At 37.5% G+C, this 144,179-nt stretch overlaps 2 protein-coding genes and 1 pseudogene across 2 annotated transcripts; 2 read left to right on the forward strand and 1 right to left on the reverse strand.

Annotated features, from left to right (window-relative positions):
* Positions 1-31,670: 31,670 nt before the first annotated feature.
* C7H14orf39 (chromosome 7 C14orf39 homolog) lies at positions 31,671-91,490 on the reverse strand. The gene is made up of 18 exons (XM_077938818.1): positions 91,344-91,490; positions 90,624-90,756; positions 82,732-83,112; positions 80,498-80,624; positions 75,131-75,220; positions 71,652-71,839; positions 71,516-71,558; positions 69,619-69,739; positions 68,594-68,685; positions 67,054-67,181; positions 65,854-65,930; positions 61,395-61,480; positions 61,241-61,299; positions 54,315-54,376; positions 52,550-52,728; positions 50,577-50,721; positions 37,580-37,637; positions 31,671-32,547 (listed from the first exon to the last, which is right to left on the reverse strand). Exons 1-18 carry the CDS (start codon positions 91,488-91,490, stop codon positions 32,345-32,347), a joined length of 2,319 nt encoding a protein of 772 aa, XP_077794944.1. The 3' UTR covers positions 31,671-32,344.
* Positions 91,491-104,498: 13,008 nt separating this feature from the next.
* SIX6 (SIX homeobox 6) lies at positions 104,499-108,184 on the forward strand. Its single transcript, XM_015143827.3, has 2 exons — positions 104,499-105,321; positions 106,428-108,184. The coding sequence occupies exons 1-2, from the start codon at positions 104,750-104,752 to the stop codon at positions 106,594-106,596; spliced, it is 741 nt and encodes a 246-aa protein (XP_014999313.1). The 5' UTR covers positions 104,499-104,749; the 3' UTR covers positions 106,597-108,184.
* On the forward strand, positions 143,320-143,675 carry MACMULV1R-PS1021 (vomeronasal 1 receptor macMulV1R-ps1021 pseudogene; annotated as a pseudogene).

Below are 144,179 nucleotides of genomic sequence, written 5' to 3' on the forward strand. Positions count from 1 at the left end.
TGCTCTAGCTGGAACTTCCAGTACTATATTGAATAACAATGGTGACAGTGGGCATCCTTGTGATGTTCCAGATCTTAGAGGAAAAGCTTTCAGTTTTTCTCCATTCAGTATGATACTAGCTGTGGGTCTGTAGCTTTCTTTTGTGTACAATTTTTATCAAATGTTGGTATCAGCGTTATTAAAATGATCTGAAATTCTCTCGTATATTTTTGTTTCTCAGCAAAGCACAATTTTTCTATACTTCTCAAACTTTAAAAAACATATAAATTATTTCTTGGAAATTTGATAGTGACAATCATTAAAATACCTAAGGCCTGGTACATTCCACAGAGGCAATTTTTAATAAACTTTTCAATTTGTTACATGGTTGTTCTCTTCTTGAGTCAATTTTTTATAATGTACATTTTCAGAAAAGTATTCCTTCTATCAAAATAGCTCTATCAGATCTTCTCATTTTCAAGAGAAGCCAGAAATTTTCATTACAGTAGTACTGCTTTTATTAAAAATAATTTTAGACTTATATTAATGTTAACGTCTTACATAACCACAGCACAATTATCAAAGCCAAAAAATTAACATTAACAGCTTATTAGCTAATGTGAAAACCAATTGTCCTATTAATATACTTTTTTTCTGCAACAGAATCCAATCAGATCCCACGTTGTATTTAATTGTCTCCTTTCTCCTTATTTTTTAATGTTAACAAATAAGTTATAACGCTGCAGGACTAACAAGACCTCAGACCTCCAGTTTGCTACTTCTGGACAAGCAAGGCACAGCTAATCCTTATGTCTTGTGTATCATCAGCAATAGCTGTCCTGAAACTAAATGCAGGGTTGATGAGAGTTTAATAATGTATAGAAAAGTGAGTGTTTACTATATCTTTACTTTCTTTAATTTGCCAGAGGAATAGTGGCACTTACTGTATCATGTAGAAATCCATTTTTATTTTCTTATTCTGGTATTCTCTACATCTTGCATGGCCTAGCATAAAGTATATGTTGAGTATCTGTCAAATAAATGAGTAAATTCTGACAAAAAAGGAAATGCTGGCCATTTGAGAAAAGTTTCTACTAGCAAGAATGTATGTGTGCTATATTTTTGTGCACATGTGATGTTTTTGTTTATTCATCATCTATTTTCCTTTCTTTTGGAATAGTAACCCAATTTTCCTTTTGGAAACGACTTTTCCCAACACTATGCAGTCTTGCTGAAACCATCAATCAAGGTGCCAAGAAGTGAGCAAATGACTCAGGTTATACCAATAAAGTTTTCTTGGAATTTCAAGCCTTGAGCAGAATGATACTCTGCTCAATGAATGGCTGGAGCTGATTCATTCCATTAGCAGAATACTGAATGGACCTAGATTCCTGGAATTTTTCTGATTCCTATCCTTCCCATGGCTTACTTTGTTCAGCTTTTGCTTCTATTTTATACACTACTTCCATCCTTCCAATAAATTCTCACCTCCCCCCGACTTGGTTTGGCTGTGTTTAGTCAGTGTCAGTTTATTGCTTATAAAGAAAGAAATTTAAGTATATATGAAAGGGGAAGTGGGAAGCCTATTTCTAGATTTTCTTCCCTAAATGAGTAGAAATTAACAAAGAGGAAAGGTATGGTATATAAAATCCAAGTTCTCCCCTCTTCCATATGTAAGCTAATCACATATCCTTCATAATATTACAGCTTATTTAACATCCATATATCAACTATAGTATTATATAACAGCTATGGATATATCTATAGTACATACAACATATATCAATATCATATAATTATGTTCTATATTATATATAAAGATAACTATTACATATATTAAATTTAACAATATATCTTAATATAAAACAGTAATATAAGATATAGCAAATGATACTTTTTTTCATGAAAAAAATTCAAGTAGATATTTCATCATGGAAAAGAATAATCAGGCATTTCTCAAACTACTAGATTAAAATTTACTGAAGCTAATATCACTTGTTAAACAGGTATATAATAATCTGAAAAATACATTATTTGACTTCCAAATCCTTGGTAATAGTGATCCACTATGTTCTAAAATGTCTTACCCTATAACAGTTCGCACAGTTCAATCATAATTTTAAAAAAAGACACATTTAAACTATTTGCTTATAAGACTCTTGACATATTTGTGTTATTTTTCTTTATGTGTTTACAATATGGAATTTGAACATCACAGTACAAAATAATTCTTATTACTGGTTTAGGAATCTGTGTTTATTAACTTATAATAAAAACACATGCATTTGTATCCAATTTCATTTCTTAACATAAAGATATGGTAAAAGCATTGACCATCAGCTGTCATCTTTCGTATATTGATAGCTCAGAGAAAAGTTAACTACATTTGAAATCCTGGAAAAAATTGTTAAGCCTTCAGCATTCCCATGTCAAAGTAATCACTGTGACTAACACACAGCAATAAATGACAAAAAACAGAAATACAAATAGCTGTTTTACATTATGTCAGTACTTACAGTTGACCTAGTCTTTGTGTTTGGTCTCTGATGATCTTAATTGTGAAGTGTCATTTCCTTTAAGAACTAAAGAAAAATACAGTGTACATAATGTCCCATGAAGTCAAATTAAACAATTAAGTACATAATTTTTGTATAATTAAAATTGTGATAAGTTATATGAAGGAGGTATGCAGGGTGTTATGAAAGTGTAGAACAGGTATTCCAGTAGTCTTTGGTAGGGGAAGGAAGACTTCTTTGAGGAAGTGGCATGAATCAGTGAAAATCCTGTTAACAAAGTCTATGATTCTCTTCAGATCTAAAGCCACATTTTTGGTTACTTTTCTGTTTAAGCTAGTCTGAGTTGGGTGTCTGTTACCTACATGTGAGAATCTTAACTAATATGCCATTTAATGTCAAGTAAGAAGTAAAATTACTTTTGTTCAAGATATTCAGGAAAAAACATTATTTTTAGGGTTTAGTTTGCTATGTGAAGTTCACTTCTAATTGCAATTAATTTTTCCTAGGTAATTTTTTTCAAGCTCATTCCCCAAAGAAAATGTAAAGAAAATAATTTAATATATCCACACATACGTTTTTTGAAACTCAGGAAAACTATACTTTAGGACAAACTAATTATCCACTAGGACAAAAATGTTTCAATTTCAAGTATTTTCTTTTTTTTTTAAATTTTTTTTTTTCTGGAGATGGATGCTTGCTCTGTCACCCAGGCTGTATAGTGCAATGGTGCCATCTCAGCTCACCGCAACCTCCACCTCCTGAGTTCAAGCAATTCTCATGCCTCAGCCTCCTGAGTAGCTGGGATTACAGGCACCCACCATCATGTCCAGCTAATTTTTGTATTTTTAGTAGAGACAGGGTTTCACCATGTTTTCCAGGCTGGTCTTGAACTCCTGACCTCAGGTGATCCACCCACTTTGGCCTCCCAAAGTGCTGGGATTACAGGTGTGAGCCACTGCACCCGGCCTCAAGTATTTTCAAACAACTTTAAGGAATATCAGAGAAGACTATTTTTCAAAGTTATCATCTGCACATACATTTACCAAGTGTATACTAAATGTTATATAGTAATTTGGTAAACATTTATTGAGCATGTGCTAAAAACCAGACTATAGGATGCAAAGATTAAAGACCAAATTATTGCTCTCAAGAAGCCCACTTCTAGGATTGTGAGAAAATTTCATAGGGAAAACTATATTCAACAAAACAGTAGCGTTAGATACTGGAAACACAAAAATGATTAAGATTTACTTTGATCTGGAGGACCAGCCTAGTGGCACAGTTAGCTCATGCCATTCACCTTTCTTTCAAAAATTATTTATTGAGCGCCTACCATGTGCTAGGGACTCTGCTAGGCTCTGTCTGAGGAAGCAGTAGCAAACAAATCAAATACATTCAAATGGGAAAGATGGAAATTACTCAAGAATTATAAAAATAATTAAAGCATTACTGCACTTTGGGGTCACTAATAGACCTAGAGCTTAATCTTTCCACTTATAGATCACAAAGTGTAGTTTTAAAAACAGATAAATTATAAAAGAATGTTTTAAAAGCTATGATAAGAGGTATGAACAAAGTATTTTTGAATCATACAAGAAGTGCCAGGATCTGCTTAGTGAAATCAGAGAAGGCATTGCAGAAGTGTCTTTGAGCTAAATTGTAAAGGACAAATGAGAATCAATAGCATATGGGTGATATTTTAATCAATAAAAGAAGATAAGAGAGTTTTTGCCTACAATTCTCTAATCACAATGAAAAGATAAGTACTATTTTATTGATTTTGTTTTTGTAGGCATGGAATGTTAATTATGTTTCTGTTTAATTAAGCTACCTGTTATAGATATACTGATAAGTTACACGTCTTGTGTTACATTGAAATATAGGAATAAAATATTTTGTTTTATACTCACAACTGTGTTTTTGAGATCAGGTTGATTTATGTATGAATAAATTCAAGTTCTTAGAGAGGTGCTACTGTTGCTATGGAGGATTAATTTTTGTTTGGCTCAGGTAAGCTACACTATTATTTTGTTCCTCTTTTCTCTCCCTTATTCACCATATTCTTGCCACATTGACTTCTACTTCCTAGAAATTCCAAGTTCCTGCCTCAGGACCCTTGCCCATATTATGCCCATTACCTAAAACATGTTACATATTTACACAAGTCTTGTACATTGCCCATCTTTCCCACATAGCAAGCCTTAAATGTTTTTCTTGAATTAATTATTGTCAGCCACATTTTTACTTCTAAGATCCTTTTATTTTTCTGCTTCTATCAAGAATAGACAGAAAGAGACACATTAATTCAGCAAGAAAGACTGTTATTGGTTATGTTTTAAAATCCTCATAATTCACAACTGAAATATTTCTCTATAGTGAGAATGCATCAATTATTTTATTTTATTTAAGTTTCGGGATGTGCAGAATGTGCAGGTTTGTTACGTAGATAAACGTTTGCCATGGTGTACCTAGATAATACCTAGGTGCTGGGTTGATAGGTGTATCAAAACGAATATTAATCCTCCACAGCAATAGTAGTGTCTCTCTAAGAACTTGAATTTATTCATACATAAAATCAACCTGGACTCAAAAACACAGCTATGAGTATGAAACAAAATGTTATTCCGATATTTCCATATAACACAAGAAGTGTAACTTATCAGCATATCTCCAACAGATAGTTTAATTAAACAGAAATATAATTAACCTATCACCCCATCACCTAGGTATTATGCCCAGTATACATTAGCTATTTTTTCTGATGCTCTCCCTCTCTCTGCACCCCCTAATAGACCTCAGTGTGTGTTGTTCCCCTCCCTCTGTCTATGTGTTCACATTGTTCAGCTCTCACTAACAAGTAGGGGCATGCAGTGTTTGGTTTTCTGTTCCTGCATTAGTTCACTTAGGATAATGGCTTCCAGTTCCATCCATGCCCCTGCAAAGGACATGATCTCATTCCTTTTATGGCTGCATAGTATTCCATGGTATATCTGTACCTTTTCTTTATCCAGTGTATTATCGATGGGCATATGAGCATTTGGGTTGATTCCATGTCTTTGCTATCGTGAAGAGTGCTGCAGTGAACATATGTGTGCATGTATCTTTATAATAGAATGATTTATATTGTTTTGGGTATATATCCAGTAATGGGATTGCTGGGTCAAATGGTATTTCTGTTTCTAGGTCTTTGAGGAATCTCCACACTGTCTTCCACAATGGTTGAACTAATTTACATTCCCATCGACAGTGTAAAAGCAATCCTATTTCTCCACAGCCTCACCAGCGTCTGTTGTTTCTTGACTTTTAAATAGTCACCATTCTGAAAGGTGTGAGATGGTATCTCACTGTGGTTTTGATTTGCATTTCTCTAATGATCAGTGTTGTTGAGCTTTTTTCATATGTTTGTTGCCTGAATAAATGTCTTTTTTTTTTTTTTGAGAAGTGTCTGTTCATGTCTTTTGCCCACTTTTTAATGAGGTTGTTTGTTTTTTTCTTGTAAATTTGTTTAAGTTCCTTGTAGACTCTGGATATAAGACCTTTGTTGGATAGATTGCAAAAATGTTCTCCCATTCTGTAAGTTGTCTGTTCACTCTGATGATAGTTTCTTTTGCTGTGCAGAAGTTCTTTAGTTTGGTTATTTTAATTTAAATTAGTTTAATTTTGATCCCATTTGTCAATTTTTGCCTTTGTTGCAATTGCTTTTGATATCTTTGTCATGAAATCTTTGCCTGTGCCTATGTCCTGAATGGTATTGCTTAGATTTTCTTCCAGCGTTTTTATAGTTTTGGATTTTACATTTAAGTCTTTAATCCTCTTGAGTTAATTTTTGTATAAGGTGTAAGAAAGGGGTCCAGTTTCAATTTTCTGCATGTAGCTAGAAAACAGGCTAGCCTGTTCTCCCAGTGCCATTTATTAGAATATTCTTTCCCTATTGCTTTTTGTCAGGTTTGTCGAAGATCATATGGTTGCAGATGTGCAATCTTATTTCTGAGTTCTCTATTCTGTTCCATTGGTCAGTGTGTCTGTTTTTGTATCAATATCATGTTGATTGGGTTACTGTAGCCTTGTGGTATAGTTTGAAGTTGGGTAACATGATACCTCCAGCTTTGTTCTTTTTGCTTAGGATTGCTTTGGCTATACAGGCTCTTTTTTGGCTCCATATGAATTTTAAGATCTTTTTTTCTAATTTTGTGAAGAATGTCAATGGTAGTTTGATGGGAATAGCAATGAATCTATAAATTACTTTGGGCAGTATGGCCATTTTCATAATATTGATTGTTCCTATCCATGAGCATGAAATGTTTTTCCATTTGCTTGTGTCCTCTCTGATTTCCTTGAGCAGTGGTTTGTAGTTCTCCTTGAAGAGGTCCTTAACTTCCCTTATTAACTGTATTCCTAGGTATTTAATTCTGTTTGTGGTAACTGTGAATGGGAGTTCATTCATGATTTGGCTCTCTGTCTGTTGTTGGTGTATAGGAGTGCTTGTGATTTTTGCCATTGATTTTGTATCCTGAGACTTTGCTGAAGTTGCTTATCATCTTCAGAAGTTTTCGGACGGAGACGATGAAGTTTTCTGTTATCTGCGAATAGAGACAATCTGGCTTCCTCTCTTGCTATTTGAATACCCTTTATTTCTTTCTCTTGCTTGATTGCCCTGGCCAGAACTTCCAATACTATGTTGACTAGGAGTGGTGAGAGAGGGCATCCTTGTCTTGTGCCAGTTTTCAAGGGGAATACTTCTAGCTTTTGCCCATTCGGTATGATATTGGCTGTGGGTTTGTAACAAATGGCTCTTATTATTTTGAGGTATGTTCCTTCAATACCTAGTTTATTGAGAGTTTTTAACATGAAGGGATGTTGAATTTTATCGAAGGCCTTTTCCACAAGATACTCATGTGGTTTTTGTCTTTAGTTCCGTTTAGAGGATGAAATACATCTATTGATTTGTGTCTGTTGAAACAGCCTTGCATCCTGGGGATGAAGCTGACTTGAGTGTGGCGGATAAGCTTTTTGATGTGCTGCTGGATTTGGTTTGCCAGTATTGTATTGAGGATTTTAGCATCGATGTTCATCAGGGATATTGGCCTGAAATTTCATTTTTTTGTTACATCTCTGCCAGGGTTTGGTATCAGGATGATGCTGGCTTCATAAAATGAGTTAGGGAGGAGTCTGTCCTTTCAACTGTTTGGAATAGTTTCAGAAGAAGCAGTACCGCTCCTCTTTGTACCTCTGGTAGAATTCAGCTGTAAATCATCTGATCCTGGGGTTTTTTTGGTTGGTAGGCTATTAATTACTGCCTCAATTTCAGAACCTGTTATTGTTTTATTCAGCGATTCAACTTCTTCCTGATTCAGTCTTGGGAGGGTGTATGTGTCCAGGAATTTATCCATTCCTTCTAGGTTTTCTAGTTTATTTGCATAGAGGTATTTGTAGTATCCTCTGATGGTTGTTTGTACTTCTGTGAGGTCAGTGGTGATATCCTCCTTATCATTTTTTATTGTGTCTATTTGATTATTCGCTCTTTTCTTCTTTATTAATCTAGCTAGAAGCATATCTATTTTATTGACTTTTTCAGAAAAACAGCTTCTGGATTTGTTAATTTTTTCAAGGGTTTTTCATGTCTCTATTTCCTTCAGTTGTGCTCTGATCTTGGTTATTTCTTGTCTTCTGCTAGCTTTGGGGTTTCTTTGCTCTTGGTTCTCTAGTTCTTTTAGTTGTGATGTTAGGATGTCTATTTGAGATCTTTCTAGCTTTTTGATGTGGGCATTTAGTGCTGCAAATTTCCCTCTTAAGACTGCACTAGCTGTGTCCCAGATTTTCCCTGTTAACACTGCATTAGCTGTGTTGTCTCTTTGTTCTCATTAGTTTCAAATAACTTCTTGATTTCTGTCTTAATTTCATTATTTACCAAGGAGTCCTTCAGGAGCAGGTTGTTCAATTTCCATGCAGTTGTGTGGTTTTGAGTTAATTTCTTAATCTTCAGTTCTAGTTTAATTGTGCTGTGGTCTGAGAGACTGTTATGATTTCATTTCTTTTGCTGTTGCTGTGGAGTATTTTACTTCCAATTATGTGATCAATTTAGAGTTAAGTGCCACGTGGCACCAAGAAGAATGTATATTCTGTTGTTTTGGGGTGGGGAGTTCTGTAGATATCTATCAGGTCCACTTGATCCAGAGCTGAGTTCAAGTCCTAAATATCCTTCTTAATTTTCTATCTTGGTGGTCTAATATTTACAGTGGGTTTTAAAGTCTCCCACTATTATTGTGCAGGAGTCTAAGTCTCTTTGTAGGTCTCTAAGAACTTGTTTTATGAATTTGGATGCTCCTGTATAGGGTACATATGTATTTAGGATAGTTAGCTCTTCTTGTTGAATTGAACCCTGTACCATTATGTAATACCCTTCTTTGTACTTTTTGATCTTTGTTGGTTTAAAGTCTGTTTTGTCAGAAACTAGGATTGCAACCTCTGCTTTTTTCTGCTTTCCATTTGCTTGGTAAATTTTCCTCCATCCCTTTATTTTGAGCCTATGTGTGTCTGTGCATGTGAGATGGGTCTTGACTTTTTATCCAGCTTGTCATTCTGTGTCTTTTAATTGGGACATCTTGCCCATTTACATTTAAGGTTAATATTGTTATGTGTGAATTTGATCCTGTCATCATGATGCTGGCTGGTTATTTTGCAGACTTGTTTATCTAATTGCTTCATAGTGCCATTGGTCTGTGTACTTCAGTGTGTTTTAGTAGTGGCTGGTAATGGTTTTTCCTTTCCATATTTAGTGCTTCCTTCAGGAGCTCTTGCAAGGCAGGCCTGGTGGTAATGAATTCCCTCAGCATTTGCCTATCTGAAAAGGATTTTATTTCTCTTTTGTTTATGAATCTTAGTTTGGCTGAATACGAAATCCTGGGTTGGAAATTCTTTTCTTTAAGAATGTTGAATATTGGCCCCCAGTCTCTTTTGGCTTGTAGGGTTTCCACTGAGAAGTCTGCCGTTAGTCTGATGGGCTTCCCTTTATAGGTGACCTGGCCTCTCTCAGGCTGCCCTTAACATTTTTTCCTTCATTTAAACTTTGGAGAATCTGATGTTTATGTGTCTTGGGTTGATATTCTCGTGAAGTATCTTACTGGGGTTCTCTGGATTTCCTGAATTTGAATGTTGATCTGTCTTGCTAGCTTGGGGAAGTTCTCCCGGATGATATCCTGAAGTATGTTTGCCAACTTGGTTTCATTCTCCCCATATCTTTCAGGTACTCTAATAAGTCACGGGTTTGGTCTTTTGACATAGTTCCACAGTTCCCGGAGGTTTCTTTTGTTCCTTTTCATTCGTTTTTCTCTAATCTGCCTGCTTTTTATGTTTTACTTTTCTCCTTCAACTTTTATTTTATATTCAGGGGGTACAATGCATGTTTGTTACCTGAGTATATGGTGTAATGCTGAGATTTGGGGTTTTTTTTCCCAATTCTGTGAAAAGTGACATTGGTATTTTGCCAAGAATAGCATTGAATCTGTAGTTTGTTTTGAGCAGTAGGACCAATTTAATGATACTGATTCTTTCAAGTCATGAGCATGGAATGCTTTTCAATTTGTTTGTGTCATCTGTGATTTATTTCAGCAGTGTTTTGTAGTTCTCGTTGTAGATCTTTCACCTCCTTGGTTAGATATATTCCCAGATATTTAATATTATTTGTGGCTAAAGTAAATGGGATTGTATTAATTTGGCTCCCAGGTCAAACATGATTGGTGTATAGAAATGCTATTGACTTTTGTCCATTGATTCTGTATCCTGAAACTTTGTTGAAGTTGTTATTAGTTCCAAGAGCCTTTTGGTGGAGACTTTAGGGTTTCCAAGGTATAAAATAATTTTGTCCATGAAGAGAGATAGTTTAACTTATTTTCCAATTTGGATGCCTTATATTTCCTTCTATTGCTTAATTGCTCTGGCTAGCACTTCCAATACTAGGTTGAATAGGAGTGGTGGGCATGTGGACTCTTATCTTATTCCAATTCTCAAGGGGAATGTTTCCAGTTTTTGCCTTTTCAGTATGTTAGCTGTGGATTTATCATAGATGGCTATTACTATTATTTTGAGGTATATTCCTTTGATACATAGTTTCCTTAGGGTCTTTTTTTTTAATGAATAGATGTTGGATTATGATGAAAGCTTCTTCTGTATCTATTTAGATGATTATACAGTTTCTGTTTTTAATTCTCTTTTGTGGTGAATCACATTTATTGACTTGTGTATGTTGAACCTACCTTGCGTCCCAGGAATCAAGCCTACTTGATCATGGTGAATTAACTTTTTGATGTGCTGCTGGATTCAGTTTGCTATCATTTTGTTGAGGATTTTTGTGTCAATGTTCATCAGGGATCTTGGTCTGTAGCTTTCTTTTTCATTGTGTCTTTGCCAGGTTTTGGTATCAGGGTGATATTGGCTTCAAAGAATGAGTTAGGCAGGATATATGCCATAATCGTAAGTTTCTTGAGGCCTCCCCAGTCTTGCTGAACTGTGAGTTAATTAAACCTCTTTCCTTTATAAATTACCTAGTCTTGGGCAGTTCTTTATAGCAGTATGAAATGGACTAATATAGGAGGAGTTTGTCCTCCTTGATTTTTTGAAATAGTTTCAGTAAAATTGGTACCAACTCTTTGGTGTATGTCTGGTAGAATTTGTCTGTGAATCCATCTGGTCTGGGACTTTTTCTTGTTGGGAGGTTTTTTATTACTGATTCAATTGTATAACTTGGTATTGGTCTGTTCACAGTATCAATTTCTTCCTGATTCAATCTTAGGAGGTTGTGTGTTTTCAGAAATTTTTCCATTTCCTCTAGATTTTCTCGTTTGCATGTGTGGAGGTATTCATAATAGTCTCTGAGGATCTTTTGTATTTCCATAGGATCTCTTGCCTTTGTTGTTTCTGATTGTGCTTTATTTATATCTTCTCTCTTTTTCTATTGTTAATCTAGCTAGCAGTCTATCAATCTTGTTTATTCTTTTAAAAAACAAATTTTGCTTTTGTTGATTCTTTGTATGGATTTTTGGGTCTCAGTTTTATTCACTTCTGCTCTGATTTTAGTTATTTCCTTTCTTCTTTTATCTGTGGAATTAGGTTGTTATTGTTTTTCTAGTTCCTCTAGGTGTCATGTTAGATAATTAATTTTAGATCTTTCTAACTTTTTGAGGTAGGCATTTAGTATTATAAATTGTACTCTTAACACAGCTTTAGATGCATCCAAGAAATTTTGGTATGTTGTGTCTCTATTTTCATTTATTTCAAAGAATTTTAAAGTTTCTGCCTTGATTTTGTTATTTATCCAAAATCACTCAGATCAAATTGTTTAATTTTCATGTAATTGTGTGGTTTTGAGAGATCTTCTTGGTATCAATTCTATTTTTATTCCACTGTGGTCTGAGAGTATGGTTGGTATAATTTCCAACATTTTGAATATATTGAGACTTGCTTTATGACTGAACATGTGGTTAATCTTAAAGTATGTTCCATATGCAGAGGAGAAGAATGTATAGTCTGTGGTTGATGGATGGAGTATTCTGTAGATGTCTATTAGGTCCAGTTGATCAAGTGTAAAGTTTAAGTCCAGAATATCTTCGTTAGCTTTCTGCCTTGATGATCTGTCTAATGCTGTCAGGGGTGTTGAAGTCCCCCACTATTATTGTGTGGCTGTCTAAGTCTTTTTGTAAGTTTAAAAGTACATTGTTTTATGAATCTGAGTGCTCAAATGTTGGATGCATATACATTTAGGATAATTAAATATTCCTTTTGAATTGGACTCATTATCATTATGTAATGCATGGTATTTTTTGTCCATTGTTATGGTTGTTGGTCTAAAATCTGTTTTATCTGATAGAAGAATAGCAACCCCTGCTTTTTGTTTTTGTTTTTGTTTTCCATTTGCATGCTAGATCTTTCTCCAATCTTCTACTTTGAGCCTATGAGTGTCATTTTGTGAAATGGGTCTCTTGAAGACAACAGACAGATGGGTCATTTTAAAAAATCCAATTTATCACTCTGTTCTTTTTAAGTGGGAGCATGTAGACCATTTATATTCAAGGTTAATATTGATAGGTGAGGTTTGATCTTATCGTTAAGTCATTAGCTGTTTGCTTTAGAGTTTCAATTGTTTGGTTGCTTTATAGGGTCTGTGGGCTATGTACTTAAGTGTATTTTTGTGGTAGCAAATATAATTCTTTTGTTTCCATGTTTAGAACTCCCTTAAGGATCTCTTGAAAGGCTGGTCTAGTAGTAATAAATTCTTTTAGTGCTTGCTTGTCTGGAAAAGATTTCATTTCCATTTCTTCTTTGCTTATGAAGATTAGTTTAGCAGGACGTTAAACTCTTGGTTGGAATTTCTTTTCTAAAAAAGCTGAAAATAGGGCCCCAAGATCCCTGGCTTGTAAAGTTTATGCTTAGAAATGCACTGTGAGCCTGATAAGATTCCCTTTGTATGTGATCTGCCCTTTTTCTCTAGTGGCCTTTAAGACTTTTTCTTTAGCATTGACCTTGGACAGTCTGGTGACTATATGCCTGGTGATGATCATTTTGTATAATATCTCACAAATGTTCTCTGGATTTCTTGTATCTTGATGTCTACCTCCCTAGCAAAATTGGGGAAGATTTCTTGGATTGTTCTCTTAAATATGTTTTCCAGATTACTTGCTTTTTCTCCTCTCTCAGGAATGCCAATAATTCATATGTTTAGTTGCTTTAAATAATTCCATATTTCTCAAAAACTGCTCATTTACAAAAATTATTTTTTCTTTATTTTTGTCAGATTTAGTTCAAAAGATGGTCTTCAAGCTCTAAAATTGTTTCTTCTGCTTGGTCCAGTCTATTGAGAAAGCTTTCAGTTGTATTTTGAAATTCCTCAAGTGAGTTTTTCAATTCTAGAAGTTCTGATTGGTGTCTTTTTAAAATATTGATCTCTTCCTTCATTCCCTGGATTCCTTTAGAAGTTTCTTTGTGTTGATGTTTTAAATATTTTATTTTATTTCAATAGTTTTTGGGGAACAGGTGGTTTTTGTTACATGGGTAAGTTATTTAGTGATGATTTCTGAAATTTTGGTGCACTCATCACCTGAGCAGTGTACACTATAGCCAATGTGTGGTCTTTTATCCTTTATCCCCTGCCCAACCTTCCCCCCAAGTACCCAAAGTCCATTATATCATTCTTATGCCTTTGTGTCCTCATAGCTTAGCTCCCGCTTATAAGTGAGAACATACAATATTTGGTTTTCCATTTCTGAATTACTTCACTTAAAATAATGGTCTCTGACTCCACCCAGTTTGCCACAAATGCCATTATTTCATTCCTTTTTATGGCTGAATAGTACTCCGCGGCATATACATACCACATTTTCTTTATCCACTTGTTGGTGAATGGACATTTAGGTTGGTACCATATTTTTGCAATTGAGAATTGTGCTGCTATAAACACGTGTGTGCAAGTGTCTTTTTTACATAACAACTTCTTTTCCTCTTGGTAAATACCCAGTAGTGGAATTGCTGGATCAAATGGTAGTTCTGCTTTTAGTTCTTTAAGAAATCTCCATACTGTTTTCCACAGTGGTTGTACTAGTTTACATTCCCACTAGTATTGTAAAAGTGTTCCCTTTTCACTGCATCCATGCCAACATCTACTATTTTTTAATTTTTAAATTATGGCCATTCTTTCAGGAGTAAGATGGTATTGCATCATGGTTTTAATTTGCATTTTCCTGATAATTAGTGATGTTGAGCATATTTTCATTTTTTTTTTTGGCCATTTGTATGTCTTCTTTTGAGAAATGTCAATTCATGTCCTTAGCTCACCTTTTGATAAGATTACTTGTTTATTCCTTTCTGATTTGTTAGAGTTCCTTGAAGATTCTGTCAATTAGGAGTTTGTTGGATGCATAGTTTGTGAAGATTTTCTCTCACTCTTTGGGTTGTCTGTTTACTCTGCTAATTATTTCTTTTGCTGTGCAGAAGCTTTTTAGTTTAATTAAGTCCCATCTGTTTATCTTTATTTTTGTTGCATTTGCATTGAGGTTCTTGATCATGAACTCTTTGCCTAAGCCAATGTCTAGAAGAATTTTTCTGATGTTATCTTCTAGAATTTTTATGGTTTCAAGTCTTAGATTTAAGCCTTTGATCCCTCTTGAGTTGATTTTTGTGTAAGGTGAGAGATGAGGATCCATTTCATTTTTCTATATGTGGGTTGCCAATTATCCCAGCACCATTTGTTGAATAAGGGTGTCCTTTCCCCACTTTGTGTTTTTGTTTCCTTTGTCGAAGATCATTTGGCTGTAAGTATTTGGCTTTATTTCTGGGTTCTCTATTCTGTTCCATTGGTCTGTGTGCCTGTTTTTTATACCAGTACCAAGCTGTTTTGGTAACTATAGCCTTGTTGTGTAGTTTGAAGTCAGGTAATGTGATGCCCCCAGATTTGCTCTTGTTGTTTAGTCTTGCTTTGGCTATGCAGACTCCTTTATGGTTCTATATGAATTTTAGGATTGTTTTTTCTAGTTCTGTGAAGAATGATGATGGTATTTTGATGGGTATTGTATTTTAACCAATGGATGAAAAAAATTACAAAGGAAATTAGATATAGACACAAATTAGACAAATTATAATTAAAGACAAATGAAAATGAAAACACAATGTACCAAAACTTATGAGACACAAAGAAAAAAGTTCAAGGGATTTATAGCAATAAATGCTTGCATTAAGAAACAAGAAAGGTCTCAAGTCAACAACCTAGCTTTCAACTTGAATAACTGGAAAAAGAAAAAGAAAACAAACCCAAAACCAACAGAATGAAGGAAATAATAAAAATTAGAGAACAGATCAATGAAATAAAGAAAAGAAAGACGATTGAAAAAAATCAAACTAAAAGTTGGTTCTTTAATAAAATCAAGAAAGTTGACAAACCTTTAGTTAGACATACTGAGAAAAAAAGAAAGACTCAAACGACTTAAATAAATGAAAGTGGGGAAATTATTGATTCTATAGAAATAAAAAGGATCATGAGACAGTATTATGAACAATTATATACCAACAAATTGTGCGATGTAGATGAAATGAAAATTTTCCTAAAAACAGAAAACCTACCAAGACTAAATCACGAAGAAATAAAAAATCTGAATAGACCTATAACTAGTAGGGCAATTGAATCAGTAATCAAAAAATCTCCCAACAATAACAGCCCTAGACCTGATGACTTCACTGGTTAATTCTACCAAATATTTAAGGAAGAACGAATGCCAATCCTTTTCAAACTTTCCCCCCAAAATTGAAGAGGATGGAACACTTCCTAACTCATTTTACTTCTTTGTTTTTTTACTTTTCATCAACTTTTTTCAGTTCTGGGGTACATGTGCAGGGTGTGTAGGTTTGTTACATAGGTAAATGTGTGCCATGGTGGTTTGCTGTACAGATCAACCCATCACCTAAGTATTAAGCCCAGCATCCATTAGCAATTCTTCCTGATGCTCTCCCTTCCCTTGCCCCCATGACTGGCCCCAGTATATGTTGTTCACCCTGATGTGTCCATGTGTTCTCATAGTTCAGCTCCCACTTATAAGTGAGAACGTGCAGTGTTTGGTTTTCTGTTCCTGCATTAGTTTGCTAAGGATAACAGCTTATAGCTCTATCCATGTCCCTGCAAAGGACATGATATCATTCCTTTTCATGGCTGCATAGTATTCCATGGTGTACAGGTATCACATTTTCTTTATCCAGTCTATCATTGATAACCATTGGGGTTGATTTCATGTCTTTGCTATTGTAAATAGTGCTGTGATGAACATACTTGTGCATGTATCTTTATAATATAATGATTTCTATTCCTTTGGGTATATATCCAATAATGGCATTGCTGGGTCAATTTATATTTCTGCTTCTAGATCTTTGAGGAATCACCACACTGTCTTCTACAGTGGTTGAACTAACTTACACTCCCACAAACACTGTGAAAGCACTTACCTCATTTTATAAGACCAGAATTACCCTGATACCAAAGCCAGACAAAGACAATACAAGAAAACTATAGACCAATATCCCTTATGAACATTGATGAAAATATGCTCAACAAAATAGAATTCAGCAGCATATTAGAAGGATTATACACTATGACCAAGTGGGATTTATTCCTGGAATGCTAGGATCGTTCAACATACAAGAATCAGCCAGTTGTAACACACCACGTTAACAGAAGGAAGCACAAAAACCACATGATCGTCTCAAATAAGGTAGAAAAAGCATTTGACAAAATTTTACATCTTTTGTGATTTAAAAAATACTCAACAAGGTAGGAATAAAATGAAAATACCTCAACATAATAAAAGGCATATATAAAAGGCCCACAAGGATCAATATACTTAGTGGTAAAATACTAAAAGCTTCTCCTCTACAATCAGAAATAAAGGCAAGGATACGTGCTTTTCACCACTTCTATTCAACATAGTACTGAAAATTCTAGCCATAGCAATTAAACAGGAAAAAGAAATAAAAGGCATCCAAATTGAAAAGGAAAAAATAATATTACCTCTGTTCACAGATGATATAATCTTATATGTAAAAAACCCTGAAGATTCTACTAGAAATACTGTTAGGGCTAATATATAATTTAGCAAAGGAGCAGGACACAAAGACAACAAGCAAAAATCAGTTGCATTTCTATACACTACAATGAACAATCCAAAAAGGAAATTAAGACAACAATTCCATTTGCAGCAAAAAGGATAAAACACTTAGAAATAAACCTAACCAAGGAGGTTATACTTATACACTGAAAACTATAAAATATTACTGAAAGGAATTGTAGAAGATATAATAAATTGGAAGCATCCCACGTTCTTGGAAGACTTACTATTAAGATGTCAGTACTATTCAAAATGATCTACAGATTCATTGCAACCCTTATTAAAATCCCAATTATTATTTTTTTGGGCAGAAATAGAGAAAGCTATCTTAAAATTCATATAAAATCTCAAGGGACCCCAAATAGCCAAAACAATCTTTAAAAAGGTGAACAAACCTGGAAAACTCACACTTCTTGATTTCAAAATTTAATACAAAGCTACAATAATCAAGCTACAGTAGACAAGAGATGGAAATAGCCCAAGCATCCATCAGTAATTAAATGGATCAGCAAAATGTGGTATGTGCTGCAATAGAATATTATTGATCTCTAAAAGTGAATGAATTTCTGACATGCTACAATATAGATGAACCTTGAGAATATTATGAGTAAAGTAAGCCAGTAACAAAAAGGATAAATAATGTTTCATTTCACTTATACGAGGTACTTAGCATGGTTAAAATCAGAAAGATAGAAAGTAGAATGGTGGTTGCCAGAGGCTGGGGAGAGAAAGGAATGGAGAGTTATTGATTAATGGGCACAGAATTTCAGTATTACAAGATGAAGAGTTAAGAAGATGGATGATGGTGATTGTTGCACAACATTATGAATATATTTAATACCATTAAACTATGCACTTAAAATGGCTAAGATGGTAAATTTTTTATATGTATTCTACCACAATTTTTAAAATGAGGGAAAAAATTAAAGTTAGTAACAAAAAAAGTCATTTGAAAGTGAGTTGCAGACATGTATTTTCTAATAAAAACATTCTCTCTTATTTAACCATAATACCATTATCACATCTAAAAAATCTAACATTGATACAAGAATATTATCTAGTATATAGTTTATATTGCAAATATATCTATATATAAACGGTAATTTTTAAACAGAAAAAAATTAATTAACATTTTGGCATTTCATTTCAATCTTTTTGTATATTTATATTTTGACATAGTTGAATGAATACACATTATATATAACAATGTAGTACTCGTTTTTTTAATTTTTTCAGTTACCAATGTATATTACAAATTCTATGATGGCATTATTTTAAAATACTTTATAAAAATAAAAAGTGATGTGTCTTGAAGCAGAACTGCCAAGCTGCAAACAACCTGGGTGTGAGTCAAAGGATATTAGGATGAGCCTGTCCACCAGGGATATAAATTTAATTGCATGTGACTTGTGTCAACTTCGGAGAAATCAAGAGCAAATGTAAAGCAAGGCAATAGAAATGTTTTTAAATGAGCCATTCAGCCTCTAAGGCAAGTTATAGGGCAGCAATTGAAATTCAAAGGGAAAGCATCAACATGTCAGGTTTACCATCTTTAAATTACACATCACTTTTTCATTCATTCCTTCAAAATATCAGAAAAACTGTATTTTTTTTTTTTTTTTTTTGAGACGGAGTCTCGCTCTGTCGCCCAGGCTGGAGTGCAGTGGCGCGATCTCAGCTCACTACAAGCTCCGCCTCCTGAGTTCACGCCATTCTCCTGCCTCAGCCTCTCCAGCAGCTGGGACTACAGGCGCCCGCCACCACGCCCAGCTAATTTTTTGTACTTTTAGTAGAGACAGGGTTTCACCATGTTAGCCGGGATGGTCTCGATCTCCTGACCTTGTGATCCGCCCGCCTCGGCCTCCCAAAGTGCTGGGATTACAGGCATGAGCCACCGCGCCTGGCCAGAAAAACTTTATTTTTAAAATTTTAATGTCACGTCAAAATTACTGGCACTATCTGGTCATTTAGCAGTTATGCAAGCTCCAATCAGTCACATGTTCAGGCCCTTGAAATTCTAATACCCACCCAGTTGGAATAAATAAAAAGTTAATCTTTATCTTTTCCTTCCACTAAAAATAATTTATAGCCTTGAATCAGCAGGGTAGTAGAGAGAACATTGCTTTTCATAATATAAATCTACATATTCCAATCTGCTCTAATCAGTAGCATTTACATCTTATTTTCTGACTATGCTTAAGTACCTTAAAGCTATAGTGTTCAAGTAGAGGGTTATTTCATTCCAAGTTTAAATTTAATATAAATTACACTGTTAAAAATGTCACAGAACTGTGAATAAAAGTAAAGTCAGTTAAATTGTGAATTGCCTTAATACCTAATACTAAGGCACCTAATATTTTAATATTGAATAAAACGTAAACTATAACCAAGTCAAGTGATTTCTGCATAGTGACAGTATGGTTTCAAACTGTCAAGAAAGTAAAACCAATTTAAATAAACTTTCTCCAGTCTAAGAGTTTCAAAATGCTGTCTAAATTTCAATGTCAAAGATAAGTATTTCCAGCAAGATGGCAGCAGAGGAGTTTCCAATGCTTATCCCCTTGCAGAATCATCAATTTGAACAACTATCTACATAAGAAAATGCATTCACAAGGGCTCAGGAATCCGGGTGAGAGATTACAGCACCTGGGTGAACCACAGAAATGAAAAAAAGATGCATTAAAGGAGGTAGGAAGGACAGTTTTACTTTGCCAGTGCCACTGCTCTCCCAGCCCAAGTTTCACAGCACAGAGGGAGATTCTTCTGCATGAGAGGAGAGTGTATGAGCACCCAACTTTACTGAAAACCCCAGCACCAAGCTCACTCCAGTGAACCCCAGTGCCAGGCCTGTCCCTGCAAACCTAGACTCCTGGCCTACCCCATACTCTGACCAGCTTGTGCAGCTTCTGGTTTCAGAACCATCCTTGCAGATCCAGACTCTAAGTCTGTCCCAGCACTCACAACCCCAGGGTCCAGGCAGGTCAGGCCTGCTTCAGCATGTCCATTATCAAAAAGACAGAAAATAATAAATATTGGCAAGGATGCAGAGAAAAAGGAACTTGTATACATGGTTGATGGGAATGTTACTGAGTACAGTGATTATAAAAAACAGTATGGAGGTTCCTTAAAAAATTACAAGTAGAACTACCATCCCACTTCTGGATATATGTCCAAAAGAAATAAAATCAGTATGTCAAAGAGGTATCTCTTCTTTGCAGCATTATTCATGGTCATTGCAGCATTATTCACAATAATCAAGATATGGAAGCAACCTAGATGTCCACTAACAGATGAACAAATAAAGAAAATATGATACATACACACACACAATGGACATTATTCAGCACTTAAAAAGGAGGAAATTGGCCAGGCACAGTGTCTCACGCCTATAATCCCAGCATGTTGTGAGAAGAAGGTGAGAGGACCACTTGAGGCTCAGAGTTTGAGACCAGCCTGGGCAACATAGCAAGACCCTGCCTGTACAAAGAAATAAAAATCAGGCAGGCGTGATGGCACCCACCTGTAGTCCTAGCTACTTGGGAACCTGAGGTGGGAGGATTGCTTGAGCCCAAGAGTTTGAGGTTACAGTGAGCTACAATTGTACCACTGTACTCTAGACTAGGCAACAGAGCAAGATCTTGTCTCTTTTTTTAAAAAAAGGAGGAATTTCTGTCATTTGTGCATTTTTGACAACCTGGATAAACCCAGTGGACATTATGTTAAGTGAAGTAAGCCAGGCACAGAAAGACAAATACTGCATGATCTCACATATATGTGGAATCTAAAAAAGCCAAACTCATAGCACACGGTAAATGATAATTGCCAGGGACTGGGGCATGGGGAAATGGGAGATGTTGGTCAAAGGGTAGAGTTAGGCAGGATTAATACATTCTGGAGACCTAATGTACAGCTTGGTGACTATAGTTAATAATATTGTATTGTTGAAATATGCTAAAAGTGTAGACCTTAAATATTTTCACCATTTAGAAAAGCCAAACATGTGAGGTGATGGAGATGTTAGTTAGCTTGATTGTGGTAATCATTTCACAATGCATATGTATATCAGTACATCACATTGTGTATCAAAAATATATAAAATTTTTGTCAATTTTGCCTCAATAAAGCTGAAAAAATAAAAATTATTTTTAAAAATGTATTTCTTGTTTTATAGAGCATCTTATTCAGTCCCAGTCCACATTTCGTTAAGTTTTATGTTTATGTTTCCCTTAAAATTTGTATTTAGGCTGGGCGTGGTGGCTCATGCCTGTAATACCAGCACTTCAGGAGGCTGGGATGGGAGGACCACCTGAGGTCAGGAGTTCGAAACCAGCCTGGCCAACATAGTGAAACCCCGTCTCTACTAAAAATACAAAAATTAGCTGGGTGTGGTGGCGGGTGCCTGTAGTCCCAGCCACTCAAGAGGCTGAGGCGGGAGAATTGCTTGAACCCGGGAGGTGGCAGTTGCAGTGGCCCAAGATCGTGCCATTGCACTCCAGCCTAGGAGACAAGAGTGAAACCTCTACTCAAAACAAACAAACAAGCAAACAAAAAATTGTATTTAACCTGGTTCAACAAAATAATATGTAGAATTATGAGATTAGTTCTTTTGGAAAGAAGGCAAATACTCCCTAACTCTGTCCCAAATATTTTATTCTCTAAATCTAAAAGAAAATTACCTTGTTGAATAGATAATTCAAGTGTGCTGACTATGTAAGAAAATAATGGTTAGAAAATGGGATGCCAGGAATGCAGCATATGTAATTATCCCAGATTTTATGGAATTTCCAATAATTTTCAAAGGCTATCTGTAAAAAAATACAAAAACTGAATAACAGCATAAAACAAAGAGAGCACACAAGCATGGACTATCGTTTTTCTCCTCAAACCCAAATCTGAAGACATCACAAAAGCTAGAAAAACTTTGAAGTATCTTTCAAACTAATATAAATACTATGAGAAACCATCACAGCTGAACAACTCTATTAGTCAGGGTTCTCCAGAGAAATAGAAGCAATTGGAAATAGATATAGATAATATAGATAGATAAAGAGATTTATTATAAGGAAATGGCTCAGGAGAGATAGTGGTACAGATTCAGTTTGAATCCAAACGCCTAAGAACTAGGAGGGCCAATGGTGTGAGTTCCAGTTCAGGTCCACGCCCGAAGGCAGAAGGCTAACGTCTCATCTTGAAGACAGTCAGGTGGAGAGAGGGAATTCACCGTTACTCAGTCTTTTTGCTCTGTCTAGGCCTTCAATGAATTGCATGAGGTCCAATCACATTGGAGAGGGCAATCTGTTTTCCTCAGTCTCCCAATTCAAATATTAATCTCATTCAGAAACACACACTTAGAATAATGAGTACCCCAAGGCCCAGTCAAGTTGACATAAAATTAACTATCACAGCACTGTTCTGGGGAGCCAGCATTGGGATAAGTTTTTAGGTGTGCCCTTTTATCTTACCCTGGCAGTGGCAGAAACGTGTGTTTGGTGTGAAATGGCAGGGAAATATTAGGATCTGAAGAGCAACTGAGAAGTACAGGAATGTTAGCCAGCCCCTGAATATATCCTCTACCTCAACTCCCTTATACATCCTCTTTTCAAAAACAACTGTTAAAAATGTGTATACCTATTTGACTTAAAAAAATATGAACAAAGGGACTTGAATAGATGTTTCTCAAAAGAAGATATACAAATAGCCAACAAGTATATGAAAAAATGCTCAACATCCCTATTCATCAGGAAAATGCAAATTAAAAACAAAACGAGAGATCAGCTCATACCTGTTAGAATGGCTATTATCAAAAAAGATGAAAGATAAGTGTTTTGGGGGAGAAAAGAGAACTGTAGGTGGGAATGTTAATTAGTACAGCCATTATGAAAAACAGTATGAAGATTCCTCAGAAAATTAAAAATAGAACTACCATATGACCCAGCAATCACACTACTGGGTATACATCCAAAAAACAAGAAATGAGTATGTAGAAGAGATATGGCCACTTCCATGTTCATTGCAGCATTATTCACAAAAGCCAAGATATGGAATCAACCTAACTGTCCATTAAGAGATGAATAAAGAATATGTGATATATATATATTATATATTTATATTTATACATACAATAAATGTTATTCAGCCTTAGAAGAGAATTCTGTCATTTGCAACAACATGAATGAACCTGGAGGATATTCTGTTAAGTGAAATAATTCAGGCACAGAAAGACAAATACTGCATGATCTCATCTATACATGGAATCTGAAAAAGTTTAACTCATAGAAGCAGACAGTAGATTGGAGGGGTGGGAGTTGGGGAGCTATTGGTAAAAGAATACAAAATTTTAGTTAGACAGGAGAAATAAGTTCAAGAGATCTAGTGTATAACTTGATGACTATAGTTAGTAACAATGTATTTTATATTTGAAAACTGCAAAGAGTAGATTTTCAGCATTCTAACCACAAAAAAGATAAGTGTGTGAAATAATGCATGTGCTAAACAGCTTGTTTTAGTGGTTCCACAATATATACATACTTCAAATATCATGTTGAACACCATAAATATATATAACTTTTATTTGTCAATTAAAATTAATTAAAACTGGCTGAAAAATTTATATCTAGTCAAACTTTTTAAAATACTTTTATTGACATATAATATTTATACATATTTATGGGCTACATGTGATATCTTATTACATGCATACAATGTGTGATGATCAAGTCCATGTATTTATGGTATCATCTTGAGTATTTATCATTTTTGTGTGTTAGGAACACATTTCAGGTCCTCTCTTCTAGCTTCTTTGAAATATATAATACATTGTTGCTAACTATAGTCACTCTACTCTGCTATTGATAATTGGGGCTTATTTCTTCTATCTATCTTTGTATCCACTAAATTAACCTCCCTTTATCCCCGACTCCTAACCTCCCTTTATCCCTGCCTCCTACCTACACACTCTTCCCAGCCTCTGATATCTACCATTCTATTCTCCATCTCCATGAGATCAATTTTTCTCATATATGAGTGAGAACATGCAGTATCTGTCTTTCCAGGCCTGGATTATTTCATTTAGCATAATAACCTCCTAGTTCCATCCATGTTACTGCAAATGACAGGATTTCATTCTTTTTTACAGCCAATTAGCATTCCATTATGTCTATATACCACATTTATTTATCCATTTATGGACACTTAGCTTGATTCCATGTATTTGCCATTGTAAATAGTGCTGTGATAAACATTCTAGTGCAGGTGGATATACAAATTTTGATATACACATTTCTTTTCCTTTGGATAAATACCCAATAGTGGGATTGCTGGATCATACGGCAGCTCTATTTTCAGTTTTTCGAGGAACTTCCATACTGTTTTCTGGATTTACTGTACTAATTTACATTCCCACCAAGAGTATATAAGAGTTAACTTTTCTCCACAACCTCACTGTAATTTTCTGTCTTTTTATAATAACCATTCTAACTGGAGTAAGATGATACGTCATTGTGGTTTTGATTTGCATTTCCCTGATGATAAGTTATGTTGAACATTTTTTTTCGTATATCTCTTGGCCCTTTGTATGTCTTCTTCAGAGAAATGTCTATTTGTGTGTGTCCTCAGCTCAATTTTTAATGGGAGTTTTTTTCCTGTTGAGTTCCTTGTATATCCTGGATATTAGTCCCTTGTCAGATGAATAGGTTGCAAATATTTTCTCTCATTCAACAGGTTGCCTCTTCACTCTGTTTACCATGCAGATGCTTTGGTTTCTTTTACCATGCAGATGCTTTTCAGCTTAATATAGTCTCATTTGTCTATTTTCAGGTTGGTTGCCTGTGCTTTTGAGGTTATAGCTACAAACTCTTTGTCTAGACCAACCTTCTCAAGTGTTTCCCCTGTTTTCTTGTAGTTTTACAGTTTTAGGTATTACATTGTCTTTAATCCATCTTGAGTTGATTTGTGCAAATGGTGACAAGTAGGGGCTCAGTTTCATTCTTTTGCATTCAGATATCCAATTTTCCCAGCATCATTTATTGAAGAGGGTGTTCTTTTCCCAGTGTATGTTCTTGACACCTTTGTCACAAATCAGTTGGGTGTAAATATGTGGATTTATTTCTGGGTTCTTTATTCTGTTTTGTTGGTCTATGTGTTTTTTTTTACACAAATACCATATTGTTTTTATTACTATAGCCTTGTAGCATATTTTGAATATAGTCATGAAGGCATATTGAAAATGAAGGAATGAAAGTGTCTCTATTTGTAAGCAACATGATTGCTTACATAGAAAATCCCAAAGATTCTACAAAAAAAGCTAGACCTCCTGAGTTCAGCATGATCACAGTTGGTATATAAAAATCAACTGTATTTCTATATACTGGTTAGGAATAATTGGCATTTAAAATAAAAAATATTGCATATTTATATAACATTCTGGAAAAGACAAAGCTACAGGAATAGAAAACAAATCTTTGGTTTCCAGGCTTTGGAAGTAGGGGAAGGGATTGACTACAAAATTCAATGCTAGGGAATTTGGGCTATGATGGAACTGTTCTGTATGGTGCTATGATGGTAGATACATGACACTATTTGTCAAAACCCATAGACCTGAACATCACAAAGTGTCGGCAAAAAGAATCAAACTGTAAAATATTTGAACAGATTTATTCTGAGCAAATTATGAGTGATCAATGGCCTGTAACACAGCCCTCAGGAGATCCTTACAACATGTGCCCAAGGTGGTCAGGCCACAACTTGGTTTTATACATTCTAGGGAGACATAAGGCATCAATCAATACATGTAAGATGTACATTGCTTTGGTCCAGAAAGGCGAGACAACTGGAAGCAGAGGCTGGGGTTGCTTCCAGGTTGTAGGCAGATTCAAAGATATTCTGATTGGCAATTGGATGAAAGAGTTATTATCAGTAGGATGTTTGGTTATATAAAGGTTGTGGAGACCAAAGTTTTATCATGAAGATAAAGCCTCCAGGTAGCAGGCTTCAGAGAGAATAGATTGTAAATGTTTCTTATCAGACTTTAAGAGCCTGTTCTCTCAGTAATTCCAAAAGGGAGGAGAGTATAATGAGTCTTGTCTGGCTCTCCCTTCCCATAATGGCCTAAATTAGTTTTTCAGGTTAATTTTGGAATGTCCTTGATGATAGGAAGGATCCGTTCAGATGAGTGGCAAGCTTAGAATTTTATTTTTGGTTTACAGAAGGAATTTTACTGTATACAATTTTTTAAACCAAGAAGTAATTCAGATAAACCCAAGATGGAATGTAGATGGCCACAAATGAATCTGTGTTATAAATAAATGACACAATCAAATGTAAGGGGGTATAGAAGATAGGAGCTAACTTAAGTAACTTTGGAAAATATTGCTGTAACTGGATAAAGAATACACACAAACACTATATCTTATGTAATAGGCTGAAAATGGCCCCCCAAAAGATTTCCATGACCTAATCCCTGGAATCTGTGATTGTTACCTATATGGGAAAAAATGGGGCTTTACGGATGTGGTTAAGTCAAAGATCTTGAAATGGGGAGATTATCTGAACTATCCATCCAGATAGACCCTAAATGCAATCACATTTACGATTACAAAAGGGAGGCAGTGGGAGAGATTTCATACACTGAGGGAAGGCCATGTGAAGGCAGGTCAAAGAGAAATTTGAAGATGCTGGCTATGGTGGCTAATTTTATGTCAATTTGGATATGCTATGGTACCCAGTTGTTTGGTGAAACACCATTCTAGATGTTGATGCAAAAGTATTTTTAGATATGATTAAGTTAGTAGACTTTGGGTAAAGCAGAACTCTCCATAATGTGGGTAGGCTGCATTCAATTAGTTGAAGGCCTTAGGAGCAAAGACTGAAGTTTCCTAAAGAGTGAATTTGACCTTGAGACTGCAACACAGAAACCCTGCCTGAGTTCCCAGCCTCCCTAGTCTGCTCTGTTGATATTGAACTCAACTGAAACATCAACTCTTACCTGAATTTCTAGCCTGCCAGCTTGTCCTACAGATTTCAGACTTGCCACCTCCACAATCTTAACAACCAATTCCTTAAAATAAATCTAGATGAATGGATGGATAGATTAGATAGATAGATAGATAGATAGATAGATAGATAGATAGATAGATAGATAGAGATAGACAGATAGATAGATGCTATTGGTTCTTTTTTTTTTTTTTTTTTTTTTTGAGATGGAGTCTCGCTCTGTTGCCCAGGCTGGAGTGCAATGGCTGGATCTCAGCTCACTGCAAGCTCCGCCTCCCGGGTTCACGCCATTCTCCTGCCTCAGCCTCCCCAGTAGCTGGGACTACAGGCACCCGCCACTTCGCCCGGCTAGTTTTTTGTATTTTTAGTAGAGACGGGGTTTCACCATGGTCTCGATCTCCTGACCTTGTGATCCGCCCGCCTCGGCCTCCCAAAGTGCTGGGATTACAGGCGTGAGCCACCGCACCCGGCGATGCTATTGGTTCTATTTCTCTGTCGAATTCTGACTAGCTTTGAAAATTGGAGTGATGTAGCTATAAGCCAAGAAATGCTAGCAGGCACCAAAAGCTTAAAGAAGAAAGGAATGGATCCTTCCCTAGAGGGTTGAAAGTATGATCCTGCTGACACCTGGATTTTTGACCTGTAACACCAATTTTGGATGCCCCGCCTCTGGAACTATGAAAGAATGAATTCCTATTGTTTCAACCCAAAAAGGCTATGGTAATTTGCTATAGCAGTCACAGAACACTAACATACCCTAGTTGATAAATTTGTTTATCACAGCATCTGGGTTACCAATTTAGAAAGAACTTTACACGTATACTAGGACTGAAAAAGAAAGCAAATAAATTGTAGTTAATGACAGCCAGGTTTCTCCTTGTCAGAGAAAGCAGTTACAAATAAACCAAAGGGGAATACTAGATGAACCTCTTGTTGCTAGAGTTATCAGCCTAAACTCGTGTTTTGTTTTCAGTAGTTAGATACACCGACAAACATGTATATAGATATAGTATACATACATATATTTCCTAGGTGTGTCTACTGACAGATCCTAGGTCTGTCCACTGAGAAGCAGTTATGTGCCAGGAACCACTGTCTGCTTATACATATACCTCTTGTGACAATAAATCAAGAGTCTTAACTGATTTTGGAGTATTACCCTTATATTCTTAGAATATCTTTTCTAATCATAGAGAAAAAATTCATTTAACAATATTAAAATAGATTTTTTGGACCTAAACAAAATTAAATATACAGTGGCTATTTTTCTTCTAAATTTAACAGAGAGCTCTGGGGCTAGACCCCTTATTTCTGAAATCTCACTGAATAGAAGTGGGAACAAACTCCTATTTTAAAGGTGATAGAATATTTGATTTGTCTCTAGGGGAATAATTCTCTTTTAAAAGTTATCTTTATAAGGCTATTTGATTACACAAAGTTATTTTTGTGATTTGTATTTGAAACATTGCATATGCCTCTACTAGTTGGATAAGCTATGATATTCAAACACAAACAACTTTGGTTCCTTTCTCCTTTTACCTTATGCTCAGATGGTGTTCAATCAAATGTATTTCTTTTAAACAAGATATATTTTTTCAATTTGAGATGTCAGCAGTGTGAAACCACAAGACAATCAGTTGTTATCACCTGGAACATATCACTACACACTTAGACCACTGCAATTGACTCCTAATTTGTTTATCCAACTCTAATTTCTCCTAACTGTGGCTGTATTGTAAGTTTAATTTTCCTAGTCATTTATTTTCTCTTGAAACTCTGACATTAAAATACAAGTTCTGTATTGGCCTCAGAAACCAAGTCAAAACATTTCAAGATCCTCTATAAATCAATCCTATCATATCTATCAGGGGAACCCCAATATTTCATGCAGGTTCTTTTCTATTTTCCGTGACTGTCAGCCGGTCTGAGAAATAAAGGGAAAGAGTACAAAAGAGAGAAATTTTAAGGCTGGGTGTCTGGGGGAGACATCACGTGTCGGCAGGTTCCGCGATGCCCTCCAAGCCACAAAAACAGCAAGTTTTTATTAGTCATTTTCAAAGGGGAGGGAGTATATGAATAGGGTGTGGGTCACAGAGATCACATGCTTCACAAGGTAACAAAATATCACAAGGCAAATGGTCAGGGCAAGGTCACAAGGTGAAGGCAAAATTAGCATTACTGATGAGGTTTCCTGTCCCGTTGTGCTTGTATTGTCGTTGATAAACATTTTAACAGGGTTCAAGAGCAGAGAACCAGTCTGACTAGAATTTGTCAGGCTGGAATTTCCTAATCCTAGCAAGCCTGGGGGCACTGCAGGAGGCCAGGGCATGTTTCATCCCTTATCTGCAACTGCATAAGGCAGATATTCCTAGGGTGACCATTTTAGAGCCCCCGCCCCGGGAATGCATTCTTTTCCCAGGGCTGTTAATTATTAACTTTCCTTACTGGAGAAAGAATTAAGCGATATTTCTCTTACCCATTTTTGGTAATAGGAGAAATATGGTTCTGTCCTGCCCGGCCCACAGGCAGCCAGACTTTAAGGTTATCTCCCTTGTTCCCTGAAAATCACTGTTATCCTGTTCTTAAGGTGCCCAGATTTCATATTGTTCAAACACACATGCTTTATGAACAATTTGTGCGGTTAAAGCAATTATCACAGGGTCCTGAGGTGACATACATCCTCAGCTTAATAAGATGACAGGATTAAGAGATTAAAGACAGGCATAGGAAATCACAAGACTATTGACTGGGGAAGTGATAAATGTCCATGAAATCTTCACAATTTATGTTCAAAGATTGCAGTAAAGATGGTGTAAGAAATTATAAAAGTATTAATTTGGGGAACTAATACATGTCCATGAAATCTTCACAATTTATGTTCTGCCATGGCTTCAGCTGGTCCCTCCATTTGGGGTCCCTGACTTCCTGCAACACATATCTATTAAACTCAATTTCCTGATATTATTCTTCATTCCAGTTAGGTCTATTCTTTAATTTCCTCTACACATATTAATAGTAAATATGTGATTGCATTTTTCTTTTGATCATATTAGTCCCCTTATCTAGAAAGCTCTGTCTCCTTTACCAATTCAGTTAAATTCTATTAATTCAATAATTATTTAATGCAATCCTACTAAAGACTAACAACTAGTTAGGTAATTAAAACATGAAAGGCTAAAAAACCATCAGTCTTACACTTGAAAATTTTACAATCTACATACCTATAAAGTCCTAATTCAATTCTACCTCTTTGGTGAATCCTTCCCAGGTTTTCCAGTCCATGATGACCTTTTTCCCCTCATTCTTAAAGCGCTTGGTCTCTTCTATAACAAAAGTCACATTATAATAATATAGTTATTATATTATTGTTTTAATAACATAGTTATATTATCGTTATAATATAGTTATTATAATGTGCTTTTGTTATTTCCCAAGTTTTGTCTACTGAATCAAGTTATAAGTTCCTTGAGTATAAGACCACATCTGTGTTCTAGTCTTTTATATGCTGTCAAAATGCCATGTGCACCGTAGATACTTTTAAAATACTTATTTCATATCACTTATTGATACATGATAAATATAACCATACTGATGTGCTAGACATTACTCTATTTAAAGTAAAAATAAATCATGGAATCACTGAATCATTCAAGGCTAAAACTAGTTTTGAATTTCTCAATAAACAAACAAACTATAACTTTTTCTCCTGTCTCATATATAGCCAATGTCTTTATTATATCAAAACTACCAATTAATTCAATCATAGAGTCAATAAGATAAATACCTGTTTAAAAAACTAAGAAAATCCAGCTTTTTAACTGAAATTTTCATCTTTTAAGCAGTTGTTGAAAGTTTGATGGTTCTTTTTTAACAGAGTCTAAAATTTTCTTGAAGTCTATCATTAGTTAGATGGAGATCCTTTTTAAGTCTTTGAGACAGCTTAATGTAATACAACTGTGATAATTGTAGATACCCTGAAGAAGCAGTATAGACCCTTACCCAAAATTTGATCTGCATATTGAAACTGATGATGCCACACATCCCAATAGGGTATTAAAAGATTTTTCTAGTCATATATTAAGGCCTTCTAGGGAGAGCTGGGCAGGCCTCCTAAGCTGAACTGAAAAATAGCTTGAGAAGTAGGGAAAGAAGATTGGCTTTCAGTTTTTATGGTAGTTAGGGGGTGGGGCTGGGTGGGGGCTCCCATATGTGGTTTGAACTTCCTACTGGCACCAAAGGAAGAAGCAACCAGGCTTTCTGATCAACTTGACCAGATGTGGGGTAGAAAGAGAAAAGAAGGGGTTAGGTTTAAAAACTCATCAACAGTCACATCAAAATAAGGAGTCAAACTCTTTAGTACTTGGTAACTCAATATAGCTAATTTACAAAGCACAAAATACAATGATATTGAGCAAAATGTTTACAGAAGTTCATCAAATGTTAAATGTCTTTATGTAAGCTATATAACTAATTGAAAAATACTGAACACAAAACATAAAGATGAAATTGTTTTTTATTGACGGAGACAAAATTTTAAATGTTCCTCAAAAAATATTTAAGCAAAAAACATTAACAGGATCACCACTGATACAACAATCCAATTTTCAGAAATTACTCTTGCCCTTCACATTTAATTTTTATCCATTGAAGGCATTAGCATGACTCATAAAATTAGAATTGTACCATGTGTTATATTAGAAGAAAATAACACAGATTTTGTTATTAACATAAATTATTTGAAATTATTATTATAGTACCACTCTGTATACTACATCGTGAAGCAGAAGTGAATCCCAATAATTTTAAAAGAAATTCTTAGTAGCTACAGTACACTTCAGCACTAACTCTGGAGTTACTACTGCAGTTCTTGTTCTTATCAAAGTACCAACAATACTACCAGAAAAAACCTTAGGTTCCAAGGAGAAGCAGGCTTAATATTTAAAATAAAGAGTAATGAAAAAAGCCTCAAATTCTATTAAGATTAATAAAAGTTCTACCTGAACATGGCTCACAAAATCCAAACCAAAATAAATGATTAGTTAATAGCACACACAAAACCCAAAATATTCAGTATTTCAATATTTCAATAAATATAATCAAACAATGTAAACATTACTGCTTTAATCAACAAAATAAAGCAGTCTTCATGTTTTAAGCAATAATATAAATTTATGCCCTCATGAATACAGAACAGTAAAATAATTCAAGGAATTAATGACTAGCTCAAAAAAAAGTAAACTGTGTTGTATTTTGTGAGGAAGATGAAAAACCTTTTAAAGAAGAAGAAGGTATTGAATTTTGACCCTGTCCAAATGAAAATGGAAAACTAAAATCATCTTTTCCAGCTCCAAATGTATGAGTTGAAGTGTCTGATGGAAAAGAAAATGTAAAGCCATCTTCTCCTTCTGGCTTCTCAAATAAGTTTCCTAAGGAAGATAAACATTACAATGTCATGCTCTTCATCTTATATAAAATTTTTATAACCTACTGAATTATAGCATACTGCATACAATAAATATGGTAACACTCAATCATTCTTCTATTTAGCAGGTATTTAACTGTATTCCTCTTAAGTGCAAGGCATTGTCCTTGGTACTATGAAGATTAAAACAGACTCAAACTTAAACCCTATTTTCAAGTAATTTGAACTCTAGTATATAAAGAACTAGTATAAAAAGTAAAAAGTGGAATAAAACGCCTCAAATGAAGAGAATGATACAGAGGCACAGAAACAGACATGCAAAGGATGCATTAGAGTAACAGAAATCTATTCAGCTTAGCAGGAGCAGTGAGAAATAATAAAGATGTATTAAGCGGAAATTAATGAAGATGAGCTTGGAAAGATTGCTGAATGCCCCACTATGGAATCTGTACTTTATTTAGTAGATAACAAGAATTCATTGAAGATTTTCAAGCAGAGGTATGACATGATTTGAACTGCTGTGTAAGTATTATTCAGGAGAGAATAGGTATAAAGGCTGGAACAAGAGAGTCTAGAAGTGGGACTAACCAAAATAAAATAAAAGTCCATTGTCCAGTAAAGACGTAATGAAAGGCTGACCTTATCTACAATCATAGCGATGGTAATGGAGGAAAAAATGCTGAATCTGAGAGATACTGTATAAGTTAAACTTATTCAACTATTATTTATTGAGTCACTACAATATACTGTCCATGGCATTGTTCAAGGAAACTGACAGAACATTAAAAAGAGTTCCAAAAGGAATTTTTAAAATAAGCTTTAAATGTAGCTCTGGTTGATGAAGCCCAGAATTGCCATTAAGGAAAAATACTGTTCTTAATTTATTATATTATTTATTAATAAAATTATAAATATACAAATATATTTTCAACATCCTAATTCTAATTTAAAATTATTAAATAATTTTGAATCTACAGTAATCAAATATGTACTTGAAACAAGTCTTTTAAAATATCTATTTTTATATAGAATTAATCAAATAGCATATTAAGCAAAATAATTTACTTTGCATCACTTTGAATGTTTCATATATTTTTTAAACTTTCATATATTTAATAACTTTATTTTTATTTTTAAACATCTCAGTTATTTCACCCTAAATAGAACCAAACCAACCAGCAATAAGATGGTTGGATAGATGGATGGATGGACAGACAGATGGATAGATGGACAGACTGACTACCAGATACTTGTGTTCTTCCCTTCTCCCTTTCTCACTTTATTTTTTTTGACTATGTGTATTTCTCAGTACACATCCATATGACTTAAAGAAAAATAGGTATAATGGAAACACAGATCCAAAAAGAACTAAAATCTTGAATTTCCTTTTGAATAAATGAATTTGATTTTGTTTTTAATTTCACAAGAAGTTCATATGAAGTCTTCATAAAACTCATATGATCACTGTAAATAAAAGAACACATTACTGTGCAAGGCAGCATTATAGGTGCTGTGGGGAATTCAAAGGTACATTTAAAAATCCCTGCCCTCAAAAAACCTGTGATCTAGAGAAGACTTCGTATCTATTTATAAATAATGATGGTAGAATGCTAAAAAGTATAAAAAAGAAGAGATATTCAGAAAAGAGAGGGAGAGATCTTTTTGAAAAAGAAGGTTGAGGGGATAAATAAAAGGTATTATGGAAAAGAATTCTATCTTGAAAGATAGAGATATAAGCTGAGGACTGCAAGCAGTAAAAAGCAGGTAAGAAATTGTGGGCATACTTGAGACACACTGAGTTCCAGAGTCTGGTCAAAGCGCAGGTTACTCTTATAAGATAAAAGGCTTAAGAGGTATGTTGGGGGATGAATAGAGATTGGTTAATGAGTATAAAAATCAGTTAGATGAAAGGAATAAGTTCTAGTATGGAATTTAAGAATAAGTTATAGAGTAGTAGTATGGTTTACAAGGATCTATAGTATATTTTGACATAGCTAGAAGAGAAGATTTGGAATGTTCCCCACACAAAGAAATGATAAACGTCTGAGGTGATGGATATTCCAATTACCTTGATTTGATCATTACACATTGTATGCAGGTATGAAAATATCACATGGACCCCATAAATATGTACAACTATATACCAATAAAAAACAAAACAGGTAGTTGGAGCTAAATTAGAAAAGTAGAAGCATAATTTGATAGTCAATGGGGGAGTCACTTGAAGGTATCTGATTAGGGCAGTGACGATATGGCCAACATTATGGGCACTGAAGGTTAATTAAGTAAGCTGTGATCTATACATAAGCTGAAAAATGGAAAACACCAATTAGGATGTTATTGTAACAGTCCAAGTGAATAGTAAGACTCTGAAATATAATGGTTTCCATGAAAATAGAAATAAAAATAAATATTTAAGAGAGAGAACTGACAGAACTTGATGAATAGTTGAATGTAGTCATAGTCACAGAGAGAAGTTAAAATTGTTACTATGCTCCAAACATTAAAAGCTAGAATAATGGAGATACCATCAGGGACATCAGAAGGAGAACAAGTTTGATTTCAGCTACACTGAGTTTTTAATGTCAAAAGATGTCTGAAGACATTTAAACTGTACAATCAGAAATAAGGTCCTAGAGTTTAGAAGTTAGTGCAGCAAGATATAAATTTGGTCATTATCTGTATGTAGTATATTTGAAAACACTGAAGTGAATGAGTGTCAAATGAATGAGAGTGTCAAAAAAGAGGATGTGGGTTGCACACGGTGGCTCACACCTGTGATCCCAGCACTTTGGGAGGTGGAGGTGGGTGGATCGCCTGAGGTCAGGAATTTGAGACCAGCCTGGCCAACATAGTGAAACCCCATCTCCACCAAAAATACAAAAAATTTGCTGGGCATGGTGTTGGGTGCCTGTAATCCCAGCTACTCGGGAGGCTGAGGCAGGAGAATCGCTTGAACCCAGGAGGCGGAGGTTGCTGTGAGCCGAGATCGTGCCATTGCACTCCAGCCTGGGCAACAAGAGTGAAACTCTGTCTCAAAAAAGAGGATGTAAATAGATTTAAATTTTTAGGTGGTAGACATTTAATAAATACAATTGGTAGATTCATTCTGATCTCATAGCATTAAATACCATTTATAAAAATTCCAAAATCTGTGTCTCCATCTCACTGAATTCCAAATTCACATGTACAATTTCCTACTTTACTTTCACTTAGATATCTAATAAATAGGCTTTTCAATTAAAACACTTCCTAAATGAAACCCCTGGCTCCTCAATCTCAAATTACTCTTACAGCCTTCCATATTTCTATAAATGGCAACTCCATTCCAAGTTATTCATGTCAAAACCACGGCACAATCCTTGTTTCTCTCTCTCAATCCTTATATCCAGTCCATAAGCAAATTCTTCCAGCTCTATCTTCAGAACACTTTGTAACCAAAATCTGACATCTTCTCACCACTTCTACTACTACTCATCAGTTCTCACTTTGTGTCATTTTATAGCTTCCTGACCTTTCCCTGCTTTTGCCCTTGTTTCCATAGTCTGTTCTCCACATAGCAGCCAGAATAACCCTTTTAAAACCTGTCAGATCACTTCAGTCCTTTACTTAAAACCTTCCAGAGGCTTTCCATCTCACTCAGAAAAAAACCCCCAAAGTCCTTAATGATCTACAGGTCCCACATGATTTGCTCTATCCACCTCTTGGATTTAATCTCCCACCAGTCTCTCCTTCCTTATTCCACAAAGCATACCAATTTAACTAATTTTCAGTGAACATACTAGGTATGTTCCCATTTCAAGACTTTTTTGCCCTTTGCTTGGAACACTTTTCCCAGTAGCTTGTATCTGCACCTCCTTCTGCTCAATGTTGACTTTTAGTGATGCCTTTCCTGACTCCCTTGCAATACAGCAATCACTTTCCCAATCCAAGTATTCCCCATTTCCCTTACTATACATTACTTTGCTGCATAGTGTTTATCACCAATAATAAGTAAAGCATTAACATCAAGCCTGGGCAGATTCAAGCCCACCTGGAAAAATGAACTTGAAGCCTGACTTCCCACAGCACTGTTTTCACAGAATTAAGGTAAACATAGAATGTTTTATGTATCTAGTCTGCTGTGTGAGACTGCACCTAAATTAGAGGAGCTATGAGTTAGCATACAGGCCTTGGGCGTCATGACTAGAAAAGTATAAAAGACTGGTGTGAAATTGAAGTTACATCTCTCTTGTGTCAAGGTGACCTACATGAAATATGCCTTTTGTCCACAGCAGCCTGACATGTTCCTTGGGTGGCAGTGGCAAAAGAAGGTGTATTACTTGGGTAGTTGGTGATCCTTTCAATGAAACAAGGATGCTGTACCTACCATTATCTCTTATCTTGTATCATTCTATAACATAAAGGTAATATTAGATTAAAAATCATAATACGTGAGTCTGACTATTCAAGTCCATAACAATTGTTGTTTAGTGTACTATCTGATAAATTATACATTGATTTATTTGTCTATTTTCAGTTTCTCACACTAGAACATAAACCATATGAAAATTTTTCATCCTTGTCCACTGTTCTGTCACCAGAGCCCAAAAGCATACCTGATACAAAAAATATAATACACATACACATTTATATTCATATGTTGAATGAATTAATCAATCAAAGGAAAAATAAAGAAAGAATATCCAATTAAAAGTATCAAAGAGAGAAAAGGAAATCCAAAAATTACAGAAAAACGATGGAAATAATCAACTATATCGAATGTTGCAAACAGTCTTAATATGATAATAAATACAAGATACCCATAATGTTTGATAATTGGGAGGTCAATAACCTTGGAGAAAGTAAGTTTTAATAGAGTAGTGAGAAAAGCAAATTGCTTTAAAAAAGAAAGAAAATAATATCAGTGAGTAGTGCAGAAGTAACAGTAATTTCTAAAGAATAAATTGAGCACCTAAGAAAATAAGTTAGAGAAACTAAATACTATACTAACGAGTTAACATGTTTTTAAGTGTAACAAACTTCAAACAACTTACCAATCTCTTGCTCTGATGACAGAGGATTTAGATTTCTTGCAGAATAATGTTCATTAAACTGGAAAATAATTTTCATTACATATTACTTGTGAAATCAGTATATACAGTATATATATTTGAATCTAAAGCCTAGTTCTTCTAATACACAGAATTGAAGTAGACATATGGTACCTTTATATAGCACACTCTTATACTTAAAAAGATCTATCTTCAAAACCTGTCATTTATTTATATTAAAATAAGGTCTGTTGATTTGATTCAGGCAAAATACACTGTACTAAAGATAGCTCTTACTTTAGAATTTAATATGATCTTTTGCTTTATCCTGAAAGCTTTTAACAAATCAGGTTCTTGGTTTTGTTTTGTTTTGTTTTTTGCCTAGAAAAGTAACAGAAAGTGGATAGCTTCACGTCAGTTCAGATCAAGTTTTGCTGCCAAAAGTCTATTTTCTCAGTAAACAGGCTTTTTAAAAAAATGAGATCATGACAGCATTGTTTTCTGTGCACTCTTTTCCTCTTCACATTGCATCATGAGCTTTTGTCCATGTCATTATTCTTCTAAAATCTGACTCTTTTCATGGCTCGATAATATTCCTCCAAATAGACAAACCAGACAGTTTCAACCATCCTTTTATACTGGACATGTAAGTTGTCCCAACTTTGTTTCTTATATAAAAGTCACACCTGAATGAACACTGTTATGCACATTTATTTTTCTTTGACAGTTAATAAGGAATTCTGTTTTCTCATAGATTTTATAAGCCACTTGAATTTCTTTTTCAGTGAAGTATCTATTTGTCAAATGGACTTTGCTCATTTTTCTATTGAGAAAGTAATTTTTTTACTTATTGGTACATATAAGCACTTTATATTCTAGAGATGTTAATTAATTCTTTGCAATCTTATTGCAAACATTTTACATCTTTGTCATTTTGCCCTTAAAATTTTTTAACATATAGAAGTTTAGATTTGGAGGTTGCCTCCAAGATGGCCAAATAGGAACAGCTCCAGTCTGCAGCTCCCAGCGAGATTGACGCAGAAGACAGGTGATTTCTGCATTTCCAACTGAGGTATCTGGTTCATCTCAATGGGACTGGTTGGACAGTGGGTGCAGCCCACAGTGGGCAAGCCAAAGCAGCGCGGGGCATCCCCTCACCTGTGAAGGGCATGGGGTTGAGGGATTTCCCTTTCCTAGCCAAGGGAGGCTGTGACAGACTGTACCTGGAAAATACTGCACTTCGCCCAAGGTCTTAGCAACCAGCACACCAGGAGATTCCCTCCTGTGCCTGGCTCGGCAGGTGCCATGCCCACGGAGCCATGCTCACTGCTAGCACAACAGTCTGAAATCGACCTGCAAGGCTGCAGCCTGGCAGGGGGAGGGGCATCCACCATTGCTGAGGCTTGAGTAGGTAAACAAAGCATCCAGGAAGCTTAAACTGGCAGAGCCCACCACAGCTCAGCAAGGCCTACTGCCTCTATATGTTCAACCTCTGTGGGCAGGGCACAGCTGAACAAAAGGCACGAGAAAACTTCTACAGACCTAAACATCCCTGTCTGACAGCTCTGAAGACAGCAGTGGTTCTCCCAGCATGGCGTTCGAGTTCAGAGAATGGACAGACTGCCTCCTTAAGTGGGTCCCCGACCCCCATGTAGCCTGACTGGGAGACTCCCAGTAGAGGCCAACAGACATCTCAAACAGGTAGGTGCCCCTCTGGGACAAAGATTCCAGAGAAAGGATCAGGCAGCAATATTTAATGTTCTGCAATATTTACCGTTCTGCAATATTCACTGTTCTGCAGCCTCCACTGGTGATACCCAGGCAAACAGGGTCTGGAGTGGACCTCCAGCAAACTCCAACAGACCTGCAGCTGAGGGGCCTCACTGTTAGAAGGAAAACTAACAAACAGAAAGGAATAGCACCAACATCAACAAAAAGGACATCCACACCAAAACCCTATCTGTAGGTCACCAACATCAAAGACCAAAGATAGATAAAACCACAAAGATGGGGAGAAACCAGAGCAGAAAAGCTGGAAATTTCAAACATCAGAGCACCTCTTCTCCTCCAAAGGGTTGCAGCTCCTTGCCAGCAACGGAACAAAATTGGACAGAAAATTACTTTGACAAGTTGACAGAAGTAGGCTTCAGTAGGTCAGTAATGACAAACTTCTACAAGCTAAAGGAACATGTTCTAACTCATCACAAGGAAGCTAAAAACCTTGAAAAAAGATTAGACGAATGGCTAACTAGAATAAACAGTGTAGAGAAGACTTTGACCTGATGGAGCTGAAGACCACAGCATGAGAACTTCGGGACACATGCAAAAGCTTCAATAGCGGATTCGATCAAGTGGAAGAAAGGACATCACTGATTGAAGATCAAATTAATGAAATAAAGCAAAAAGACAAGATTAGAGAAAAAAGAGTAAAAAGAAACTAACAAAGCCTCCAACAAATATGGGAATATGTGAAAAGATGAAATCTACGTTTCATTGGTGTACCTGAAAGTGATGGGGAGGATGGAACCAAGTTAGAAAACACTCTTCAGGATATTATCCAGAAGAACTTCCCTAACCTAGCAAGGCAGGCCAACATTCAAATGCAGGAAATACAGAGAACACCACAAAGATACTCCTTGAGAAGAGCAACCCCAAGGCACATAATTGTCAGATTCACCAAGGTTGAAATGAAGGAAACAATGTTAAGGGCAGCCAGAGAGAAAGGTCGGGTTACCAACAAAGGGAAGCCCATCAGACTAACAGCGGATCTCTCGGCAGGAACCCTACAAGCCACAAGAGAGTGGCAGCCAATATTAAACATTCTTAAAGAAAAGAATTTTCAAGCCAGAATCTCATATCCAGCCAAGCTAAGCTTCATAAGTGAAGGAGAAATAAAATCCTTTACAGACAAGCAAATGATGAGAGATTTTTGTCACCACCACCAGGCCTGCCTTACAAGAGCTCCTGAAGGAAGCACTAAACATGGAAAGGAACAACCAGTACCAGCCACTGCAAAAACATGCCAAATTGTAAAGACTATCGATGCTATGAAGAAACTGCATCAATTAACAGGCAAAATAACCAGCTAACATCATGACAGGATCAAATTCCCACATAACAATATTAACCTTACATGCAAATGGTCTAAATGCCCCAATTAAAAGAAAAAGACTGGTAAATTGGATAAAGAGTCAAGACCCATCAGTGTGCTGTATTCAGGATACCCATCTTAGATGCAGTGACACAAAGAGGCTCAAAATTAAGGGATGGAGGAAGATCTACCAAGCAAATGGAAAGCAAAAAAAAAGCAGGAGTTGCAATCCTAGTCTCTGGTAAAACAGACTTTAAACCAACAAAGATAAAAAGAGACAAAGGCGGCCATTATGAAATGGTAAAGGGATCAATTCAACAAGAAGAGCTAACTATCCTAAATATATATGCATCCAATAAGGAGCACCCAGATTCATAAAGCAAGCCTTTAGAGACCTACAAAGAGACTTAGATTCCCACATAATAATAATGGGAGACTTTAACACCCCACTGTCAATATTAGACAGATAAACGAGACAGAAAGTTAACAAGGATATCCAGGACTTGAACTCAGTTCTGCACCAAGTGGGCCTAATAGGCATCTATACAGTACTCTCCACCCCAAATCAACAGAATATATATATAAGTGCATCACACTGCACTTATTCTAAAATCGACCACATAATTGGAAGTAAAACACTCCTCAGCAAATGTAAAAGAACATAAATCACAACAAACTGTCTCTCAGACCACAGTGCAATCAAATTACAACTCAGGATTAAGAAACTCACTCAAATCCCCACAACTACATGGAAACTGAACAATCTGCTCCTGAATGACTACTGGATAAATAACGAAATGAAGGCAGAATACCTCTACGCAAATAAACTAGAAAATTTAGAAGAAATGGATAAATTCCTGGACACATACACCCTCCCAAGACTAAACCAGGAAGAAGTTGAATCTCTGAATGACCAAGAACATATTCTGAAATTGAGGCAATAATTAATAGCCTACCAACCAAAAAAAGTCCAGGACCAGACAGATTCACAGCTGAATTCTACCAGAGGTACAAAGAGGAGCTGATACCATTCCTTCTGAAACTATTCCAATCAATAGAATAAAAGGGAATCCTCCCTAACTCATTTTATGAGGCCAGCATCATCTTGATACCAAAGCCTGGCAGAGACACAACAAAAAAAGAGAATTTTAGACCAATATCCCTGATGAACATTGATGCAAAAATCCTCAATAAAATACTGGCAAACCAAATCCAGCAGCACATCAAAAAGTTTACCCACCACAATCAAGTTGGCTTCATCCCTGGGATGCAAGGCTGGCTCAACATATGCAAATCAATACACGTGATCCATCACATAAACAGAACCAATGACAAAAACCACATGATTATCTCAATAGATGCAGAAAAGGCCTTTGACAAAATTCAACACCCCTTCATGAAAAACTCTCAATAAACTAGGTATTGATGGAATGTATCTCAAAATAATAAGAGCTATTTATGACAAACCCACAGCCAATATCATACTGAATGGGCAAAAACTGGAAGCATTCCCTTTGAAAGCTGGCACAAGAGAAGGATGCCCTCTCTCGCCACTCCTATTCAACATAGTGTTGGAAGTTCTGGCTAGGGAAATCAGGCAAGACAAAGAAATAAAGGGTATTCAGTTAGGAAAAGAAGAAGTCAAATTGTCCCTGTTTGCAGATGACATGATTGTATATTTAGAAAACCCCATCGTCTCAGCCCAAAATCTCCTTAAGCTGAAAAGCAACTTCAGCAAAGTCTTGGGATACAAAATCAAAGTGCAAAAATCACAAGCATTCCTATACACCAATAACAGACAAACAGAGAGCCAAATCATGAGTGAACTCCCATTTACAATTGCTACAAAGAGAATAAAATACCTAGGAATCCAACTTACAAGGGATATAAAAGACCTCTTCAAGAAGAACTACAAACCACTGCTCAATGAAATAAAAGAGGACACAAACAAATGGAAGAACATTCCATGCTCATGGATAGGAAGAATCAACATCGTGAAAATGGCCATACTGCCCAAGGTAATTTATAGATTCAATGCTATCCCCATCAAGCTACCAATGACCTTCTTCACAGAATTGGAAAAAACTACTTTGAAGTTCATACAGAACCAAAAAAGAGCCCACTTAGCCAAGACAATCCTAAGCGAAAAGACCAAAGCTGGAAGCATCACACTACATGACTTCAAACTATACTACAAGTCTATAGTAACCAAAACAGCATGGTACTGGTACCAAAACAGACAAATAGACCAATGCAACAGAACAGAGGTCTCAGAAATAACACACATATACAACCGTCTGATCTTTGACAAACCTGACAAAAACAAGAAATGGGGAAAGGATTCCCTATTTAATAAATGGTGCTGGGAAAACTGGCTAGCCATATGTAGAAAGCTGAAACTGGATCCCTTCCTTACACCTTATACAAAAATGAACTCAAGATGGATTAAAGGCTTAAATGTTAGACCTAAAACCATAAAAACCCTAGAAGAAAGCCTAGGCAATGCCATTCAGGACATAGGCATGGACAAACACTTCAAGACTAAAACACCAAAAGCAATGGTAACAAAAGCCAAAATAGACAAATGGAATCAATTAAATTAAAGAGCTTCTGCACAGCAAAGGAAACTATCATCAGAGTAAACAGACAACCTACAGAATGGGAGAAAATTTTTGCAATCTACCCACCTGACAAAGGACTAATATCCAGAATCTACAAAGAACTTAAACAAATTTATAAGAAAAAACAACAACAAAAGTGGGCAAAGGATATGAACAGATACTTCTCAAAAGAAGACATTTATGCAGCTAACAGACACATGAAAAAAATGCTCATCACTGGTAATTAGATAAATACAAATCAAAACCACAATGAGATACCGTCTCATGCCAGTTAGAATGGTGATCATTAAAAGTCAGGAAACAACAGATGCTGGAGAGGATGTGGAGAAATAGGGACATTTTTACACTGTCGGTGGGAGTGTAGTTAAACCATTATGGAAGGCAGTGTAGTGATTCCTCAAGGATCTAGAACTAGAAATACCATTTGACCCAGCAATCCCATTACTGGGTATATACCCAAAGGATTATAAATCATGCTACTATAAAGACACATGCACATGTATGTTTATTGCAGCACTCTTCACAATAGCAAAGACTTGGGACCAACCCAAATGTACATCAATGATAGAATGGATTAAGAAAATGTGGCCCATATACATCATGGAATACTATGCAGCCATAAAAAGGATGAGTTCATGTTCTTTGCAGGGACATGGATGCAGCTGGAAACCATCATTCTCAGCACACCATCACAAGGACAGAAAACCAAACACCACAAGTTCTCACTCATAGGTGGAAATTGACCAATGAGAACACACGGACACAGGTGGGGAATATCACACACGGGGGCCTGTCAGGGAGTGGGGCACTGGGGGAGGGATAGCATTAGGAGAAATACCCAATGTAGATGATGAGTTGATGGGTGCAGCAAACCAACATGGCACATGTATACCTATGTAACAAATCTGCACGTTGTGCACATGTACCCTAGAACTTAAAGCATAATTTAAAAAAAGAAGTTTAGATTTTGTATGTAATCAAACCCAATTATTTTCTTTTGCTTCTTCTTCCACCGTTTTCATGCTTAGAGAATCCTTCCTCCTAAGATTTGGTAAATATTCACCTATATTTCCAATGAAATATATTGTGGTTAACATTTTCCCATATAATTTAATGCATCTGTAACTTCTATTGATGTACAGTGTAAGATGAGTGCCTATTTTACCCTTATTAATTTGTAGTCTATCATTATCACATTGTAAACTCTTTGGTTTCAAGACTTTCTAGCCCATACCATTGATCAATCAGTCCTTGAAACCATTATCATGCCTTTTATTACTCTAGCTTTATAGGATGTTTGAATATTTAGAAAGTAAGTTTCCCTCACCAATCTGTTTCATAATGTTTAGGATTTATAATTACATCCACTCTTTCACTCTTAATATAGGGATTTTGTCAATTTTGTCAATTATTTTCAAATAATCAACTTTGACTTTAATAATTTTCTCTATTGTTTGTTTTCCCATTTCACTGATTTCTCTTACTATTTTATTTCTTCATTTTACTTCAGGTTTGCTTAGTTCTTCTTTTTCTAGATTCTCAAAATGAAATCTTAAGTCACTGATTTTAGGCCTTTCTTCTTTTTTATTAATTATGTAATTATTAGTTAAATTATTTAAAGCTAATGTTTTGCTCTGGCTTTGGCAACATCCCATAATTTTTGATAGGCTGGATTTTCATAATGCAGTTTAAAATCTTTCCTAAAAGGGAACCCACTGCCTTGAAGGGAAGGACCCATTCCTGGTAAAATTCATCACCCGCTAAATAAAGAGCCCTTGGGCCCTGAATAACCAGCAGTGATACCCAGGTAGTATGCTGTGGGCCTTGGGCTCTGAGAGGTGCTGTTTTCAGTTGTGACCCAGCACATTCTCAGCTGTGGTGACTATGGTAAAAGACCTCATCTGTTTAAGAAAAGCAGAGGAAAAAGTAAAGGGCATTTTATCTTGCACACTAGGTACCAGCTCAACCACAATGGGGTAGAACAAGCATGATTTTGGGGTCCCTGGGTCCAGGCCTAGGCTCTTGGACAGCATTTCTGGACCTTCCCTGGGCCAGAGGGGAGCCCACTGCCCTGAAGAGTGAGTCCCATGCCTGGCATCATTCACTGAAGAGCCCTTGGGCTTCGAGTGGACATTAGCAGTGTCCTGGCAGACCTCCACCATGAACTGATGGTGGTGGGGGCCACAGGGAGAGGCTCCTCTGCCTGTGGAAAGGGAAAGAAGAGCAGCAAAGACTTTGTATTGTCGTTTCAGTCCCAGCTTAGCCACAGTAGAATAGAACATTGGGCAAATTACTAAGGTTTTTGACTCCAATCCCAAACTCCTAGACAGCATCTCTGGACCTGCCCAGGGCCAGAGGATCTAGCCACCCGAAGGGATGGACACAAATCTGGCTGGCTTCACCACCTGCTGATCACAGAGCTTTAGGGCCTTCAGTGAACATAGGTTGTAGCCAGGTAGTGGTTACAGAAGACCTTAGCCAAGACCCAATGCTGTGCTGGCTTCAGGTATGGCTGAGTGCAGTCCTAGTCGAGATGGCCACAGGTGTGCTTGCATCACACCTGCCCCCACTCCAGGCAGCTCAGCACAGAGAGAGAGGCTCCATTTGTTTGGGAGAAAGCAAGGGAAAATAATAAGTCTCTGCCTGGTAATCCAGAGAATTCTTTCAGATCTTATCCAAGACCACCAAGGCTGTACTCTCTGAGTCTGCAAAAACCACAGGGTTATTGGACTTGGAGCCCAAGTCCATTTGAACACTTGGAAAGCCTCCTCAAGAAAGACAGGCACATACAAGCCCAGACTGCAAGACTACAGTAAATACCTAATTCTTCAGTGCCTAGACACCGACAACAACTACAAGCATCAAGATCATCCAGGAAAACATGAACTCACCAAATGAACTAGAAAAATCACCAGGGACCAGTCCTGGGGAAACAGAGATACATGACCTTTCGGACAGATAATTCAAAATACCTGTTTTGAGGAAACTCAAAGAAATTCAAGATAACAAAGAAAAGGTATTCAGAATTCTATCAGATAAATTTAACAAAGAGATTTAAATAATTAAAAAGAATCAAGCAGAAATTCTAGAGTTGAAAAATGCAACCAGAATACTGAACAGTTCATGAGAGTCTCTTAATAGCAGAATTAATCAAGCAGAAGAATTAGTGAACTCAAAAACAGGCTATTTGGAAATACATAGTCAGAGGAGATTTTAAATAGTATAAAAAAGAATGAAGCACACCTACAAGATCTAGAAAACAGCCTCAAAAGGGCAACTCTAAGAGTCACTGGCCTTAAAGAGGCGATAGAGAAAGAGACGGGAGTAGAAAATTTATTCAAAGAGATAATAATAGAAAACTTACCAAACCTAGAGAAAGATAGCCAGATTCAAGGACAAGAAGGTTATAGAACACCAAACAGATTTAACCCAAAGAAGACTAGTTCAAGGCAACTAATACTCAAATTCTCAAAGGTCAAGGATAAAGAAAGGATCCTAAAAGCAGCAAGAGAAAAGAAATAAATAACATACAATGGAGCTCCAATATCTCTGGCAGCAGACTTTTCAGTGGAAACCATACAGGCCAGGAGAGAGTAGCATAACGTATTTAATGTGCTGAAGGAAAAAAACTCTTACACTATAATAGTACATCTGGCAAAAATATCCTTCAAGCATGAAGAGAAATAAAGACCTTCCCAAACAAACAAAAGCTGAGGGGTTTCATCAACACAACTGTCCTATAAGAAATGCTAAAGGCAGTTCTTTGATCTGAAAGAAAACAATGTTAGTCAGCAAGAAGAAATCAACTGAAGGTACAAAACTCACTGATAATAGTAAGCACATAGAAAAACAGAATATTATAGCACTGTAATTGTGATGTGTAAACTACTCTTATTTTAAGTAGAAAGCCTGATGAACCAAGCAAAAATAATAACTACAACAACTTTCCATGACACAGACAGTACAGTAAGACATAAAGAGAAACAGCAAAAAGCTAAAATGCCAGGGGATTAAGTTAAAGTGTTGAGTTTTTATTAGCTTTATTTTGCATGTTTGTTTATGTAATTTGTGTTAAGTTGTCATCAATTTAAAATAATGGGTTAAAAGATAGAATTTCAGGCTGGGTGCAGTGGCTCACACCTGTAATTCCAGCACTTTGGGAGGCCAAGGCAGGCAGATTATGAGGTCAGGAGATGGAGACCATCCTGGCCAACATGGTGAAACCCCATCTCTACTAAAGTACAAAAAAAAAAAATTCGCCAGGCGTGGTGGCACGCACCTGTAGTCACAGCTACTCAGGAGGATGAGGCAGGGGAATCACTTGAACCCGGGAGGTGGAGGTTGCAGTGAGCCGAGATTGCGCCAACTGCACTCCAGCCTGGTGAGAGAGTAAGATGTGTCTCAAAAAAAAAAAAAAGATAGAATTTCAAGCCTCATGGTAACCTCAATCAAGAAACAGACAATGGATACACCAAAAATAAAAAGGAAGAAATTAAATTACACCATCAGAGAAAATCACCTTCACTAAAAGGAAGACAGGAAGAAAGGAAAAAAGGAATGAGATCCTGTCATTTGCAACAACATGGATGGAACTGGAGGTCATTATGTTAAATGAAATAAGCCAGGCACAGAAAGACAAACTGCATATTCTCACTTATTTGTGGGACCTAAAAATAAGAACAATTGAACTCATGGAGATAGAGACTAGAAGGATGATTACCAGAGGCTGGGAAAGGTTGGGGGATGGGGGATTGGGGATAGGTGGGAATGGTCAATGGGTACAAAAAACATAGCAAGAATGAATAAGACCTAGTATTTGATAGCACAATAGGGTGACTATAGTCAAAAAATCTAATTGTACATTTTAAAATAACTAAAAGAGTATAATTGGATTGTTTGTAGGACGAAGAATAAATGTTTGAGGGGATGGATACCCTCACTTTCTATGATATGATTATTTCACATTGCATGCCTGTATCAAAATATCTTACCTACCCCCATAAATATATACATCTACTATGTACCCATAAAACCTAAAAATAAATAAATAAAATTTTTTTCTGATTTATCTCATGATTTCTTCTTTGATCTATGGCCTACATATTTAGGATTTTCTTAGATATCACATTGAGTCCTAATTTAATTCCGCTGTGGTCAGAGAACATACTCTGATTTCAATCCTTTTAAATTCATTAAGACTCATTTTATGGCCCAGAATATGGTGTATCTTGCTGAAGGTACCATCAGAACATGAAAAGAATATATATGCTGCCATTGTTGGATGTGATGTACTATAAAGGTCAATTAGATCAAGGTGATTGATGATGTTATTCAGATCTTATTAAAGATCTTTACTGATTGTTTTGTCTAATTCTACCAGCTGCTAAAAGAGGAGTATTAAAAACCTCTATGTTTGAATTTTTGTCTATTTTTCTCTTTAATTCTGTCACTTTTTGTTTCATGTATTTTGAAGCTGTTATTAGGCTTTACACATTTGTGACTGTTATATCTCCCTTATGAACTGACTTTTTAATCTTTATGAAATGTTCCTCTCATTTCTAGTAATATTCTTTAAGACTACCAGAAATTATATTAATATAGCCATTGTGACCTTCTAATGCTTAGTTTTCATGATACATCATTTTCCATCCATTTACTGTCAACCTGTCTTTGCCTTTATATTTAAAGTATGTTTCTTATAGATAGCTTATATTTGGGTCTTGCTTTTTTTTTCTCCATTCTTACAATCTTTGTCTTTTAATGAGTGTTTAGCCCATTCACACAATGTAATTATTAAAAAGCACATTCTTTGGTGTAAAATTTGTTTTATGATTTTTTTACTGTGTGTATTTTTTTATTATACTTTAAATTCTAGGGTACATGTGCACAACCGTGTGTATGTTTTTTATTGTTTCTTTTCTGCCTTTTGGGGTGGATTTTTTAGAATTTCATTTTAATTTATCATCAATCTTATTTTCAATGTTTTCTTGATTATTCTTGACCACTTTCCCCCAGGACAGTTATTAATTATTTTACCAATCTCCTTTCCCAATCCCACCACCACAAAAACAAAACAAAAAATTAAATATAATCTTGTCAGGATTATAATTAGATTTGAATTGGACTATATTTATAAATTGTATTGGGAAGAAATTTATCTTTACAATATTTTCTTCCTATACAAGTACTGCATGTGTTTATGTATTCATTAACTTTTTTCAGTAGTTTTGTAGTTTTCCTTATTCAAAGTATACATGTTTCCTGTTAAATTTATATACATACATTTTGCATTCATGTTATTATTGTAAATGAGAATTAAGTAACTATAGTCTATTTTCATGCCCAGCATACTCCTAGGAATTACTTGTTTTTAAAATAAGCTTTTAAATAAAAAATGAGACAAAAGTTGAAGATGTAAAATACTATAACATGTATGTTACTATATCATCCATCAATAAATTTGTAATTTCAACAATTTAATGTCAGAGATATGCAAATAAAATATTCTAATCCACATAAAATTGGCTAAATATAACTAACTTAAATGAGCAATAACAATATTACTCATATCACATTGATACTTATGTAGGATTATTAAGTGGTTGATACTTTTCCAAGTGCTTTATGTGTATAAACTCTAATACTCACAAACCCTATGATTATAGTTATTATTTCATTTTACAGATAAGGAAACCAAGCCACTTACCCAAAATCCCACATCTGGTACATACCTCAGTGGTCTGGCTTCAGAGTCTAGTTTTAACCACTACACTGTATTGTTTCTACTTTTTGAATAAAGCATGTCTCAGTTTTCAGCTTTAATTTCTACATATAGAAATAAGCACTTTATCATGATTCATATCACTGAACAGTAGAAACCAATATTAGGTCTTTTAAAATTAACCAGTGATAATGCTGCTGTGTATACACATGTAGTTGAAAAGACCAATTTATAATATGGAACATTTTTGTGTTGAGAATTCTACTTTGTCTGAAAGTTAGATACATTAACTATAAAGTCAAATTCATTTTTTAAACTGCCTTTAGCTGTAATTTAAATTATCCCTATCCTGAGATCCGTTTTTAATGAGCAGATGTCAATATGAGGCATTCGAAGTTGAAAACAAAAAGGTAATAGAGAACTTTGTCATACCATCAATACTCAGAATTTTTTTTAAATGCTTCTGTTGATAATCTGCCCCAAGACAGTTTTGTATTAAAGAACTAAAATTACTCAAAGTTCCAGAGCACAATTTTTAGAAATAAAACTTTTGGCTTCTCATATTACCTGATCTGACGAGATTTCTGTATCAAATACAGAAGAATCAAATAAATTCAATCCAGGTGATCTAGAAGTATAACTCATAAGAAAAGAAAGTCCAGGGGATTCCTTTTGTGTTTGAACTTCAGGTACTGCATTTCTATTTCTGTTACTGAGAAATAAGAAATCATCAAAATGTTAAAAATCTATTATTAAACACTGAATACTGGTAAGCATCATAAGCAACAGCATAGAGGTGAGAATTAGCACAGTAGGGAAACGTAGGAAGTAGTTATTGAAGTGACAATCCTATGGAGAAAGGATTGTATGAGGTAAAGACTAATGTTAAATAAAGTAGAACAATCAATTTGGGGATAATAACTATGAAAACCTACTGCGAATATACTGTCTGGCTCTATTCTAGGTTCTTCCATAGGCATAACTTACTTATTCTTCACAAGAACCCTATGAAATAGGTACTATTACTATCACTTCTATTTTACAGTAGGGAATTTTGAAGCATAGAAAGGTTAAATGATTTGCTTAAAAGAATAATAAGTGCCAGAAGTAGCATGTGAATGCAGCAATCCCGATTCAAAGTCCAAGCTCTTAACCTTGACACTGTGCTGTCTTCAAGATTTTGAATGCCAGTGACAAGATTTTAGTGTTGATGAGAAGCCAGCCATTACAGTGATGTATAAGGAAGTTCAATTATAATATGATTTGGGAAAAATAATTAGACAAGACAGTTTATACCAGTGGTTAAAAGCATGGATTCTAGAGCCAGAATGGCCTGGGCTTAAATTTCTATTCTAATGTTGATTCGTTGTATCACCTGTGATTCTGTTTCCTCTTCTGTAAAATAAGGATAATAATGTACCTACAGCTAATAAGGTTGGTGTGAAAATTAAATGAGCAGTATTTATAAAATGTCTAGAGCAGTGCCTTGCACATTTTGTTAAGTGTTTGTTAAATTTAATAGAAATTTGATGATACTGCCATAACTATCTCTATTACTGTGAATGAGTCACTTAACTTTACAGATCATAGTTTTCTCATCCATGGAGAGAGGTTTTAGCGTATGAGCTCACATTCTTTCACAGTTCTCAGGTTTGATGACAGGTTCCATTTTGAATGCGCTGAGCTTGAGTCAACAGCATGACATTCAAATCAATAACTCTTATTAGCAATTTAAAATGCGGAAGTAGAGCACAGGTCTGATGCAAAACAACCCTGATGTGAAATCTGCTTGACATGTTTTAGAGAAACCTCAGGGTTCAGTGTTAAGGAAGAGGATGGACTAAACAGAAAGGTGAAGTACAGCACTATTTTCTTGGCTGCAAACTACAAATATGTGGTTTCCAAAATTTAATAATCATGTGAGAGATATTTATGCCTAAAGAGCTTGCTTAATAGAAATGGCAAGTCTTGCTTCAGACACTACAACACATGAAGAAATGACTGACGGAACATTAATTGATGATAAGTCTACATTCTACCATATGTGACAACAGCTTTTTAGCTTGACTTTTTTTTTTTTTTAATAGAGTCTCACTATGTTGCTCAGGCTGGATTCAAATTCCTGGGCTCAAGGAATCCTCCTCCCTTAGCCTCCCAAATAGCTGGGACTGCAGGCACATGCCACTATGCTAGGCTTAGCTTGATATTTTAAATTTTCTTTATCCTTTGGAAAAATCTTAAATCTACACACTATTGCTTTATAAGTACATGGGATTTATGCCATCTTCAGCTAAATGTTGCAGGAAAAATGGGGAAGAGGGTCTATGAAACAAGAATAGCAGGGTATTAATAATTGTTAAAACAGGGTGAGGGTAAATGGAGGTGTGTTATATTAGTCTTTCTCTTCTTTGTATGTCTGAAATACTACATAATAAAAACTTGTTAAAGTTACAGGTACTAGGCATTTTACTATTCCTATCAGTTATTTATCTAATTCAACACACAGATAATTTAACAGTAGTTATTAATTAAAATCCTACATTTCGAACGGTGGGGTTTTAGGGAATTTTATTTTCTCCAATGACTCAGATGCTTTCACAGCTTCAGGAGTTCCTAAAAATATAGGAATTTCAGATGTTCGTGGAAAATTCTCAGCTCTCTCTTCTACTTCGTCACTATCATTTTCTATTGGCTTCCCAAAATGTTCAGTATATATAGCCTGCAAATTCAAAGTAACAGAAAACTATAAAAAACAAATGCTGTGGCATATATGACATACATAAAAATGCATGAGGAAAATACCTTATTAATCCATGATGCTAACATTTCACAGACAAAATAAGTGAAATAAGAATAACTGGTGAAAGTGATACTAAAACATATACCAAAATATAGAAAAATAAATATTTATCCAATTTTTTCTTTTCTTTCCAGTTCCATCTTCCACTCTTACCTGAAAAAGTAAATGACAGCCAGAACATACTGGAATTGATGAAAAAAATGATTAGGAATGATTTTTCTTTTAAAATTTCCACAATATGCTCTTTGGGTGAACAATTACATATGCTATCTCCTTGAAAGTGAAAAATGATGTACTTTTAAGCAATCTTGCTCTCATTGATTAATTTCATTTTCACACTTTTTTGACCTTATAAATTTGTTATGCTACTTTCTCTACAATAATTGAGAATCTGAATACTAATTTTCCTTTATGTCATTTTGTAGAATAGAGATATGATTTGTCAAATATGCTCGTTATGCCAAATCCCATTACAGAAATAATTTGGGTCCCTTCATCAAAAAATGTGCTTATTACTTGTGTTTCTTTACAGCAAAATACTACTTGATGTTTCTTTTATTTTAGCCTTTAATAGTTAGACTGAACTTGATATACATTGTTTACATCTATCATCAGGAAAGTGTTCCACTATTTAAATAATGCTTTCAAGATACTTTTATGGCAACCACTGCTCTTGAATTGCCGTGGTGAATCATTCAATCTTACCAAACAAAATTATTTTCCTCAATCATTATTTAGTTGTAGTCAAGATATACTGTCACTTACTAATGATAACTTTTTGTATATGTTTTTTAATTTTTTAAAAAATTTATTGATGCATAATAGTTTACATAGTTTTGGGATACATGTGATAATTTAACACATTCATGTAATTTGTAAATATCAAATCAGTGTAGTTGGGATATCCATCACCTTAAATATTTGTCTTTTCTTCATGCTAGAAACTGACTTATTCTCTTCTAGCTATTTTGACAGGTACAATAGATGGCTGTAAGCTGTAGTCACTATACTGATCTATCTAACACAAGGCCTTATTTCTTTTATCAAACTATATAGTTGCATCCATTAATCAGCTTCTCTACACTCCGCCTTCCCCACTACCCTTCCTGGACTCTGGTAACCACCAATCTATACTGTATCATCTTGAAACCCGCTTTTTTAGCTCCCACATATGAGTGAGAAGATGTGATATTTGTCTTTCTGTGCTTGGTTTATTTTGCTTAACGTAATGACCACCAGTTCCATCCATGTTGCTGCAAATAACTAAATTTCACTCTTTTTTATGGCCGAATAATATATTTTTGTATATTTTCATATAAAATGTTTGTGGCTTCATCTTTTAATCTGAAAAACAGAATCTGTAACTCTCTAGAAACCTGATCACCAAGCTGACAACATCTCACATAAATCACATAAATCATTTTACTAAATCTGAAATTTAAATAGACATAATATTTTAAATTGGAATTTTTTCTTAGAAATTAGAAATAAAATATTTGACTTACTTGTGGAGTACATTTTGATTCTCTTACTTGTCTTACTGTCCCTTTATCTCCATACTCAGCATCTGCTGTCATATAAGAACAAACTATTTTTCTCTTTTTGTAATTTTATTGTAAAATAAAACATTAGTCTAGCCATTTGAAATAGCTAATATTTAGCTGTTTTAACCTGCAAAAATGGCAAGTTCATATGGTTCAACATAATACATACAGATAAGAGAATAAAAAATATGAACAGTTTAATAAACAAAATTATAAAGAGAATACCCATGTTTCTTTACCCAGGTAAAGAAATCCAACATCATGAGCACTCTAAAAAGTTTCACATTCACCAAGTCTTGCTCCTCAGAGGTAATCACTATCCTGACTTTTGTGACAATCATTTCCTTAGTTGGCTTTGTTTTATCATCTAAATAATATAGCCTATTTTTCCTGTTTTAAATGTTATATAATAACATATGTATGCTCTTATGTTTTGGTTTTTTGTTTTGCATATGCTTGTAAGATGCATCCATATTATCGCACAAAGACACAGTTCTCTTATTTTTACTGATGTAAAGTATTCCATTGCACAAACACAATATATCTATCCATTCTATTGCAAATGGATATTTGAAGTGTTTCTGCTTTCATGTACAACCAATGATATTATGAACATTCTTTTACGTATATCCTTGCATGTATGTACTTCTATTTCTCTAGTATATACCTAGGATTGGAACTACGAGGTATGGGGTATGTATATCTCTAATTTTACTAGATGCCAAATTTTTCCAAACGGTTGTACCAATTTTTTGTGGTAACCTGTCATTCTGAATTACTCCAGGAAATCATTCAATATCACCAGACAAAATGATTAGCTCCAATTATAATTTAGGTATGGTCTCAATATGTAGTCATTTATTAATGGAGTTCCCACCAATAGTTTATGAGAATTCCTATTGTCCTACATTCTCCTACTTAGTATTGTTAGACTTTTTAAGTTTTGCTAATCTGGTGGATGTGTAATGATACCTCACTGTAGTTTTATTTTGAGTTACCTGATTTTCATATGTTTATCTGCCACAAAAGATTCTCTTTTCTAAAGTGTATACTTTTATACTTTGCACATATTTCTAATTGGGTTGTCTGCTTTTTTCTTCTTCATTTATAGAAGTGCTTTACACATTTTGGAAACTACTCTTTTGAAAGTTTTATGTACTTCAAATATATTATTTGCCCTTGTACTCTTTTTATGGTATCTTTTGATAAACAGAAATTCTTAATTTTAATATTGCCAAATTTCTCCATCTTTCTTTCATGATTGGACTTTTTAATGCTTGAGAAATCCTTTCCTATCTTGAAGTCATGAAGATGTTTTTCTATTTGATCTTCTGAGAGTTTTATACTTTTTGTCTCTTAAATTTAAGTCATAAGCATTATTTTTTTACCACATATTACTTTCTTCAAAAGCTAGGTTTGAAAATTATTGAAAAAATTTTTAAATTCCAAAATAATTGTATTCATTCTTGGGTACGAAGCCACACTATACATGCTCCACAGCAGGTAGGGCTATGTGAGATATGTGCATTTCCCCATATTCCTAGAGATTGGCTATTCCTCCTTGTCAAACACTCTGTCAGCTTGGCGTATATAGATTATAAACAGGTGAAACAGATCACCTACACAGGTAATATATAATTTTTTTTCTCTCAGAAGGAGCATCTTTGTGGATTAAGCATACTGTGTTGGGTGAATCCTATACTGAGTGTGACAAAAAGACTCATAGTATATTAAATGAGCATTCTAAATATACATCCATTTCATGTTGTCAGAATAAGGCATTTTTAAAACTTCAAAACAAAAGTCAGTTATGAGACAAAAAGAGATATAGACTTTTATATACTTTAATAGAGCAATTGTTATGCATTACTAGTTTATAAAAATATATCCATCTGTGTAGTATATATTATATATACATTCACCATTATGTTAATATACATATACATACATGTATACACATGTGTGTGTATATACATACAGAGAATGAGTTTATATTTTCAAGGGTGTGTCAAAGTTAGAAAAGCTAGATGACTTGGGGATGATAAATTCATATATATATCCTGTGACCCTTCAGTAACTTTATTCAAAGAAAATAGTCCAAGGGTTTAAAGGATTAATGTAAAAGAATATAGAGGCATTATTTATAATAGCAAAAAAACTGAAAAAAAAAAAAAACTAAAATATTCCACGTGAAAGAATGACTAAATAAATTACGGCATATCCACACAATGGAACATTATGCGATCATTACAAATAAAATATATTTACTGACATAGAGAAATAACCTAAATAGTATATCAAGTGGGAAAAAAGAATAAAAATTATGTATAAAATATGATTCAAACTTGGAGGAAAAAAGAATAAAAATGCATAAAAAACCGGTATACACCAGTATTTATGATGTTCAGTTACATCTGAGTGATGATATTTTTGTTTTCTTTATATCTTTTTTTGTTTTCCAAATATTCTTTTGTTTTTATATACTTTAAGTTCTAGGGTACATGTGCACAACGTGCAGGTTTGTTACATATGCATACATATGCCATGTAGGTGTGCTGCACCCATTAACTTGTCATTTACATTAGGTATATCTCCTAATGCTATCCCCCTCCTCTCCCCCCTCCCCACAATAGGCCCCAGTGTGTGATGTTCCTCTTCCTGTGTCCAAGTGATCTCATTGTTCAATTCCCGCCTATGAGTGAGAACATGCAGTGTTTGGTTTTCTGTTCTTGTGATAGTTTGCTGAGAATGATGGTTTCCAGCTTCATCCATGTTCCTACAAAGGACACGAACTCATCCTTTTTGATGGCTGCATAGTATTCCATGGTGTATATGTGTCACATTTTCTTAATCCAGTCTGTCACTGATGGACATTTGGGTTGATTCCAAGTCTTTGCTATTGTGAATAGTGCCGCAATAAACATACGTGTGCATGTGTCTTTATAGCAGCATGATTTATAATCCTTTGGATATATACCCAGTAATGGGATGGCTGGGTCAAATGGTATTTCTAGTTCTAGATCCTTGAGGAATCGCCACACGGTTTTCCACAATGGTTGAACTAGTTTACAATCCCACCAACACTGTAAAAGTGTTCCTATTTCTCCACATCCTCTCCAGCACCTGTTGTTTCCTGACTTTTTAATGATCGCCATTCTAACTGGTGTGAGATGGTATCTCATTGTGGTTTTGATTTGCATTTCTCTGATGGTGAGTGATGATGAGAATTTTTTCATGTGTCTGTTGGCTGTATAAATGTCTTCTTTTAAGAAGTGTCTGTTCATATCTTTGCCCACTTTTTGATGGGGTTGTTTGTTTTTTTCTTGTAAATTTGTTTGGGTTCCTTGTAGGTTCTGGATATTAGTCCTTTGTCAGATGAGTAGATTGCAAAAATTTTCTCCCATTCTGTAGGTTGCCTGTTCACTCTGATGGTAGTTTCTTTTGCCATGCAGAAGCTCTTTAGTTTAATGAGATCCCATTTGTCAATTTTGGCTTTTGTTGCCATTACTTTTGGTGTTTTAGACATGAAGACCTTGAGCATGCCTATGTCCTGAATGGTATTACCTAGGTTTTCTTCTAGAGTTTTTATGGTTTTAGGTCTAACATTTAAGTCTCTAATCCATCTTGAATTAATCTTCGTGTAAGGAGTAAGGAAAGGATCCCGTTTCAGCTTTCTACTTATGGCTAGCCAATTTTTCCAGCACCATTTATTAAATAGGAATCCTTTCTCCCTTTCTTGTTTTTGTCAGGTTTGTCAAAGATCAGATGGCTGTAGATGTGTGGTATTATTTCTGAGGGCCCTGTTCTGTTCCATTGGTCTATACCTCTGTTTTGGTACCAGTACCATGCTGTTTTGGTTACTGTAGCCTTGTAGTGTAGTTTGAAGTCAGGTAGCGTGATGCCTCCAGCTTTGTTCTTTTGGCTTAGGATTGTCTTGGCAATGCGGGCTCTTTTTTGGCTCCATATGAACTTTAAAGCAATTTTTTCCAATTATGTGAAGAAAGTCATTGGTAGCTTAATGGGGATGGCATTGAATCCATAAATTACCTTGGGCAGTATGGCCATTTTCACAATATTGATTCTTCCTATCCATGAGCATGGAATGTTCTTCCATTTGTTTGTATCTTCTTTTATTTCACTGAGCAGTGGTTTACAGTTCTCCTTGAAGAGGTCCTTCACATCCCTTGTGAATTGAATTCCTAGGTATTTTATTCTCTTTGTAGCAATTGTGAATGTGAGTTCATTCATGATTTCGCTCTCTGTTTGTATGTTATTGGTGTATAAGAATGCTTGTGATTTTTGCACATCGATTTTGTATCCTGAGACTTTGCTGAAGTTGCTTATCAGCTTAAGAGATTTTGGGCTGAGACGATGGGGTTTTCTAAATATACAATCATGTCATCTGCAAATGGGACAATTTGACTTCTTCTTTTCCTAACTGAATACCCTTTCTTTCTTTCTTCTGCCTGATTGCCCTGGCCAGCACTTCCAACACTATGTTGAATAGGAGTGGTGAGAGAGGGCATCCCTGTCTTGTGCCAGTTTTCAAAGGGAATGCTTCCAGTTTTTGCCCATTCAGTATGATATTGGCTGTGGGTTTGTCATAAATAGCTCTTATTATTTTGAGATACATTCCATCAATACCAAATTTATTGAGAGTTTTTATCATGAAGGTCTGTTGAATTTTGTCAAAGGCCGTTTCTGCATCTATTGAGATAATCATGTAGTTTTTGTCTTTGGTTCTGTTTATATACTGGATTACATTTATTGATTTGCATATGTTGAACCAGCCTTGCATCCCAGGGATGAAACCCACTTGATCATGGTAGATAAGCTTTTTGATGTGCTGCTGGATTCGGTTTGCCAGTATTTTATTGACGATTTTTGTATTGATGTTCATCAGGGATGTTGGTCTAAAATTCTTTTTGTTGTGTCTCTGCCAGGTTTTGGTATCAGGATGATGTTGGCCTCATAAAATGAGTGAGGGAGGATTCCTTCTTTTTCTATTGATTGGAATAGTTTCTGAAGGAATGGTACCAGCTCCTCCTCATACCTCTGGAAGAATTCGGCTGTGAATCTGGTCCTGGACTTTTTCTGGTTGGTAGGCTGTTAATTATTGCCTCAATTTCAGAGCCTGCTATTGGTCTATTCAAGGATTCAAGTTCTTCCTGGTTTAGTCTTGGGAGAGTATATGTGTCCAGGAATTTATCCATTTCTTCTAGGTTTTCTAGTTTATTTGTGTCGAGGGTTTATAATATTCTCTGATGGTAGTTTGTATTTCTGTGGGATCAGTGGTGATATCCCCTTTATCATTTTTATTGTGTCTACTTGATTCTTCTGTCTTTTCTTCTTTATTAGTCTTGCTAGCAGTCTATCAATTTTGTTGATCTTTTCAAAAAACCAGCTCTTGGATTCATTGATTTTTGAAGGGTTTTTGTGTCTCCGTCTTCTTCATTTCTGCTCTGATCTTAGTTATTTCTTGCCTTCTGCTAGCTTTTGAATGTGTTTGCTCTTGCTTCTCGAGTTCTTTTAATTGCGATGTTAGAGTGTCAATTTTAGATCTTTCCTGCTTATTCTTGTGGGCATTTAGTGCTATAAATTTCCCTCTACACACTGCTTTAAATGTGTCCCAGAGATTCTGGTATGTTGTATCTTTGTTCTCATTGATATCAAAGAACATCTTTATTTCTGCCTTCATTTTGTTATGTACCCAGTAGTCATTCAGGAGCAGGTTGTTCAGTTTCCATATAGTTGAGTGGTTTTGATTGAGTTTCTTAGTCCTGAGTTCTAGTTTGATTGCACTGTGGTCTGAGAGACAGTTTGTTATAATTTCTGTTCTTTTACATTTGCTGAGGAGTGCTTTACTTCCAACTATGTGGTCAATTTTGGAATAAGTGTGATGTGGTGCTGAGAAGAATGTATAGTCTGTTGATTTGAGGTGGAGAGTTCTGTAGATGTCTATTAGGTCCGCTTGGTGCAGACCTGAGTTCAATTCCTTGATATCCTTGTTAACTTTCTGTCTCGTTGATCTGTCTAATGTTGACAGTGGGGTGTTAAAGTCTCCCATGATTATTGTATGGGAGTCTAAGTCTCTTTTAAGTCTCTAAGGACTTGCTTTATGAATCTGGATGCTCCTGTATTGGGCGCATATATATTTTAGATAGTTAGCTCTTCTTGTTGAATTGATCCCTTTGCCATTATGTAATGGCCTTCTTTGTCTCTTTTGATCTTTGTTGGTTTAAAGTCTGTTTTATCAGAGACTAGGATCGCAACCCCTGCCTTTTTTTGTTTTCCATTTGCTTGGTAGATCTTCCACCATCCCTTTATTTTGAGCCTATGTGTGTCTCTGCATGTGAGATGCGTCTCCTGAATACAGCCCACTGATGGGTCTTCAGTCTTTATCCAATATGCCAGTCTGTGTCTTTCAATTGGACCATTTAGTCCATTTACATTTAAGGTTAATATTGTTATGTGTGAACTTGATCCTGTCGTTATGATATTAGCTGGTTATTTTGCTCGTTAATTGATGCAGTTTCCTCCTAGTGTTGATGGTCTTTACATTTTGGCATGTTCTTGCAATGGCTGGTACCAGTTGTTCCTTTCCATGTTTAGTGCTTCCTTCAGGATCTCTTGTAGGGCAGGCCTGGTGGTGACAAAATCTCTAAGCATTTGCTTGTCTGTAAAGGGTTTTATTTCTCCTTCACTTAAATATTCTACAATAAAATATTCTACAATAAAATGTATTTAGGGAAGATGTATTTTAAAGCCTGGCATGCATGGTCAGTTAACCAGAGATGCAAATAATGCCAACAATTTAGTTGACTACTATAAAAGCCTCATATAATTTGTTACCCCTACTTCTTAGAAAAAATATAAACGGCAAATACCTTTATCTCCTTTTTCAAACCACTGATTGGAATTTGATTGTTTCTGTGGAGTTAACAATCTAAAATAGAATAAATATAATTTTTGTATTTTTTCTGAGTTGATATCCATAAATTATTTCAGAGGTTAAAGCATTTTCTTATTTTTAGAAGTTACCTGACTTGCATAAACTTTTGTGAACTTTTGATAGCCGTAATATGTGAACATTTTGAATGGTTATCCACAGCAGAGTCATTAAACATCTGAAAGAAAGAAATTAAGCATCTGACTTGGCTATACAAAACAATAAAAAATTTTTTCCTTGTCATAGCAACTCAGAACTCTCATTTCGTTAGCATTTCATCCTTACCATCATTACCATCATTATCAACATCAACCACTACACACATTAACTGAAACCACTACATACAAAACATTAAGTCAAATGCTGAGAAACAAAAAAGTTTAAGAATTTAATGTCTTTGACAAGTATAGTAACGATCTGTAGTAGTATTTCTATATTTAAGATAAGCCTTTTAAAATTTATACCACCCATATTCATGACTCATCAACTAAATCTTACCAGTTTCTCAACTGATTATCTGATTTCTGTGTCCCTCCATTCTCTATTAGCTCTCAAATTCAACACAGGAAAGCAAAACAACAGAGTAAAAGATTAAAAGCTGAAACTTTCCTTTTTTATATATATGTAAAAAAGCTATTATTCCATTTTAACCTTAAATTGTTTAATATTAATATCTAGCTGGGAGTGGTGACTTATGCCTGTAATCCCAATACTTTCAGGGACTGAGGCCAGAGGATCACTTGAGCACCAGGAATTCAAGACCAGCCTGTACAACATAGTGAGACCCTATCTCTACAAAACATTTAAAAATTAGCTGAGTTTGGTAGCCTGATGTCCTAGCTACTGGCGATGGGGGGAGCAAGGGTGGGGTTGAGGTGGGACGATCCATCGAGCCCAGGATTTCAAGGCTACAGTGAGCCATGATCACGCCACTACACTCCAACCTGGAAGTGACACAGCAACACTTTGTCTCAAAAACAAATTGTTTAATATTAATATCTAAACCATTGTTTTATTAATGTTTGTTTCAAGCCTTTTGTCCTCCTTGAATCACTCATTTTAAAGAGTCTCTGCTTTTTGTTATTTGACTCAAAATGAAAATATAGTTTTAACAGAAAAGTTTATCTCATTTATTTTTGCTATAACAGACATTGATCTTAATTCCGTCATCTTTCTGTGCTCTTCAACTGTAAGAAAAAGTGTCAACCTCCTTTAAAGAACAAGTGATGCTACTGTTTTGATGTATGCTTTAAACCAAGCTTGTTCAACCCATTGCCTGCAGGCTGCATGCGGTCCAAAATGGCTCTGACTGTGGCCCAATACAAATTTGTAAACTTTCTTAAAACATGAGATTTTTTTCAAGGTTTTATTTTATTTATTTATTTTTTAGTTCATCAGCTATTGTTAGTGTTAGTGTATTTTATGTGCGGCCCAATACAATTCTCTTTTTCCAGTATGGCCCAGGCAAGTCAAAAGACTGGACACACCTGTAAGGAGAATACATGTCTGTATATGTCTCCTGGTACAAATACCTGTACAAATATTTCAAATATTTGTTTCGAGTAGATGTCAAGCAGTAGAACTGCTAACTATATACATTTTTATTTGTAATAAATTTATATTGTGAATCAGTCCTCCAAAGTGGTTGTACCAAATTACACTTCCACTATTCTTGACCTCACTAAATATTACCAAGCAAATATTTTAAGTCTGCTAACCTGATAGGTAAAACCAGGCATTTCAATGGTTTAATTTGCATTTCCCTGTACTTCTGGGGTCTGGCATCTTGTTACATTTAGTGATCCTTTGGCTTTCCCTTTTTATAAACTGCCTTCTTATTTTTTGTCCATTTTTATTATCTCTTTATTAATTTGTAAGAGTTACTATGTACTTCTTTATATAGTATACATTGCGGATACCAATATTTTGCTCATTTTGTTATTGTCTTTTAACTTTGTTAGTGTCTTTTGTCACATATAAGTTTTTATTTTTATGTAGTCTGTTGTTCACTTTGTCTTTTTCCTTCACCACATTGTTATAATTACTATGTTTTGATAATATTTACAAATGTTTCGGGTGATGGAAATATTCTGGAATTAGAGTGATAATGGTTGCACAACCTTATGATACACTAAAAACCACTAAATCTACACTTTTAAGTGGTAACTTTCATGGTATATGAATTATACCTCAAGGAAAGAAGAAAAATAATGGATATTTTGACATATGGCCATACAGATCCCCCTCTTTATCTTGCAAGTTTTTTAGGGGAGGGCTACCGTTGTGTTTGACTTGTATTTTTTAAATTATAGTAAGTAAAAATAGCAACTTTTTAGAATTCATTGAGATATACTTTTTATTCTAGTAATGGGTCAATTTTGGTTAATGCAAATAAAAACTTAACTGTATTCTGTGTATGTTGAGCACAAAGTTTGCTAATTGTGCTATTCAGATTCCCTAAATTCTTATTTATTTTTCACCCATTTGATTTACCTCTGTGGCAGAAACTGCCATTTGCCTGTCCTATCCAAAATCTAATTTCTCCTTGTGTTCTACTTTAAAAAACAAAGAAACAAACAAAAAAACCCTGTTTCCCAACCTCTCCTGCAGATAGAGGTACCCAAGTGACCAAGTTCTGGCCAGTGAAATGATATCATAAATTGTTTACGGAGCTTCCGGGAAAAATCCTTAAAAATGGGGCTGACTCAGCTGGCCCTTCTCCCCTATTTCTTTCCTGCCTGGAAGGCAGATATGATGGCACATTTACATAGTTACCTTCTGACCATGAAGTGACCTAAAGGTAAAAGCATAGCATGAAAAATAGCAGGAAAACAAAACATAGATGAAGCTTGAGAAATAACGACATTGTTGAGATGATGCTATCAGTCCTGAATCTGAATCACCTACTTTAGAATTTTATGGCAAGTAAGAGAAAAATTCATGTTTATTTTGTTTAAGATGCTATCATTTCACTGGTTTAGTTTTATATTGTTTCACATATAGCCAAACTCAACTCCTAAACTCACAATCAGTACTTTTTTTTGAGAGACTATATTAAGCTTCTTAACTGTGTATTTAACCATTTATTTGAAAGTCTGTCAAATTCTGCTTTACATATTTTGAAACTTGAAATAATTTAGCACATTGTGGTTTTTATAATTTCTTGGTAAATTGTTCTTTTTAAAAATATGAAATGTATTTACCCCATTAATGCTTTTCACCCTGAACTCTATTTCATACAACATTGTTACATCTGCCTTGTTTTTGTTTGCATTTGCCTGATATATTTTCTTTTTTTTTCAGCCTCAATGTCAAGTTGTTTCTGCTCTTCTGCTTTAATAGCATATACTCGTATTTTGTTTATATATCCCATAGAAGTAGTTCTGTCTTTTAATGGGGGTTTAACTCAGTCACATTTTTGTGGTTACTAATTTGTTCAGAACTATTTCTGGCACCTTATTCGTTTTCTATTTACAATGCTTTCTAGCTGTTTTATTTTTACCCCCATTACTGTCTTTTGTTGGACTAATTAATTTTGTTTTATCTATTTTATTCTACTTTTTTAAAACTAACACATTCTATTTCTCTTCCGGTGGTTACCGTTAAATGTTTAATATATATGCATAAATTTACATTTTTCCAACAATGTATGGAGTTCATCAGTGTTCATATCTTCTCCCTACCTCTATCCTTAAATAAAAAATAGAACTCTAGTAAACTTATTTTTCTCATTTATTTTTCCACCTTCATCCCATATTGACATTATCTGGAATTTCAGTACCAGATTTAAAAATTTTTTTAAGTTATACATGTTTACACTTGAGTTTCACTAATTACTTTGGTCACCATTACCAGTGTAAGAACAATTATATTTTTCATTGAGGCTTTCCCTCTGGACTATTTTCAGGAAGAATGGGGAAAGATAAAAAAGTGTGCCAGCAGCAGTTAGCTCTCTGGGTGGTATGCTCCTTACTCTTCATGGGCATCAAGAACCACCCAGGGGACCTGCCTATCTCTCTCACCCAAACTTCCATATTCACTGCTTCCACCTGGAGACAGTCATTCCACTGCTGATGCCTGGCCAAAGATACAGTGGATATAAGATGAACAGGGGGTTAAGTAAACTAACTACGACTGAGGTAATGCAACAAATTACCTTACTCATTGTCCATATACCTTTATCTTGTGGAACAGTATTATCCTATGCATGTCCTGGGCAATAATTTACCTCTTCAATCCAATCCTGCTATTTTTCCTTCAGGAATTTCTCACAGTTTTGGGTCTACTATGTACAGGGCTTGGTATTTTAAAATATCTTTTTCTATTATTTTTAGGAATAAGGGGACAAGTTACAGTATACAATCAGAATGCCATATTGAAACACCTTTAAATTTTTTAGACCTTGAGTTTGCACTAATGGCTGATTTAATAAATTTATCACACACACACACACACACACACACCCCCGTCTGTGTCTTAAGGGTAGTACATTCATTATTACATTTAATGCAAGCAGGTATTTAATTTATACTACTAAAAAGAGATACCTACCTGTGTATCATTTTCTTTTTGTCTGAAGTCAATATTGGCAAGCTTTGACTGATTCACAGAACTTTCTTCTTTTACATCTAGATTATTAAACAGTACTACTTTAAATCAACTCTGGAAACAGAATCAAGTATCTTCCCCAACATTTAACCTAAACTTATAATTTAGAAAATCAAATCTACACGAATATTTAGTTTAAATTAAAATATGAAATTATGAAATTATTTTAAAACTCTTAATTCCTTACTATATAATAGCTTTACAATAACTATGAAGATGAAATGACACCAAAGAAGACAGAGTGGTTGAGGAGACAAAGAAACCAGCCAGTGTAGTTAATCTAATATAATATATTAGGTTGGCGCAAAAGTAATCATGGTTTTCACCATTACTTTTTTTTTTTTTTTGAGACGGAGCTTCGCTCTGTCCCCCAGGCTGGAGTGCAGTGGCCGGATCTCAGCTCGCTGCAAGCTCCGCCTCCCAGGTTACGCCATTCTCCTGCTTCAGCCTCCCGAGTAGCTGGGACTACAGGCGCCCGCCACAACGCCCGGCTAGTTTTTTGTATTTTTTTTAGTAGAGATGGGGTTTCACCGGGTTATCCAGGATGGTCTGGATCTCCTGACCTCGTGATCCGCCCGTCTCGGCCTCCCAAAGTGCTGGGATTACAGGCTTGAGCCACCGCGCCCGGCCTACCATTACTTTTAATGCCAAAACCGTTATGTAACGGCAAATGCCATTAAATTTTAATTAAAAGCAATGGCAAAAACTGTGATTACTTTTGCACCAACCTAATAGTTCATTTAATCTGCAGAGCCACTGAATGAAACTTGACTCAAATATCTCAGTGACTAAGTTACAGATACTATTAGCATAAGTCTTTTAACTAAGTCACACATATTGATAATCAACTCCTCAAATGAAAAATATGTAATTTTTCATCCTCCTCTAATAGCTGTGCAACCAGGCCAGACACTGTTTTTGAAAATTATTGTGTGAATAATTCCTTTCTCAAGAGAAAAAAGTTAGGTATAGAAGACATATTTTGTTTGCTCTCAGAAAGATTCAAAGCAGCACTTTCTTGAGTTTATAGGTCCCCAGTATTGTTTTTACTTACACCGAATGATAAATAAAATTGCTCCCTTTTATTTCTTCTGTGTGTTTGCAAAAAAAAAAATGTTTTTGAATAACAAACAGATATTATACCTGCAATTCTTGGTTCTGAAGAATGCATCTTTATTGGTCTTACTAATTTCTGAGATTCATAAGGAAGAAATAATTGACTGCTTTGAGTTTTATTAAATGCAGGTACATGTTCATCTTTTTCAAAAATTCTAAAGAGAAAGGTGAATTACATTAAATATTAGATAAGTTAAAATTAACATATTTTAAAGCTAGGAGGCATATTTAGATACTATATAATAAAAACCACTCATTTTGCAGATAATAAAACTGAGTTCCAAAGAATTTAATAGACTTGCCCAAAATGACTGAATTACTTAGTAGTGGTGTCAGAGCAAAACCACACTTCCCCTGATTAAGTTCAGTGCTCTTCCCAATATAGTCCACTCTTGTTTTTAAAATATAATAATTGAAAAAGACTTTCTACACATGTCAAAAACATTTTAAGCCAAAACTTGTAACTACAAATAGCATGCTTCAGATTTCATGGTACTTCAAACTTTAAAAAGACATATTCAGAAATAAATCAACCAACATGAATACAGAAATTGTTAAAACAGTATTATAATCATAAATGGGTCTTTTAAGTTTTTTACTGAAGGAATAGTTTTCACTAAATTTTACCTAAATCAAAGAAATAGAATAAACACTGTCAGAATATATATTGAGTTAAAAATGACTAAATATTCATATGTTTCTGTCAATATATGGAATTTTTCTTAAAGGCGGTCAATAAAGTAAAATTCTGTCTATTTACCTATTTTTTCAATTAACTTCATTATAAAATTAAAGACATACTTGCATTGAATGTGGTACATGGGAGTGGAGGAATCGAGAAAATAACACATCCAAAAAAGTAGGATCAGGGAAATTAACCTGACAGAAGAGTATGTTGAAAAATCAGATTAAGGGCCATGGAACTTAAGGAAAGGAGTTTTAGAAGAATGAAAAAGGATTAAGTAGGAGGGAAAAGTAAAAGCTGATCAGAAACAGCAATAGTAATACATCTATTTTTCTGTCATAGGATAACAGGCAGATCCCATTTTTTTTTTTTTTTTTTTTTTTTGCCTCTATAACTGATCTCTATTTTATCACCACTAAAACAAAAGACAAGGAAATACGATGTCACACATTTAGCAGCATGCTTTGACTCATCTTCACTCTATAGCAAAGGAAGAACTGGTCAAGGTGGACAGGGTGATAAAAAAGTAAATACCTTGCTATTCCCACTATTGTTTCTGTTTTAATTCTATTGCTGGCCCATCATGGAAAACACTGGATGATTTATACAACTGACAGGTTCTAGAACAGCAGATTTGCTGCTGCTACTCTATTTCTCTTTACATATTATCCTCAGCCTTACTAAATAACAAGCAGATTTTAGTACTAGTTCATAATATTTAAGTTAATAATATTTTTCATAAGAAATTAATAGAAAATAGCCTGCACAACAAAATTTACCAATACTGCGTAAATATTAGTGGTTTGGGATGGAATATAGAATCAAACTTTTAGATGCAAAATATCTGTTCACATAAAATCTAATTTTAAAGGTTACCTATACCTTTCTTTCGGTTCTTTTCTGTTTTCTACATTTTTGTTCTTTTCTTCCAGAGTTTCTGAAAGAGCCTTAGTTTCATAATGCCTAGATATCTGCTAAAAAGACAAATGGGAATGCAAAACAAAATAATTACTTGCAAAGCAGTAAAAAAGATATGCTTTATCTGTTTTTCTATATAATCATAAGATTCATATTTTTGATAGTATCTACTATCGTCTATTTACAGTTATTAAAACAAAAACAAAATTAACAATAAATCGCACCCCTTTAACTTTTCCTTACAATTCCACTGGCAAATGTAGATTTTAACGAACTCCAATCTTTTTAAAAACAGATAGTCATAAGCAAAGTAGACATTGATTCCTTACATAAGGACACAGTTACCATATATTTTAAAGGAAATGGCATCTACTTTCTTCTGTTTACTAAAATGATATTACTGTTATTTAGTACCTCATAGTTAATGAATGATAAGAATACAATATTTAACAGAATTTTCAAACATTTGGAAAATAAGGTATTCAAATTTTTCTCAGAATTTGGAAGCGACTTTGATGGGTTATCATACCTATGTAAATAAAAGCCACAATTTCGTGGATGGCATCCAAACGTATCCAAGAAAATATAATTTTTTTTTGAGACGGAAAAGGCTACACTAGTTCTAGCCTAGCTCGCTAAAGATTATAGTCATGTATTTTTCAAGTTTCTTTATTTACTACCTTTTAAAAAAACCCTGGCGTAGGTCTTTTAATGCCTTTAAAATCCTGTTATTATGCTGCATCTTATTCCTTCCTCATGTTCTCTCCTCAGACCTCAAAGAAAGCTAAACTATTCCCCAAAACTCAGTTTAATATATTCAGTACCTAAAATACATTTTGGCTCCAAAGGTAATCTGAGGCAAATAAATTATCTTAAACCTTTCTCCATATCAGGCTGTCATAAAAATAGCTCTTCTGAAACTGTCAACTAACATACCACTATATTTATACATTAATACACATATTAGAAATATATAACAAAATATATACCTGGTTTAAATAATTAATTTCTATTTCCATTTCATCTACTTCTTTCTTCAATTCAGATGAACTTTTGGTAAAATTGCTGGCATTTTTAAGAATATCTTGTGTTTTACATCTCAAATTAACACTTCTTAAGTTAAGGAACTATGTCATGTAAGTAAATTTTAAATTTATAATATATATACCATATCAGAAATGATTATGTGACATCATTTATATGTATGTTCCATATAAACAGTAAACAATATTAAAAACAGTATCTGAAAACAGGAGAATAACATAAACATTTGGCAGACTAACAAAGATAATTTATTGTTTATGTTATATATTGAGCTTAAAAATAACATTTAATACAAAATATTTGCTAGGATTATTTCAGTTAAGTATTTTCACAGGGTAGTCTTTTTTTTTTTTTTTTTTTTTTTGCTTTTTAAATCAAAGTTCATTGTGTCACTTGCCATAACTAATAAAACATAATTCAGGCCCAAATTTAACTTCTTATGTGCTTCCATTATTTATTTGTTCAAAGACAATATTAAAAATCTACCCATTTCAAGCCAACAACAGTATGCTGGACAAAAACAAAATCGACCAAATTTCCCTTTTCTTGCTCTGTAAGGCTCATCAGTGTACCCTACAGAACTCAAAAGAGAGGCAGATCTTCAATTTGGACTTTCTACTTGAACTGGATTTGTGCCCAATTTCAAGTAAAAAATCCTCAGCTATTAATAGACATTCCACATGGTTCTTAGCTAATACAATGTCCTAAATTACAATCCATTTAGGAGAATTTGAAAATGATAGAATAGTGACAGTTAACAAGAATTCCAGAGAAAATTAACCAGGGCTTTCCTATTCTGCCTTAAAATATGTATGATTTATAAGATAGAATATAAAATTTCAGGTGAATCATGATTTATAAGTCTATTGTTATCAAGTTTCCATTAAAATGTTAGATACAGATAATTAAATCCTAATCTTCAAATCTTCCTACCTCCATTCACCTCTTCCTGTTTGTCATGCAACCTTGTATCTCATCCCATTCCACATCCAACTCCCTAAACCCTTGCTATACCTTCAGCATCTACTAACTTTTGCCCCTTCCCACTGAAAAGTTAAAGCACAAATGGGCAGCAAATGAACAGCAAAAAATCGAAGAGACTAAAACCAAAACATGGAAAAAGCTAGCAGCAGAAGAGTTAAAAGGATGGTTTAGAATGAAGCAGACAGAAAGGAAGGTAGAATGCAGGGATAAAGAAGACTTAGTACAAATAGTGGAGTTATAATCTGATAGGAAAGCATATGAAGGATTGCGGAGGTTGAAAGAGGATTAAAGTTTCAAGTTCATCATCAGGGAAGAGCTCTCTGATGAACAGGTGAGACTTAGACCAATTAAGAATTACTTAGGCATCTATTACAGTGGTACTGTATTAGAATTATTTGTTTACATGTCTGTCTTCCCTACTAAACTCTGAGCTCCTTGGAAGAGAGCTCTGTATCATCTTCAGTATTGCCTGGCACAAGGTAGGTTTCCAATGATAGATGAATGAATAAATGTAACTCACCTCCTTTGCACCTTCCATTCTAACAAGTAATAATCAAGCAATTTAACTGGAATTTTCTTTGGTAAGACAGACCAATATGACATTTTCATGGTTTGGTTCCTAAGATACACCACTTAAACCCAAATACATATGCCATTTTATTCTTACCAAAGTTGCTTGCTTCTGATCACATGAATATACATGAAAATGAATCCAAGATGACCTTTAAAATGACTTTTAAAATCTTTTAATTAAACACAAAACAAATCCGTGTTATTCTCACAAAGGAAACACAGTAACAAAATTCAAAACAATGCTTATCTAATAAAAATTATAAGTACAAATACTATTGTGGATACATGTTTAATGTCCATTTAATAAGTGATGGAAAGGGAGCAGGCACTGAAAAACAAAGTCATAGCATAAGCTGATTTATTATCTTCTTTTTGTTACAAAGATACCATAATTAAAACAAAATGATAAAAATATTAATACCTCGAAATTTCATAAAAATTGTTTCATTCATTTTTAATTGTTCAGTACATGCCAACACTCTGCTTTGAATTTCTTCATGTTCTCTTTTCTTCTCATAATATTCACATGAAAAGGGTGTTTCTGAGTATTTTAGTTGGTATTGCTTCAAAACTTCTTTATATTGACGTATATAATCATGATACATTTCTCTGTTAAAATTAAAAGAAATTATGTCTATGTAACAACAATAGATCTAAAAGCTTTGTAAATAGACTGTTAAAGTCTATTAAATTAAGCATAAAAGGCAAATCAAATGTCTTCTTATTCTTGCTTCCCTCAATATTGCCTGTCCTTCAGACTTTCCTTAACTCCACCACACTTCTCAACTTGACTCTTTTTCTTCATTATCTGAGTTATTCACTTCCTAATTCTATTCAATTTAACTCCCACTCCCATCATTTTAATGATGCTATTCTTCCCAAGGTCACCAATGATCAAATTTGTCCAACTGAATGATTTCTTTTTAGTACTGCTCTTAATTAACACTGCAGAACCTGGTTCTTCTGATCACTTACTCCTAGTAGAACCTCTATGTCCCCTGGCTTCTGAGTCTCTACTCTCCCCAGCTCAGCTACTTCTATAACCATATATTTTTAATCTTCAATTTTCATTAGCTAAAATTACCACATGAAGTCATGTTCTATGTGTTAGAACTCTGGTTCACCATCATGTATACCCCATAACTATTTTATGAAGAAAATTTTATCACGGTTTAGAAGAACTCCTCTGGTCCAGCTCCAGTAGTAGTGGCCGCTCATCTACTTAGGCACAAATCTTAAATGAGACAGTTAATTCTTGCAAAAGGACATTAACCTTTTTTTCTTATTTGACCTGTGCTCGATTCTACATGAATCAAAATTACAATGGCCTATGAGCCAAATCTAATCTGCCACCTATTTTTGTACAGCCTATGAACTATGAATGATTTTTACATGTTTCAATGATTGAAAAAAATCAAAAATTTATTCCATGACACATTAAAATTATATGAGATTTAAACTTCAGTGTCCATAAATAAAGTTTTATTAGATTATAGCTCATTTATTTACATATTATCTGAAATTCTCTGGTGCCATAATAGTAGAGTTGAGTAGTCATGACAGATGTTGGCCCACTAAGGTTAAAATATTAATACTTACTATCTGGTCCTTTACCAAAAAAGTTTGCCAACTCTAATCAACAACATTGAAAATGTTAAATCCAGTTCTTTATAGAAAATATATTCTTAAATCTTCTTTTTGCCCAATTCTTATCAAATACTTAGTTTCAAAAAAAAATCATAGAAAAATTTTTGAAAATATATGGTTCTTACATTCCTCAAGATTTTGTCATTTCTTGGATCAAAGTATACTCTATGGGGGAGTTTCTTAAAAGATACTCTGATTATCTCACCTTAGCAGATTAGGGAAGAACAAGTCTTCAAAAACTGCACACATGAGAAGAAAAGTAAGGATAACAGCCCTGTGCTGGTGAGCAGGTCTGAATCTTAAGAAAGTTTTAATTTCTTAATATTACTAAACTGTCCCCTTTAGCAAGAAAAAGCAGTTGAGCCCTAAACAAGCTCCTATTCCTCTAAATGCATACTTGCTAATTAAGACCCACTTACTATTTAATAGCTTGGGGAAAATGGTACAGGGAAGAAATACCTATAAGAAAATTCAGCCTGGGTCACCAGTTCCAGGTGAGATGAACATACCACATCCACCCTATTCATACTGTATATTCATGCTCACTCTTCTAACATACTCCATATAGAAACTCCGGCAGAGCCTAGCATAGCTATGTCATAGTTAAAGAAGAGCCATTATTATCTCATCTGTGCCAGCAATACTATTTTTCATGAACGACTTGAACAGGGATGGGAGATTAGGAGAAACAAGCAACTGGTGCCTCTACTTCCTCCATTATCCACGAAACCAACAAATGAGTTATTTTCCATTTATAAATGCCTGGTACTGAATCATCAATTCAATTAAGCTACGTGGCTGGTTTAAGAAAGAAACAGACAACTGTTTTCACTTTAATACCTTCAGTTAGCTCACAGAAGTCCTCTATAACAAACACCGTGAGAGAAGTATATATTTTAACTGGTTTGCTTTAGCCTCTTACAGAATCATTTTTAAGAATTAATGTTTTATAGTCATGACTTACATTGATAAATGTTATAAGAAGCAGTTATATATATTGTGTTTGGGGCTGGGGGCGGTCACTGAAATACATTGCACAATTTCCCCTTTAAAGGACCCAGGGGAGAAATTTCTCTCAAGCCTCAGGAGAAGCCTCTACTTACCCTAAGCAATTGACCTGTTTTTTTTAATGAATATTATGAATCCCAAACTGATTATATTTCCACAATGCCTTGACTACTAGGAATTTGAAAGCTTAATTCCTGCCTGTATCTAACAAATGTGTGGGATACATAGCATGAATTTCTAACTTCATCAAAACCTTCAATTTCCTATATTTTCCTTACTTCTCTGTAGCCTTGATTTTTAATCTAGTTTCTTTAAACACTATCCTTTGAAGATGATTATTTAGTCAAATCATCTAAAATCCTTTTTTAAATGAAGCAGGATGTATAAATGACAACACAATTCTCCTTCAGTGATCCCACCCTCTGTCTACCCTCTAGATGATGGTGTACTCCAGCTTTCTCCTCTTTTTGCTCCACATATTTCCATGGGCAATCTCATGTATTTCCATAATTTCAAAATGAAGTCCATATCTATAACTTTAGTCCCTGTCTTTTCTTAAGACTTGTCTTTGAATATATAGAGTATTGCATTCTAGATTTTGCACATATGTTTTTAGTTACAGTATAAAAATACATACTGCTCTCATCCAATTATACTAAAAAAAAAAACATTTCAATGTTTTATTTTAAGTGAAATTTTAATGCTATATAATGTGTTCAAAGTCTCTTGCCTTGTTTCATTACATTCACTAATTACATTTAATCCCCAAGACAATGTGATTATACATATAATAAATTCATACAATTATTGGTGTTTCTCTATTAGAATATAACCACTCCATTAAATCAGCAGTCTAAGATATACAAGTTTGATATAAAATATCCTTCAAAAATCAATATCCCAAATTTGTAATAAGCTAATTCTACAGTTAACTATTCCCCCAGATGTTTGCCTAAACAGTTCACTCATAAAGACCATTAATTGATGGACTCTGCTATAATAATTGCTACTGAGAAAGAGTTTATATCTAAGGCCATATCTAAATATATCTAGGGTCAGAGAGAGCTTTACAACAAGTAGGTAGAACCTTCCACTGCACCCAAGGAGTCCAAAATACTACATTTACTTAAAATCAAAAACTCCTTCATAGTACAAAATGTCTACATTTTTCAATTGACATTCTTACACACCATGTCCTAGTAATACAAACTTATAGAATTGATAAACTTAATATATGTATTATACTTGTCTTTTTCAGTAGTTTCTTGATAAATAGTAAGTTGATCCTGCATATAATCTTCATGTTTACGAAAAACATCACATGTTGGCTTCCAGCTATAGAAAAAATTATATTTGTAATTAGCAACATGGAATGATAAACAAATTGACAGAGATAATTAAAAAATGAACATAATCATTTGAAGAGAAATGAATCTTTCTCTTCCTGGAGAAAACAAGCTTACATCAAGAAAAGTATTTCCATCTCATATCACTCCCACTACCTCCATTTGTGGACTATTATACTCAAATATCAATATTCATGAATTTTTATATTAAACTTGTTTTTGAACCATTACTATGGAAAGAGCAAATGTGACATGGCTGGATTGTGTATTGCTATGGCATTTCTATTATACACTTTATAACACTCCAATATCAGCCTTTCTCTCTCATCACATTTCTAAGATTTTGGCCAAAAAAATTCTTTTGGAGTAATCATTCAAAGAACTAGAATAAGGGCTAAAGAGAGGCTTTTTGCTCCTTTAACACTTAGAAAACAGGTGTCACATCATCCTGAGTAACAAAAAAAGATAAACCAGAGCAAACGAATTACAAAATCAGACAATACGAATATAACAAATATTCCCTTATACATTTTTATTATGTAACTTGAAAGAATATTACCAATACAAAAATCTAAAATGAATATATACCATGGTGGCTTCCAGTCTAAGTATTGTTCAAATATTTCCCTTTTTTCTAACATTTTTTTCAGATTCAAAAAGTATACATGCCCAATTTGGAAGCACAGAAAAGTATATGTAAGACAATAACTATTAATCATATTCTCAATATTGAATAATGACTACTATTATTGCTTTAATAAATTGTTTCTACATGTTACTATAATGATACATTTTAACATCATTGAGATCTTACCCTCTTTTTATCACTTAGTAACAGAACTTGTACCTAAATATTTGTCCGAATTTCTGATCATTTCCTGAGAAAATATTCTCCAAAATGAAATTAGAAGGTCAAAAATTATACATACATATATTCCCAATATTTTAAAATATCATAAATACTCATGGTTGTAAAGATAGAAACACTAGACACTGGAAACTAGTATGGGGGGAGAGGTGAAAAACTATTGAGTACTATGCTTACTACCTGGGTGATGGGATCAGTCATACCCCAAACCTCAGCATCACACAATATACCTATCTCATAAACTTGCACATATGCCCCCGAATCTAAAATAAAAATCGGAATTATTTTAAAATTCCATAAAACTACATGTTCATTGAGAAGGTATTCACTATAGGCCTTTTGATGTACATCCTTCTAGACTTTTTGTAATTATATATAAATATACAATTACTAAATTGGCTTAATATTATGAATATTGTTATTTAACCTGCTTTGACCAATTTGTAATTTTAAAAAGCAAGTTGGAGACCTTGCTTTTTAAAAGACTTCCTTTACTATTAACATCTTCCCATGTCAACAAATATACGCCTATATCACAATTTTATTGGCTGCCTAGCGTTCATTCACATGGATACACCAAAACTCATTTAACCAGTTCCCTAATGCTGAACATTAGAGTTGCTCCTAATATTTTCCTATCATTACAAAAAGACTGAAATAGAACTCAACTCAATGGAAAAAATAAATAAATAACCTGATATTTTAAAGGGCAAAGGATCTGAATAGACATTTCTCAAAGAAGAGATACAAATGGCCAACAGACATATGAAAAAATGCTCAATACCTCTAATCATCCGGGGAATTCAAATTAAAACCAAAAATAAGAAATTACCTCACACCTGTTAGAATGGCTGTTATCAAAAAGATGAATAAGGCTGGGTGTGGTGGCCCACACTTGTAATCCCATTACTTTGGGAGGGTGAGGCAGGCGCATCACCTGAGGTCAGGAGTTCAAGACCAGCCTGGCCAACATGTGAAACCCTGTCTCTACTAACAATACAAAAAGTAGCTGGGCATGGTTGTGCATGCCTGTAATCCCAGCTACTCAGGAGGCTGAGACAGGAGAATCGCTTGAACCCGGGAGGTGGAGGGTAGAGGTCGCACTGAGCCAAGATTGTGCCATTGCACTCCTGCCTGGGTGACAAGAGTGAAACTCTATCTCAAAACATAAAAAAGGTGAATAACAACAAGTTTTGGGGAGGATGTGGAGAAAAGGAAACTCTTGGACACTGTTGGTGGAAGTGTAAATTAGTACAGCTACTTCAGAAAATAGTATGGCAGGTCCTCAAAAAACTAAAAGTAGAATTACCATATGATCCAGCCATCCCACTTTTGAGTATTTGTTCAAAGGGAATGAAATCAGTACATCAAAGAGATATCTGCCCTCCCATATTCATTTTAGCATTATTCATAATATCAAGATATGGAAGCAACCTAAGTGTCCCACAAGAGATGATGGATAATGAAAGTGTGGCATAGATACACAATAAAATACCATACAGCCTGAAAAAAAGTAGGAAATTCCGTCATTCAAGACAACATACATGGAACTATAGGATGTTATGCTAAGTGAAATAAGCCAGGCAGGTAATGGCAAATACTGTATGATCTCACTTATATGTAGAATCTAAAAAAGTCAATCTCATATAAACAGAGAGTAGAAAGGTGGTTACCAGAGGTGGGGCTGAGGTAAAGAAAAAATGGGGAAAGGGAAAATGTTGATCAAAGAACACAAAGTTTAAGTTGGAGTGGAGGAAAAAAAATTAGTGATCTACTGCACTGTATAGTGACTACAGTTAAATAATATATATTTCAAAAGTGCTAGAAAAATAGCTTTTTAACATTCTCATCACAAAAAAAAATAAGTTGGTAAGGTGATGAATATCTTAATTAGCTTGATTCTTTCGACAATGTATAACATCACATTGTACCTCCTAAACATGCATAATTTTCAATTAAAAATAAATTTTAAAAATGTTCTGTGTATGGAAAAAAAGACTGACATAAACATTTGGTTGTACATTACATCTTTGAGAGGATCTCTAGTTCCTTATGAAAAATTCTCAGAAATTGAATCACTTAATCAAAAATTATGTTTGGGCCAGAGGCGGTGGCTGACATGTATAATCCCAGCACTTTCGGGGGCCAAAGTGGGAGGATCACTCGAGTCCAGGAGTTCAAGACCAGCCTGGGCAACACAGTGAAACTCCATCTCTATTTTTTAAAAAATCATGCTTAGTTTTAAAGCTTTTAAAAATATATACCAGCATGTCATCTAAAAGATTTATACTACCGTACACTCCTACGGTGTATGAGAGTTGGTATTCTTATTTCTTGCCAGTGCCAGGTGTTTTTTTTTTTAATCTCAGCAAAACTCAGAGGCAAAAATAATAGCATTTAATTATTGCTTTAATTTAGATTATTTCTATTAGTAAGATTGAGCATTTCTGCACGTGTTAGACTTGTGTATTTTTTTCATTTTGGTATTTACCCGTTTACCTTCTTTGCTCATTTTTCTAATAGTACTTTTGCTTTTTCTTATTATTTCTACAAGTATTTTATGTTTTTAAACAATCCTTATTTGACACTTTTCCTAGCTTATCCTTTTGTCTTTCACATCATTATAGGGTATTTTTCTCTTTAATTTGTGTGCAGTCATATTTATCCATCATTTCCTATGTGGTTTCTGATTTTGGTGACATATTTAGAAAGACCTTCCTCTCTCAAAGATTATATAGCACTTTTATTTTTCTAGTACTTTCACAGATTCATATTTCACATTTAAATCTCATAACCAGTATGCTGAAATCATGCACTGGAGGTATTCATTAATTTAGACATATTAAAATCAACAGATCCTACCGACCCTCCTCAGACCCAGCAGAAATTAAGCTTTTACAAAGTACGACATATCTAGGACACGGTAGATTCTATGGGGAAACTATTAGTACTTTTCCACAACCCAATGCAGCTAATTGAGGAAAACCGCTGGTAAAATCTACTACAATAAAACCCAAATAAAAATAAAAGAAAATGGTCAACATGTAAGTTTTGGCTGATCAGATTACCAAAATATTTAAACACTGACAATTCCAATGTTGGCAAGAGTATGAGGAAATAGGAACTCTCCTACATTGTTTTTTAATAATTCATTTTCTATTTATAAAAGTAACAATCTTTATAATAAGTCAATCAATGTGTCACTGCATAAAATTTTGTTCTCATACATTGTTGGTGGGAGCATAAATTGGTATAAACTTTTTGGAGAGCAGTTTGGTATTATCCACCCAATGTTTAAACGTGCATACTCTTTAGCAATTTCCCTTCTAGGAGCCCATTCCATAGCATCAGATCTCTATATGTAGAAGTATATCTGTACATGACTGGAAATAACCTAAATTTCCATTAATAGGGGAATGGCTAAATAACAGGCTACATCAATACCATAAATACCATGGAGCTGTTAAAAAGAATGAAATATACATACAATTACATGCATAGTACGAATTGCATTACATATTGTTAAATGTTAAAAAGCAAGTTGCAGAATGAAGTGATTCCATTTTTGTAAAAAGGAAAGATACCTATATAAACAGGTGTGTGTGTGTGTGTATGTGGGGTGTGTAATAATGATGTTAACTATTCAAGGTCTAAAAGAATGTGAGTGATTACCTACGCAGAGGATGATAGAGTAGGGGATGGGAACTGCAAGCAGGGAAAAGCTATTCACACCATATATATGTATATTGCTTGAATCTTTGTACCAGGTATATATTACTTTTATAATTTCTTAAAACCAGTGGGAAAAAAGTAATGGGGGAAAACCCAAAAAGGCTTATTAAAATTTTGAATAACAAAATATTTCAAAACAAATATGATCCTAAAGTACAGTACTTATTACAATATCCATATAAAAGTACAGAAAATTTGTATTTGTAATAAGTCTTTGTTCTTTTTATGCCTTTGTTTCAAAATGTTTGTCTTCTACTAGAGTTAACTAGTAGAATCCAGAACCTGAAGCCATGTTGAAAGAATTCTTAACAAATATGTTTATTTTGAAAAACTTTAGGCTGTATTCCCTCACACAAAAATAACATCTTGAAAATTCAAAAATGGAAATCGTTTCAAATTTATCTAATAGGAATTTTATATACTGAGCTTATTCAAAAGTCTATAGTTAGATTAACTGGATCTGAATTAGTGAGATCTTATAGCTGTTTAGTTCTATTTCTCTTTTGATCCTCCTATAATCCCTTTACATAGTGGCATAACAAGGCACATTAAAACTTGATTCATTAGCTAATATAGAATACTACTTTGAAGCAAGTATCTTCAACTATAAGCTCAAAAACCCTGAATAAAACAATGTAATGAAAATTGATTCTTTCAAATACTCACTTTCTACAGTTGTCTTTAATCTCCTCACTATGTTTACAGTAATGATCAATTTCCTCATCTGTTGTATTTATAGTTTCATGTATCCTACAAATAGTTACTTTGTTTTCCTTAATATCTTCACAGCATTCTAGAAAGAGGAAATATTTTCTTAACGCAGAAATCATAAATTCAAAATAAACAAATAGGGGAAAAAATGGGTATGGCAGCTTACCTAAAAGGAAGAGAGCCAGAGAATGGAGAGGAAATGAGGCTTGAGATGGGTGGAACCGTATACTAAAATGCAGAGAACCAGGGCCAGGCCTGATCCTATAGCCAGAAGCTAAGAAGGATTTCAGTTGGGATTGAGAAATAAATGTCCCTTGTACTTCATCTTTAACATAAGAGGGCTAGATTCAGTGATATCTAAGGTCAATCGTATCTTAAGATGCTATGAATTCGTGCAAACATTTACTCATTAATGATACTAACACAAGCCTTCTGTTTCTGAAAAATGTGAAATTTCTATTCATCAACTCTATGTCAATTAATTATTAAACTCACTTATCTTTGTTACTAGTGATTAAATAAGATAAAATGGACATAATTTCTTGAAAAGATTAAAATAAATTCTTAATATGCTGTATTTTTTTGATTGCAGAAAAGATAACTAAACTCAACCTTTTCAGAACGATTAAGAAATTTAGAACTCTATTTTTTATGGTTGTTTTGTCCGATCTTAAAATACTATACAGTATTTGTGTGACTTGCCTTGCTATTTCTCTGATAACATTATTTTTCAGAATTATTATTCCTGAAAATGTGGCATCTATCAATTTTGATCCCTGATTTCTGGTGGTTTCTATAAAGATAAAAAAATTTCACTCAACTATTTGAAATAACTTGTTATTAGAGAAAAATAACATCTTTTCAACTGCACCTAAGGGGTCATTTCTACTTAAGACAAAATTCTTCACAAAATAATTAAATGCTGAATATAGAAGTTTATTATCAAACAACTATAGTTAAGTCACATCTATTTTGTCTAGGGTAAACAGTTTATTTGTCGCTAGAGAGAACTGACACAAAAGTTATAACGCCAACAATAAGTTGCCCTAAACAGGGCAATTGTATATTATGTGCCATAAGGAATTAAAAGACTAAAATATCTTGATCATGCAAAGCTACTTACTATTAATTCTTTGAATCATCTCTTCTTTAGTACTTATGTCTTGCTCATACTGGAAGACTAAAATAAACAACTCTCTTGTGACTTCAATTCATTGTTAAAATGCCAAAGCCTCATACAAAAAGCTACCTATTTTTTCACTTTATACCTACCAAATTCTAGCAAAAGTCTGTCCAAACTGACAAACAGGCTGTCATTCATCTTGGATACTATGTTAAATGGAAAAAAAAAATTATAAGGAAAGATTTTAAGTCATATGCAAAACAGGATATATTTGGTAACGACCTTTTCAATATAGCATTCTTCACAGGAACATGTGGGCGGAGCCAGAACTGGAAGGAGAGAGGCCCCCTGAGCCCATGGCGACTTTCCCAGTCCCTTGCTGGGCCAAGCCCAACGAGCGCTTCAGAAATCGTTGTTGAGTCGGCGCACGACTTGAAGCTTCGGGGATGGGGTGGCAGGCACCCGCATAACCGCTTATGCGTGGGACTGCAACAAGCGTCCGGATCTTCCAGGGTTCACGGACACCCAGATTTCTCCACAGGATATGCCCTTTAAAATAAACGTTCTGAATATGTCCCTTGGTGGCGTGTGTACAACCACGTGTAGCAAAATTCTAACGAAAGCCCTTCCCCAACAGCCGGGTAAATCTAGAGAAACAGTGTGATTTCGCACTTGTGAATTTACCAAGGAGAATAAAAAAGTGGAGTTTTTCATAGGACTGCCAATTCGCATTACAGCATACGCCTGAGGCGGGGTTCGTGTCTACCGTTCCCCTCAGAGCCCAGGGGCCACAGCCCGCGCGCTTCGCGGTGGGAGCTCGCCGGCCAACTCCCACCCTCACAGCCTCCTGTCCTGGCTTCCCCTCGCCCGAGGCCGCAATACCGCATCCCCCCACCCATCCCCAGCCGCGCCCACAGCCTCGGGCCGCACCAACCCCTGAGAAAAGGCGACACTGGTTATTCTGAGGGGCAGGGCCAGCCAGCCTCCTCCCACCCACTCACATGCTCCCTCTCAGAGTCGCCGGCCCAGGGAAAAACCGACACACACAGCTCCCTTCCCCACGCACCTAAACAGCCCCTCTGGACCCGAACGCCCACACCCTCCTTCCCTGGGGGTCCCAAACTCCACTCAGGATTCCCGGGCCCGGGGACGCCACAGCTGATCCTGACTCCAAACGGCGGGAGCCTTGGTCTCGCCTCGCTCAGCCCCGCCCCCACGCCCCTGGTGCCAGCCCTAAGAGACCCCGCGGAGCACGCCGCGGGATCCGCAGATCGCGCTGAAGAGCAGCGAGATCGCGCTTTGGACGAGACCTGAGTGGCTGCAACCTTTCCTTCTTCGCGGGTGGAAGCGCGGAGCAAGCCCCGTAAAACCCCAGAAGTGGGTGCTGAAGTCAGGGGACCCTCAAAGAAGTAGGGACCTGTCAGGGACTCTCCTGTTTTCTTGAAGACTAGTGTTTTTTAAAGCCTATTTATTCCTCTTGTAACAAGTTTTTTAAAATATTTTGGAGTACAGCAATAAAATTGATATTAACTTTAACAAGACAGTAAAAAGTACTCGATTCAATAATCAAAATTCAATTCTGAATTCAGCATTTTTCAAAACATCTTAAAAAGCAAGCACAATTCAAATACATATTAGTTGAATTGATGTTTTGAGACTGACTCATTTGCTCAGTTTCAAATAAAGCACATTTTCTGTCCAAAATGCTGTCTTTAGGTAATTTATGCTCTTAGGTTTTGTCTGCCTATCCAACGTGAAATAAAGAGTGTAAACGAAATCATTTAAGCAGTTCAGTCCTCCAAAGTGCCTCAATCCATTGTATATTTCTGGTAGAAATGTTTTTAATCCTAAATGATCTCAATAATTGTCTCAAGTCACCAAAACCTAAGCTGTTTCACAGAATATTTAAGTGAAAAAGGTTTCAGAAGTTTTTCTTGCTTAATTGCCTCAGATCAGATATGCATAACCAGTTTTATTATACTGTGCTGTCATATGGCTCACTAGTTGGTATTAATATGCATCAAAACTAACATACGTTTTGATAATGTAAGAATTTAGCAGATTTATTCTTTTGTGTGTGAAAAATCTTTTCACTTCGTTTATCCAGGTTTACTGAGGCATAATTGACAAATAAAAATTGTATTTACCAAGTACATGATATTTGGACATATGCATACATTGTGAAATGATTACCATGATCAAGTTAATTCGTATAACACATCCATCACCTCATATAATCATTTTTGGGTGTGTGTGGTGAGAACCTTTAAGATCTACTCTCTTAGCAAATTTCAAGAACACAATACAGTATTATTAACTATAGTCACCATGCTGTACATTAGATCTCCAGAACTTATTCAGTCTGCTTAACTGAAACTTTGTACCCTTTGACCACCATATTTCCTCATTCCCACCTCCTCCCTCCCCCAGCCACTGGCAACCACTATTCTACTCTCTGCTTCTATGGGCTCAGCTTTTTCAGATTCCACATACAAGTGAAGTCATACAGTATTTGTCTTTCTGTGCCTGACTTACTTCACTTAGCATAATGTCCCACAGGTTCAACCACCACCCACGTGGTCACAAATGACAGGATTTCCTTCTCTGTTAAAGCTGAATAAAATTCTGTGTGTGTGTGTGTGTGTGTGTGTGTGTGTGTGTGTGTGTTTATCCATTCATTGACAAATGAATGGATAGGTTGAGTACATATATTGGCTATTGTGAATAATGTTGCAGTGAACATGAGAGCACAGACATCTGTTCCACAAAGCAATTTTATATCCTTTGGATATATATTCAAAAGTGGGATTGCTGGATCTTATGATAGTTCTATTTTAAAATTTTGAGAAGCCTCTACACTGTTTCCATAATGGCGGTACCAGTTTGCATTCCTGCCAAGAGTATACAACTTTTCCTTTTTTCCATAACCTTGTCAACACTTGTTGCCTTTTTTTTATCATAGTCATTCTAACAGGTGTGAGGTATCCTATTGTGATTTTGATTTGCATTTCCCTGTGATTATTGATGTTGAGCATTTCTTTATACATCTGTTGGCCATTTGCACATCTTCTTTTGAGCAATGTCTATTCAGGTCCTTTGCCCATTTTTAATCAGATTGTTTGTTTTCTTGCTTAGTTGAGTTCCTTATTTAGATATTAACCCAAATTTACTCTTATTACATTTGTTTATATTTATTAACTACTTCTTTTTAGGAAAACATAAGAAAGCAAATACAAAGTGCAAAGCTATTTTGTCTTGCTGGCACTACATTGCTATGACTGTCAAGAAAATTTAGTAGGTAAAAAGTTAGTCCACTTCAATTTAACACTAGACTTTCTTATGAAAATTTGTAGAAATCTAGAAACACCACCTTACTGAGATCTGAAAATCAATTTATTTGCATTTAAATTCACATCTATACATATCCTAATTACCCTCATAAAAGTATACCTAAGTTCTACCAACACCACTGCCATCTATCTTATTCCATTCCAAAATTTTCTTCTGGAAAAGCAATGAAGATGCTCCATCTACTGGAGAGTTTTAAATAAATTTTATTTCCCCCTCTCCCTATTCCCTCTCACTCCAATGAATTATAGTGCTCCATTTGAAAAATTATAGAACTTTGACTCCGATAAACATTTATCTTAACAAATCATTTTCTGGGAAAGTACTCCCATAAGATAAAATTTTCCTTATCTACTATTGACACCTTTGCCTCTTGATCCATAATCAAGAATCTGAAGAAATCCATTACTTAAACCCACTGCTCATTAATTGCACCGTATTCCTTTTCTTCCTTTTATTGCTTAATTTGTCTAATAGGAAGCATGTGTCTCCTACCTACAATTCCTCTCCACTCATTTCCTAATTGACCTTTTCAATTCAACTACTATCTCCATCACATTTAACTACTTTCTCAGGTAATCAAGACAACATTTTAATTCCAAATCTTACGGTCTTTTCTCAGTCTTATCCTCCTCCCTTCTTTTTTTTCTAACTCTCTTCCATATTTGGTTCCATTAAAACTCTCTGCAGTCCTGACTTCCAAGACACTACTCTCTTCTAGTTCTCCCACCTCTCCTATCTGCCCCTCAGATTTCATCTTCTTCTTTCCCCTCACCATCACCATGGACTCTTACCAAGATTTTTTTCCTTAACTCTACCCTTCTCTTTTTGGGGGTCATGCATCCATAATAGCTTCAATTATCACACCTGTGCTTATACTTCCAGTCCTACTCTATTATCAGGGAGTTATCCAAATATTTATCTTTATACACTTTCTATCAATTTTTATTTAACCTGATCTAAATCCAAAGTCATCTCCCGTAAATAGTCATTCACAAAGTCTTGCTGATTTTTTCTTTGATATTTTCTTTGTATGCATCCAGTCAACTCTAAGTCAAAACTCTAAGTCAAAACTCTGGGCAAGTTTCTAACCCAAGCTTTCATTTCCTCACACATAAAGTGGAAACTGTAATAACTCCAACATCATAGGATAGTTATGAAAATTAAATAAAATAATTTCTATAAAGCCCCTAATATAACGCCCAGCACATAGTATATAGAAAATATAGAAGACATCGGAATGAAAACTTCTTCAAATTCCAGCTATCAAACATATGATCCTACTTAAATCTTCATTATTCTATCCTCCTTCTGTTCTGTTACAATAGTGGAGCTATCTCTCCTCGTATCTAAAGCCAATTCCTCCACCTGTACTTGAGTACCATCTCCTCTTGCCTCCTCAGAAGTGTTAAAATATCAAATATTTTCTCATGTGTATTCAATCTCTTCCATTTAATTGGGTCCCTGTCATCAGCTTTAAACATGGTCAACTCTATACCAGAAAAATGAAAGAGAGAGAATCTTCCCTAACATTAAAGGTTTTATGAATCAATTCATATTTCTCTCGCAGCCAACCTGCTTTCTAAACAGTTGTCTAAACGCACAGTCTCCCTCCTAACTCTTTTCTTACTCCAATCTGCCTTCCAATGCCATTATGCCATAAAATTTGTTCTATGATGACGGTGACCTCATGACACTAAATCCAATGAACATGTTTCAGTCCTTACCTGACCTGACCTCTGCAGCGTTCAATGGTATTTATCACTTTTCCTTCTTAAAACACTGCAGTAGCTACATGATTTTTCTCCCATCTCTCATAATTTTCTCTATCTTCTCTTTCAGCCTCCTCTCCTTCCACTCAGCCATTAAATGTTGTAAATCTCAGGCTCAGTCCTAGGCCTTTTTTCATCTGTGCTCCATGTGCATGGTTTCTAATGCAACCACTATACAGGTGACTCACAATGTGTATCTCTAGCCCAGGCCTCTAGTGTCAATCCAAATCAGTAATTACAAACAACAGAAATTAATTCTGGCTGATTTAAGCAAAGGTAAAATTTGTGTGAAGAATACTGCCATCAGGCATGGTGGCTAATGCTTGTAATCCCAGGACTTTGGGAGGTCACGGCACAAGGACTGCTTGAGCCCAGGAGTTCAAGACCAGCCTGGGAAACACAGAGAAACACCATCTGTATAAATAAATAAATAAATAAATAAATAAATAAATAGGTGCACAACAAGTCCTAGCTACTTGGGAGGCTGGGGTGGGAAGATCACTTGAGCCCAGGAATTCAAGGCTGTGATGAGCTATGATCACACCACTGCACTCCAGCTTAGGCAGCAGAATAAGATCCTGCCTCTAAAAAATAATAATAAAGTAAAAAAATTTTTAAATGATGCTGTGTAATACAATACTCCCCAGAACAGCTAGAGAACCAGACTCATGTGCTATACAGCATGAAGCAATAACCAAACTCATACCATAGATTTGGTAGTCAAGACACCATCACTACAACCAAGCACTGAGGGCTGCAGCTCACACCACTATCATGAGCACTACCACAACTGCCCTACAAACACTATCTTACTTTAACTGTCACCTGTTAACAGATAGGATTCTTTCTAGGGCACACTTGTTGGTGTCACTCATTCCAATTCAAAATCTTGGGTAGATATATTTCATTAAAGAATCCTATGACACATAAATCACTTCTTCCTCCCAGACTGTTAGAGTAAAATATTGTCCAAACATAAGAACTGGATATAAATGCTGGGTGGTCAAAAAGAATAGCAACTGTTCAAGACACCTATCCTCTGAGTTCCAGACCCACGTATCTAATTGCCGACATGATAAGCTATCTTAGTCCATCCTGCACTATAACAAAACACCACTAACTAGGTAATTCATAAATAATAGAAATTTATTGCTCACAGTTTTTGAGGTCAGTAAGTCCAACACTGAGGCACTGGCAGATTCAGTCTCTGGTAAGGGTGCACTCTTTGCTTCCAAAATGGTGTCTTGTTGCTGTCCTCCAGAAAGGACAAATGCTATGTCCCAACATGGTGAAGAGGACAAAGTCATTCCCTCAAGCCCTTTTATAGGCACTAATACTAAGCCCTCATCATGCCTCTTAATACTATTGCATTAGGGATTAAGTTTCAACATGAATTGTGGAGGGACACAAACATTCAAACCATAGCACAAGCTGAAACACAGCTCATGTATTTCCCCCACTAATGCTGACCTCCTTCATCCTTTTCATTAATGAGACCAGAATCTATTTGTGCGTACCAGAAACCTACACCTTGACAACCTTCCTCTCCTATCATCCCCCATATCAAATCCATCATAAATCCTACCAATTTTTCCTCTTAAATATCTTCCAAAGATAAAGATATTTCCTCTTAAATATCTTCCATCCATTTTTCTCTATTTCAACTGCCACCATCTAAGTCCATTCTCTCACCTGGATTATTGTACTAGCTTCCAAACTGGTTTTGCCACATATCCACTCTAGCCCTCTTGCCCATTCTCTATCCATCCTGTGACAGAACAATTCTTAAATGTAAATATTCTCTCTCTCTTTCTCTCTCTCTCTCTCTCTCTCACACACACACACACACACCCCTAAGTTAAAGCATATCAATGACTTCCTATCATTCTAAGAATAAGGACAAAATACTTTTTTATTGGAAAAATTCAAAGCTTATTTTTCAACAGACAACATCAGCAGGTACAACTACAGGTGTTTCTCTACAGATCATGTATTCATAAGGCACTACTAGCTCAACAGTGAGAAAGCCACTTGGGTGTTTTCTGCAACAATACCCACTTCACAGTGTGAACGGGTACTATTATTGTGTTCTCTTAAAATTCCAGAAGGAAAGGCACAACTTGGCAAAACTTAATTTTTTTTTTTTGATCCTAAGTCAGGTGCAATAACTAAGAGACAAAACTTGGAGTAGCATTCTGGCCTTCAATAAAGACCTGCCACAGGAAGAGAAAAGACTTCTCCACCCTAAAGTTATGGTCTTTTTCTCTCCTTCCTTGTTAACCATTAGAGCATTGTTTCATCATTTGCTCAATATTAACACATGTACAAAAGTGAATCTTTAGAGAATAAAAATATCTTGAATATCCAGCTGTTCCCACCAATACATCAATTCTTAGGTTTAAGACAGGGCCTGGGAATCCTTCATCAGTCATAAAGTAAGAAAATAGAGACTATGGCTACAAAAATAATTTTAGAAAATGAATTATGGGCCCAGCGCAGTGTCTCATGCCTGTAATCCCCACACTTTGGGAGGCCAACACAAGCGGATCGCTTGAGTTCAAGACCAGCCTGGGCAACATGGCAAAACCTTGTCTCTAACAAAAAAAAATAATAATAATAAATTAGCTGGGTGTGGTGGTATGTGCGTATAGTCCCAGCTACTCAAAAAGCTGAGGAAGGAGGATGGCTTGAACCTGGGAGGCGGAAGTTGCAGTGAACCAAGACTGCGCCACTGCACTCCAGCCTGGGTGACAGAGCAAGACCCTATCACAAAAATAAAAATAAAAAATAAATGAAGTAGATAAATTAAAGCTTTCACAGCCAGGACTTGCCTGTTCTAACTTCGCAGTCTCCATGAAATACTTAGGAAAAAAATCTTCATAATTACATGGCGTCAGTCTCACTAATGAATTTTTTTTTAAATTAGTACGTGAACCTGTGATAGAAAACATGCCTTTCCATGAGTGTCAACTCTAGAATAAAAATCCAGATTTTCAATAGAGTAGGCATTGGCAAATTGAATTACATCACCTAATATTCCCCACTCAGGTGCCCACCTCTTCTAGCGTTCAGGAAGATGAAGACATCTGGGAAGTATGGGAAGGGCATTGGCACACTTGGGGCTTCGAATAAACTGTACTTAAATAAGAAGCAACACACACATTGACTCCCTAAGGACTAAAGTAAGCCCATATGAGGGTATCCTAGTTAAGGTTCTAGGGTTGAAGAAACTTTGTAATTCTACAACCTCAGTATTTTGGAGTTTTTTTAAGGTACACTCAAAACAAAACAAACAAAACAAAACAAAAGATAGGTACATGGTTAGATGGCATATAAAACAGGTCCCTAAATATATGACAGATCTTGTCCACTTACCCAAATACAGTTACCTTGTAAGTATACAGTACCCCTTCCCCCAGTTAGGCTAAGCAGTTATGTTTTCCACTTGGTTCAATAAGCTCCAACTGTTCTACCTTGGAATAGGTGACAGACTTTGGAAACAGTCACTCTAGGGGTACGAAGTTTCTATGTGTACTTTGTCACAAGTGACAAAGCTACTTTCAAGGCCCACTTCTTTCAAAATTAAAAAAAAATTCTAGTCTGTATTTGTGTTGTTACAAATTTTTTTATTTTTCATTTTTTGTTTTTATTTTTTGTAAAGCAGCATAGCAACAATTGTGATTGTAGGACTGCCTGAGGTTGCAGACACAACTGGAAACATCATTTGCATATCAGTAAGAAAAAGGAAAACAGGAAATGGAGATGAGTTTCTTAAGAAAAGGAAAAAAAGAAAGCACAGATTCTAGAGATTTCACCAGCTGCATTCCTCCTTCTATACAGGTTCCCATTTGGTTTAGTTGACCACAGTCTTGTTTTCTTCCAAGAAATGAGGGAAACTGGTGTTTAGGAACACTGTTAGTAGCTCCTGGTTTTTCCACATTAGCACTGATACCTGATTGGGAGCTATCCATCTTAGAGATAGTACATCATTCACAATGAAAAGAGGGATGCTGGAAGGGTGTCAACACTGGCGCTGTAGACCACAGAGATCTCATTGTTCTTCATGGCAAGGCCACCATTGAGCGTGCTGATGTACTAGTTCCACACGACAGGGTCCACATTCATCAAATGGGCCAGAATTTCCTTGGGAAACATTTCTGAGACTCTTTCCATTCATATTTAACATCCACAGTGAAAAAAATCAACATCCATGGTGTTCTTGATAGCCAGCTTCTTTCCATGGCATGTCTAGTTATTGTTTACCTTGTGCATCATATAGTGTACTTTTAAGTTGCCTTTGGTGGCGAAAGCTTGTCTATATATGTTGCACACAAAAGGTCTCTCTCCAGTGTGAGCTCATTAATCTGAAGGCACTAGCAGACAAGAAATTCTTCCCACATCATGTGCAGCTGTGTTGCCTGGCCTGTCTGCATGATTGAGCTGCTAAAAAGTTGTCAACCCAAGAACATGGCCAAGGGTCTCATAAATATGTTAGAAACTTCAATTCTGACATAGGTTGGATGTGCTTCTATAAATATTAATGGGAGACTGCTCCGACCTTCCATCTCAGTGCAGCTATTGTCAGAGCTCTCAGCTTTGCCCTGGCATCGGGAGACTCTGATGTGATAGTTTCTGCTTGGCTATTGGCTGGGTAGAGTGCCTGAAAGGCCATGGTTTCCATGGCATCTGGACTTTGGCTCTCCATTGGACCATTTTTTTAGCTGCTCTACCACTGCAGGCTAAAATGGGCAGAACCCACATCTGGGAAGCCATCATGTAGTTAGAGTAAGTGATGCCAAGTGGATTCTAGGGGGAGGTGCAAGGACCTTCAAGAAGCTGCTGGGAGCATCTTGGCAGTTGACTTTGTCTACATCAATGCTTTCTACAACATCATCATAACAGATGGCACTTACATTGCCATTCTCACTGGCCATCATTGGCTCAAGACCAGTAAAATCACCAAGATTCTCCAGCATGTTAATATGTTGATACAACATGACCACACTGGTAAATTTCTTTTGACTGATGAGGCACAACTTTATAGATGTGTTGGACTGGTGAACCCCAAGATGTATCTTCAAGTTGTATCTTTGGTAGAAAAAGCTTGGCCATAGATCTTACATTGGAAGAGTCTCTCCCAAGTGTGGTCATGGTAATGCATTTTGAGGGATTTATAGCAGCTTAAGATTCAGTGGTAAATAAGACATTCATTGGGGTTGGTGGTGGACTTGTCAATGTTCTCCATCAGTTGCTGCAATTTCTGGGTCTCTCACCCTGGCTCATGGGTTCCACTCCCTTGGAGGCCACCAGTCCTTGGGGAATTATAGTTTGGTCCCACCCCAGGTTGTGTGAGTCCACCCTTACATTCTGAAGAAGATCTGAGTGGCAGGTCATCAAGCAAACAGGTCACTGATGAGGTCCTTGAGCTCAGTACCCGAAGGGAGATTTTGAGGTACACCTATGGAGGGCATCCCTGCTACAAAAACAAGTTTGCTGCCTAAAGAGAGACTCAATTCATCTATGGGGAAAGGTACAGATAGTGCGTGGGAATGCCACTGCCTGCTCCCATTTTGTCCTGGAACTTGAAACAGCTGAAGGTTTGCCTTTACCTGGAAATATCTGTGAAAGCACATGTTGGGTTATCCTTGGTGGTGAAGCCATGACCACAGACAGAGAACATGAAAGGTCTCTCTCCAGCGTGGGAGCAGAGTTGGATCTACAAGGAGCTATCAGTCCCTTAAAACTTGCTATGATAATTAACCTTGTACTTGTAGACAATGGTTTTGTCCTTGGCTTTGACATCCACCTTGTGGTGTTCCATGGCTTCCTTTTTCCCTTTCTTGGATAAGTCTAGCACTACAGTGTAGAATATAGAAAGAACTCTGGAAGAGCACAGAGTCCAGGATGTGAGGTAGCAAAGTATTCAGGAGGCAAGACATGACATTCGGGAGCACGTGTGTCCCACTTCATGACGAAGGGTATCAGTCCTGGGGACAAAGAGCTTGTTGTGAAAGGGATGTTGGCATGAGGTAGCTTGGCTTGTTTCAAGACATCCAGAGACAGACCTTGGCTTCCAGTGTTCTGGCTGAGAAAAGCCACAGCTGCAGAAACCTGCTGGAACATGTGGCTGCCCAAGGTCTATAGAGTATCACACCCCTCCCCCCATATGAGTACAGGAGACTCACATGTTCACCTGAATTCAGATCTGCTGGATAAGCTGGATCTGCTGCAGCTGCTGCAGAAACAGGATCTGCTCAAGGACCCACTGGATACTGTTGGTGCCAGGCACAGAAGCTGATTCATCATACCTTGTTGCCCCATAGTGCCTGAAGAGTCACATTTGTGTTGGCCACTTTCCCTTTGGGTAAATAGTTTATGTTCTGGGGTGCCGGTGGCAAGGCAGTGTCTGTCTCTAAGTACATGACAGACTCTGCACCCAGCTTCTCCTTTATGTCCCCTTAGCTGCCACCATTCTCCCTGTGACCATTCTTACTGCTTGGACTGGGTGGCTGGTGGCTCAGTACAGCTCCATAGAAGTCTTCTCGAGGCACTGGCCTCTCGCTGTCATACATGACGAAGACAGGTGGATTTTTTTGTACAATTTTTCTTATGTTCCAAGAACTGAGAGGCTAAAGAACTTTGCACAGCATCTCTCAGTTGTTAGTCTCTTCCCAGTGAAGCTGCTTTACCGCTGCTTCATTCTCATTCAATTTATCACCATTTCCGAGGTGGGTCATTGGAGCACCTGGCTCCCCTGCCACTGGTGCGATCAGGTTGCATCTGCAAACTCCGAGTCAACTCTGCAATGACTGCTCACCCTGGTCCTTCTCCAAGGTGATGCGCTGTGGTTTCACCTGCTTGTGCAACAACATGATGCGAGCACTGGGTGCTGGGGGGAGCTGCAGTTATTTGACCTCCAGCACAAGTTACTGGATTTGGGAAAGTTAGCCCCCTTCAGCTGGAAAGCACATGTCCTAGTCAAGGACAAAATTCTTATCATGGCCTACAGGGACCTTTATGGTCCTGTCCCTACCTATCTTTCCATCTTCATATTATACTAACTCTACCTTCCTCTGCAATCCATCTTTATGAACTTCTTTCAGTTCTTAACATGCTCTTTCCATCACGGGGATATTGTACTTGTTGGCTCCTCAGCCTGGAGTGTTCTATCCTTCTTTATTTAATAACCTACTACTCATTCTTCAACTTTAGACAGTCTCTCAGCAATGTGTGTTATAAACTCTCATAGTTCATGCACTTGTCCTTCATACCAATCAGCACAGTTTTAATTCTCTATTATTTGTGTAATTATTGTATAAATACCTATCTCATCCACTATACTGCTATACTGTAGTCTCCATGAGTACAGGCCCAGTTCCCCATACACACACACACACACCCCTTGGCACTGAAAACAAATAGGCTATAGCAACAGTTTGTCATAATGGCTATTATCCCAATTCAATTCATAAGCACTTCTGAGAGAATAAAGTCTAAGAACTGTCCTTATAAGGAAAACAGTCACAGATGAGGAAAAATCTGCTACCTCTAGACTTTCAGTTCGGCAAGTCAAAAAATTTTCTTTGGGCGGGACACAGTGGCTCACACCTGTAATCCTAGTACTTTGGGAGGCCAAGGCGGGCCAATCACTGGAGGTAGGAGGTCGAAACCAGCCTAGCCAACATAGTGAAACCCCATCTCTACTAAAAATATTTTTTAAAAAATTAGCCGGGCATGGTGGCGGGCGCTTGCAATCCAAGCTACTTGGGAGGCTGAGGCAGGAGAATCGCTTGAAGATTCTCCTGCCTCTCCAGAGGTTGCGTTGCAGTTGCAAAAAAAAAATTACTGAAGAATCACTTGCCTTACCAGATATTAAAATGTACTTCAACTGCAGTCATGAAACAATCGGAGTAAATACACGTATCAATGAAACAGAATAGAAGATCCAGAAGAACTTCTATGTATATAAATTTAGTATGTGATACAGGTGGCATTTCAAATCTGTGGAAAAAGAATAGATCAATCAATAAATAATGGTGGTAGAATCAGAAAATGATTTGAAGAAGAAAAAAACACTGTTAGATTTCAAATTTACATGAGACCACAAAATAAATCCAGAAGTATTAAGCAGTTTTAAAATGTTTTTAATCTAAGAATAGTAGGAGAAGGAAATACAGATTATTTTTATAACTGGCAAGGTTGGCAATATTAAGTATGGCCCCCAAGGCAGAACTGGATTTGATAGATTCAACTATGTAAAAACTATAGGTGATGGCCTGTAGGGCAATCAATACCATAAAGTTAAAAGGCAAGTGAAAAACTGTGAAGAAATATTTGCAATACACGACAAGAAAAAATATATATCCTTAACATTTGAAGTGATCTTACATATGATTTTGAAAGAACAAACATCCCAAACAAGGAATATAATTGGAAAATTCTCTAAAGAATAAATATAAATGACCCATAAATATTTGAACATGTATAACCTCATTAATAATCAAAGAAATGCCCATTTTAAAAAATGAGAAACCATTTTTCATCTATCAAGTTGGCAGAGATTTATAAGAAGATTAATGACCAGAGTGTGAGGAGGGAATAGCACTCTTTTTTTTATTTTTATTTTTTTTTCTTGAGATGGAGTTTTGGTCTTGTTGCCCAGGCTGGAGTGCAATGGCATGATCTCGGCTCACTACAACTCTGCCTCTTGGGTTCAAGTGATTCTCCTGCCTCAGCCACCCAAGTAGCTGGGTTACAGGCATGCGCCATGACACCTGGATAATTTTGTATTTTTAGTAGAGATGGGGTTTTACCATGTCAGTCAGGCTGGTCTCAAACTCCTGACCTCAGGTGATCCACTCACCTCAGCCTCCCAAAGTGCTGGGATAACAGGTGTCAGCCACCACGCCTGGCTGGGAATGACACTCTTATACAGAGTGAGTAGAAGTAAAAATTGGTAAAAAGTCTTTTTGGATGGCAATTTGGAAGTATATATCAATTTTTTCATGTGCATACCTTTTGACCCATCCATTTCACATCCAATAATGTGAAGGAAAAAACTGGACAATACATAAAGATGTTCATTGCTTCATTGTTATAATGGTGAAAAAATGGAACTTAAACATCAATAGGGACTGGTTAAATAAGTTGTGGTATTTGTGCTGTAGAACACAATGCAACCTTCAAAATGATAACATATTTATGGTCAAGAAAAATGTTCAGAAAATGTTATCAGGAAAAAGCTATGGATAATATGAAGTACTTCCATCAAAGGGGAAAAAATGTGTGTTTCTGCATAGAGATAAATGTCCATAAAGATATGCACCTAGCACTAATAGTAGTTATCTCTAACAATAGCACTACAAGAAACTCATTTTTTACTCTATACAACCATAGTGCTTGGATTTTTATTTCAATGACCATGTATTGCTTTTATAAGAAGGAAAATGAACAAAAAAAAGATATTTCCAGTAGGAAAAAAACCTAGCACTCCAGATGAGGACGATATATGAGAAAAGAGCACAAATAGCAACAAATGAACTACAGCAGAGGGAAGAATGGAGAGGAATGCGTGTGTGCATGTATGGGTGCATGTGTGTGTGTGTAAGTGTGAGTGTGTGTAATAAGAATAGACTGTCTAGGGCCAGATAAAGGAGGATCACTTGAGGCCAGGAGTCTGAGACTAGCCTAGGCAACATAGAGAGACCCTGTCTCTACACACACAAAAAAAGTATTAATTAGCCAGATGTGATGCCATGCATCTGTAGTCCTAGCTACTAAGAAGGTTGAGGTGTGAGAATGGCTTGAGCCAGGAGTTTGAGGTTGCAGTGAGCTATGATTACGCCACTGCACTCCATCCTGGGCAACAGAGTGAGACCCTGTCTCAAAAAAAAAAAAAAAAAAAAAAAACCAGCAATCACATGAATCCTTATAAAATGTGGGCAGAAAGAGTTTTCACATCTATACAACCATACACAGGAGAGAAAGTAGCAAAGAAGGAGGCAGAGATTGGAGGGATGCACCCACAAAACAAGAAATGCCAGCAGCCACCAGACGCTAGAAGGGGCATGAAGAGGCTCCTCTAGAGCCTCTGGAGAGGATATCGCCCTGTCAACACCTCAATTCAAACTTGTTGCCTCCAGAACTGTGAAAGAATAAATTTCTGTTTTAAGCCACTCAGTTTGTGGCAATTTTTTATGGCAGCCACAGGAAACAAATACAGTGGGCATTTGGGGAATTTCATGTGAGCTATCTATTGACTTCTTTAGACTAATTTATTGCAACAGCAGTGGTCCACAGAATAGGAAGGCCTACTTCAAAATAACCTATTGCTTGGAAAGTTTCGAGAAACCTAAGGTGGGCAACAAAAGATTATGAGACCAAGGACAAGACGGAAAGTGAGACATCACTAAGACAATATGGCCTAATTGATATATTAAGTGGGTAGTTGCCCACAAGAGGGGAACTAACACTTGTTAAGAATTTACTATATGTCAAGCACTGTGCAAGGAACAGTCATTCATAATCTCATTTAATCCCTACAACTATCCCATAGGATAAGAATTATGCTATCAGATAAGGAAACGGGGGCCCAAAATCATGTGGTTATTGCAATGATTTAAACCTAAAATATTAGAAGTCCTTGCTCTACTGCTTTATCTGCTTCTATAAAGTTTAGTTTGAGAAGCATCACTGCCCTAAAATACCATTATAGTGACACTATTTCCCTCTTCTATGAAAACCACTCCTCGTCTTCCCATCTACCTTCAGGAATCGAGTATTTCATCTTTGTCTATCTCACAGTTTTAACAAGGCTTAGTCTAGTGAGGAGGTCCTAAGCAATGGGGAATAGGAAGGAGTCATGGAGTCAGAAGAAACACAAAAGAGAAAAGGGAACATAAATATGAATTATTACAACACAGAGAAATACAACCATTGGGAAATAATAAATCTTTCAGAGACAACAAAAAGGATAAAAAGGTAAAAAAACAGAAAGGAGATGAGAGGGATAGAAAGAAAACAACTAAATGAAAGATAAAAACTAAATACTAAAATTCAAAAAAATCAGTTCAGCCCCCAATTTTAATTACTGTAAAGATATATAATCTTACATTAATTTCACCAAAACCAAGGCATAACAGAGAAAGTAATAACAGATAAAACACTAAAACAGAAAAAAGATTAAAATTTCATAGTTTGAAAGATCTGAGAACAAAAATCTGCTGTTAAAGGAAACATGCACTCATTTCTCTGTCCCTTAATTTTTTCTAAATCTACTCCCACTGTCTGCCCATATAATTCCCTGCCAGAGCTTTGCAGCTGGTCCCCACTGGGGCTTAAGCAGCCTCCTCTCTGTGTTTCCATTTAAAAATCTTTATTTCAATAGGTGGGCCTAGAGCATCTGCACTTCCAAAATTACCACACAACTGATCCAAAATGATTGAAACAAAATTGGTTTCAAAAATTGCCCTTAGGCTGAAAAGAAGATGAAGGCTAACATTTCAGACCTAAAGAAACATTTATCACAATTCTGCAGTCTGTAATAGACTTCTGTAGTTGTAATAGAAATGTTGACAGCTTGTTAATTATAGAAATGCTTGTGAGCATCACTGTTATTCTTTTGGAAGACCTGACAAAAGAGTTCAGAGGTTTTTTTTACTTAAACCAAGCTTTACAACACCTCAAGTCCAATCTCTTTTCCTTACAGGCTGCAATCAGTTCCATTTTTCCTGCCAGTACACAGTGTGCTGACTCAGGGAAGGGTCTTCAGTACCACCACACTCCACCAGTTTCCACCCCCGCTCAAAAAACAACAAAAATCCCAGAGACACATTTTTGATTCAAGGGTTTTTAGGGCTTGCAAGGGTTATACCACCTGACAAGACCCAGAAGTTGAAGTCTCTCTGAGGTCCTTGAACTATGGTGCACCAAACTCTGAAAGTCATAACAGCATGAAATGGTACTGGACCTTACACACAGCAGGCATTAATAACTATTTGTGTGTGATACAGAACTGCCCTCAAACTCAATTGGAATTAAATTATTTTCCTTGGGTAAGAAAAGTAAGGTATATAATGGATAGAATTTTGAGCCTATGTTTTAAACCTATCTCTGCCATTAACTAGCTGTGCAATACAGGTAATCATTTAACCTCTGTAGTCCTCATATTTTATTCATTTATAAAATAGAGATACACTAATAAAAACTTTCAACCACTGTTCTCTGTCTCACTAATTATTCAAAGAACATAGATCCTAACAAGATAGAAACAACTTCACCATTCCCACAAATATTTACAAGCTTTATAAGTATTTGGTTATCCTAAGTATCATTTAAAATAAATTTTAAGAAAAAACAAAATTACAGTAAGCTCTTAGGAACAGATTTTATTAGTATGGCCTAGACCCAAGATGAAATTGAAAGTGCCCTGAGTCCTTTGCAAATGCTTCAACTCCACAATAAACCAAACTTTAGCAGGTTTTGTATGTCTGTGCCTTGTTGATTATTTGGGGCAAGATCCTTGGGGTCAAGGTTTCTTAACAGCAGTGTTATTGACTTTGTTATTGTGGGGTCTGGTGGGCCACTGTTCTGTTCATCGTAAGATGTTTAGCAGCATCTCTGGCCTGCGCCCACTAGATGCCAATTGAGACTACCAAAACTGTCTCCAGATATTGACAAATGTCCCCTGGAAGTGGGGAAGCGGGGGGAAACAAAATTTCCCTCAGTTGAGAATTGCTGCTTTGAAGGGTAAGATGTCATGTGTGTGTATTTTTTTATAATGCAATATTTAATAAGCACTTTTTGTGAACTAGCTGGATCAACTCAGATAATTTAAGGTATTTGTTGAAGGCTGATGCCTCTATTTGACTTTAGAGTACTTAGATTTACTATGCATATAATACAAACGGTTGATACAATGTATGACACATACAGTTTAATGTGAATAATATTTGGTGCATCCCAGAGGACATTAAACAAACTTACATTCTTTCATGTCATTGAATTTTAAGGTTTCCATGTGTATTTTAGAAGGATATTTCGATCTTAGATTCGAAAATTGTCAAAAATAACCTGCTGCTGGGAAAAAAGTAATGTCCCAATAGAGAACCGTGAACTAATCATTCTTTCACTTATTCAACAAATGTTTCATTACTAATAATAAAAAGTGTTTTTAAGTGACAAGCTGGCTACATTTTTTAGCACTAATCCTTCAGGCAAGAACCCACTGGTATGTAGCTCTAAGCAAGTAATGCAGTAGTGTGGTTAACCCTGTAAACATTTAGGCTTCTCCTAAAGAAGTAGACTACAGAAAAATGAATTTAAGACCACAGTTTATATTACAAGGAATATAATTTGTAATATACTCTTTGACTTAGATACAAATTTTTATCCAAGTGCCTAGAATCAACCACAAGCTAGAAGTCAAAACACAGTTGAACCGGCAGCCTAACATTTTTTAAGAAAACATTACTACTAATTAATCATCACTGTGAAGTAGCGCATTGTCCCACATTTAAACTTATACAAATTCCCTCCAATTAACAATATAAACAATTTTGTACCACTTGAAAATGTCATTTAAAAATAGCTGATGAAGAATAATAACAAAATATACTAACCTCTTAAAATGAGGTCAATATTTTAATTGTAATACTTTTTTGCCAGTTAATTTAACAACACTAGGAAACCTACAAACATTGCTCAATTGGTGTTTGTTCTCAGAAATATACAATTAAAGCGCCTTCTCTGTTCTTTGTTACAAGGTGCACAATGGCAGGGGAGGAATGCGTGAAATACAGCAATCTACCTAAGCAGTTTATTAGGATAGTTAGTAGTACTTTAAAAATAGAATATTGAATTCATTCCAAAATCTGAAGGTCTGTACTATCAAATACATGAACAAACACACATCTATATTTATGCATATGATATACCTGAAAATCAGAATGCCAAATAAATGTTTGAAAGTGTAAATTTTTAATACTGTAATTTCAAAGTCTGAAAAATGCCTTTTAAAACTTTCTAGATTATTTTTATACTTTTTTAAAAGTAGAGTTATAAAAATTAAAAGCCAGTTGTCACTACCAACACTCGGCTTTGAGACACAGGAAAGGGAAACCAAGATCTCTTCCAAAGTCCAAATCACACAAAAGACTGGGGACCTCATTGTCTTCCAGTCTGTGACTCTCAGATGCAGCACAAATATCTTTATCAAGGAATTCAGACGGACTCAATTACTGCATTCTTAAAACATCTCATTATGTGAAATTGCCTGAGGAAAAAAAACAAAAACACATCATTTTAAAAAAGACATTTGACTTAGGAAAAGTCAAAGAAAAGATAAGATTGGAACCCAGAGGTAAGAAAGTATTGACTTCTAAGCACTGCTCTCCTCTGGCAAATGTGAGCTACTGGTCGGCAGAGTGTAACAAGAATTCCACCTGTCCTCTACTCTAGAGAGGAAAATCAGTAGGGGCAGAGCGAGGAGTGAGATCCCCATATGTGCAGAAGTCCCACACTGAACTCCGGATATTTCTGGCATGAGCCTCAGAATTCCCTGGGGCACACTGCCTAAATCCAGCAGCAACAGTTAGCTACAGAACCTGCCCTTGGACATCATCTTCTACATGCTTTTTTCTCCATATTTGCCCCACAAAATGCAACTCTAGAGAAAGCTGAGTAGACGTCTATGGATTCCCGGCAAGACCCGAGAGTTTGTCCAAGACCTCATGTCTCAATCTACTAGCTGCAAACTAGCGGTAGAAAGTTGCAAAACCACCCAGACAGGCCCAAGGCCAAGTGCTGCCACTGTACTTTCTTGATTTCCTGGTCAAATGCAAAGGAAAAATGAAATGTGGGATAAGAAGTGAGGGGTTGCCTGGAGGGCTGGCACAAAACCTCAAAACTGGTAAAAGAAAAAAAAAATTACACCCTTCCGTAAAATTAAGAAAAGCCAGCCCGAAGATACAGTTTTCGTCTGGCAAACCTAGGAGAAGTACACCTTAAGGGTGGGGTGAGGGTCACCGCCTTCCCCCAAACAGGGTTATTTCTAAGGAATCCCGTGAAGCTTCCCTCTTTCCCAGGGGGCTCGGCTCACATACTTCTTCCTGTTCGTCCCTTCCCCTTGTGAAGCCGGGGAACAAATAAGTGATTCCAAGGTGCCCTGGCGCAGTCTATTTCCTTTGGGTTAATAAAATTAAATCAAGTCCCTTGCGATGGCGAAGATGGATCTCCTGATAGTAGACCCCGATCTCCAGGCGCTTCTCAGTCCCTTCCTGCCGAGCGACCAGACAGTGCTCGGACTCTGCCACAGGCAGCCCGCACCCTTCTGGCGGCTCCCGCGCGGCCAACTCAGACTCTTAGTTCCAGTTGCCCGCAAGCCTCAGAAGCCAAAGCACCCTCATCTAATTATCTGCAGAACTATTATCCAAGAAATGGGCCATAGGATAAATATTCCCATTTCCTGGATGGGGCCCCTAGACTGTCGACTTGCTCACAAAGATTAAGGGTAAGAAACCAGCTCTCCCCGAAAGTACCGCTTCCAAACTGTCCAGCAAAAGGGCGAGGGGGACGTGTGGTCTCCTGGGGCATGGACAATCTCTCCCACCTCAGCAACTAGGCGCTGGGATCTGGGTCGGCTCTCGGCTTGGCTCGCAGGCTGTAAGGTCTCCGAGGACCCCACCACCTCGTCTGCATGCGAAGGGTGCGCGCCAAACAATTTCGTGAGCAATAGCCCGCAGAGGAACCATCCCGAGAGGGAAAATAAACCTCTGCAAACTGGAGCAAGGGGGTGCTTTCCTTCCCTGGCCAGAAGCTCCGGGATCGCAGCCCTCCCGGGTCCGGCTTCATCCCTGCCCGGCCCCCTCCCAGGCCCTCATTTTCTGCACCACGGATTCTCCTCCGCCTGCATGTTCGGGGCCCTTGTACGCGATGTTTCTTTTTAAAAGTTGTCCTGCCAGCTGATTCAAAAGTCGCTCCAAGGGAAATAAGGTTTATGCTTTGTCATTATCTTCATCGCCCTCTTTGTTTTGCCCCTGCCCTGTCGTATTTCAAGAAAATGAACTCTTAGAAAAGAAAGCCTCTCCGTTGAGGCGGTTGGCAATCTCACAGAAATGATGTAAATGGTTTCAGGGCTTTTTTCTTCCCCTCTGCTATTTTTTTAGAGTGAACTGTGAAGATCTGTGAAAATAATATCAGGGTTTTCCGTCAGAACGAGCTTTGCCCTGCACTCAGGCGTGGCGTGATCTGACCCGACACCTCCAACCATCTGTGCTATCTATCTGCCTTCTGATTTACCAGATCTGTACAAGCCGCATACAAATTGTACTTGATACTAAAGAAAAGACAGTCGGGCCCAGTCCAGTTCGGCGGTGAACATTCTCATCTCATTTCTGTCTAGGGATGGACCTCCCCAAAACTGTTTTCCTGGCGTTTTTGTTATACAGCCCCCTACCAGTTATTTTTTTCAGACTAAACAAACCCTTACCACAGGACCGGATGAGATCATGGTTTCTTTGACCCAGGCCTCAGAAAATGGTACGATGTGGACTGCCAATTGGGAATCAATAAAAGTTGCCAATTCACTCTACTAGCCCAAAGTCAGAGACACCAAGTCACTCCTTCCTCACTACAGGAGGGGTCAGTGCTCAGAGGCTTAAGAAGCGCTTTCTAGGCCCCCGCATTGTAGTGGATTCCTTTCTGTATTGTATTTTTACTGAATTGCTTTTGGGCTAAAATGCCAAGGTTAGAATTGTTATCCCCAGCTCAAGAGGTATATGTTCTAACACAAGGTAGGGGCAAAATAAGCCTGCAAGGAAAGGAGTTAAGTCGATATTTTTTAAAAGATATCGGAAATAAGCTTTTAAGTTGCTGTCCTGACCTACCAATGACTTCTCAGCTCTAGATGTGGCTATACTGCACATTTGTTCAAGCCCATTAAACTGGGGGAGGGGGAGAAAGTATATTTATCCTCTTTATTTGGAGGTCCCTAGAGCCCACCCTTCTTTTCTTAAAGTGTCTGACTTCGTGGTCTGCATCTGCGTTATCAGACGTGAACATGTCCTTGTTCTCATTTAAAATTTTAGTGGGCTTTGAAGGGAATAAGGCTAGAGTTCAAACTGACCTCTTCTACAGATCCCTGGTCCTGTTCCTGCTGCTCCAGATTTGCTTCCCACTCAGCTGCTTTGGCAACTGGAAACGGGAAGAGGGAGGCATGTAGAGATGGGTACTTGGGAAAAAATGAGAAGATCGCTTCCCCTCACCTGCTTCCTGCTCCCACCGCAAGGTTTGCTGTTTTGCTACAACTAAACTTGCGAATTCTCGGAGCATTTCAGTTTGGCTCAGTCCTCTTTGTCCTCTGGAGACCTCTCGACCGAGACAACGCATCGCCCCAAAGTGAATTCCTGAATTCCTGTAGCATCACTGCTTCTTTGGTGGGAAAGGGGAGGGAGGGGTAGAGTGGGGTGGGGGAGGGAAGAAGAGTGAATTCTGCCGCACTCGCCTCTCTTTTTCTCCCAGACACTCGCATGTCTTTTCAACCTCCAGGTTCTGCAAAATACTGAGGAAAAGTCCAGGGACTAACGGCGGGCGCTGTCGAGCACGGGGAGGTGCTGAAACAGTCGTGGCTTGCTGGTCCAAGCTTTGATTGGCAGAGCCAGCCGGTGACTGACAAGGGGTCTCCATGGCGCCCGCGCCGTCAATCCGCCCACCCCAGTAGCGGAGCCAGCTCTCCTGCCCGCGTGCTTGAGCCGAGCCGAGCCCGAACCTGGAGCCGAGGAGCCAGCACCTCCTCCAGTCAGGGCCGCCCGCTCCCGGCCGTTGCGCCACCGCCGCCACCAGTCGTGTGTCCCCGCTGCCCCAATCCGCCTCATCGACAAGAGCCTGGCGCACTCAGCCAGGCCCGCGGGCATCTGCTGCGTGTCCCGCTCCGGGCTCAGTGCCCTCGCCGCTGCCGGAGCTGCCTCGATGTTCCAGCTACCCATCTTGAATTTCAGCCCCCAGCAAGTGGCCGGGGTATGCGAGACCCTGGAAGAGAGCGGCGATGTGGAGCGCCTGGGTCGCTTCCTCTGGTCGCTGCCCGTGGCCCCTGCGGCCTGCGAGGCCCTCAACAAGAATGAGTCGGTGCTGCGCGCACGAGCTATCGTGGCCTTTCACGGTGGCAACTACCGCGAGCTCTACCATATCCTGGAAAACCACAAGTTCACCAAGGAGTCGCACGCCAAGCTGCAGGCGCTCTGGCTTGAAGCACACTATCAGGAGGCTGAGAAGTTGCGTGGAAGGCCCCTGGGGCCGGTGGACAAGTACCGAGTAAGGAAGAAGTTCCCGCTGCCGCGCACCATTTGGGACGGCGAACAGAAGACACACTGCTTCAAGGAGCGCACGCGGCACCTGCTACGCGAGTGGTACCTGCAGGATCCATACCCTAACCCCAGCAAAAAGCGTGAGCTCGCCCAGGCAACCGGACTGACTCCCACGCAGGTGGGCAACTGGTTCAAAAACCGCCGACAAAGGGACCGAGCGGCTGCAGCCAAGAACAGGTCGGTACCTACAGGCCTCCGCGATTTGGGCGCACCGGGGAGGAGGCGGGTGGAGGCACCTCTGGCGCCGTTACCCAGTCCCTGGCGACTCCAATTCAGCAGGAGTTGGGAGCGCGGTCTGTCTCGGGTTAAGAGACCACTTGCGTTCTGGGTTTCTGGAGTTCCCTTCCCGGCTCTGCTTCCCCACCCACTGGTTCTCCACGCCTCCGGGCAGCTGCAGCAGCTGGTCCCGGTCACCAAACCAAGGCTTCACTGGGACGGAGAGGGGAAGAGAAACAAAAATTAAAATCCTACAATTAGAGACCCCAAGACCCAAAGCTAATTCTTGTTAGCCTGGGCACAGGCTCCTACTATTAATGGAAGCCTGACTTATTAGCAGTGTGTCGGTTTCATGTTAATTATCATTTTCAAAGCCCAGGTGCATCCCTCCGTAATGCTTTGAAAACAGTTTTCAATGCACTTTTGAGAAATAGGAAGTCGAGTTTTCCTCTTCCCATGCGCTGCCTGCCACCCTTGTCTCAAAACAGCAAACTAGTCGATGGGCCGAGGCTTTTCATTTCCCGGAGTGTGGATCTCGATGAGCCAAACATTTTGCGGAAGAGCACAGCCTCATCCCCCAGGCCCAAATGCTTCTTACAATCCTTTTTCCCTTTAGGTCGGGCCGACCCGATCCAACGCGATCGCGGGAGCACTGACTCAGGCGTACGCCCCAGGCAGACGCACCATTAGAAATGGAATCCCATGTCCCCGGGACCGATTTGTCCTTGTCACCCACGCTTCGTTTATTTCCTGACAGTCCTGTTTATCTCCCAAAGGTGGACAACAAATGGGGAGGACCCTGCAAGCCCAGTATACCAAAGACCTGGGAGCTGGGGCGCTGAGAAAGGGCGCGAATGATGGTGGGGCACAACAGTAGGGGCCCGCGGAGGGGCGGCCGCGGACTCCTGCCCGACCTCTAACGCCTTGCCGGGAAATCCTCGCCTTAACTGCTCGGGTCTACGGAAGAGCCTCTGGCCGCCGGGCTGGAGGGACACAGGAGGTGGTGGGGGCGGGCGACGGGCGGCTGTGTTACGAGCTGTGACCCGTGTTCCCTTTCTTCCCCGTAGACTCCAGCAGCAGGTCCTGTCACAGGGTTCCGGGCGGGCACTACGGGCGGAGGGCGACGGCGCGTCAGAGGTGCTCGGCGTCGCCGCCAGCCCGGCCGCCAGTCTATCCAGCAAGGCGGCCACTTCAGCCATCTCCATCACGTCCAGCGACAGCGAGTGCGACATCTGAGTTGCCCATCCAGGATGCTAAGAAGCAGATTCCAGTGTAAAAACGAGAAAAACAAAATGGAAGAGGTAAAGAAGATGAGAGACCTGCAAATCCAGCGCCAGAGAAGCCAGATGACCAGGGACCCGCGCGCTCGGGTTTGCCATTTCCGGCCCCACACCGCGGACAGCCTGGCTCCACTGGCGCTCTTTGGCCGCGACCACGGGAACCCGCGGTGAGGCCTGACCCAGCACCACGTTCTTCTCGCTTTGCTTTGTCCTAAGGATTTTGCTGCAAAGTCGCCTTCGGAACCGAACTGCAAGCTGAGCGCCTGCCCAGATTCTCCCATGGGTATTTCACGTCGAAAGGACGCTGTTATATATGTATAACTTTTGCTTTAAAGTTTTTTTTTTAACAAAACATATATATGCTGTTTATTTACTTATTTAAGAGACCACCATGGTAGGTTTCTCTGTAGCTTGGGGAACTTGCTGTTTCTAAACATGCAGGCTGGTGCTGATGGGTTCTGTGTGGAGAAGCCAAACAATAAAACAACCTAGTGGGCAACCTTCTTAATTAAGGGAGCTGCTCTCAGATTCCTTTTATTATTAGTATTATTATTATTATAAAGATCATTCCCTTCACCAGGCATGCAGGGACCCTTGAGCAAATGGTCTCCCGAAGGTCTTATCTATATATCTTTTGCCTTCTTTGGTGCTTCCTGGTGTATGTTTTAAACAACCTATGGTAGGTCCATAACCACCTCCCACATCAAATTACATGTATGTGTATATATGTATGCACCTATACAAACACATATGTATGTATGCATACACATGATATATTTAAGGCTAAAAATTGGCAACATGTGAGCGTCCTCTCTAAGGCAAGTCCCCGCATCCCCAGCACAGGTAATTATGGCATGTCCACTTGACACTCGTTTATATGAAGTATCAACAGCTTTCAGGAGCAATTTAGGAAGCCAAACTCTGGAACTCAATAAATGAGTCCTATTTTCTAAAAATGCAAAACTATCCTGACTCAGACTCTGCAACAAGAAAGGCTTTCTACCTCCTTTGAGGCCCCCTTCCATACAATAGCAGCAGGCACCCATGATCATGCTACAGTGAGCATATACTGCATTTAGGATTGACCTATTACTAAAATAAGACAAAAGATGACAGGAGAGGTTGTATATAATTAGACTAACATCTTCTTGCTGCAGAATTGGGTTTTAATGAAATGAATGGTTTTTAACAAGAGGGATACTGAGATGGGGGAAAGGATGTAATCATGTCACATATTGAGGGTAAAACAAGGCTGTAGAAATAACTGGCATTTTAAAAACCTAATCTCCGAAGTAAGCATAGAACAAGTCATCAAGGGCCCCATTGTCCTCGTAATGGCCTCAATTAAAATATGAAATATTTTTAGCATTTAATTTTTCCTCGTGCACATGCATGTGTGCACCTACACATGAACAAATGCATGCCTATACAACACAAAAACATCTACCATCTTTGCACTAAGAAAATAAATGCTAGCCAGAGTCTCTAATTTTGTTCCTAGTGAAACAGATTGCATATTATAAAATTTGACATTGATCTTTAAATCACTTGAGCTGACTTCCCTCTTTACTGTCCCCATCCCCCAATTACAGCCTTTTCCATTTGCCTTTCTGTCCTTAGAAGATGTTCTTTGGATCAGAAGCCTGTTAACTTCTTTAGGCAGAAGTGCCAAAGTGCAAACCAAACAAAAATAAGTGAAGTCATGGAAGACAAAAAGCAGCCAAACGGCAAGATAGACAATGGAAGCCCAGGACCGAGTAAGGGTTGATTTTTGGTTTCTAAATCGCTTAAATAGATTTGGCTCATTTGGACTTTATAAATGTTGTCATTGTGTGTGGTGGCCCTTATCCAGAGAATTCTTGAAAATCAAAACTCTCTTGCACAAGAGCTTTAGATGAAAGGAGTGGGTAAGTCTTCGTGATAAAACTGGTGTTCTTTCCAAAAGCAAGCAAAAGCCCTCCCATGAGTCCTCAAAGGCTCCCATGGTAGAGCTTGGTCAACACTTAATTTTGTTTCCTAGAGCCCCAGGTAGTTCCTAGAATGCCAACAAGAGGCTGGCCAGGACTAGAGGGAGGCCAGGAGGGGACTCACTGTCAAGGTTATGCAAGTGCAGCAAGTGCAAGGCATCTGAGATTGAGTGCCTCCTTAAATTCTGCACTCTAAGTACCTCCCTTGCCTCATCCTAGTCCTTAATCTGCCAAGGAGTAGCCACGGATACCCACTCTTGTTCCCCAGCCCCACTCCACCCTAACTATTGGGCTGTCCAGAACTAGCGTTTGGAGAAGTTTGTTGGCAAATTTTCTCTTAAGTTTATGCTTCCAGGTCTGAGAGGGATGGGAAAGAACTAATTAGTGGAATAATGTAAAAGAATTTGAGATTCTAAAAATCCCACTCCAGCCACCAGTTCAAATGATACCTAAAAGCAGAAGAAAATGTCCATTCTGCAGTGTCAAGAAAATGGGGTAACTAGGGAACTAAGCTTTCTCTTTACAAAATAATTTTTAAGTGACAGTTTATTGCTTGAACAAAAAGAGAAGACCAAACAGTGATGGAGGATTTTTAATTCCTGCTTTGACAAAAGCCTTTAAGCTACATCTACCATTTACTTAAATTAACAAGCTGCCTACATTTTAAAGTAGCTATTCTGTTTCAACAATCTGGAGATGTATTTATCTAATTTCACTTTAGAATCTGAAGGGGGTGACACATGCAAGATTTTTTAAAATGTTTATCTGAAATGTGATGGCACCTAATTGCTTCTGTGAATAACCAATTCTTTGGTGACCACATGTTGGAAATTAGTCCAGATCTTCACAGAGATTTATTTTATTTTAATCTTTCCAATCTTCCCAAGGACATATAAAGGGTTTCTTTTTAAGACTTTTTCCATATCAGCTTCATTCTGGTCTTTAGGGTTTTGGGGGGAAAAAAAATCCAGGTAGTGGCAAGGCTGAAGGTTTCTGAATTTGACAAAATCTCTATAAAATGGGTTTCCTTCCTTTCTTTTCCTGCAATTCTTCTGTCACAATTTCCCAAAAAGCAGTTACTCCAGCAGATTGGAAAGAGCATTTTTATATTAAATATTTCAACGAACCTGACCAATGTTAAGATTTTACCCCAAGCTCAGGCTCTTTCCCGGCTAATAAACATTTCAACCACACTCCAGTTTCACCAAAAAAAGCGACGGTCCCTGCTGCTCCCCAAATGCCGCAGTTCCTCTCGCCTCCACGTTAATGACCCACTCTGCTTCCACCCGTCACTCCCTCCTTTCACTTCCCCAGTTTGTTTATAAAAAATCTGGGAGGGAGGGGAGAAGAGGATGGGGGTGGGGAGGGCTTGCTCTTTGTTTACATTAAACAAATGACAGGCAAAGAGCTCAAGCAAAGTCTTCCTTGACCTCGTTCCCTCTCCCTAATTTTAACAAAAAGGAAAAAAATATTGTATCCAAAGAGAATGTGAATGGGGCGGGAGGAAAGGAGAAGCAGCTTTTCGCTCTATTCAGCGGGGACGCGAGAGCGCGGACGATTTCCGCTCCTTTTGTGAGGCGGGGCCCGGGGGCAGCCGTGAATGGGGGGTCTGTGGAGCGGCCCGCGGGGCTGTCAGGCGGCTCTGCGTAATCAGGGCTAATGACGGCGGCCGGGCGCTCGGCGGGACAATGCGCGGGGCCGCGGGGTTTTGTCGGCCTGAATGGCTAATAGGTTTGCCTGTGAGCTGCGAGGGGGCGGTGTCGGGGAGGAGGCGGCGGCGAGGAGAGAAGGGGTCATTGTCCGCGCGCTGGCCCGGGCGCCGAGGCGTGTCCCTGCCTGCGCCGTCCGGCCACCCCCGGGCCCGGCGCCGCCGACTGGAAGGCAGCGGCGGGGAGGCCCCCTGGAGGCCTGCTGGGAAATGGCGGCTGGAGCGGCGGGCGCGTGGGTCCCCTCGGGGAGGCTCTCCAAGCCACGGTCCGCTCCCAAAGAGAAGGCCAGACTCGGCCCACAGTACCCGGGAAGGTGAGTCCTTCCTCGGGGGCCCAGATCTCCCCACGGAGACCACGGAGTCGCGATCTGGGCCCCCGAGGAAGAAGAGGCCCCACCGCGCACCCACCTTTTCCATCCAGCGCCCCGCGAACTCGCGGACGTGTAGGCCCCGAGCCACTCCTACTGTTGGGCTTCCTGACTCAGCGGCTCGAGGAGAGAAACCTCTCAAAACCGGGGGACCGAGAGGGGTTCCATTTAAACCTAGGTGGAGAATGAGCCCACAGGCGCGCGCCCCAGCAGCTGCGGAGACGTGCGCCCGCCCACTCTCGGGCGCCTTAAGTCGCAGCGGTTTGCCCAGCCTCGAGCGTGGGGATGCGGCGCGCGCGGCGGTCTGGGCCTGCGCGAGAGGCTGCCGCGCGTGTCGGGCCTGGGCCTACGCGTGTCTGGCCTGGGCCCGCCGGTGCAACGGCAGTTGTCGCCACCGGCCCTAGGCCGCGCCGAGCGAGTCGCCAAGAGGGGCGGGAAGAGGGGAGAGGTCCGAGACCAGCGAGCAGGAGCTAAAGGGGGCTTTCCGCGCCCGGCAGGTCCGCCGGGGTCAGCCGTCGAGGCGAGGAGAGGGAGCCGGGCGCTTCGAGGACCGCATGTTCGCGACAGCACACTGGAGCCCTGGCAGGCCACCTGGGCCCCCTTCTTAGGTTTACAATGGGAAACCTTATTTCCCATTGTAAGCTCTTACAAATCTCCTCCGGCTAGATCCTTCCTTGCAGCTATCTTTGCTAGGATTTATATTACCAAACTTCTTCAGACGTGCCATACGGCGAGGGACCGAACTGGTTTTCTTCCCGTTTTCACCTCCTTGTCTGGAGACAAAGGGGTGTGAGGGCGATCCCAGAGCTGAACAAGCAGTTTCACGCCTCCCTGCCCGCTCATGCTGTTTCCACTTGCCCTGTGGTTTGCTCTGCCTGGAACGCCGCCCCCTACCTCGACTGCTACCCTGTCAATCCACAAAGCCTACCCCACCTCCACTAGGTTTTCCATGAGCCAGTGAGCTCCACACAGATAATGTGTCACTACCTTTTTTAATGCTCCCACCGCACCTTATCTAAACGTCTGTTTTAGCGCTTGTAACACTTTTGCTCATTTATTTGTCTGTTTGACTTCCCCCTTCAGCCCTTGTTAGAATGTAAGCTCTTAAAGGGCAAGAACAGACTCTTACCCATCTTTGTATTCCCAGCATCTAGCCTAAGTAGTAGGTGCTCAATAAATATTTTAAAGCTGAATGAATTCATGTATCTTCCTTGAAATCTGTCTGCTCTTCCATTAGTGGGGGACCTCTGCTAGCTCGGGAAACATTTGAACAGAAAAGACGAATTATACTGTCTGGACCCGGAGTTCACTGCAATCCTCCCAGTTCAGTAAGTTACTGGCTATTACCTACTTGTCGGGTTCTCTGGGATGATTCCATAGAGTGCTCTCTCCCTCTATTCATGTGGTTTTTTTAGAATCCTGTGACTTTGGGTTCATACCATGAAAATTGTCTTCTCACACATTTTCCCAAAAAGGTAAGAGTAATCCCCTTGGATTTTGAAAATTCTAGGTATTACACTCTCTGAACCCTACAACATAGAATTTCTATTCTGCTTCCAAGATAACTGCTATGGTTTAATGTTGATATCCCTCCAAAATTCATGTTGAAACTTAATCCCCAATGCAGTAGTATTAAGAAGTGGGACCTTTAGGAGGTGATTCACTGCCCCATGAATGGAATGAGTGCTTTCATAAAAGGCTTGAAGGAGTCTGTTACTCCCTTTTTGCCTTTCTCTCCTCCTGCCACGTGAAGATGCGGGAAAAAGGCACCATCTTAGAAGCAGAACCAGCCCTTACCAGACACAGAACCTAACTGGGCTTTGATCTTGCACTTCCCGGCCTCCAGAACTGTGAGAAATTTATAAATTACCCAGTCCAAAGTATTTCCGTTATAGCAGCAGGAATGGACTAAGACAATAACTCTTTCCTTTCTCCTCCCTCCCACCTTTTCTGTCCTCCAGCTTCCCCACCTCGCTCCTGTGCTGACCTACAAATGATAAAGTAAACCACAAAAACAAAATATCACAAACCCAGACGAGGTGTCCAATTCTAAGATGATGGACTGGTGTCCCACCACTATGCTTAGGCTCACCTAGTGGGGATAAACAGTATCTTTTTCTTTTTTTTTTTTTTTTTTTTTTTTTTTTTTTTTTTTTTTGAGATGGAGTCTCGCTCTGTCGCCAACGCTTGAGTGCAGTGGCGCTATCTCCAGCTATCTCCAGCTGGGACTACAGGCACCCGCCACCACGCCAGGCTAATTTTGTGTATTTTTAGTAGAGATGGGGTTTCACCGTGTTAGCCAGGATAGTCTCAATCTCCTGATCTCATGATTCGCCCGCATCGGCCTCCCAAAGTGCTGGGTTTACAGGCATGAGTCACCCGCACCCGGCCATTAAAATCTTAAATCACAAGGGCTCTGTGAAAATGCTGGATAACAAACTCATCTCTCTTTTAAAATTTAATGGGCAGAAGCAAGTGAACTGTGTATAATTTTGAATTCTGATAAAATATATATAAGACTGCCTCTTGGAAAGTCATTCTAGCCTGGCACAGCCAATCTGCAACCTGAGAATACTAAGTTACTGTTTGTTTTTCTTACTGAAGGGATTAGTCTTGAATTTTCTAGCACAAAATCAAACACTTAAGTTGAGAGGGCACATTAATTTGGCACATAAAGAGTCTGGTGGACAAAAAATTATTACGCATTTCAAACATTTTCAGATATTTAAGATTCCTATAAAAGATTTGCCCATTTAAATTAATCACCATTTAAAGCATTTTCCATGGCATTGGGTAAACTCCTGACTTTCTATAAATTCCTGCTAAATTATGTATTTGAACTGAAGACCTATGCATGTATATCTTATCTAAATAAATTATTTTTACAGATACTTGTGACTGTATGAAATGAATTTGTCCATTTAAAATAGAAAGCAAGTAGGAAAAAGAAAACTATACTGGACACAGTCTGTGGACAATGGGCTGGCACCTGAGAAGGTGGGATCAGACAAACCTGGCTTGAAATACCTAATCGCTGTGAATTTGAGAAGTCACTCAACTCTCTGAGCCTTAGTTTTTACTTCTGCAAAATGGGTCGATAATATCCAGGAATATTGTGAGTGTTATTGGGTTAATGCATGTAAAGCACCTAGCACAGACCCTCACATATAATAGGGGTTCAGTGAATGGAACTTCCCTTTCCCCATTTTTCCTGTTAAATGCTAAGGCAGAGAAATAAGCTGTACAACTCCCCTTAAAAATTGTTTTTAATAGATGTACATATTTGTAATATTGAATTTAAATGCTAAATGCTTTCCTTAGTACTAGAAGCAGCTTCCACTCACCACCCCCAGTAGGTAGGACACAATATGTTGGGTTTCCAGCAATGGCATTGGAGGAGCTTGTGCTCACATACCATCATCCTTTCCTTGCTTCTTTACTCTGCCTATGGCTGCTTGTCATCTCCGTGAAGCTCTCCAAAGGGATCCTGGCCCATCGTGAAAGTCAGGATATCCCTACGATCACTGAAAAGGTAACATAACATTTTGGGGAAAATGCAAGGTTCATTTCTTTGAGAAGAAAGTAGTGATCTCACTTCAGTTACACTCACATGACTCTTTTTATAGCTAGTAATAAACATTTCACTTGCACTATTTCACCTCCTCACAAGAACCCTGTGAGGTAAATCAGCGGATAGGGGGGTTCCCATCTTCCAGATGAGGAAACTGGGGCTCATTACTTGCTCAAAGTCACAAGACCAGCAAGGAATCCAGATTTTGTAGGGTTTGAAGCTTACACTATTTGGAGGGCAGGGGCACTCTTTAAGATTAAAGATACAAAATTATGAGTACAAAATTGGGCACAAAAAATAAATAACAATAATTACAATTTTTTTTAACTTGGCAAATACAACAAACCACAAAATCCAGGCAAGTAATAAAATCATTTCATTAACTGTCTTACATACCTCTAGAATTGTTTTTTCCCTACTGTTTTTCTGTATATTCTTTAATTGCTCCTTTGTATGACAATTTTATTATACAACCTCAAATAGAAAGATAATTCAGTCTTTACTATGGGTTGGTTTAAATATTTTTATTATTGATAACTTGGAAAAGTTTCTCGCAGTTTCATAGTTCATTATTGGTAATGCCCTATATTATTTTTAGGATTTGCGTCAAATATGGGAAAGCCTCAATGAAATTTCTTCCATATATAGGCAGTAAAATTTCAGGACACTGCAAGTTTCCTTGAGCAATAACCCATTAAATAATCTTTGCATTGACAACATTCATTAACTAGTTTGTGATCAAGGTATTACACTTACAAAGAAGTAACAGCAAATCATAAAAATATAACACTAAACTCAAACTAACTGTATATCGAACTCAAGTTCCCTTTAACTACCAGCTCCCAAAAATGACTATGGTTACTCCACTGAAACCCAACACAAAGGGAAATGGACAGAGGGAAAATAGGAGTGGAAAGAGACAATGATCTATTGTTGTTAAATTGCCTATTTTATAAATTTTCAAAAACTGCATGATTACGGAACATATTGCTAGAACCACTTCCAGGGTCTTGGAAGAGACCTGTGCAAGTAAGGAATCTTTTTTTTTTTTTTGAGACGGACTCTTGCTCTGTCGCCCAGGCTGCCCAGGCGTGATCTCTGCTCACTGCAAGCTCCGCTGCCTCCTGGGTTCACGCCATTCTCCTGCCTCAGCCTCCCGAGAAGCTGGGACTACAGGTGCCCACCACCACACCCAGCTAATTTTTTTGCGTTTTTAGTAGAGACGGGGTCTCACCATATTAGCTAGGATGGTCTCGATCTCCTGACCTTGTGATCCGCCCGCCTGGGCCTCCCAAAGTGCTGGGATTACAGGCGTGAGCCACCGCGCCAGGCCACAAGTAAGGAATCTTAAAGTGTCATTTGCTCCAAGGTAATTCTGCCTGTGCACAGGCCCAGTAGTGAGTGATGAGAACAGGTTTTCTGACTCCAAGTCCATTACACTTTTCTATTACCTGAGACATAATGTATTTTCTCAGAAAGTTTTGATAAGTTTCTACTGAAATCCTGTTTTAAAAAATGGCTCACAGATGGAGGGAGAGAGAGTTTAAGATTGCAACTGGAGAGCTGGCCCTGAGTAGAACTGTGAGGTACACAGGTTACCCCTTTGAACCTGGTTACCTTTCTGTTTCCTTTTGGAGGTCTTTCACCTTGTCTGCTTACAGGTGCCCCATCCTAAACTGTCAGAAGTCCTTCAATGTTCTTCACCCTCCATTTATCAAAATCTATTCTCAGTTGTCACAAAAATCAGATAAACCAATTCACATCAACATGCAAATAGAGCTGCTAAAAGCTTGATGAATTACCTACAGATGGGGGCCTGGGAGAGTACTTACTATCTGTTAGGAAATAATCCTTTAATTCAATAACCCCAAATCACTAATGGTAGCAATTCAGACACCACTAGCAGGCTAGTAGAAAATTATTTTTGGTTGGAAAAGAGCCAAGTACCCTTCAAATCATTCCATTGAAGTAGATGACTGCTTTGGGAGTCAGATATCACCAATATTAAAAGTAAAATAAAGCAAAAACCTTTTCAGGCTCCTCAAGTTTTCCCCTCAAGAAGCAATTTCTTCTCTTCACCACCCAACTTCATGAGAGAGTAGCCTACATTCTTTGCCTCAGTTTCTTCTCTAGGTATTTACTCCTTAACCTTGTGCAACCTGTCTTTTACTCACATCATTACATTAAGACAGTTGCCTCAAAGGTCACTTTACGTGGTCCTCAAACTACTCAACCTGTTGATCTTCAACTCTGTGAAGCATCTTGTCCTTCTAAACAGGGCCAGGATTAAATTGAGGCAAGCAAGGTGACTAAGGTACAAAATTTAAGGAGGCATTCACTCTCAAGGTCCTGCAAGTTCAGGGTTGGCATCTAAGAATTAGTACTCCCTTAAATTTTGCACCATACATGCCTCGCTTGCCTCACCCTTGTCCCTGCCTTCTTCTGAAACATAACTGAACTTCTTACCATATTCAGAGCATGGAATGCATTTTGCTACCTTCATGACTTTGCTCATGATGCAGGTGTAAATAGACCTTCACACTTGATGCCTGCATGCATCCCTTCCCGCCTTTTTCTGTAGCAGCACACTTGGGGAACTGTTCTTTCCCAACTCAGTGTGTTTTGGTTGAGGCCGCCAAACAGTACCTCCCACTCCCTCAACCCACAGTGAGGTATAACCACAAAGTTGGGCCAGTCCTTTCCAGAAATTTATGAATTAGAAGTAGAGGAGCAGTTTTCTCTGTACTTTTGGATTGAGAGCAGTAAGAATATGATGCTACAGCCATATCACCTATTACAGGAAGGAGGCTCAAGGAAAAAGAAAAAGAATAGAGGAAGGAGAGACAGAAAAGGCTAAGACTGGTAAAATATTTGTATGCTATTGACACCAAAGTTGGGTTCAGTTTTGTCTTGTGTTTTGGATGCAGGAGCTAATATATATCCTCCTCCCTTTGCACTATTTTTTAAAAACTACTTTGAGTTTCTATTACTTGCAAACAAGAGTACTAAGTTATAAAATAGAATGTTCTTTCTTTTCCCTTACCCCATCTACACAGGTACATAAACCCAACTATCAGGGCTCAGCTCTAAGGTCATTTTCATCCCAGAACCATTTTTGATCCATGTCATTTAGCTAATCTCTCCCTTCTCTGAACTGCTGTGATATTTTATGCATCTTTCATAGTAGTTAGATTCATAGCTTCTATCTTCCACTATACTATGTTTTCTTCAAGGATAAGTTCTATCATCTTTGTAATCTTCCAAGAACTGAGTACAGGATTTTTGCCACCACAGAAAATCAGTAGATCTTTGCTGAATAATTGAATTAAATGAATGAATGAACATAACTAAAGAATAGCCAGAATCTGTATGTTTTATTTCAGGAAAGTTTAGTCTGAATGAGCTGAAGTTATTTACAAAAAAAAAAAAAAAAAAAAAAAAAAAAAAAAAAAAAAAAAGGATTTCCTTTTCCAAAGAAAAGTAAAAGAAGGTATGGCCAACTGATTGCTAGACAAAGATAGTGAGTATAAAAGGATGCCAGAGTCTTTTTGTAAGTGGGGAATTAAGACCTTACATTTATATTTATTCATATCTGAATAAATAAACTCTGGAAAGATACACATGAAGCTATAAACAGTGGTTTCGAGTTTGGGGGACCAACTGAGCAGATGGGAGATATGGGTGGGAGGGAGACTTTTCATTGTATACCTTTGTATAGTTTAAAGTTTTAAAATCATGTGAATTGATGCCTATATTACATTTACTACTTAAGATGTTATAAATCAAATACCAAGCTGCTTCCTTTAGCTAATGGGAATGCTATTTTAGCTAATACACATTATAAAATAATGTGTAAAGTAGGTTTTGTGGTAGAGATTATTTGCCTACAAAATGAAAGGAAAAATCTAGATGCCTAATGTAATATGCAGGCAGTGATAGCACCATGGTCAGGTTTTAAAAGTGCTGTGGTTCAAATAACTTAGAGATAAAGATGATGTGCCCTGAAAAATTCTGTTAGAGGTCTCAACAAATGGTACAAACAGTGACGATAATAATGATGATAAGGACACTAATATTGAAGCTAAACATGAAGGGTTCAAATAAAATTGCTTCCTATTAAAAACAGTATAATACAGAATCCAAAATTTTTCATAATCTTCATCTATTAACTAGTGTTTCTCTTTCAAGTGGAGGGGAAGATATGTCCTTTTGTCAGAACTTTTTGAAATACATACTTTCAGATGGGTGAGTTTTGTTGTATATAAATTATACCACAATAAAGCTGATTTTTAAAACATGTCAACTATTAGATTGAAGAGGACCTTAGATATTTTGTGTAGTCATTCCCAATATTTTCATCCAAGTATTCCTTTTATTTTGTTTCCAATTATACACCACATATCTTTAAATATCTTGTCACCTAAATGAAATCATAAAAATGACTGTGATGGATAATACTTATAAGCAATAAAATTAATTAGGTTTACAGACAAGAAAATCTTAACCTCATTTTGCTAGTTTAAAAGTTGAAAGTCAGGTCTTTTCACATAATCTACTTAGATTCTAATTTATAATTAGCTAAAATAGCATTCCTGTTAGCTAAAGGAAGCAGCTTGGCATTTGATTTATAACATCCTAAGTAGTAAACTTATTTTTTTCTTTTTTAAATTGTACTTTAAGTTCTAGGGTACATGTGCACAACGTGCAGTTTTGTTACATAGGTATTCATGTGCCATGTTGGTTTGCTGCACCCATCAACTCGTCATTTACATTAGGTATTTCTCCTAATGCTATCCCTCCCTGAGTCCCCCAACCCCCAGCAGGCCCTGGTGTGTGATGTTCCCTGCCCTGTGTCCATGTGTTCTCATTGTTCAACTCCCACCTATGAGCGAGAACATGCGGTGTTTGGTTTTCTGTCCTTGTGATAGTTTGCTTAGAATTATGGTTTCCAGCTTCATCCAGGTCCCTGCAAAGGCCATGAACTCATTCTTTTTGATGGCTGCATAGTATTCCATGGTGTATATGTGCCACATTTCCTTAATCCAGTCTATTATTGATGGACATTTGGGTTGGTCCCAAGTCTTTGCTATTGTGAATACTGCCGCAATAAACATATGTGTGCATGTGTCTTTATAGTAGCATGATTTATAATCCTTTGGGTATATACCCAGTAATGGGATTGCTGAGTCAAATGGTATTTCTAGTTCTAGATCCTTGAGGAATCACCACACTGTCTTCCACAATGGTTGAACTAATTTACAATCCCACCAATAGTGTAAAAGCGTTCCTATTTCTCCACATCCTCTCTAGCATCTATTGTTTCCTGACTTTTTAATGATCGCCATTCTAACTGGTGTGAGATGGTATCTCATCGTGGTTTTGATTTGCATTTCTCTGATGACCAGTGATGATGAGCATTTTTTCATTGGTCTGTTGGCTGCATAATGTCTTCTTTTGAGAAGTGTCTGTTCGTATCCTTTGCCCACTTTTTGATGGGGTTGTTTTTTTCTTGTAAATTTGTTTAAGTTCTTTGTGGATTCTGGATATTAGCCCTTTGTCAGATGGGTAGATTGCAAAGATTTTCTTCCATTCTGTACATTGCCTGTTCACTCTGATGATAATTTCTTTTGCTGTGCAGAAGTTGCTTATCAACTTAAGGAGATTTTGGGCTGAAACAGTGGAGTTTTCTAAATATACAATCATGTCATCTGCAAACAGAGACAGTTTGACTTCCTGTTTTCCTAACTGAATACCCTTTATTTATTTCTCTTGCCTGATTGCTCTAGGCAGAACTTCCAACACTATGTTGAATAGGAGTGGTGAGAGAGGGCATCCTTGTCTTGTGCCAGTTTTCAAAGGGAATGCTTCCAGTTCTTGTCCATTCAGTATGACATTGGCTGTAGGTTTGTCATAAATAGCTCTTATTATTTTGAGATCCGTTCCATCAATACCTAGTTTATTGAGAGTTTTTAGCATGAAAGGCTGTTGAATTTTGTCGAAGACTTTTTCTGCATCTATCGAGATAATCATGTGGTTTTTGTCGTTGGTTCTGTTTATGTGATGGATTACGTTTATTGATTTGTATATGTTGAACCAGCCTTGCATCCCAGGGATGAAGCTGACTTTTGGTTTGCCAGTATTTTATTAAGGATTTTTGTATCGATGTTCATCATGGATATTGGCCTAAAATTCTCCTTTTTTTGTTGTGTCTCTGCCACGCTTTGGTATCAGGATGAGGCTAGCCTCATGAAATGAGATAGGAAGGATTCTCTCTTTTTCTTTGGAATGGAATAGTTTCAGAAGGAATGGTATCAGCTCGTCTTTGTACCTCTGGTAGAATTTGGCTGTGAATCTGTCTGGTCCCGGACTTTTTTTGGTTAGTAGGCTATTAATTATTGCCTCAATTTCAGAACCTGTTATTGGTCTATTCAGAGATTCAACTTCTTCCTGGTTTAGTCTTGGGAGGGTGTATGTGTCCAGGAATTTATCCATTTTCTCTAGATTTTCTAGTTTATTTGCATAGAGATGTTTATAGTCTTCTCTAATGGTAGTTTATATTTCTGTGGGATTGGTGGTGATATCCTCTTTATCATTTTTTGTTGCATCTATTTTATTCTTCTCTCTTTTCTTCTTTATTAGTCTTGCTAGTGGTCTATCTATTTTGTTGACCTTTTCAAAAAACCAGCTCCTGAATTCACTGATTTTTTTTGAAGGGTTTTTTGTGTCTCTATCTCTTCAGTTCTGCTCTGATGTTAGTTATTTCTTGCCTTCTGCTAGACTTTAAATTTGTTTGCTCTTGCTTCTCTAGTTCTTTTAATTTTGATGTTAGGGTGTCAATTTTAGATCTTTCCTGCTTTCTCTTGTGAGCATTTAGTGCCATAAATTTCCCTCTACACACTGCTTTAAATGTGTCCCAGAGATTCTGGTATATTGTGTCTTTGTTCTCCAATTGGTTTCAAAGAGCATCTTTATTTCTGCCTTCATTTGCTTATTTACCCAGTAGTCATTCAGGATCAGGTTGTTCAGTTTCCATGTAGTTGTGGGGGTTTGAGTGAGTTTCTTAATCCTGAGTTCTGATTTGATTGATTGCACTGTGGTCTGAGAGACAGTTTGTTGTGATTTCTCTTCCTTTACATTTGCTGAGGAGTGTTTTACTACCAATTGTGTAGTCAATTTTAGAATAAGTGTGATGTGGTGCTGAGAAGAATGTATATTCTGTTGATTTGGGGTGTAAAGTTCTGTAGATGTCTATTAGGTCCACTTCGTCCAGAGCTGAGTTCAATTCCTGGATATCCTTGTTAACCTTCTGTCTCATTTATCTGTCTAATATTGATGGTGGGGTGTTAAAGTCTCCCATTATTATTGTGTGGGAGTCTAAGTCTCTTTGTAGGTCTGTAAGGACCTTCTTTATGAATCTGGGTGCTCCTGTATTGTGTGCATGTATATTTAGGATAGTTAGCTCTTCTTGTTGAATTGATCCCTTTACCATTATGTAATGGCCTTCTTTGTTTCATTTGATCTTTGTTGGTTTAAAGTCTGTTTTATCAGAGACTAGGATTGCAACTCTTGCTTTTTTTTTTCTTTCCATTTGCTTGGTAGATCTTCCTCCATCCCTTAATTTTGAGCCTATGTGCATCTTTGCACGTGAGGTGGATCTCCAATAGGTCTTGACTCTTTATCCAATTTGCCCGTCTGTGTCTTTTAATTGGGGCATTTAGCCCATTTATATTTAAGGTTAATATTGTTATGTTTGAATTGTTATATTGAATTATGTCATTTTGATGTTAACTGGTTATTTTGCCCGTTAATGCATGCAGTTTCTTCATAGCGTTGATGGGCTTTACAATTCAGCATGTTTTTGCAGTGGCTGCTACCGACTGTTCCTTTACATGTTTAGTTCTTCCTTCAGGAGCTCTTGTGAGGCAGGCCTGGTGGTGACAAAATCTCTCAGCATTTGCTTGTCTGTAAAGGATTTTATTTCTCCTTCACTTATGAAGCTTAGTTTGGCTGGATATGAGATTCTTGACTGAAAATTATTTTCTTCAAGAATGTTGAATATTGGCCCCCACTCTCTTCTGGCTTGTAGGGTTTCTGCCGAGAGATCTGCTGTTAGTCTGATGGGCTTCCCTTTGTGGGTAACCCAACCTTTCTTTCTGGCTTTCCTTAATATTTTTTCCTTCATTTCAACCTTGGTGAATCTGACAATTATGTGCCTTGGGGTTGCTCTTCTCAAGGAGTATCTTTGTGGTGTTCTCTGTATTTCCTGCATTTGAATGTTGGCCTGCCTTGCTAGGTTAGGGAAGTTCTCCTGGATAATATCCTGAAGAGTGTTTTCCAACTTGGTTCCATTCTCCCCATCACTTTCAGGTACACCAATCAAACATAGATTTGGTCTTTTCACATAGTCCCATATTTCCTGTACGCTTTATTTATTTCTTTTTACTCTTTTTTCTCTAACTTTGTCTCCTCATTTTATTTCATTAATTTGATCTTCAATCACTGATATCCTTCCTTCCACTTGATTGAATTGGCTATTGAAGCTTGTACATGCGTCACGAAGTTCTTGTGCTGTGGTTTTCAGCTCCATCAGACCATTTTAGGTCTTCTTTGCACTGTTTATTCTAGTTAGCCATACATCTAACCTTTTTTCAACGTTTTTAGCTTCCTTGCGATGGGTTAGAACATGCTTCTTTAGCTCGGAAAAGTTTGTTATTAACAACCTTCTGAAGCCTACTTCCATCAACTCATCAAACTCATTCTCCATCCAGTTTTGTTTCCTTGCTGGAGAGGAGCTGCAATCCTTTGGAGGAGAAGAAGTGCTCTGTTTTTTGGAATTTTCAGCTTTTCTGCTCTCGTTTCTCCCCATCTTTGTCGTTTTATCTACCTTTGGTCATTGAGGTTGGTGACCTACAGATGGGGTTTTGGTGTGGATGTCCTTTTTGTTGATATTGATGCTATTCCTTTCTGTTTGTTAGTTTTCCTTCTAACAGTCAGATCCCTCAGCTGCAGGTCTGTTGGAGTTTGCTGGAGGTCCATACCAGACCCTGTTTGCCTGGGTATCACCAGCAGAGGCTGCAGAACAGCAAATATTGCTGCCTGATCCTTCCTCTGGAATCTTTGTCCCAGAGGGGCACCCGGCTGTTTGAGGTGTCTGTCAGCCCCTACTGTGAGGTGTTTCCCAGTCAGGCTATGCGGGGGTCAGGAACCCACTTAAGGAGGCAGTCTGTCCGTTCTTGGAGCTTGAACGCCGTGCTGAGAGAACCACTGCTCTCTTTGGCACTGTCAGACAGGGATGTTTAAGTATGCAGAAGCTGCCTGCTGCCTTTGTTCTATTATGCCCTGCCCCCAGAGGTAGAACCTATAGAGGCAGTAGGCCTTGCTGAGCTGCATTGGGCTCCACCCAGTTCATGTTTCCCAGCCTCTTTGTTTACACTGTGAGCTACTCAAGCCTCAGCAATGGCGGACCCCTCTCCCCCACCAATTTGCAGCATCACAGATTGATCTCAGACTGCCACGCTAGCAGTGAGCATGGCTCTGTGGGCATGGGATCTGCTGAGCCAGGCACAGGAGGGTATCTCCTGGTCTGCTGGTTGCTAGGACTGTGGGAAAAGCACAGTATTTGGTCAGGAGTGTACCATTTCTCCAGGTACAGTCTGTCACAACTTCCCTTGGCTAGGAAAGGGAAATCCCCTGACCCCTTGCACTTCCCAGGTGAGGTGATGCCCCACCCTGCTTCAGCTCACCCTCTGTGGGCTGCACCCACTGTCAAACCAGTCCCAATGAGATGAACCAGGTACCTCAGCTGGAAATGCAGGAATCACCCATCTTCTGCATCAATCTCGCTGGGAGCTGTAGACCGGAGCTGTTCCTATTCAGCCATCTTGGAAGCATGATTTTAAGTTGTAAACTTATAATAACTTGCCTAAATCAGAAATCTCATTCCTCTAGTAAAGAAATACTTTCACCAACAATACCCTAGTTGTGTCGCCAACATTAGATAGACACTCACACTGGTCAGAAACTCATTGACTCATTCAATTATCCTATAATCATCCAACCATTCATTCACCATCTATTGGGCACCTATTTTGTGCAAGGTGTTTTCAGCCTTCTATCCACACTAAAAGTATCTTAATCTTTTAACAGTTTACTTTTTAGTAAATGAGTGTCCAACAGGTAAAGATTAGAAAGGAACAATTAGCCACGTTAAACAAGTCCAGATATCCAAACCCTGATGAATTACATTCTGAGACACGGAAGGAACTTTCCGAGATTGTTTCTGAGTCACTACCAGAAATGTCAGAGAATCTATAGACAATGGGAGGGGTGCCAGAATTCTGAAATCAGAAGACAATCTCCTTTGCTCAAAAAGAAGAAAAAGAGTAGATTTTAGAAACCATAGATTTAGCCATAATTCTCTAACTGCAGGGAAGACGACAGTGCAGTGCCACAAGTCACCATCCTAAATTAACATTTTTATTCTTGACTTAAAGGCTTTTTTAAATCATGTTTTTAAATGAACCAAATTATAACTGAAAAGAAAAATTAATATGATAGATGATCAGAACAAAATTCAACATGATCTTACTAGACTGGAATGTTAGACCAAAACAAGCAAGATAATTTTTAATAGGCCTATCCCAAATTTCCAGGCTTTAACAACCTGTAACTACAAAATAAGGTTGCAGGTCACACTTCTCCTACCTATGAAAATTACAGTGAATCTTGTTAGATTGATCGAAGGAAACTACCTGACAGTTCCTTTCCCCAGATTGTGTTTCAGGTATGCTTATGTTTTTCTGGTATGAGAACCTTGTTATGGTACCACATTCCTACTGTGGCATGAGCCTGCCACATTGCCAAGTACAACTGTCCCCACTTATAATTCTTCCACTGCAACTCCTCTGTAGCCTCAAAAATGGAACCACTGCTCTTCCCTTTGCATTTCCATCTATGTGAGACAGACCCTCCACTAAAATCCCTGAAGCACAGCTAATGGGAAGCCAAAACTTATGAATAAAATTTTGCTCAAGGTTAAAGGATTACAGACAAGAAGTATAAAACAAGTAATACAGTTGCTAGTAGAAGTGACTATTTTCAGAGTTCACAAACAAGACCCTTGCTTTGGAGGATCCTTAGCCTGGATCTACCTCCTGGGATCAATCACTGGTCTGTTAGATGCTCTGACATCTCTACCCACAAGAGTTCAAGCCAAATTCTCCCCCAGACTCAGAAACAAGTTTACCCCACCCTATCTGGATGTAATCAGCACTGTTAAAGTTAACAGGAAAGTATTCCTCCATAGTACTCAGTTATGCCACCTAGTAAGATCTGGGCTGGGAAGAGACTGAGCTTGGAGTTGCCAGAGTCAGTAAGTACAGTAAAAGAGTAGGCTCCAATATTGGAATCCAAGTGTCCCAGGCTAGATAAGATAGTAGCAAAAAAGCACTAGTAGACACCAGGAGCCAAAGGGGGAAAATCCATTGTTCAGGGAGAACTTCACAATGAAGGTACAAGGAGAGGATTATCAGCTATTGCTCAGGAAAGTGAGTAGGGATTGACCTTCCAAAGCCAAAGTCAGAGAAAGAAACAGTAGTGGAGGAGGACATCACACTGAAAAGGCTGCCCGCCAGGCAGAGATCAGTGCAGGACTTCAAGACAAAGCCAAGGCTGAGATAAGATGACCTGAATAAACTTGTGGTACCAGAAAACAAGGACATTCTCAAGAAAAGGATGGAAACAAATCAAAAGGAGACAGGAGCCAACCCAAAGGAATCCCACAATGGCTCCTTTATTGGGACAATTTAGCAACTAAATTACATGATGCTAATACTGGATTATAACTCATAAAGTAAAAGAAATATCCATGAGTCCATATTAACATAAATAAATAATGGAATAAATAAATGGTTAAGAAAAGGCAGTGTTTCCTTATAGAAAAATTCTAATTAGTAATATAAGATGTAAAGAGAATACAGAGGAAATAAGAATATAGTCATCATTAGGCAAATACTGCAATAGTAATTGTTGCAGAAAAGATCCTATGGATGCAACAAATAATAGGCAAAAGTCTGAGGAAAACCAGGATATTAGCATACTCTCCAAGTACCCCAAAATAGTTATCAATTACAAAGGGGAAAAGAGTAGCTTTACAGTGTAGAAACCCAGCACAACCAACTTAACCAAGTGATCCAGTTAACATCATGAGTAATAAGACATGTTGACATCATATATCTCCCTTACGATGTTCTTAAGATATGAGATGACTTCCATGGTATTCTTGACAAAAATGCATAACCCATCATGAGGAAATGCTAGACAAACCCCAATTGAGGAACATTCTGCAAACTGATCAGTATTCTTCAGAAATGTCAAGGTTATGAAAGACAAGGAAAGACCAAAAAACATCTTTGGAGGATACTAAAGAAACACAACTAAATACAGTGTGGGGTCTTGAAAAAGGAAAAAAGACATTGGGATAAACTAGTAAAATTTCAGTGAAGTTTATAATTTAGATACCAATAATGTATCAATGTTAATTTCCTGGTTTTCATAATGTACAATGGTTGTATAAATAGTTAACATTAGGGGAAGCTGGGCAAAACATGTATATATGTATCTTTGTATGATTTTTGCAAATTTACAAATTTAAATCATGATAAAATACAAAGTAAAAAACATTATCACCTATTCTGAAATCAAATAACACATTCTTGATAGGAAGGCACCATAATATTTGTGCTTCCAGGTGGGAGTGATAGAGTTTCCATCAAATAAACATGTGCTTATTCATTTGTTAAACTGCAAAAACCAAGAAAGGTAATTTTGCAGAATTTTAATTCATCTAAATGGAAAACATTACATTTATTTCCCCTCTCCCTCCTCCACCCTTCCCTCAGAAAAGACTGAGGAGGACAACAAAGAAAATCCTGTCTTAGGCACCTTAGCTGAGTCACCATGAATCACTGGGCATATTGTTTTTTAATTTGTATCTACTTCTTAATGTGGTGTTCTTGATCAGTGTTTTTTAGAATCCTTTTAAATGTACTGTTACTTAATCTTGAATCCCAGCTACAAAATACAACATGTTGTTGGCTCTGAATTACTTCTCAACTTGTATGACTACTATTGCCTTCTTCATAGATTCTTTTGCTCTCTTCCTTCCACAACAGGGATTTAGCAGTTATCCCAAGGAAATGAAAGACCCATGACTATTTTATATCTCAAGTAAAATACGGCAATTCAGACTATTCCTGATTCTTTTTCTTCATTTGCTCTGTAGAGTCAGAATTTGAGGGAGGCCCTAGGGATCCTCCCCATCTCAGAGCAAGTTCAAAAGTCTTCCAAAGGGAACTTACCTCTATGCTCAGTACTGACTGAAGAGAAGGCATGAATAAGGTGCAGAGTGAAAATAATGGCAGATATTTTGAAGGTAGAATTAAAGAGATAGATATCCCTTTGGTGTTTAAAGTCCTCATGCTTTCCTATATGTTATTAGAGAATTTCCTTGCTCTATAAATTTTTGGTATAGAAATTTGAAAAGCACTTTTCTAGAACTCCTTGATCCCTTAACTACTTAGGTTTTCTCCAATAACTTTGGAAAACATGTAACTATTTTCATCTTTATACTATTAATATTTCAATTTGAGGTGGCACCTCTCTACCATTCTATGTGGATCTGATTGAGCTGCTGAGTGTCCTGTCTCTCCTCCCAACTCCCACTAAGGGATGAGCCTGTGAGCTACACTGAGCTGATTACAAGATGACAGCCTGATATGGTTTGGCTGTGTCTCCACTCAAATTTCATCTTGAATTGTAGTTCCCACAATTCCTATGTGTCATGGGAGGAACCTGGTAGAAGGTAATTGAATAATGGGGGCAGTTACCTCCATGCTGTTCTCGTGATAGTGAGTTCTCACAAGATCTGATGGTTTTATAAAGGGCTTTTCTTCCACTTTACTCTGCACTTCTCCTTGCTGCAGCCATGTGAAGAAGGATGTGTTTGCTTCCCCTTCCGCCATGATTGTAAGTTTCCTGAGGCCTCCCCAGCCATGCTGAACGTGAGTCAATTAAACATCTTTCCTTTATAAATTACCCAGTCTAGGGTATGTCTTCATTAGCAGCATGAGAACAGACTAATACAGAGCCCCCTGGAAACAGTGTCTGGTTTGAGGGGCAAGTATGGCAAATAATCCAACCCAGAACAATTAATAATTTATGACATTTTCCAAATTGGACGCTAAGAGATAGCTTTCTCTCTCCTTTTGGAGCTGAAGTTTTAGGCTAATGATGCCTGTGTTACCAGAGGCCACATTTCTGCCATGGGAAGAAACGCTTCATGTAGTACTTTAAAAGAATGAAACTAAGCTGAAAGAAGCAGAGATGAGAGCCAGATAAGGAAAGAGAACCATAAAAGCATTGTTTGAGACCCTGGATCCAGGCATGCCCAAGGCCATAAGTTCCACAGATTTGCTAGTTAGGTGAACAAATAAAAGTCTCTCTTTTTCACTTCAGCTGGTTTGAATTGAATTTCTATCCTTGCAGGTAGGCTTCTTGACTAATACACAGTTTATACATTTGAAGATGGCTATACTTCCAGGTGTTTTTTTTTAATAATCAGCTTATTTTTTAAAATCCCCTTTCCCATAGATTTTCTAAACTTACAACCATTTGGGGGATATGAAGTACTACTATGAGATCTCCAAACCCCCACCTATTTTTCCCAATAGTCTATTTATTCCACCACCCTTTGGAGCCACACTCCCCCCACGAAGCTCCTAGGAATCCTCTTCAGAGCATCTTGTTATCAAAGCTGATGTATGCGGGGTTTTTTACCTCTCTGATTGGTGATGTTTCTGAATATTTTTCAAGTCTTATATATGAACACTCACTCTGTTGAGAGGACAATAGATTGGCCTATTTATAAGTGGATTCTGAGAACACTTAATGGAGGCTCCATGCATTAATCCTACAAGAAGAGCCCCTGTACGCTAATAACGATGAAGGATCTAAATGGTTACAATGCTTTGCTTTTGAAAACATTGAGTGCATCGTGGCCATTTTAAAAGATTGCTTCAGTTCAGATTATTTGGTAAAGCTAAAGCAAAGGAGTAAAAACATTTGCTTTAGAGAGCCAATTCTAACTAACTATGGAGCAAATGCAAACCATCGCATTTATCCACTTATCCTTGGAATCTAGAGACAACAAATGTGTATATAGTGATACAGACAGGAGTAACCTAAAATCATTTTTTTTATCTTGAAGGGACATGGCCATTATAACATGCTAAAGCTCTTTTTTACTTTGTTTAAAAATAACCACTTCTCTATAACACTGGAGTTAGGCTAATGTTAGAGAAAAACCCCTTCAGAAACGTTTCCAAACCATACCCACATAGTAAGGTCAGGAGAGGGCAGACCATTCAACTATGTTCAACATAATGGATTTATGTAAACCAGTGAGCATCACTGTATTTCACAGTCATGAAACTCCTTTATGTTTCATGATTGTGTCTTACTGTTATAAAACAAACAAACAATGCTAGTGTAGGTCAGACCAATGACCCATCTACTTCAGTAGCTCTTTTTCTTTTCTTTTTTTTTTTCCTAACTATAACTTACTTAATTGGAGAAAAGGCCAGGCAATCTTCCTCCCCTACATGTTTCTGCTTTCTAGGGAAAAAATAACTTGATAATAAAATGGCAACCACACATAAAATCACAAGAAAAATAACAGCAATTCTAGTATTTTCATTAATACACCAGTAGGAACAATTTAAAACTGCAACCAACGGAAGATAGCACTAGTGATATACTATGATAATAAAATATCCTACTGAAAAATTTGGAGAAATTCCAACTATATGTACATATGTAACATAGGAGCTTTGTAGCATCTTTTCCAGGCTCGTTAGCAAGCTATATTCTGGTATATATATGTGCTGTCCAGTATAGCAGCCAGTAGCCACATGTGGCTATTGAGCACTCGAAATGCAATATAAATTTTGCTTGAGATGTGCAGTAAGTTTAAAGTGCACACTAGCTTTTGTAGACTTAGTATTAAAAAAAGAATTAAGCTGGGTACGGTGGCTCATGCCTGTAATCCCAGCACTTTGGGAGGCTGAGGTGGGTAGATCACCTGAGGTCAGAAATTCAAGACCAGCCTGGCCAACATGGTAAAGCCCCGTCTCTACTAAAAATACAAAAATTAGTCAGGCATGGTGGCAGGCACCTGTAATCCCAGCTACTAGAGAGGCTGAGGCAGGAAAATTACTTGAACCTGGGAGGCGGAGGTCACAGTGAGCCAAGATCGTGCCACTGCATTCCAGTCTAGGCAACAGAGCAAGACGCCGTCTCAAATAATAATAATATTTATATTGAACACACTTTGAAATGATAATATTTTGAAAATATTGAGTTAAGTGAAATATATTTTTAAAATTAATTTTTACCTGTTTCCCATAACATTTTTAATGTGGCTGATAGAAAATTTAAAATTACATATGAGGTTTGTGTTATATTTCTATTAAACAGCACTATTACATTATATTCACTATTATATTGTGCTCACTATTATATTATGGTTAGGAGCATAGTCTAGAGTCAGGCTGCCAGAGTTTGAAACCCAGTTTCATCATATGTAAAATGGAGTTAATAATAGCATAATTATACATAATTGTGAAGATTACAGGGGTATTTATATATAAAGTACATAGAACAGTGCCTAACACATACTGAGCAGTCAGTGTATGTTCACTATATATATATATATATATATATATATATATATATATATATATATCTTCCTGGCAATATACTAATTTTCATTTATGGACTCCAAATTTTAGTATTTCACTAAATTTTAGTGATACATTTAGTAAGTGTATTAGTCACCTCTGGTTGCCATAACAAAATAACATAGACTGGTTGGCTTAAACAACAAAAAGTGGTTTCCTCATCGGTCTGGAGGCTGAAAATGCAAGATTAGTGGGCCAACAGAGTTGGTTTCTGGTTAGGCACCTCTCCTTGGCTGGCAGATGGAAACTTCTTGCCGTGTCCTCACATGGCATTTTGTTTGTGCAGAGCACAGAAAGGAAGAGCTCTGGTGTTTCCTCCTCTTCTTCTTTTAAGGTGTTATGGACTGAATGTCTGTGTTCTTCCAAAATTCATATGTTGAAGCCTTAACCCCAGTGTCATGATATTTGGAGGTGGGGCCTTTGGGAGTAATTAGATACAGATGAGATCATGATGGTGGGGCCCCCATCATGAGATTAATGTCCTTACAGGAAGAGGAAGAGAGACCAAAGCTCGCTCGCTCTCTCTCTCTCTCTCTCTCTCTCTCTGCCATGTGAGGACACAATGAGAAGGCAGCCAGCCAGGAAGAGGACCCTCACCAGGAACTGAATCTGCTGGCACTTTAATCTCAGATTCCCAGCCTCCAGAAAGAAATGTCTGTTATTCCAGCCACCCAGTCTGTAGTACCTTGTTATAGCAGCTCAAGCAAACTAACACGTGAGAACATCAGCCTATTGAATCAGGGCCCTGACTTTATGACCTCATTTAATCTTAATTACCTTCTTAAAGGCCTTATCTCCAAATAAAGTCACACTAGGGGTTAGGGCTTCAACATATGAAGTTGGGGTCAGGGGGTGACACAATTCAGCCCATATAGTCTCTTAGACATATATAAAACTGAAAGCCAATGGCCTCAAAATTTTGGATCCATTCACAACCCACCAAGAGCACCAGGTGGTTATAGATGACTGAGAAACATTCATCTTAACAAACAGTCTGTCGTTGGCATAAAAGGTATTTGACAAATAGGCAGGATAGTTCCCCATGATCTCAACCTCAAAGCCTTTCTGTGTATTTCCAAACCAGTCCAAGTTTAATAACTTAGTATAAATTGAGTAGCCTTGATTTTTTAAAATTTTTATTTCTTTATTTTTTTTTAACTTTTATTTTAGGTTCAGGGGTACATGTGCAGGTTTGTTATGTAGGTAAACTTGTCACAAGGGTTTGTGGTACAGATTATTTTCATCACCCAGGTACTAAGTCTAGTACCCAATAGTTATTTTTTCTGACCCTCTCCCTCCTCCTGCCCTTTACCCTCAAGTAGTCCCAAGTGTCTGTTGTTCCCCTCTTTGTATACATGAGTTCTCATCATTTAGCTCCCACTTATAAGTTAGAACATGTGGTACTGGGTTTTCTGTTCCTGCATTAGTTTGTTATGGATAATGGCCTCCAGCTCCATCCATGTTCCCTCAAAAGACATGATTTTGATCTTTTTCATGGCTGCATAGTATTCCATGGTGTATATGTACCACATTTTCATTATCCAATTTGTTATTGATGGGCATTTAGGTTGATTCCATGTCTTTGTTATTGTGAATAGTGCTGCGGTGAAAATTCACATGCATGTATCTTTGTGGTAGAATGATTTATATCCCGTTGGGTATGCACCCAGTAATGGGATTGCTGGGTTGAATAGTAGTTCTATTTTTAGCTCTTTAAGGAATCACCACACTGCTTTCCACAGTGGTTGAACTAATTTACACTTTCACTAACAGTGTATAAACGTTCACTTTTCTCTGCAACCTCTCCAGCATTTGTTATTTTTTCATTTTGTAATAACAGCCATTCTGACTGGTATGAGATGGTATCTCATTGTGGTTTTGATTTGCATTTCTCTAATGATCAGTGATGTTGAGCTTATTTCATATGCTTGTTGGCTGCATGTATGTCTTCTTTTGAAAAGTGTTCATGTCCTTTGCCCATTTTTTAATGGGGTTGGTTTTTTCTTATAAATGTGTTTAACTTCCTTATAGATGCTGCATGTTAAACTTTTGTCAGATGCACAGTTCACAAATATTTTATCCCATTCTATAGGTTGTCTGTTTACTCTATTGATGGTGTCTTCAGCTGTGCAGAAGCTCTTAGGTTTAATTAGGTCCCATTTGTCAATTTTTGCTTTTGTTGCAATTTGCTTTTGGCAGCTTTGTCATGAAATCTTTGCCCATTCTTATGTCCAGAATGGTATTGCCTAGGTTGTCTTCCTTTGGGTTTTATATTTAGGTCTTTAATCCAGCTTTGATTTTTGTATATGGTGTAAGACAGAAGCCCTGTTTCAATCTTCAACATGTGGCTAGCCAGTTATCCCAGCACCATTTATTGAATAGACAGTCCTTTCTCCACTGCTTGTTTTTGTCAGCTTTGTTGAAGATTAGATGATTATAGGTATGAAGTCTTATTTCTGGGCTCTCTATTCTGTTCCATTAGTCTATGAGTCTGTTTTTGTACCAGTGCCATGCTGTTTTGGTTACTATAGCCCTGTAAATATAGTTTGAAGTCAGGTAATATGATGCCTACAGCTTTGTTCTTTTTGCTTAGGATTGCCTTGACTATTCAGGCTCTTTTGTGGTTCTATATTAATTTTAAAAGAGTTTTTTCTAGTTCTGTGAAGAATGTCATTGGTAGGACAATGATAGGAATAGCATTGAATCTGTAAATTGCTTTGGGCAATATAGCCATTTTAATGATATTGATTCTTTCTGTCCATGAGCATGGAATATTTTTTCATTTGTTTGTGTCATCTCTGATTTCTTTGAGCAGTATTTTATAATTCTCATGGTAGAGATTATTCACCTCCCTGATGAGCTGTATTCCTAGATATGTTATTCTTTTTGTAATAGCCTTGAATTAATTACAATTCTTAGTCTATATCACCTCTTGGAGTATTGAGTTTAATAGCTGCCTATTAAGATAAGTTGTTTCTTCTTATTTATTTTAAAATTGATTTGTCAAATACTGAAGTGTGCCCCCAAATTTTTGTATTTTGGAATTAGATATAAATGGCCTTTTTTTTTTCAACAAATGGTCCTTTTAAAATTTGATTTTTTTTTTTCAGATTTTGCACTTCTATATCCATGATCTGTGGTGTCAGTCTATCCTCACTCAGCAATTCTTTTATTCTCTTAATCATCTTACAGCTTTACAGCCTTTTCTAGATCTTTACTTGAGATTAAGAAGTCAAGATTCTAACAGATAGGAATTTGAACAAAGGTAAGATAACATTCTCTATTTTGCTTCCAGTTTTTAGTATGAGGATGTTACTATTTTTCACTTCTGTATTTATGGTTTTATCTCTTTTTGCTTTTATCTAGCTTTTTGGCTGAGGTAACATATTAGGTCAAAATCTTCTGGAAGTAATCTAGATGGGCTCCTAAATCCTATCCCTGTGTTGGAAATCGTAGCTTAGAACTCATTAGCCATATGTATGATTCCCAAATTGCAAGTCTTATACTTGATCCATCTGCCCACAGCCTCATTATATCTTCCTGCAGCTTATCAGCATCAGTGTGGTGTTACACTATCCAGTGAGCCTAGATGCCATGTATGAATGGTACGTTTTTTCTATGTGCTTCCTTTACTGCATAATTTCAAAGTATTAAATTCTAGCACAGATTGTTTCCACTTCTCTATCCAAAGAAATGACAAGAAATTAAATTGGATAAATGTTCACTACATACTGATAAATGCAAGGTATTAAATGGGGATAAAAATTAATGTAGTCTCTACTTTCCCTTCCAGGCAAGAGAGGAGACAGCCATGTAAACAATTAACCTTAACAAGTGAAATAAAGTAGTACCAATTTGATTTAAGTTTGAGACATGGCTTCTAACCGGGTTGACTGCATAAGCCTCAAATGTAAAAAACAGTTGAGCTGAGCCTGGAGAGTGAGCAGGCTTTTGATTGATACAGTTACCTAAGGACAAAGTCCACACACAGAGTTGGGGAGAACATACAGTCTCAGAGAAATGGAGCCAAAGCCCTGATCACACCATGACTAGAAACCACCTTATCTATGTATTCCTTGTTAAGTTCCTTACCGTTTAGACCACTTTGACTTGATTTTTCTATTACTTGCACTCGAATTGATATAACATCTCTAACACTCAACCTGTATTTGTAACTGTCAGCTAGGTATCTCCAAATGGATGTCTCAATAACATTTTGTGTTAGTATGAGTTGTCTGAAAAGTAGACGAGATTAAACATACAAGAGATGAATTAGAGGTATCATGGGTGAGGGAAAATGAGGTGGAAGCCCATGAGGCAGGGAAAGCCATCAAACTGGTGGATATGTGAATTTGATAGAATTCACATAAGAGGGCCCGTCAGGGTGGCTCATACCTGTAATCCCAGCACTTTGGGAGGCTGAGGCAGGCAGATCACTTGAAGTCAGGAGTTCAAGACCAGCCTGGCCAACACGGTGAAACCCCGTCTCTACTAAAAATACAAAACTTAGCTGGGCTTGGTAGCATGCGCCTATAGTCCCAGATACTCAGGAGGCTGATGTGGGAGAATTACTTGAACCCAGAAGGCAGAGGCTGCAGTGAGCCAAGATCATGCCACTGCACTCCAGCCTGGGCTACAGAGTGAGACTCTGTCTCAAAAAAAAAAAATTCACATCCAAGAAGGAAGGATAGAGGGTTGGGTGAAAGAGCCTTAGATTGCTATGCAGTTCTAAGAAGGTTCAGCAAGGTTGATGGAGAGTCCTCAAGCCAATGCTGCTGATTAAAGGAAGAAATTTGGAAATGTATCTGTACAGCTTGATCAGTATACCTACCACATCCAGTCATTGGCTCGGAGCAGCCCATGGAAGGTGTGGCATGGGTCTGATTGACATACTGGGTGTCAGAGGGCAACAGCACCTAGGGTTTTTTAGTCAATCAAGCTACCCTAGTCAGCGAATTTTGAGAGATGCATCTGCCTGACCGCCACACACCTCAACCTCAAAACAATCAAACTGAATTCATTTTTCCTTGCTCCCAACCTTCCCTCTCTGCCTGTTTTCCCTACCTTCCTAGTCATCCAAAACAGAAATTACATAGTCATCCTTGATCTCTTTCCTCTTCTTTTCCCCTCATACCCAACAATACTCCTATTTGAATGATTATTCCTCCATCATGCCTCTTGCACCCACCCCTGCTTCTAGGCCCACTGTCACCTGCCTAAGTCAGGCTTTCATCTCTTGCCTGTGCTGTTGCTCTAGCCTAAGCAGAACTCACTTCTGACCCCCAATCCAGTGTTCTTTTCATTACATCAAACTACCTTCAACACTTCTATAGTTGGAAAGACCATCTAATTCATTCCTCTTCAGCCTTTTTTCTGCCCTAGCACACCTGAGAGATTCTGATATACCAGTCTCCTCCCCAAATGACAACTGCTGACAATTTTCAAAAACATTTGTAGAGAGTTAAAGGAAACATCCTTTGATCAGGGTACACCATAATAATTGGTCTATGCAAGGTCATTTCTGGTTTTAATTCTCTAGACCTTTTTATCCCCCATTTCCTTCTCCAATGGGTAATCATTCTAATGTGTTGGATGTATATCCTTTTATTCACATGTGAAGTTTTTTTTTTTCAAGAGTTGGAGAGGGATCAGTTATTAAACATAAAGCATTAAAAAACTTAATTGTTATCTAAGTGATGAATGAAAGATAATAAATATATGAAAACTTATAAAATCAATTACTAAAGCAAAATGTATTTTTAAAGTATTTCTTGAGGCAGTTCCAATATAGCCAAATAGGACCAGCTCCAGGCTACAGCTCCCAGCATGAGCGACACAGAAGACAGGTGATTTCTGCATTTCCAACTGAGGCCCTGGGTTCATCTCACTGGGGCGTATCGGACAATGGGTGAAGGACTCTGGGTGCAGCCCACCGAGCGAGAGCCAAAGCAGGGCGAGGCATCGCCTCACCTGAGAAGCGCAAGGGAGAAGGGAATTCCCTTTCCAAGCCAAGGGAAACCATGACACATAGCACCTGGAAAATCGGGTCACTCCCACCCTAATACTGTGCTTTTCCAAGGGTCTTAGCAAACAGTACACAAGGAGATTATATCCCGTGCCTGGCTCAGAGGGTCCCACACCCACAGGGTCTCCCTCATTGCTAGCATAGCAGTCTGAGATCTAACCGCAAGGCAGCAGCGAGGCTGGGGGAGGGGCGCCCACCATTGCTGAGGCTTGAGTAGGTAAACAAAGCAGCTGGGAAGCTCGAACTGGGTGGAGCCCACCACAGCTCAAGGAGGCCTGCCTGCCTCTGTAGACTCCACTTCTGGGGACAGGGCATAGCCAAACAAAAGGCAGCAGAAACCTCTGCAGATTTAAATGTCCCTGTCTGACAGCTTTGAAGAGAGTGATGGTTCTCCTAGCATGGAGTTTGAGATCTGAGAATGGACAGACTGCCTCCTCAAGTGGGTCCCTGACCTCCAAGTAGCCTAACTGGGAGGTACCCCCCAGTAGGAGCAGACTGACACCTCACACAGCCAGCCAGGTACCCCTCGGAGACGAAGCTTCCAGAGGAACGATCAGGCAGCAACATTTGCCGTTCAGCAATATACACTCGTCTGCAGCCTCCTCTGCTGATACCCAGGCAAACAGGGTCGGGTATGGACCTCCAGCAAACTCCAACAGACCTGCAGCTGAGGGTCCTGACTGTTAGAAGGAAGCTAACAAACAGAAAGGACATCCACACCAAAACCCCATCTGTACATTACCATCATCAAAGACCAAAGGTAGATAAAACCGCAAACATGGGAAAAAAACAGAGCAGAAAAGCTGAAAATACTAAAAATTAGAGGGCCTCTGCCCCTCCAAAGGAACGCAGCTCCTCGCCAGCAACGGAACAAAGCTGGATGGAGAATGACTTTGATGAGTTGAGAGAAGCAGGCTTCAGACGATCAAACTTCTCTGAGCTAAAGGAGGAAGTTTGAACCCATCGCAAAGAAGCTAAACACCTTGAAAACAGATCAGATGAATGGCTAACTAGAATAACCAATGTAGAGAAGTCCTTAAATGACCTGATAGAGCTGAAAACCATAGCATGAGAACTATGTGACATGTGCACAAGTTTTAGCAACTGATTCAATCAACTGGAAGAAAGGGTATCAGTGACTGAAGATCAAATGAATGAAATGAAGTGAGAAGAAAAGTTTAGAGGAAAAAGAGTAAAAAGAAATGAGCAAAGCCTCCAAGAAATATGGGACTATGTGAAAAGACCAAATCTACATCTGATTGGTGTACCTGAAAGTGACAGGGAGAATGGAACCAAGTTGGAAAACACTCTGCAGGATATTATCCAGGAGAATGTCCCTAACCTAGCAAGGCAGGCCAACATTCAAATTCAGGAAATACAGAGAATGCCACAAAGATACTCCTTGAGAAGAGCACCTCCAAGACACATAATTGTCGGATTCATCAAAGTTGAAATTAAGGAAAAAATGTTAAGGGCAGCCAGAGAGAAAGGTCGGATTACCCACAAAGGGAAGCCCATCAGACTAACAGCAGATCTCTTGGCAGAAACTCTACAAGCCAGAAGAGAGAGGAGGCCAATATTCAACTTCTTAAAGAAAATAATTTTTAACCCAGAATTTCATATCCAGCTAAACTAAGTGTCGTAAGTAAAGGAGAAATAAAATCCTTTACACAAGCAAATACTGAGAGATTTTTGTCACCACCAGGCCTGCTCTACAAGAGATCCTGAAGGAAGCACTAAACATGGAAAGGAACAACCAGTACCAGCCACTGCAAAAACATGCCAAAATGTAAAGACCATCGATGCTAGGAAGAAACTGCATCAACTAAAGAGCAAAATAACCAGCTAACATCATAATGACAGGATCAAATTCACACATAACAATATTAACCTTAAATGTAAATGGGCTAAATGCTCCAATTAAAAGACACAGACTGGCAAATTGAATAAAGAGTCAAGACCCATCAGTGTGCTGTGTTCAGGAGACCCATCTCACATGCAGACACACATAGGCTCAAAATAAAGGGATGGAGGAAGATCTACCAAGCAAATGGAAAACAAAAATTGGCAGGGGTTGCAATCTTAATCTCTGATAAAACAGACTGTAAACCAACACAGATAAAAAGAGACAAAGAAGGCCATTACGAAATGGTAAAGGGATCAATTCAACAAGAAGAGCTAACTATCCTAAATATATATGCACCCAATACAGGAGCACCCAGAATCATAAAGCAAGTCCTTGGAGACTTACAAAGAGACTTAGACTCCCACACAATAATAATGGGAGACTTTAACACCCCACTGTCAACATTAGACAGATCAACAAGACAGAAAATTAACAAGGATATCCAGGAATTGAACTCAGATCTGCACCAAGCAGACCTAATAGACATCCACAGAACTCTCCAACCCAAATCAACAGAATATACATTCTTCTCAGCACCACATCGCACTTATTCCAAAATTGACCACATAGTTGGAAGTAAAGCACTCCTCAGCAAATGTAAAAGAACAGAAATTATAACAAACTGTCTCTCAGACCACAGTGCAATCAAACTAGAACTCAGGACTAAGAAACTCACTCAAAACCACTCAATTACATGGAAACTGAACAACCTGCTCCTGAATGACTATTGGGTAAATAAGGAAATGAAGGCAGAAATAAAGATGTTCTTTGAAACCAAAGAGAACAAAGACACAACATACCAGAATCTCTGGGACACATTTAAAGCAGTGTGTAGAGGGAAATTTATAGCACTAAATGCCCACAAGAGAAATCAGGAAAGATCTAAAATTGACACCCTAACATCACAATTAAAAGAACTAGAGAAGAAAGAGCAAACACATTCAAAAGCCAGCAGAAGGCAAGAAATAACTATGATCAGAGCAGAAGTGAAGGAGATAGAGACACTAAAACCCTTCAAAAATCAGTGAATCCAGGAGCTGGTTTTTTGAAAAGATCAATAAAATTGATAGACTGCTAGCAAGACTAATAAAGAAAAGACAGAAGAATCAAATAGACGCAATAAAAAATGATAAAGGGGATATCACCACCAACCTCACAGAAATACAAACTACCATCAGAGAATACTATAAACACCTCTATGCAAATAAACTAGAAAACCTAGAAGAAATCGATAAATTCCTGGACACATACACCCTCCCAAGACTAAACCAGGAAGAACTTGAATCTCTCAATAGACCAATAACAGGCTTTGAAACTGAGGCAATAATTAATAGCCTACCAACCAAAAAAAAGTCCAGGACCTGACAGATTCACAGCCGAATTCTACCAGAGGTACAAGGAGGAGCTGGTACCATTCCTTCTGAAACTATTCCAATCAGTAGAAAAAGAAGGAATCCTCCCTAACTCATTTTATGAGGCCAGCATCATCCTGATACCAAAGCCTGGCAGAGACATGACAAAAAAAGAGAATTTTAGACCAATATCCCTGATGAACATCAATGCAAAAATCCTCAATAAAATACTGGCAAACCGAATCCAGGAGCACATCAAAAAGCTTATCCACCATGATCAAGTGGGTTTCATCCCTGGGATGCAAGGATGGTTCAACATATGCAAATCAATAAATGTAATCCAGCATATAAATAGAACCAAAGACAAAAACCACATGATTATCTCAATAGATGCAGAAAAGGCCTTTCACAAAATTCAACAGCCCTTCATGCTACAAACTCTCAATAAATTCGGTATTGATGTAACATATCTCAAAATAATAAGAGCTATTTATGATAAACCCACAGCCAGTATCATACTGAATGGGCAAAAACTGGAAGCATTCCCTTTGAAAACTGGCACAAGACAGGGATGCCCTCTCTCACCACTCCTATTCAACATAGTGTTGGAAGTGCTGGCCAGGGCAATCAGGCAGGCAAAAGAAATAAAGGGTATTCAATTAGGAAAAGAGGAAGTCAAATTGTCCCTGTTTGCAGATGACATGATTGTATATTCAGAAAACCCCATCGTCTCAGCCCAAAATCTCCTTAAGCTGATAAGCAACTTCAGCAAAGTCTCAGGATACAAAATCAATGTGCAAAACTCACAAGCATTCTTATACACCAATAACAGACAAACAGAGAGCCAAATCGTGAGTGAACTCCCATTCACAATTGCTTCAAAGAGAATAAAATACCTAGGAATCCAACTTACAAGGGACGTGAAGGACCACTTCAAGGAGAACTACAAACCACTGCTCAATGAAATAAGAGGACACAAACAAATGGAAGAACATTCCATGCTCATGGATAGGAAGAATCAATATCGTGAAAATGACCATACTGCCCAAGGTAATTTATAGATTCAATGCCATCCCCATTAAGCTACCAATGACCTTCTTCACAGAATTGGAAAAAAGCACTTTAAAGTTCATATGGAACCAAAAAAGAGCCCACATTGCTAAGACAATCTAAGCCAAAAGAACAAAGCTGGAGGCATCACGCTACCTGACTTCAAACTATACTACAAGGCTACAGTAACCAAAACAGCATGGTACTGGCAACAAAACAGAGATACAGACCAATGGAACAGAACAGAGCCCTCAGAACTAATAACACATCTACAACCATCTGATCTTTGGCAAACCTGAGAAAAACAAGAAATGGGGAAAGGATTCCCTATTTAATAAATGGTGCTGGGAAAACTGGCTAGCCATAAGTAGAAATCTGAAACTGGATCCCTTCCTTACACCTTATACAAAAATTAATTTAAGATGGATTAGAGACTTAAATGTTAGACCTACAATCATAAAAACCCTAGAAGAAAACCTAGGCAATACCATTCAGGACACAGGCATGGGCAAGGACTTCATGTCTAAAACACCAAAAGCAATGTCAGCGAAAGCCAAAATTGACAAATGGGATCTAATTAAACTAAAGAGCTTCTGAACAGCAAAAGAAACTACCATCAAAGTGAACAGGCAACCTACAGAATAGGAGAAAATTTTTGCAATCTACTCATCTGACAAAGGGCTAATATCCAGAACCTACAAAGAACTCAAACAAATTTACAAGAAAAAAACAAATAACCCCATCAAAAAGTGGGCAAAGGATATGAACAGACACTTCTCAAAAGAAGACATTTATGCAGCCAACAGACACATGAAAAAATGCTCATCATCACTCACCATCAGAGAAATGCAAATCAAAACCACAATGAGATACTATCTCACACAAGTTAGAATGGCAATCATGAAAAAGTCAGGAAGCAACAGGTGCTGGAGAGGATGTGGAGAAATAGGAACACTTTTACACAGTTGGTGGGACTGTAAACTAGTTCAACCATTGTGGAAGACAGTGTGGCGATTCCTCAAGGATCTAGAACTAGAAATACCATTTGACCCAGCCATCCCATTACTGGGTATATATCCAAAGGATTATAAATCATGCTGCTATAAAGACACATGCACACGGATGTTTATTACGGCACTATTCACAATAGCAAAGACTTGGAACCAACCCAAATGTCCATCAATGACAGACTGGATTAAGAAAATGTGGCACATATACACCATGGAATACTATGCAGCCATAAAAAAGAATGAGTTCATGTCCATTGTAGGGACATGGATGAAGCTGGAAACCATCATTCTCAGCAAACTATTGCAAGAATAGAAAACCAAACACCGCATGTTCTCACTCATAGGTGGGAACTGAACAATGAGATCACTTGGACACAGGATGGGGAACATCACACACCAGGGCCTGTCGTGGGGTGTGGGGAGCAGGGAAGGATAGCATTAGGAGATATACCTAATGTAAATGACGAGTTAATGGGTGCAGCACACCAACATTGCACATGTATACATATATAACAAACCTGCACGTTGTGCACATGTACCCTAGAACTTAAAGTATAATAAAAAAAATTAAAAAATAAAAGTTTTTCTTAATGAAAACAAATTTAAATGGGGAAGAGGATTTTAGCTGCCATAATACAAGTAGCACAAACCTCATGTTTGCTTGCAGATTCTCTGGTTCTGAAAGTCCACATCAATTGCTGGAAAGTGGCTGAAAGACCTCCAGGGATTTGATAATTTCATATCATCTCCTTATCCTATAGTTGGAATCCTGAGGACTTTCTCACTCCTTTTGTATTTATTTTATTTTTTAGAGACAGGGTCTTGCTGTGTTGCCCAGGCTGGCCTTGAACTCCTGGGCTCAAGCAATCCTCCCACCTCAGCCTCCCAAGTTGTTAGGATTACTGGCATGCATCACCACACCCAGCTATCTTTATATGTTTGTATATTTCTGTGGATGCAAATTCAAGTCCACAGATTTGATTCTCAACCACCTGACTTTAGCCAACTCCTTGGCCCTCCTCTCTAAAAACGTCTCCCAGGCACTGGCAGTTTTCCCCTCAAAGGTTTTGAATACAAAATTATCTACTTTTATAGAGTGGGCAGAGGCCTGTCTTTGGCACCACCTCCCTCTTTAATGTCTTCCAGGTTATCACTATCAACCCTAGGACCTCCAGGTGGAAAGAGCTTTAATAAAAGCTCCCAAGTACAATGGCTTCTCCATTTCCCTTCCATGTGCTGGATCTACATATGCATTTTTTGTTTTGGGGTTTTTTTTCTATTGAAAAAAATTAATAGTTTTATTTCTTAGAGCCATTTTAGGTTTACAGAAAAAAATGGGACAGAAATTACAAAGAGTTGCCATATTCTCTTTCCCTGCACCCCTACACGTTCCCCACTTTCGGCTCCCCGATTAGTAAGATCTTGCACACAGGTAGTACATTTGTTAGTTGTTGAATCTATATTGATACATTATTATTAACTAAAGTCCATATTTTATATTTGTGCTTACTCTTTGTGTTGTACATTCTATGAGTTTTGACAAATGTATTATGACATATATCACATGACATGTTACATGACATATATGACATATATAATGTATATATAATGACATTATGATAGATATATGACATATATGTATCATTCAGAATAGATTTACTACCCTAAACATCCCCTGGGCTCCATCTATTCATCCCTGTCTTCCTACCTTCAAATCTCTGGCAACCACTGCTCTTTTTACTGTCTCCATAGTTTTGCCTTTTTCAGAATGTCACAGTTGGTATCA

Source organism: Macaca mulatta, chromosome 7 (assembly GCF_049350105.2).
Source record: "Macaca mulatta isolate MMU2019108-1 chromosome 7, T2T-MMU8v2.0, whole genome shotgun sequence".
NCBI lineage: Eukaryota > Metazoa > Chordata > Mammalia > Primates > Cercopithecidae > Macaca > Macaca mulatta.

Coding starts and splice junctions, on each gene's coding strand:
- C7H14orf39 (XM_077938818.1), bottom strand. CDS start 91,490: ATGGAGAGCCAAAGTCCAGATGCCATGGAAACCATGGCCTTTCAGGCA. Junction 90,757..91,343: donor TAGCTGCACTGAGATGGAAG/GTCGGAGCAGTC, acceptor ACTATCTCTAAG/ATGGATAGCTCCCAATCAGG. Junction 69,740..71,515: donor ATTAAATGGACATTAAACAT/GTATCCACAATA, acceptor TAACTTAAGAAG/TGTTAATTTGAGATGTAAAA.
- SIX6 (XM_015143827.3), top strand. CDS start 104,750: ATGTTCCAGCTACCCATCTTGAATTTCAGCCCCCAGCAAGTGGCCGGG. Junction 105,322..106,427: donor GCGGCTGCAGCCAAGAACAG/GTCGGTACCTAC, acceptor TCTTCCCCGTAG/ACTCCAGCAGCAGGTCCTGT.